The following is a 144,179-nucleotide window of genomic DNA, read 5'->3' on the forward strand; positions in this document are numbered from 1 at the left end:
TGTAATCTAGCAATAGGAAGAAACCTTGAGAGGAACCAGACTCGACAGGGAACCCATCCTTAAATGGGTGATAACGGATAGCAGGGATTGATCTGAAGACAAACTGTGTGTTAGGAGGCTGGAAGTTCATGCTGGAAGTCTTTAAGTTAACCAGTTCATTATTGGAGGCTCAGGTACAATAGACAGAATGTAATTAAAAACATCTGTACAGACGAAACAGTATATATACCCATATGTGTGTGTGTGTTAATGGGGAGGCATCAGACTTTAAACTGTGTACATTTTCATCTTGTTTTGCATCTGAGCAGCCTCGCTCAAGAGCCCAAAAGGGGCAACTTGGTGATCGTGGGGTTCGAACCTGGGATCTTTTGAACCTTAGTTCAATGCCTTAACCACTGAGTGACCCCTGACTCCTAGCAAACAGGTAACAACCAAAAAACAATAAAAAAAACTTGTGGTCAAGTTTTATTTCTTTGCCCATGTGAGCCTTTTTACTTTTATTTTTTGCTCATTCTTGTTTGTATAAAATGAAATAAAACTCAGTTAACCATATTGCCTTTTTTGGAGGCAATATGATTATATAGATATGTCACTATATATTGCATAATCCTCAACTCTATACATGTTTATAAAAAAACAGCAAAATAAAAATACCTAAGCTTTAAGGGCTACTGTGATGTTTTCCATCCATCCATCCATCCATCCATCAAGGAACCTCTGTAGTCTGTGGTCCGTGGAGGTCAGTGGTGATCGTTGTATTTATTCCCATTTGTACAACCGTGGTAGGACCTCCTGTCAACACTTTCACACTATGGCCAATTTAGGAACGCCAATTAGTCTAATCTGCACGTCTGTGGGAGGAAACTGGAGAACCTGGAGGAAACCCACCAAGCACAGAGAGAGACCATGCAAACTCCATGCAGGCAGACCTGACACAGGAATCAAACCCAGGACCTGAAGGTGCGAGGCCACAGTGCTTGTGATATATATGCAGAAGAATTTTTTCCTACAAATGCTGCAGAAAGCTTTATATGTTTTTTGTTTGTTTTAACATATAAATTTTTGTCATGTTAAAGAAAGACACGCGCATGTGATGTCGGTTTCACTTCATTTTATTACAACATCTCATCAAACACTGTTCAGACATCCATACAGGAATAATAATTAAAAAAGTGATTAAATGGATGAAGAAATCAGTGAGTGCCAGAATGTCATGCAAATGTGTGTGTGTGTGTGTGTGTGTGTGTTTGTGTGTGTCAGTGTGTTTAAGTGAAAAATCACAAGTCCTTCTTGCCTTTACGGCATTAACCCTGACTGTTTAAAATAAACAGCATTATATAATTGTCTTCCACAAGAAGCATAAGATTTAGTGTTTTAGCAAAAACAACAACATTATTTTACATTATCACATCGTATCGTATCATATCATATCATATGTACACAGGCACTGGAGTCCACGAATCGATGCTGTATCTCAGAGATAACGAGTGCGAGCCGTTAAAACAAACCGGAGATCCATAAGAAGGCAAGTTTTTTTCAACCGTAAACAGGGCGTAACTTTGGAGTGAGTCTCTAGTCTATCCTCAAGATCTAAACATCTCCGTGATGGACAAGAACTCCCCCGTGGGTTCGAGGTCCATTTGCAACACAATGGCGACGCTGGAGATGCTGCTTGGCTGAACAAACTCAATCCCGCGCTCGTGAAGTCGCCTCTTAATTGTTCAAAGGGAGGCGTCGGGTCATCTCTCGCATATGAAAAGTCTCGTCTGACAACGTGACGCTGAAGACAAAGAGAGTCGGGGTTTAACCCTTTCAGCTCCTCGCGCCGGGCCGCAAGCTCTCAAACCCTCACACAGGATGCGCTCACACACTCGTCATTTACACACTAGAGGTCATCACCATGATGTTTATTAAATCTCAGCGCTTGTCTTGATTTACTTCTGTTTTTTTTTGTCTGCAGTTCAATCCACGTTAAGGCTTTTGCTCTAATCCGCGATTGTAATTGTTATAAGAGACGTCTTTCGTATGAAGGTAAGGAGTCTCCAGTGTCAGTGCTGTATAACGCCTTTTTAACATCTTTAGGTGTTTTGTTTCTTTTCTACAATGACAATTTTTTAGCTTAGAAAAAGACACACACTTGTTTATCAAACAAACCCCGACCCTGCTTTGTTCTTGTGTTTGCTGAGGTACAAGCTGAATAAATCACTAACCACAGCAAGTGCTGTTATAGGAAACTAATCATTTCCCCGCTCGGCTCTGTTTGTTGGTTTTGTTTGCGCGTGCTCGTTATCTCCTGTTTCACATGACGTGACGCCATGACGTAATGATTCCAGAAAAGTTTTGCAATCCAGCGCTCCGAGCTTTGTCCCCCGGAAAAACAGGCAATAAATAATAAATTCCACCACAGTACACGGTTTGACCCACAGGATCAGATGAAGCAAAAGAATTTTTTCCAGCTGCATTTGGAAAAAGCTTTAGCGCGCCTGTCCGACAGTCTCATCTTCTTGGCCTTCCTGGCCTTGTGTTTGATGGCTGCGAAAATGGCGGCGTCGAAGGCCTCCTTCAGGTTCTTCTGCGTCAGAGCCGAGCACTCCACGTACTCCGTGGCCCGGATCTTCTCGGCCAGGCTCCGAGCCCGGGAACTGAGCACGGGCTTCACCTTGTACCGGTCCAAGTCTATCAGGACGTTGACGTCCAGCAGGAGGTCCGACTGAGTCCCGACCAAAATGATGGGGGACGTCGGGTTGCAGGAGCGGATCTCCGGGATCCATTTCTTCGTGATGTTCTGGAAGGACGTCGGGTTGACGACGCTGAAGCAAAGCAGGAAGACGTCCGTGTGGGCGTAGGACAGGGACCGGAAGCCGTCAAACTCCTCCTGAAATGTTGGAGAGAGGCAGAGATAAGAACTCAACGCATTCCTTCACACATTGCTCATGCCGCGGTTTAATGTTCTGACCTGACGTGTCTCTCGTGAGTTTTTGTGGATAATAATCACAAATAGATTCACATAAAGGAAGTTTCAGTGCATTCTGTTTCACTCTGCTCTCATGTTAAATCTCTACCGATCATCTCTCACTAAGCGACACGTCATGTAAGAATGTCAAAAACGTTTCCTGAGTGTATCAATGCCACACACATCCCTGTAATTACGCAACACTTTGCTTTCTATTATGCAGACAAATCAAGAACAGACTCAAAGAAATTGGTTTTATTATCTATGTCTCATGTTTAATCTTACTGGAGCATTTATATTAACTTTATTTTTATTACTGGTTTCCACGTATTACTGTAAAACCACATATGCATACAGCCAAAACTTTTATTTTCACTTTTAAAAATGTACTTTCACTGCCTTACTTTTTACTTAAGCCATTAAAGTTTGTTACATATTAAATAATAACTACTGTGGTATATATAAATATAAATGTAGCCTATAATCATATAATATAGAATTATTACACATGGTAAGTCATAAATAAGAAACTGACATTAATATTGTGTAATTTGGCATGACTTTTTTTAAGATTCTCTATATTAAAATTTTATTTTAAGAATGAATATAAAAAAATACTAATTTATTAAAAATAAACCATGATTAAACAGTACCTATATATAAAATGTAAATATTATAATGATAAAATAATTATAAAATGTTTACATAATGCATACATACTGTATTCAAATTATTATACACAGTTACAGCTAAATACTTAAATAATTATAAAAAAAATAAAACAAATAATTTTAATAAATATAATTAAATAAAAAGATATAAAATTAAATTGGTTAAAATAAATTATGAATTAAATAGTCATTATATTAAAATATAATAATTAAAATTTTATCATAAATAATACTATTATTTGGCCAATAAATAATTACAATTTAATAGAAAGATTATAATGGTAAAATATATAATTTTCCTAATTATTTTTTTTTTTACTTTGATTTTTAAATACAGAGTAAACCTTGGGTAATAAATGATAATACATATAATAATAAATTTTAATTATTATAGATTACTCTATATATAACTGAATAAATGATGTGCTGTAGGTTATCCAGATGTTATCTTTGGGTTTAAACCTCTGTTAATCCTGTGTTAATAATCTCTACTTTAAGAGGAACAGAGTGTAGTGTACTTTAACCCAGTACAGGGTTGGTTCTGTCTCACCTGGCCAGCTGTGTCCACCAACTGGATCCGGACAGGAGCTCCGTCAACCTGGACTTGTCCTGAAGAACATATCAATAATAATAATTATTATTATTATTATAAAGGTTAATAGTTAATACAGGATACGTAGCAGTGGCGTTGATGATGTCCGTATGACGTCATCAGTGAGTTTAAATAAACATAATGTTTTAAAATGTGTGCAGGAGATTGTTATTATTGTTGTTGTTTACCTGCGAAGACGTCGAAGGCGGTCTGTTTGTAGTCAGTGGGGTATCCGTTATTGGTGTAGCTGATGATCATGCTGGTTTTGCCCACAGCTCCGTCTCCCACCAGCATGCAGCTGATCGCCGGCTCCGGGTCCGAGTCGGGCGCGTGCGCGTGCTCGTGCTCGTGCGCCTGCTCCATGCACACCGGAGGAACGCGCGCCTCTGGGTAGGAATAATCCATTTGGGGTGGCATGTCAAACCCCTGGGCTTTGATCAATCCCCTTCTGGAAGACCACTGAAGCTCTGTCAGAGTGAGTAGAGTGGTCACGGCATTAGTCCCAAAGCTCACACACTCCTGTCACTCACACACACACTCACTCTCTACAGACACTGAGCTCACACACAAGTGGAAGTTCCCTTACTACTCCAGGACTCATTTGCATCGCCACGCCCAACGCCCCTATTTGATGACGTCACTGTTTTCTTTTACTTTTTCCTAAGATGTACTGTTCTGATTTTATTACTTCTGTATTTTTTTATGTAAATTAATGATATATTTATACATTTTATAATGTATGTAGTTCACCAGAGAAGCCTGTAAACACTGTTTTTATTATTGTGGCTTTGATATGAAAGAGCTTGATGACTTGGCACATGTAAATCCATATTTAAGTGTGTATATACCAAAAGATAGAAAGATAGAATACTTTATTACTCTTTTATTAATTAATTATAAGAGGCTTTCCTTTTTTTTATCTTTAATTTTTCAAATTAAATCAAATTTAAATTTTGCATTTCCATAATATTCTCTGTTGTAGAATGAATGTTTTAAAAAATGGTTTTAATCAGTATTTTATATAAATATAGTTTATTTGTCAACAACAACTGTGGAAAATAATTGTTTGAGAAAAATGTCTTTAAGCATTTTTACAAAATAAGAAGAGACATTTCAAAATGCACTCATCCTATTTATTAATCTGTTTACTGTATATGTTTATTTATTTGTTCACTCTAGTATACTATACAAGGTACAAGCTTTTCTTCGAATGAGCCGCTGGCGACATCTAGTGGACGGTACCCGAACTGCAGGTTCTACATTCGAATCACATGACTTTGTGGTCACGTGACCAGAGGCCACCTCTGTACTGATACACACAGGGACAGTCTCGTTGAGATTTTGCGCTTATATCAGCTTTAATTCGCGTTTTATTTCCGTCCTCATTATCTTATGGCTTTATATTCTTATTCGAGTGTTGCTCCGAGGGTCTGACCGGCCTGAAGCCGTGGAGCTGCTGTTATTTAGCCGGGTGTTAGCTAAGGCTAGCTGGCTGTACTGTGGGCCTGAAGGCCTGGAAGTCATGCAGATGGATTTAAACTGATTTCTGTGATTAGTTCAGTATTAAAGATAACCATGGCGACTATTCTGGATGACTATGAGGACTCTCAGATGCTCAGACACCCGACTCAGGCCAGGCGCCTTCCTGCGGCCGGTATGATCGGGATAACTCACTCAGGTACACACGGGGTGTTTACATCACATGACCTGTCATAAATACTACACATGGGGGGGGATGATTTCAGTTATTCATCACGATTATTTTCTCTGGTGATTCGTCTATCACCACTAAATATATTTATTAAAATATATAGGTTTCTAGTTGAGGTAGTAATAGTGTTGCAGTTCATCTATAATCCTACAGACGGCGCTGTAAATCATTCACAGATTTTTAGGCACAACAGCGCCCTCGTGTGGTGGGAAGTAAGTTTTTTTTAGAACTGTAATAAAATCTTTAAAAAAAAAAAGTTATTTAAAGAAGTAATTCTTACAGAATCTCAATATAAATAAATTAATTTATCGTGACACTATGGTTTTTGGTGATCCCTGGTGATTCCCGTCCCCGCTAAATACATTATAATATATACAAGTAGATTTATCCCCTATAGGCATGTGAGTAAATAAATAGATAAATATAGAAGATGTATTGTTCTTATCCTTCCTCGTTGCATTAAAAATAAATCGTATACTGGTCAGTACTGATGCCTCGCACCTCCAGGGTCCGGGTTCGATTCCCGCCTGGGTTAGGGCTCCAGGCCTCCTGCAATCCTGTACGGTATAAGGGCTGTACAAAGTGAGGGTTATAATATTTACATCCACACATTTTCACTGCTGGGTTAAATAAATAAAGAGTTTTAATAGTAATAAGTACTAATTATATGTTAGGACATACACATCACTGTAAATACAAAGAGTCAGCCCAAAAAGTGTATACACACTTCTGGAAAAGAAAAATAGTATGATGTGTTATTACATTAATAGAATATTAATAAGGATATAATATTATTATATCCTATATCAACATATAACATATTGCAATTAAATTTTTTATTAACTTATTTATACAAGTTTTTCATTTTCTGAAGTGTTAGAATAATAACTTAGATATGTTACGTGTAAATAACACATTTTATAAATCATAATATAAAGTAGTTTTAAATATATAATCTCTCTGAGCATTTCTGCTGTAATAAATATGTTGTAATTTAATACATATCCAATTTCCTGTGGTGTAACAAATAAATGATAAAATATATAATATATAAAATATATTGTTATAAAAAATAAAATGATGCAGTCAGCAATCAGGTGTTGGAGACACGGTTTTGTTTCAGCATCAGTAAAATTTAAGTTTGCTCGCGTATTATTTAAATAAAGACATTAAATGTTATTAAATGCTACAGGTTGGATCTGTGATTTATTTTATTTTATTTTTTTAAATAAATAAGAGCGTGTGTCATTGTGACCAGGATAACACTCAGAGAGACCTGCAGCACTTCCTGCTTCCTGTACTGGAGGGCTGTTGATCAGCACTGGTGTGAATGGAAGCAGAGTGGTCAGGATCACACGGGTCTGTTGTCTGACCCGGTCTGATTAACGAGCTCTGTAATGGAGTGAATGTGTGTAAATCAGCGTCTCTGTCTGGAGCGAGTGAAATAAAAGGAGCCGTGTGATGTGTTCATTAACAGCTCATTAGTGTGAGTGTATAGTCGGGTCGTTACAGACCAGTTTGTGTAAGTTAATCTGCAGCCTTAATCTTTCATACAGGTTTATTTTTTGCTTAAATGTGATGATTGTGTTAAAGAAACGTCCCTTAGTTTATTTATTTATTTAGTTAATTAATTCAATTTGTTTATTTATTCATTGCTTCCTTCATTCTTTTATTTATTTATTTATGTAGGGAAGCTGGGGTGTTTGATCTCCATTTGTTAAAAAAATGCCAATGGTTAAGTTTATATATATGTATGTATGTACTTTGTATTTATTTATTAGTTCACTCATTCATTCATCAAGTTTATTTATTTACTTATTTATTCACGTTTTTATTCGTTAATACTTTTAGTTATGCACTTTTTGTTTGTCCGTTTGTTTGTCATTCATTCATTTATTTTAAGCTGGGATTTTAGGGATTTCTATCTGTTTAAAAACAATAATAATAATAATAATAATAATTCTTATTAAGTAGCGCTACCTTCACAGCTGTGCGCCTTTTAGAAAAAAAAACCTGATTAAACTCCAAACTGTTTCTAAACTATATATACTACAGATTAGAGATTATTAAGGTACAGCTGCTGTAGAAACAAAACCACACACTTTTTTCTCTCTTGAAACAGTCAGAGGTTTTATCTAAATGTAATATTTACTGAGGAAGCGGCGAGGGCAGGAGGAGTCTCCAGTGTTAATGTTTTTCAGTGACGTTACCTAACGATCCATATTGATTTTTAACTTGTATTGGCTATTAGAGAGCAGAATTTTGATGCTGCTTTGAACTGTGAACGTCTTCGTCATCTGTTCCTGGACGTTTTACAGAGTTAAATCTCATTATAAAGACATGGAGTGTGTGGTGGTGTGTTCTTTAATTGAAAAAAAAAGACATTACTGATGGAAAACTGCTGTGGTGTGAGAGGAGTCAAACACATCGACACACCCTGATTTATTATAATAATGATTTTTTTTTAATCAGATTTATTTATTATATATATTATTTTATATATTTGTATTTAAAATGTTTTTTAACTATAATTTATTTAATTATATTTAGTTTTACATAATTTATATTATTTATACTAATAATATATCAATAATTATATGAATTATAATATATAATTTTATCCAGTTTTTAATTTTATAATTTCTAAAGTGTTAATATTATGATCATCATTTTTTTTGTGACACTTTGATGCAGAATATAGGCCAAATATGTCTCTTAACCCCTCTGTTCTTTCCTCTCGTGTCCTGCAGGTTTCGTGAACCTGAGGCTGGAGGAAGAAAAGCCGATCTTCAACAAGCAGAGGATCGATTTCTCGCCGCCTGAAAGGATCAATCAGTTGGCTGTGTGCAACAATCAGCTGTGCATGAGTCTTGGGAAGGACACTCTGCTCAGGTAACGCCACACCACTTACATTTCAAGTTTTCCAGGAATGTGACGAGCTTTGACGGTGATTGGATTAGCTCTCGGGTCAGACTTGATCGTCATGTGTGATCTCACATCATCGGTGCTAACGATTTCAAACAATTTCATTTGAATGTGTAAAAAAAAAAAAAAAAAAAGCTTAGATGTGCAGTCATGAAAGTGACGGCGGTGTGTTTGATGCAGGATCGATCTGGGGAAACCGGATCAGCTAAACCAGATCGAGCTGGGAAGAAAAGACGATGGTAAAGTGCACAAACTCTTCCTGGACCCGACAGGTAACTGTTCCTCCTCTCCAAGTGGTTTACTTGTGTTAGATTAAAAAAAAATGGAGTGTGGGTCAGGTAGGGGTCATCCCTATGTTCCCAAAGTCCTGAGGTCCCCTGATTTATCCCTCACGTAATGTAAGTGTCACAAAGAGCCCAATGTTCCCCTGGTCTATATAAGACATAAAGGAAAACTGAAAATCATGTTCTCCAGCTCTTTAGTGATGAAATATATGAGGAGATTTTCTTTAGAGACCTTCAAAGCTACAGAAAGGGATACATTTTTTAGAGTTTTTAATTCTGTTTAAAAGTTTTAAAACTCGTTCCAATAAAATAAATTGGATAATATTTAGGAAATGGGTCACACTTGCCTCAAAGTAAGAATATGAGAGAAACCAAATAAAAGGTTGGTGTGGTGTTATGTGAAAAATTAACTAGGGAACATAGTTTAAAATAATAATATTTAACTATTCACTTTTCTTTTAGCTCTGCTTTAATATTTTTTGGAGTATTGATGATAAAACAATGTGTAAAAAGCCTCCTGTTTAAATTTCTGTATATATATTTTTAGAGAAAAAAATATGAATTTTTTACATATTTATTTTATAAGAATAATAATAGAGTAATAATGATAATAATATAGTTATTATATATAAACAGCGGTATAAAATGGAGAACATAAAGTTTACAAAATTATAGACAATATTTTAAGAAACCTATTCTGTCACTAAACTAAGACCAGATATAACAAGGTTTCTCTCATCTATTGAAACCGTCATTTTCATGATGCTGTTAAACAGTTTATTTGTAATTTTTTTGATAAATTTCCCAAAACATTCTCAAGCGTTGTCTAAACCCTGGTTTCTCAAAGTGTGTTCTAATTTAAATTTAAATTAGAAATTAAAAAAGTAACTAAAACTAATAAAACAAAGCAAAGTGAGATCTTCTAATCTCACTGGGTTGTGTTTAAGTATGTAAAAGTTATTGATGCTAAATAAACTAGTTATAATGTATTATTATTATTATTATTCATTTGGAAACACCCAACCAATCCAAAGCATTTCTTGTGCTGCAGGATCTCACTTGGTGATCAGTCTGACCACGAGCGAGTGCGTCTACTTGAACAGAAACACACAGAAGGTCCGCAGCCTCTCTCGGTGGAGGGGACACTTAATAGAGAGCGTGGGCTGGAACAAGATTCTGGGCAACGAAACAAACACCGGCCCAATTCTTGTCGGAACCAGCCAAGGCATCATTTTCGAGGCGGAAATCTCAGCTTCTGAGGGTTCCCTTTTCAACACAAACCCGGACCAGTACTTCAGACAGGTCCATTCCTTGGAAGAGGACGGAAACCCGGCACCGGTCTGCTGCCTTGAGGTGGAGCGCGGGATTGAGTCGAAGTACTTAATTATTGCCACCACTCGCAAACGCCTCTTCCAGTTCGTCGGCAAGTTAGCCGAGGGTTCTGAGCAGCAAGGCTTTAGCTCGATCTTTTCTCAAAATCAGGATCTCTGCCCAAGCTTTCAGGAGTTTCCTGTCAACATGGGCTACAGCGAGATCGGTTTCTACACCTGCAAACTCCGTTCAAGCCCTAACTCCTTCGCCTGGATGATGGGAAACGGGGTTTATTACGGCAACTTGGACTACTCGCGGCTCGACTCGCTCCTCACCGACGTCCGGGTTTGGGAATACACGCCAGACATCGACTTCAGCTACAGCAAGCCCATCTCCATCGTTCTCACCCAGTTCCATTTCCTGCTCCTGCTTCCCGATCGAGTCAAGGCCATCTGCACCCTGAACGGGCAGGTTGTCTACGAGGACGTCTTCCCGGATAAGTTCGGCCCCCTCAAAAAGATGATTAAGGATCCCGTCGGCGGACTGGTCTGGATCTACACAGAGAAAGCCGTCTTCCGGTATCATATCCAGAGGGAGTCCAGGGATGTCTGGCAGATGTACATGAGCATGAAGAAGTTCGACCTGGCCAAAGAGTACTGCAAGGATCGACCCGAGTGCAAGGACGTGGTGCTTGCCAAGGAAGCGGAGCACTGGTTCCAGAGCAAACGCTATCTAGAGAGCGCCAAGTGCTACGCCCTGACTCAGAACTACTTTGAAGAGGTTGCGCTGAAGTTCATCGAAGCCAAGCAGGAGGAGGCTCTGAAGGAATTCCTGTTGCGCAAACTGGACAGTCTCAAATCCGGCGAGAAAACTCAGATCACGCTGCTCGTCACCTGGTTGACCGAGTTGTACCTGAACCGTCTCGGGGGACTGGACGGGAACGACAGCAAGAAAGCGCTGTTTCAAGAAACTCGGGAGGAGTTTCATCGTTTTATGTCAAGCATCAAGCACAAGGACTGCTTCTACAACAACCGGAGCACCATCTACGATCTCCTGGCAAGCCACGGCAACGTTGATGACATGGTCTATTTTTCCGTCATCATGCAGGACTACGAAAGGGTCATCTCTCACCACTGCCAGCATGATGACTACGCCGCCGCGCTCGACGTCCTCTCCAAGCACTGCGACGAGAAGCTCTTCTACAAGTTCTCCCCGGTTCTCATGCAGCACATCCCCAAGAAAGTGGTGGATGCCTGGATCCAAATGGGCAACCGGCTCGACCCTAAGCAGCTGATCCCAGCGCTGGTGAACTACAGCCAGATCGGCAGCACCCAGCAAATCAACGAGACCATCCGTTACATGGAGTTCTGCGTGAACGAGCTTGGCGTGAAGGAAGAGGCCATCCACAATTATCTGCTGTCGCTCTACGCCAAGTATAAACCAGATTCCTTGCTGTGGTACCTCGAGCAGGCGGGAACGCACGCCTCGGAGATACACTACGACCTGAAATACGCCTTGCGCCTCTGTGCTGAACACGGCTATCGCCAGGCGTGCGTGTTGGTCTACAGAATCATGGAGCTGTACGAAGAAGCTGTGGATTTAGCCCTGCAGGTGAGGACGCCGCACTGATCCAGCACAAACGCCAAGAAAATTGGCTGAAATATAGAAAAAAAAAAATCACAAAAACACATTATTATAATAGCAGAATTTTTTGGGGGTAAAATTGTTTTTGAAATTTTGTTTTTAAAACCGCCCAAATGTTAACAGCATGTGCTCACTACATAGGATATATGATTTGGACATACAGTAGGTCCCCGACTTACGAACGGGGTCCATCCCGAGAGACTGTTTGTAAGTTGGAAAACAGTCCAATTTGTAAGCACACCAAAAATAGGTGGGAAGTGAATACAACTTACTATTACAAGTTACTATTGGTAGTAAGTGTAAGTTTTTAAAGTTGCATAGTAGAAGGAGCGAGTTGCTCGGTCTGTCCGCTGTGCTTTGGTAAGCTTTTCTTGCGCCAGGAGAGACTCAGTCAAACACACACTGTCAGAAAGGTCACTGTTTATTAACAGCAAAAGATAAGGTTTTTATATGTTTGACCAAACGCCTGTGCCATCGACATATGTTACTACATAGAACATGAACCATTGTAAATGTCCTGGTGAGATCCCAAAAAAATTAAAAGAGATGAAGATAGTGAGGTGTCCGTCCAGAGACGAATCACAAGATGTTGGCTTGAGTCAGGGGGAGAGGGGGAAGGAGACAGAGGAAGATAGAGAGAGAGACAGAAAGAGAGAATGGAAAGGTGAGCGTGGGAGCGTTCACACCTTTAAGAACAGATGCAAGAGAAGACAGGAAGATAGCAGCAGGAAAGATTTAACACATTAAAATCAGATCTATGAGGAAGAGAGTAAAAATAACTTCTTTATATATAAAATAATTCTAACAGTAAGTTAGCAGGTGAAATATCCCCCAAAAAACATATAAATTTAATTTTACTTTCATTTTATTGACCCTGTTTTTATTTTGAAAAATGTAACCGATCGTCTCCCTTTTACTTCCGTCCCACGCACCACTCTCTGCATCGGTTTGGATGCCTGATAAAAATTAAGCTAATGTTGTTACAAGCTATAAAAACAAACATCTCTGGAGAGCTGCTTTATAAAGAAAAATTACCAAATGATGAGACAGTCGATGGACTCTGAGACAAAAAGAAAGCTGCACTTAAAAGGAAAAGCCCAAGAGTCCTATCTAAATTATGGGTTTATCGCAAACAGGTGATTTACACACTCCAAGCCCGAAAAAAAAAGGCACAAAAGCACTGAAAACCATGCTTCAATTTCCAACAACCTATCGTTGTAAAACCTGGTTCTCTGCAAACAAGAATTAAATTATGGAGCAGATTGGACACGAGGAAGGTCGTGTGCTGTATTTATCTTGCACTTTATGATACTTTGTTACAAGCAGTGAAAAATTGTCTTCGGGAAAAAAAACAAACAAACAGATTATTAGTGTTTTTGGTGGTGAAATTGGGACCTACTCATTATTAGGTGGTTAATCATAATGTTATGGTTTACTATTGTTGATTAATTAACAACTACGAGACTTGCTACGCCCTACTAATCACCTTTCTGTGAGGGCACAAATATTAATGATAGAGCAAGTTGTTGAACATTGTTCTTGTGTTTCAGGTGGACGTCGATTTGGCCAAGTCGTGCGCCGACCTCCCCGAGGACGATGAGGAGCTAAGGAAGAAGCTGTGGCTGAAGATCGCCCGTCACGTGGTTCAGGAGGAGAAGGACGTGAAGAAGGCGATGAACTGCCTCTCCAGCTGCAACCTGCTGAAGATCGAGGACATCCTGCCTTTCTTCCCAGACTTTGTTACTATCGACCACTTCAAGGAGGCCATCTGCCTCTCACTGGAGGAGTACAACCAGCACATCGAGGAGCTCAAGCAGGAGATGGAGGAGGCCACGGAGAGCGCCAAGCGCATCAGAGAGGACATCCAGGAGATGAGGAACAAGTACGGCGTGGTGGAGTCGCAGGAGAAGTGCGCCACCTGCGACTTCCCCTTACTCAACCGGCCCTTCTATCTCTTCCTGTGCGGACACATGTTCCACTGCGACTGCCTCTTCCAGGAGGTCACGCCGCACCTATCAGGGTACAAGCAGAGCAAGCTGGAGGAGCTGCAGAAGAAGCTCGCCGCCGCCACGCAGACCACCAAGTCTCGCCACAGACCCAAGGAGGAGGACACAGAGAGTCTGGGGAAAGGCCAGGGCGGCAGAGAGCAGATCAAATCCGACATCGATGACATGGTGGCGTCCGAGTGCGCCTACTGCGGCGAGCTGATGATCAGATCCATCGATAAGCCTTTCATCGATCCAAACAGGTTCGAGGAGGAAAAGTCCAGCTGGCTCTGAAACTGAGTTTTCTCCTAATTCTTCTGTACAGTGCGCCTGGGCTGTCTCCCCTCCATGTATGCGAGTGTGTCGACATTTCAATGCTTTCTGAATGTCTGTGTTACTAAATACTGAGACGAGAAGCAGCAAGATTTAATGATTTAAAGGTTTTCAGCTGAATCACAAATGCCACTGCCCGTGCCACAGTATGTGTAAAGCTCTAACTGCATTATCATGTATTAGATGACTCGTTATACTAATAAACCATACAGCATCGTGTCTCTGTCTCAGTTATTCATCAGAACCTGCAGCATAAAATATAGCACAGATTATCTTTTACTGCATACGAAAACAATTACTTCTCCCTTTTAATCCTCTTTTTCACTCTTGTTTGGCCCCTTCCTCTTTTTCATCTTATCCTCCTCTTCTCCTGCTTATTAGTCCTCCTTCTTCTTCCCCTGGTCTTTGACCTACTCCTCTTTTGATGTCCTTCTTCTTCCAAATATTTGTTCTCCCCGATTTCCCCCCTTTTTCTCCCTTATCCTCCTTCTTTTTTTTTTTCTATTTTGTCCTCTTCCTCTTCTCCATCTATCCTCATTTTCTTCTGTTTTTAATCCTCCTCTTCCTGATCTCATCTTCTAAATCTTTTTCATCTCGTTCCTTTTCCAATTATTTGTCCTTCTTCTCTTTTTCTTCCCCTGTCCTCTTCTTATTCTTCTTTATTGTAATACAGTGTTAATATTACTGTATTATATTTGCTACCAAATTTATTTTATACATATATAATTAGGTACTCTAGGACAAAAAAATATTTAAATATTTAACTGCATGACAAACTATAACAAATGCACTCTTACTCTTGTATTTATTTATTACTAAGTATCAATAACTATTATTATTTAATATTAGTATTATTATATTATGTTAATATGAATTCCTTTTCCTTATTTTAAAACAATGGTTTGATCTGTTTCCTGGCTGAATTATTTAGTTTATAGGGTATATATTTTTTAAAGTATATAATCATCTATGTAATCAGGTTTTCTACATTATATTTACTACATAGATATATACACACAAAACATACAACCCTATCATCAGGCTTTCAAAATACTGCAGCCTTACTTGCTTTAAAATATATTTTGGTGTTCCCAGCATGTACAGTATGTGCAAAATAACAAGCCAAGAGAAAGTGCCGCACACTATGTTATTGCTCGAATTATGACAGCCCACACACACACACTCACACACACAATGCTTATAGATGGGATGTGTGAGGCGTCCTTGACTCAAGTGTTGTTTAATCTCGATGTGTACAGTTAAACAAATATCGAGACTTGCTTCTTCTTCTTATCAGTAGCTTCTTAAAATTCTGCTGTATTATAAATATCTAATTACAAAATCTAACAGTTATATAATTGTTCTGTACGAATGTTTAAAATACAGTACGACAAATTACAACAAACGTACTCCTACTTGTACTACTATTACTAATTATTATATAATCAATAGTAGTATTATATTATATCATAATATTACTTCCTATATCTTCTAAAATGATGCCTCAGTGAGCTTCGGGCTGAATGATTTAGTCTGCATTATAAACTATAAATTTGAATAAAATTACTTCTATTATTAATTATTATTATTAAAAAATAAATAAATACATGTGTCACAATATGTCACAATATATGTGATTATAATTAGTCTATTTACTTTAATGTTTTTTCAATGGCTCGTTATAATAAATAGTATTTTTATATATGTGTAAGGTTTAATTATATTATGTATGTGTATATATACACTGCATTTACGCAATACTAAGTTTGTAACAAATACAAATATAAAAGTCTCGCGATATTTTGAAGCGGTAACGATGACGTCAGACGCACATCAGCGGAGTTGGAAGTCTGCAAGGCATCACGAGTCGATCACAGAACACGGCATTTCTGTTAAATCATGTAAATGTGCTTAAAAACGGCAATATATCGGTTTACATATGGTCAAATGTGAGTAATAGTGTGTGTAGTGTGTGACAGTAGAATAATCACACCGCGATGTTGTGGGTAAATCAGGATCTCGCTGCGGGAGAGGCTCGGTGGTCGATTATACATGCCTGTTCTGTGCTCTGTCCTCGCCATGGCGCCGTTGTCCCTGCTCGCTCGGTTACTGAAAGTGGCCGCCTCTCTCTCTGCTGCTGCCGAGTCCACCGCCTCAGTCTCTCTCCTTGGTTCACCAGCGCCATTTTGGAGAGCGAGCGGCGCGGCGAGTCGGCAGCAGCGGAGACAGAGCGGAAACACGGGGCGACGAGGTGAGCCTTCGCTTATGAGGAGGGACACGGTGGGGGAGCGTTGGGGGGTAAAGATGGCCGGGAGCGCCAGAGACTGTTACACAAGTCCGGATCGCGCGAGCGCCGTGGCCTCGTGCGTGTCAGAGATCCGCGCGAGCGGGGTGTCCTCGCGCGCGCGGACGGAAACGATCCTTAAAAAAAACAATAAATACAACATGTCGCCCAAGTTTCTTATTTACCCTACAATGCATGTGGCCTTAAAGACACAGGGCCTGACTGTGATATTTATTCACAAAAAATGACCCAATACAAACCGGATTAAACACCTTCGCTAGCTTCCTCGCTAACGCTAACTGCTCAAGGTTACCGAGCAGGGCTGTGCACGCGCCGCACGTTCACCTGCAAACCGTCCCTAAATTCAAGAAGCGACCGTTATTTTCGTTATTTCGGTTGAATTATGCTAACAGGCTAACCTGTATGTCACAGTGTCAGACTTTAACGTTAAGCTAAACCTACGCATAGCCTGGCTAGCTAGCATAGCATGATAGCCAGATTGTAGCTAACTATAACGCCTAGCTTGGGATCTAATCTAGCTAGCTAATCGGCTAGTTGTACAAGAGGTTTTTTTTTTTTTTTACACAGTTTGTTTTCTTTCATACATACAAAACCAACCCATAACGTGTTCCACATGCGTATGTATAAATTGTTTGTTTTTATTGTATTTTTGTTTGTTTGTGTGTTTTAATGTAGTTCAGGTACAACGTAAAAGGTGGGAGTCGATTCTTTATAAAAGAGAGTCGACTCTTATGTATTTAAATAAGAACAGGGAGTCGAGTCTGCTTTGAAAAAAAGAATCGGTTCTTTAGGTTCCACCATGGTAGCAAAGGGGGAATTGGTTCACCTGATTGAGAGTCGATTCTGAACAAACTGGTGTCAGTAACCATGGTTTCTTCACACCAAAGACATTATCTCAAAATAAAATGAATACATGACATTATTATTTTTGACATAATTAACAAACATCCTAGTAAAATAGATTTAAACCGACTTAAGAGATATAGCTACTTCAAAAAAACTTACTAGCCCTAAACCACCATAAACTGTTAATATTTACACGCATACCATTTAAGTGTTAACATCAGTTATTTAATATTATATATATTTTTTACAGTATTTATGTATTTAACAGCAATAATTTCATACTGAAATGTTTAAGATCTCACCCTGTTTTATTAACCATTTAATATAAGTGTGGAAACTCACAAAACGCAGGTGTGACAATAAATTTAAGATTGTCTATTGTGTGTGTGACAACGTCTTGCCATACACATAAAAAAATGATTTATGATATAAATGAGAGATTTAAATGGTAGAAAACTTAATTATGTTTTCAGGGATGTTTGATGCTACTAACAGAAAACATACAAATGAAAGATCAAATTCGAACTGTACACACACTCATACACCGACACCACTTGCACGTTACACAAACTCGGCTGGGAGTTATTGCCACATCCCACGTACAGTCCTGACCTCGCTCCAAGACATTTCCACATGTTTGGGCCTTTAAAGGAGTTCCTGGGAGGCCAGGATTTCAGACATTCAGACGATCATGGCTCCAGCGTACTGAGAGAAATTTCTACCTTGATGGTATCCAAACACTAGTAAAACCATGGAATAAGTGCATTAGTGTAGCAGGGGGTTATACAGAGAAATAAATTTAAATGATTTATGCTGCACAATAAGTCATTTTCACTCGTTAAAACAAAGCACAATCAGATTTCAGTTCATACAGTGTTACATAAGAGCAGCAGTATTTGGGTGAGGGTTTATTTTTAGTAAGTACTGAAGGAACTGAAATCTTCATGTTTTGCAATTGGTATATTGGACCCATTTGCCCTCTATTTGTTCCATGTTTAAACGTCTACTTTAATAGTTGAATAATCTCTAGGTGTTTGGAGCGAATACCCGGTTAGTCACGTTATGGATCACTGGATTATTCAGTGGCACCGCTTTAGATTCAGCTTTTAAATGTAGCTTTAGGTTGTTTTAGGTGTGTCTTAAATAATAGGGAAGAGAATGAAGGCAGGTACCTCGTTCCTAAATATATCTGTTAATAAACTTTTCTGCTGAGAGACAGGTAATAATAAAGAGAAGACAGGGAAAGAAGAAAGAGCACGCATACACAGAGTTCATAAAACAAATTGATCGACTTATTAATTAAAGAACAAAATACTGTCATACTGTTACAGTAAAATAATCTGTGACTGTTTCCTTTAACGCCACATTCCGAAGTGTTTTATTCCTTTTATACCACAACCGTTTCTGAATCCTGACCTACAATATCAATTTATTTATTAATAACATACTTTGTTAACAATCTGCCTAAAGTTACAGTTAAGCTTCTTGGTTACCTCATAGCAGCTATAACCAGTCAGCTCCTCACCTTATTCTGTCCTTAATGAGACCAAAAAAATAATAATAATTAGGTAAAAAGAAACCGAAACAAACACAAGGCACACTTTGTCATGTTCCCAGGAAACAAAAAGTTTCGGCTTTACCCCCGTGACTGTTACAGAGCACTCGCACTAGAGACTCCTTACATCAGTGTTAATCAAACAGGTCTATACAGAAATCATTTAAAGTCATATCAAATTATAAAGTAATTTTGTTTTTTTAAAATAGCAATAATTGTTTTGTTGTGTTAATAATTCTAAAGCTAAATTTTAATTTAAAGCAATATATTTAATTTGTGTAATTTTTGGGTAGCAGGAGAGGGAGATGTTTTAAGAATCAGCTCTTATTCGATTTTAAAATTAAAATCTTTATATTTTTTATTTACATTTTTGTCTTGAATATTATTGATTAAAAAAAATATTTTTTCTTAAAACTATCTTAAATCTTATAGGTTCCATGTACAACTGTCCAGGTTTTTTTCTTTATTATTATTATTATCGTTGTGTGTGTGTGTGTAAAGCAGAGAGTGATAGTGTGATAGATAGTGCTAAATTACGCGGCCGCACACATTCCGACAGGCTGAGGCGGCACAAGTGTGTTATAAGAAACAGTACACGCGCACTGTACACACATGCGTACAAACACAAAATAAAAGATGTTTTACACCCCATGGGGTCACAGTGTTATAGTAAACAGTACACGCGTGCACGGATGTTGATTATACCAGTAAGAGACGAGCACTAAGACCCGGCAGGGGAGACGATTACCCACAATTCCACAGCACAAGAGAGAGAACCGTTGGCTCAGTTGTGATCATGTGACGCATGACGTCAAAACATGAAGCGCATGCGTGATACATGATACTCAGTGCTCGTAAACCAAGACTTATCAGTTATAAGGTAAAATTTATTAAAAAAATATTTTCTCGTCTTGCGGAACACTTACAAACCGCGTTACTCGCAATCCGAGGCTCCACTGTATATTTATTTTTATTATTATTATTTTCCAAGTGATCAAATTTTGCAGTTCCTCTCTAATCCTCTAAACTATTCACACATCTGCAATTTATTTGCTGAGTTTGTATGGAAATGTAACGTAATAAAAAAAAATATCAGATCATAATCAGATTGTGTTACTGTAGAGATCAGACGAGATCTGATTTATCTTATCGTCCACCGTGACGTCAGCTGGTTAGATTCAGTTCGGTTACAGAATCAAATCGAATCGAATCTGCATGTATTGTATGGTCCCTGGTGATTTCCGTCTCTAATTTCTTGTGTGTGTGTGTTTTGTGTGCAGTGAGAGCCCTGCTGGGTCAGGGACCGGTTCTGTCTCATGGCCTCGGAGCAGGATGGCGTTGGAGCCCCTGCCTGCTTCAAGCTGGCCAAACCGCTGCACCTGCAGCACCTGGAGCGCTCGCTCCGCCTCGACGCATTCCTCCGGCACTCCTCCGCCGTCTTCAACCGAGACATATCCAGGTAGAGAGTGTGTGTGTGTTAAAGATACTTTTGAGCCATAATCAGGCGTATGTTAATTACATCATTATTCATGTAATATGTAGGGTTATCTTGGATAGTTAGTTAGTTTTATGTCGTAGGAAGCTGCTCACACACACCTGGAGCAAAACACTCCATTATGCTGTAGATGAGAAATAATGTAAGTTTTGACACTTTTGTGTGTGTGTGTGTGTGTGTGTGTGTGTGTGTGTGTGTGTGTGTTTCAGTGACGACAGTGATGATGGTCTGGGCGAAGGCCCGTCCCTGGCCCCGTCCAACCCTCACGCCCCGGTGCTGGTGGTGAAGGACGAGGCGTCCGACTCTGACGAGGGTGTGAGGAGCTCGGGAGGAGGAGGAGGGGCGGGGTGCGGTACACTGAACGGAGCTCTGCTTCAGGGTGCGCATCATCATCACCCAGACTGTACGTCACGTTTTTATATTCACACTCACGTTTATTCACCTCCCGTATCTCCGATCATCTCGTCCACAGAGCACAAGGCAGACAAGGCCAGCCTGTACAACTTCACCAAGCTGAGGAAGAGCAGGAAATGGCTGAAGGTAACAAACACACACACACACACACACTCACACTCCTCAGATAGAACATTTTAATACCTCAAACTCCCTTTTTTCCGCTCCTCTTCCAAACAGTAGAGCTAAACAACCACAACCCGGGGGAGGGGCTCTTCTTATATGAGATCACAACAGGCGCGAATCTAATCAGGTTGTTTAAACCCTGGGTAACACAAACACGGAGCAAACAGGACAAAACGCCGGAGTTCCATCTGAACATCTTAAAAAAGAAGATTTTTGCGTAACAATGCGGCCTTTAAATCAGCTACACATGGGCTATGACATGTTAGTTACAGAGGAATCGTCTGGGACAGATAACAGGACAGAGTACCGTGTGTCCTGTCTCTGTGTCCTGCTGTAACACATGGACTGCTCTCTCTCTCTCTCTCTCTCTCTCTCTCTCTCTCTCTCTCCGTGCTCAGGGTGTGTTGCTAAGCGACGACACCACAGATTCAGACACGGATTCGGATGATTCGGACTTTTCTCTGACCCGGGACGAGCTCCATGACATGCTCAGGCTGCACAAGTTCACCCGCACACACCAGAGCAAGTGTCGGGCCGACCGCGAGGTACACACACACGCACACACACACACGCACACAGATTGAGTTCTTTCTTTTTAATTTTGCTTTCTTTTTATTTTACTTAGATTTTCTTCTTTTTGCTTTTCTTTTTTTTTTAATAACACTCTTTTATTCTTTTTTGTCACTTTTTTCCCTTTTTTGTCTTTATTCTTTTTTTCTTTTTACTTTTTTCTTTTTACTTTTTGTCTTGTTTTTCCTTCTAAGTTTTTTTTTTTACATTACTTTCTACTTTCATTTATTTTTTTTTTACATTTCCTTGTTTCTTTTTAATTTTTGTTTTGTTTTTAAATTTTTCTTTTTCTTTATTTTTTTATTGCATACTTTTTTCTTTTTACATTTCTTTCTTTCAGATTTTTTTTTGTTTTTACATTTTTTTCTTTTTCTCTTTTTTTAAAATGTTTTTTTTCCTTCAGATTTTACTTTAAGAATGTCTTTCTTTTTCTTTCTTTTTACATTTCTTTTTTCTATATATATTTTTTTCGTTTCTTTCGACATTTCTTTGCTTTTCTTTTATTTCTGTCTTTTGCTTTCTTTTTTCTTCCTTATTTATTTTTTACTTGTTAGTTTTTATTAACTTTTCTTGTTAATAATAAGAATAATACTTTTATATTATTATTTATAAAATGATAATGACTTTTACTGTATCTGTTTAATGTTCTCACACACACACACACACACACACAGCTGCAGCAGTACCAGTACTACAGCGCCGGGCTCCTCTCCACCCAGGACCCGTTCTACGAGCAGCAGCGCCACACACTGGGACCCAAGAAGAAGAAGATAAAAGACGAGAAGAAGTTTAAAGGTAAAGTCCAGACTAAAGCTCTTCCTGAACGTTTCCCCTGATGAAGCCGTTTCTCTTCAGCTCCTTTACTTCCCCACAGCAAAGTTAAAGAAGATGAAAAAGAAGAAGAAAAGAGGCGACGAGTTCTCCGCCGAGGGACGGCCCTACGTCAGCAAGATATTTGCCAAGTTCTCCCATGATGCACCTCTGCCCGTCACAAAGAAGAAGCACTTAACCATCGAGCAGTTAAACGCGCGCAGGAGAAAAGTCTGGCTCACCATCGCCAAGAAGGAAAACCCCAAAGTGCGCCTCTTTCTCTTTATTAAAGTCTTTACATTCGGCTTCTAATAACAATAAAGATACTAATCTGTCTGCCTGCCTGTCTGTCTGTCTGTCTGTCAGGCGTTTAAGCAGAAAGCCTCCGCGAAGAACTTTGTGTTGACCAACGCCAAAAAGGTAACAACATCACTGAGCTACATGCTTTTCTCTTTTTTTATTCAATTGTTGTTGTTTTTTTTATTAATGTATTAAGATTTTGTATAAAGCATTCATTTTACAAATTCTGTTGCCCTCAAACTGAACAAATTAAAAACACCACAATACTATAATTATTTTATAATTTATTTTAGTCTGTTAATTTTAAATAATAATTTATTATGGTTTTTTTTTAATTTATTTAATTTATTTATTTTTTATTTTAAAAAAATAGTTGAAAAGGTTTTTTTTTGTAGTTTGTTGGTTAATGAATAATCAGTAATAATTATGCATCAATTATACAAGTACTCTTTTATTGTGTTGTATTTAATTTAATGTATTCAATTTAATCAATTTTATTAATTTTTTTATTTAATCATGCTTAATTTTGTTTATTTAGATTTTCTTTTATTTAAAATAATTTTATTTGATTAACCTCAATTATTTTTTAATCTTATTTAATTTAATTAGATTTTAGTTAATTTCATTGTACTTTATTTAATTTAATTAAATATTTAGTTCAGTTTAGTTTATTTAATTGTATTAAATTTTATTTAATTTATTATTATTATTTAAATTCTTTTTTTTTTTTTATTCAATTAACCGAACTTTTTTTTTTTAACCTAAATTTACCCTACCCCGAATGGTTTCTTGTATACTTCACTGAAAACTAAAATTATTTCGCTTAGAAAATTATTTTGTTTAATTTTGCAGTAGGGAATGTTTAAAAAAGTAATTTTTTTTAATTATTTATAAAAATCATAAAATAATCCTTCTAAAATTTGTAAGAGTTTCTGAAACCTGTGTCTCTCACAGAAAGTTTCAAGATGTGTAAAGTAAATATTTTTGCTTGAGGTTGTTAAGTGTGTGTGTGTGTGTGTGTGTGTGCTCAGCTGGCCCACCAGTGCATGCGTGAGGTGCGTCGAGCGGCGATCCAGGCTCAGAAGAACTGTAAGGAGACGCTGCCTCGAGCTCGACGCCTCACCAAGGAGATGCTGCTCTACTGGAAGAAGTACGAGAAGGTGGAGAAGGAACATCGCAAGCGTGCTGAGAAGGAGGCGCTCGAACAGCGCAAACTCGACGAGGAGATGAGAGAGGTACACACACACACACACACACACACACACACACACACACACACACACAAAGGTAAGGAGATTCAGGAAGGGTTCCGAGTGTCTTGCTTGGGTTATAACAGAGTAATAATAATTATATTTTTATTTCACGATATTTCTAACAATAAAACAAATTTTATTTCTAAAAAGTTTTTCTTCTTTATAAAGGAGTTCCCTGAGTTAATGTCATAAATGTGTGTGTGTGTTTGTGTGTGTGCGTGCGCACCATCAGGCCAAGCGGCAGCAGAGGAAGCTGAACTTCCTGATCACACAGACAGAGCTGTACGCTCACTTCATGGGCGGGAAGCACAAAGGCGCGGGCGGAGACAACGCTCAGGATGAGATCCTCAGGAAGCTGGACGAGAGCGCCCCCCAGAGGCAGATCAGCATCGGCGGCGGGGTGATGGTCAGCGTGGGCCACGAGGAGTACGGTACGACCCCGCGGCCGAACTCGTCATCCGTCCCGCTTATCCTCTTCTGTAGGAGTGCAAAAATATTGCCCCCCTGGATTAAGAAACTATAAATTATTAGCATTTTACTTCACTGCCTTATCAGATACAGTTTACATGTTAAATAATATTTTAGCTCCCTTTTTTCTTTTATTTGAAGATGAGAATAATTTCTGATCGATTTTTTTTTTTTTTGCTAGGGTGCCTATATTTATAGTCGTAACCATTTCTATATATATTTTTAAAGGATGGGATCTATTTATTTAGTTTAAAGAATTATTGGTTAGATTAAAGATATATTGTCTGTTAGAATAGAGAGTTGGACTCGTGCATGCTGATTTTTCTTTTTTCATTCTGTTTGCATCTCTCTCTCCCTCCCTCTCTTTCCCTCTCTCCAGATAGTGAATACTACAAATCTCAGGCCCTGAGGAACGCCAAAGAAGCATATCAGATCCACCAGGCCAGAGTGAGCACTTATTCTGTGTTAAAGCTTTGGAATAAATTTCAAAATTAAAATAAGCAACAACAAAAACTACAGTAATAAAAAAAATTAGAGAAGAGTCACATGACCAAGCTTTTCAGAGAAGACGTCTCATATTTCATGTCTAATTTACTCCACGTCTTCTAAGAGGTACGTGGAGCCCCTCCAATAGGTATTCTGCCTAATCATCATCATCATCATCATCATGAGCATAACAAATTAAACTGGAGAACATTACAGTTTAAATAGAGGCAAAAAATATTTTAAAAAGTGAATGCAAAATAAATTATAAGGAATTACTTAAAAAGAAGAAAAATATTTGAAATAATAAAAATGTCAAATTATAAAATTAGATTTTAATAACCAAAAATATATATATAATAAAACAAAGTGAGGGAAAAGGCAGGAAATATAGTTACAAGGAGAAAAACAAATAAAATAAGTTAGTAAATTTAAAATGGAAATTTATACCTGAAAAAGGGAAACACAAGTAAACGGGAAAAAAAGGTTGGGTGACCTTAAAAAGAAATAATTTGGGATGAATTTTTTTTTTTTTACAAATTCTGGAGCCAGGAATAAAAGAAAAAAAATTAAAACAGAAATGCATTACATTAATAATAATAATAATAATAAAAGAGTTTTGAAACATTAATGAAAGTTGATTTGAGACTGAAGAGAAGAGACTGCAAAATATAAAAGTAAGAATGTTTAACTGGATTTCTTTTTTTTTTTTTAAGTTTAAACAAAAAACACAGAATAAATGTAAAAATTGAGTTTAAAAGAAGAAAAAAAAATAAAGGGGGCATTTAAAAAGAAAAAACAAGAATGTCATAGAAAAAAAATATCTTGCAATAGTTTTAAAAGAATTTTTTTTTAATATTATGAGAAGAAGTTAAAACTGAGTTAGAGAATATGATAAAGAGTGATGAGTGCATGTTGCCATGGTTACAGCTGAAGCTGTGTGAGTGGAGAGGAATCTGACCTACAGCTCGCGTACCGAGTCATGATTTCAGTCCTCTAGCTTCATGAAAATCTAAACTCACACTTCCACTGTGTGTGTGTGTGTGTGTGTGTGTGTGTGTGTGTGTGTGTGTGTTTGTGTGATGCAGACGAGGCAGTTTGATGAGGAATCTAAGGACAGCCGCAGTGCGTCTCTGCACGTGGCTGGTAGCTCCGGGTTCGGGGAGAGCTACAGCCTGTCTAATCCCTCCATCCAGGCCGGAGAGGACATCCCTCAGCCCTCCATCTTCAACGGGAAACTCAAAGCCTACCAGCTCAAGGGCATGAACTGGCTCGCCAACCTCTATGAACAGGTCGGTGCTGGGAAATACACAAGTGTGTGTGTGATATCTGTCTCAGTCCCTGACAGTCCCTGTGTGTGTGTGTGTGTGTGTGTGTGTGTGTGTGTGTGTGTGTGTGTGTATATATATGTGTGTGTGTGTGTTTGTTTCAGGGCATCAATGGCATCCTGGCAGATGAGATGGGTCTGGGGAAGACGGTCCAGAGCATCGCGTTGCTGGCGCACCTGGCCGAGGTGAGTGCTTTCCACAGGAACCCGAGAGCCGAGAGCCCGTCGCCACGGCAACCGGAGAAGCCACAGACAGTTTAATCCTCTTATCTAGCAACGTTTTAACAGATCTGACCACTGCTTATGTATCGTAAAGCCTTCCAGGGAAACACACACACACATTAGAATTAATGCCATTATGAATTATGTCATTACTGTAGGTCTATTAGTGCAGTAATAATATATATATATATATATATATATATATATATATATATATATATATAAACTAAGCATAAAAATAGCTTAATGGTAAAAAATACTGTAAAAATAAAAAGGCAGTAATTATCAAAAATAGATTTGGAAAAAGATAAAACAAAAAAAAACAGAAGAAATGATAAACCTAAAAATGTAAACAAAAATAATAATTAAAAACGTATCTAAAAGGAAAAGGTTAAAACAGAACAAAGCAATAAAAATAAATTAAGTCAAATGCAAACACGGATCTTTTTAAGAAAAAGGAAAAATAAAGTTTTACGATTCCTAAATTAACCGTGATAGCTTTTATTTATTGTTTGATTAATTAATTTATGTTCATTAAATTTGATTGCTTAATTAAATGAAGTGTTTACAGGAAAAATGTTTTGGAAAAGTAATGTGTAATTATAAATAATAATAAAAAAGGTAAAAGCGTGCGGAAGGTTTAGAGGAGCTGGATTTAGTTATTGGTCTGGAAAGGAAAAGGAGCAGGAAGTCTTAATTGTTGTTAATTATTTTAAGGATTTCCTGCCTAATCCTCGCCCACCTCCAAAATACCCCCACCCCCCTTCACTCGTAACCGTTACCTAAACTAAATAATTAGGCACACAGCGTACAGACAGGGAGTAAAGTTTTCCCTTTTTCATAAAAAAAAGATTTAAACGATTTAAAATAAAGTGCAGAAGTTAAAGTCTGTCTTATTCAGGACCGGATTAGATGATTTTTGGACCATAAGCAGATGTTTTTATTGTTCATAAAGGCTAAGAACTTTAACTGAGATGCTTTAATGAAGCTTAAAATGTTCGTTTCAGACGTCCTAGTAGGGAAAAAAGTAATAATAATAATAATAATAATACATAAAAAATAAAATTAGAGCTAAGAAATAAGGAGTGATGTAAATTAATGAAGAATTAAAATACAAAGTGAAAGAGGAAAAAAAAATAGTTTGAAAGAATCAATTTAAGTAACCAGATAGACTTTTGAGATTTATTTATTTATTTTAATATGCAAGGTGTGTTCAAGTCAAACCGTGAATTGTGATGAAATTTCTGGTGAATAAGGGCGTAGTAGTAGTAATGTGTGTGTGTGTGTGTGTGGCAGGGGATTATATGCAGAAATAAAGGGAGTTTTTTCCCTGCACAATCAGAAGTCCCAGTTTGACTTGAACGCCTGTGTGTCCTGTATACTTTATTTGTAATAGTTCTGTGACTACTGATAATTTTATAAGAGTGATTCTGAGACGCCGGATAAACACACATGAATCACAGCCCAGAAACTGTCCCTTTTTTTTTTTTGTCTTTTCATTTTTTCTTCTTGTGTTTATTCTTAAAGTCTGGGGTCAGTAGGACTCCTCCAGCTGCACGCTTCGTCCTCGCGGCCTTTCATTAGAGACAGGAAGTGGAATTTGATGTGACAGACATGTTCCTTGGGTGCTTAGGAAACATCCCTGTTAGCTCCTTCCTGTTTTCATCTCTCTCTTTCTCTCTCTCTCTCTCTGCACCTGTACTCTGGATTTAATTCCTACATGCGTGTGTGTATTTGTGTGTTGCAGAGAGACAACATCTGGGGTCCGTTTTTGATCATCTCCCCGGCCTCCACGCTCAACAACTGGCACCAGGAGTTCACCCGCTTCGTGCCCAAATTCAAGGTGAGCGTCGCAGCTGCGCAGGAAGTCGCACGCGATCCTTTAAATAGCTCATTCCGCTTTTCATAAACCCCACGAAGCGACGCTATTTACAGACGCCATAACAATTAATCAAGGTTCCCTTCTGCTATTTTTAATCCTCTTTTAAAGCTGCGAGTGAAGACCATGACATGTAAATACTAGTATGTAACTGCAGGGGGCAGTGTTGCTGCACAGAAAGAGGATTTTGTGTTCCGTGGCGTGAATAAACAGGGATGTGTGTGTGTGTGTGTGTGTGTTCGTCTCGCAGGTGTTGCCGTACTGGGGGAACCCGCACGACCGTAAAGTCATCAGGAAGTTTTGGAGCCAGGTCAGTTTCTTAACATGTTCGAATTTCTGACTTTCTTTATGTTTTGTGAAATTGTTAGATCAACAGTGTCGTGTGTGTGTGTGTGTGTGTGTGTGTGTGTGTAGAAAACCCTGTACACGCAGAACGCACCCTTTCACGTGGTGATCACCAGTTACCAGCTGGTGGTGCAGGACGTGAAGTACTTCCAGCGGGTCAAGTGGCAGTACATGGTCCTGGACGAGGCGCAGGCGCTGAAGAGCAGCACCAGGTAAACACGCCTGATGATACGGATCACGCAACACTGTTAGTAATACTGGGACTTCTTTAAATATTGACTAATAATGAACACATTGAATATATATATATATATATATATATATATATATATATATATAAAATATGTAGTTTTCAGATGTGTGTCAAGCAACAATTAAAAATAATTGTTTATTAATTTTAAACAGATAATAGAGGTCATAGTGCTGTGTGAATTAATCGATGATGTCATGAACTCGGTCTCGGTTAGTGAGTGGGTTTTCCATTCAGAGTCGATTCACACAATTTTAAATGATTCGTCCCACGTTTTTATCGGCCTCAGTCGGGTCGATACGTCACGATACGACGTCTCGTCCCCTATTTCAGGATCCCACCACCACCACCACCACCACGCGGCCGTATCATGATCAATCCCCGAAGTCAAACATTCGGAAACTGACAAATCACTTTTTACAGCTTTGACAAATTTTAACACAGATTTTTTCACAGGCATCTTCTGCACATACCCACATTGTTGTTCTTCTTCTGTTGAGTTCATGAGCACTTGGTGTGATATCGCCACCTACTGGACTGGAGTATGGAGCAAAAACGTACACAAGAAGTTACACACACTGTTAGTGTATTTTTAAAGGGACTTAGTTTTCCACGTCCTTTCGCCTACAGTGAACTTGATTTTTGTATAGGTCAAACTTTGCACACGCCGCAGTGACGCACATCTGGATAAAGCGTTTAGGAATCTGTTTTCCAAACAAGTAGCTCCCATGCTGTAATAGATTCTTTTTTCTTTATTGTAAGCTTTTTATGTATATATAATTTATTTTCCCATATTTGCACAAACTAAATTCAAATTATTATTTTTTTTTTAAAGAAAGTAGTCTTTTTAGTTTTTTAAGATTTATTCGCTTTATTTTGAAAGATCTTTCCCTCTGTTCCGTATGTATAAAGCCGTATCGTGTTCAGTTTGCTGTAATGGTTCCCTGCTGGTTCATGGCAGCATTAAAAAAAAAAGATTTTTTTTTTATAAAGCGAGAGTGCGCTTGAGGATAAGATGGATTTGGATGTTGCCTTTCTTCCTCACATGGCGCGTATTAACACCGTCTCGGTGTCCAAAACTCTGCGTGTGAGATTGTGCCCGGCTCGGCCCGACAGCACATGCACCAGCAGCTTCTGTTGTGGTGAAAGATGAGCGGTTACCACGGCGAGCGCCCGCCCGCCCGCCCGCCAGCCAAGCTTCAGCACGTCTCCCAGTCCGTCTGGGTTTCGTCTGATCGCCACGGCGGTCTCTTTCAGAGCCGTGCTGACAGGTCGCGTCAGGGGTTTTCCGTTTGTTGATGATGATGATGGTGGTGGTGGTGGTGGTGGTGGTGATGATGATAATTTCTGCTCTACAGCGTGCGCTGGAAGATCCTGCTCCAGTTCCAGTGCCGAAACCGACTGCTGCTCACAGGAACACCCATCCAGAACACCATGGCTGAGGTGAGACCGAGCGTGTCTGTGTGTGTGTGTGTGTGTCTGTGTGTGTCTGTGTGTGTGAGAGAGAGAAAGAGAGAGAGAGAGAGAGAGAATGACTCAGTGGAAGGATTTTTATAAATCTGACTCTTTTTGTGTGTGTGTGTGTGTGTGTGTGTTTCTCCTCAGTTGTGGGCTCTGCTGCACTTCATCATGCCGACGCTGTTCGACTCCCACGAGGAGTTCAACGAGTGGTTCTCCAAAGACATCGAGAGCCACGCCGAGAACAAATCCGCCATCGACGAGAGTGAGTCCTCGCGCTTCTACACCGAGGTCACCTTCACGTCTCTCACGTGGACCCAAACTCACGACTATTCCTTCAGTGAAAACAAACCACTGACGTTCTCACTCACACACTCAACAGCATTTTGAAAACTGTATATATACTTTATATACTTTGATTCATTTCAGTTTCTTTTATTTATTTTTTTTCTATTTTAATTAAGTTAAGTTTGAGTCCTTTTTTATGTAATTTATTTTAAAGTAAAATTTCTTTGCTCTGCATGATTTGACTCTGATTCACTTGTCTTTGATTCAGTTAAATTTAATTCCTTTTTTTATCTGCATCATTTCACTCTGATTCTTTTTTTTAAGTTGCCTGATTTGACTCTGAATTATTTTACATGATCAGCTCTTAAATGTGTCACTGCATCATAAGATACGTATATCATATTCATACTGAATCATTTCTGATCGAATCACTTAACTTCAATTCATTTGACTCTGAGTCAATTCAGTCTGATTCAATCCAGGTTTTTTCTTTTTTTTCACTTTAAATCATTTTAATCTGATTCATTTCATATGAATGTAGTTTATTCAGTGAACAAACTTTCTACTCATTTAAAAATGTGTGTGTGTGTGTGTGTGTTATTGAACATCAGACCAGCTGTCCAGACTGCACATGATCCTGAAGCCCTTCATGCTGCGTAGGATAAAGAAGGACGTAGAGAACGAGCTCTCTGACAAGGTGCGCTCTCTCTCTCTCTCTCACACACAGACACACACACACACACTGAGGTATGTATCTGACTCCCTCACTGTCCCCCTCACTGTCCCCTCCAGATTGAGATTCTGACGTCGTGCCAGCTGACCAGCAGACAGAGGCTCCTGTACCAGGCTCTGAAGAACAAGATCTCCATCGAGGACCTCCTGCAGTCGTCCATGGGCTCGGCACAGCAGGCGCACAGCACCACCAGCAGCCTCATGAACCTCGTCATGCAGTTCAGAAAGGTCCGGGTCTCCGGCTATAAGTCAGGGTTTAGCACGGGAAATTAACCGCGTGTGTGTGTGTGTGTCTGATACCTGCTCTTCCGTCCAACCAGCTGTGTTGTTGTTGTTGTTGTGTGTAGGTGTGTAATCACCCGGACCTGTTTGAGAGACAGGAGACGCGCTCTCCGTTCCACATGTCCCCCAAACCCTTCGTCATGTCCAAGTTCCTGTTCCGCCGCGGCCTCCTTCACACCTGCAGCCCGGGGCGGAGCAGGTGAGCCTCAGCACCTCACTCGTGTTTCTGATTCAGGACCGTCTGGGGATATTTAACCGTGTCTCGCTGACGTGTCTCTCTGACGTGTCTCTCTGACGTGTCTCTCTGGCGTGTCTCTCTGGCGTCTCTCTGGCGTGTCTCACTGACGTGTCTCTCTGACGTGTCTCTCTGCCTTACAGACTGCTGCAGGTTTTATTCTCCCCGTTCTCGCCTCACCACATCCACCACTCCTTATTCCACACAGCAAGTAAGTCTCACACACACACACACACACACTGTCTCTCTTTCTGTTTCAGTTTCACACTGTCTTCTCTTACACACTGTCTAACACATTGTCTTTCTCTTTATCTTTTCCTCTCTCTCTCTTGCACACTGTCTCTCTTGAACATGTTTTATTTCTGTGTATCTCTTTTTATCTCACACTCACACACTCTGTCTCCACCTCGCTCTCTCTTTAGCTCTCCCTCTTGCACACTGTCTCTCTCTGTCCCTCCTTATCTCTCTCACTCACACGCTGTATCTCTAACATACTGTCTCTCTACTTCTGATGATTATGAAACACTCTGTGTGTGTGTGTGTGTGTGTGTGTGTGTGTGTGTGTGTGTGTGGTGTTCTGTAGACGATGAAGGAAGCTGCTTCTCGTTCCTGCGCTTCATCGATGTCTCTCCGGCCGAGATGTCCAACGCCATGCTGCAGGGGACTCTGTCCAGGTCCGATTCTCACAGGGGAATTATCGCACTCACTTTTAGACTCGTCTAGTCCCGGTCTGACCCGAACGCCCCTTTCTCCTTTCCCGTCTCTCCCCGATTCTATTTTCCGTCTCCTTGTGTTTTTCAGGTGGCTCGCGCTTTACCTGTCCTTCAAAGCCGCTCACCGGCTCCACCACCGGCGGCTGTGGGGGGAGGGGGAGGAGGGAGAGGAAGAGGAGGGGAGGAGGAAGACCGGATCGCCTTATCTCTCTCACAGAGATCTGATCCTGTGGCCCGACAGAACCACGTCGTTCCCCAACACGCACAACAGCGCCGTCCTACAGGTGAGTAAGGCCGCAGGAATAAAACCCTGGCAGGAAGAGGGAAGAAGAAGAACGAGGGAAAGAAAGAGAAGGGATAAAAGTAAGAAAAAAAAGAGAATAGAAACGAAGGGAAGGAAAGAATGAGTGAAGGTAAGTTTTAAAAGAAAGGGAAGGAAAAAAGAAGGCAGGAAGTGAATAAGCGGGGAAAAAAAGACAGGTTTTAAAAGACTGAAATAGAAAAGAAGTGAATAAGTACAGAATAAAGAATTAAAGGAGGAAAGAAGGAAAAAATATAATCAGGGAATAAGGAGGGAAAGAAAGAAAAAATTATTTAAGAAGGGAATGAATAGAGGAAAGAAGGGGGGAAAAACTAGAAAGAAGGAAGAGAGGGAAGGAAAAAGGGAATATGTAGGGGAGGAAGGAAAGAAAGAAAAAGAGTAAAGAAAGAAAACAAAGATGGAAGTGCATACGGAATGTAGGATGGAAGCGGAGTCAAAAAAAAGGAATGGAAAAAAGGAAGGATGGGAAGAAAAAAGGTGAAGGAAAAGAATGAAAGAACATGGAGGAGAGAAAGAAGGAACAAAACAGAATGAAGGAAAAGGAAGAAAATCAAATCTTTTTTGACCTTAAATTCAGTAAGTGAAAAAAGAAATGGAAATAAGAAAAAGAAAAAATAAAGAACAGGACCATGAAAAAGCATCAGAAGGAAGAATAAATACAAATATAAAAGAACTCGTCTGAGAACGAATAAACACTAAGAGAGAAGTGAAGAAGATGATGAAGGAAGAAAGACAAAATAAATGAGTCAATAGGAAAGAAAGAAAAAATAACTTGAGATACAACACTAGGCAAGAAAGGGAGACTGAAAAAGTGAAAAACGCAAAGAAAGAACACAAGTGTCAGAAAGAAAGAAAATAAAAAAGTTGAGAATGAAAGAAAATAAAATAATTCCAATACATAAGAAGTGAAAAAAAAACAGACAAAATAAAATGAATAAACAGAAGAACATGAGGAGGAGAGAGAGGAAGAGTAATGTATGTGAAAAGGAATATAAGTCAGAAAGAAAAGTGTGTGTGTGTGTTTAGGCAGACTGAATGTTTCTCATCAGTCATTAACACACTCCTATTACACACACACACACACGCTTACCCTACACCTGACATCAGAGCTGTGACGGTTTCACTTTCATCACTCTGGTACAAACGGCAGTAAGAGATGGAAAGTGGTGTGTTTGTGTGTGTGTGTAAACGACACCGTCCCCCTGGTCCCCAGTGTGTGTGTGTGTGTGTGTGTGTGGTAACACGGTGAGGATCCGGTGAAGAGCTGACTACAGGAGAGGCCCTGCGTCTCGCCCTCAGGTGCTGACAGAAGCTGTAATCCTACTCTAGACGTCTGGCGTCTCCCAGCTGCACCGGAGCTCGGCGGAGAACACGACACCTCCGCCGCTCTACTGTGGGCACCGGGAACGCCGGGAGACACCCCGGGACCCCGAACCCTAACAGGAAGCAGCCGGGCCGCTCTTAGATTCCCAAACTCGTTTTTAAGGTTGTGTCCCACAGCGCGCGTCCGCTGCGGCTTTAATTGGGTTTTATCCGACGTCCTCTCCTCAACCGTCACGCTTCCAGTTAGACTGTTTCATATTAAAGGTCGGCTCGGTCTTTATTTGTTTATTTACTTATTTTTTTGTGTAATATGTAATATTTGGTGAAGATAAAGTTGCATCGCATGAAGAAGGACATTAAGGTACAGAATTAAGAGTAAAGGTCAGAAACAAGGAGGAGTGAGAAAGAAAGAATGGATGGAGGGGAAGAGAAGGTGGAAGAAATGAAAGAGAGAAAGTGATTGAAGAATGGATGAAAAAAGGAAGGGAGGGTCAGAAAGAACAGAAAGAAAGAAAAAAAGAGGGTAAACAATGAAAAAAAGAAGGGAGTACAGAATGAAGGATGGAGGTGAAGAAAGAAAGAAAGTAAAAACTAAATAAAGGTTCCAATCCAGATTGGATTATTTAAGTCAGACACGTTTTGTAATATTTGGTAAAGATGAAGTTGCAGGAAGAAGGACAATAAGGATAAAGAGAGGAGAAGGAGAGAAGTACAGAATGAAAAACACAGGACCAGAGAGGAGTCGGAACGAAACGTGATTGAAAGAAGAGGAGAATGTAAGAACAAAGGGAATAGGGTGAGGAAAAAAAACAAAGAGAGACAGGTCCGTTTTTTCAGTTGATTATTTATTTAAGTCGGACACTTTTTGTAATATTTGGTGTAGATGAAGTTGCAGACAGAAGGACAATGAGGAAAGAGAGAGGCACAGAATGAAGAACAGAGAGGGGATGAAAGAAAAACAGATGGGAAGGTGGAAGGAAAGAATGAGAGAGGGAATGAGATAAGAAAGAGAAAGAAGGAAGGGAGAGTAAGGAAAAAGATGTAGATATGGGAAAAGGGAAAGAAGATGCGTGGGGGGGGTGTAGAAGTAAAGAAAGAAAAGAAACAAGAAAATGAAGTTAGTACAGTTAGATTGTTTATAATTGAAGGTGATTTTTTTTTTTTTTTTAGGAACATTACGACTAGATGCTTTAAATACATAAAAACAAAAACAAAGCATTTGCATATCCTCTTACTGGTTTGTCGTTATGGCTAATGCAATCCAGCGTTGGTTTGTTTAGGCGCGGCCTCTAAGCGTTCTGATTAAATCTCAGATTCTGAGGACGCTGTATAGCGCTCGGGGGGGAAAAAGTGTGAATCTTCACGATCCGGGCGCCTGGGCCTCGCCGACGCCTTTCCAACCGCTCTGGCACTGCGGTAAGGGTTTCCAGACGTATCCTCCCTCCCTGCTCGTGGCCTGGGAACGCAGCCCGGACTGCGGCTCTCCAAACACCCATCCCTCGTTCCCTCACACCTCTCTCTCTCTCTCTCTCTCTCTCTCCCTGGTTCATGGCTGCCATTTTGTGGGAAACAGAACCTCATCTTGCTTTCCGCGAGTCACTAAAAAAATATAAACGGTAACGTTATTTCCAGCTCTGTTCCGTCTGCGGGGTGTGTCTGCACGTCTGTGTGTCAGACAGACATTAAAACATTATCAGTGCGGTTCTCAGAGTGGAGAGGAACACTAGGGAGCGCTGTACAGCCGTGTGTGTGTGTGTGTAAAGAGTTACTGTAGGAAATGAGATCAGTCGTGAAGTGAGGGGTGTATTTTTTATTTATTTTTTTATTATTCTTGTGTGTTTTTCATCTTGTGTTTCGTTTTTTTTTTTGTTGTTGTTGTTTTTTTTCACCACAGGATCTGGTTTTCACTCGTCTGCGTCCGTGGATCCTCTCACACACAGATGTGACGATACACAGCAGACGCAACAACACCTCCACCCTCAGACGCTGCCAACCCACCCAGACACCCAAGTTCCTCCTCACCGTTACACCCAGGGTAAATCTCACACACACACACACACACACTGACTTCATTACACAGATCAATCACTGACGCGTTTCATTTAGTATAATCAGCACCGTACTGAGTAGCAATAAATTACAGAGAAACAAATCAAATAAGTGACTCGTAATTAAAGGAATTGAATTCAAGGTAAATAAATACAAAGTTTAATGTGTAATTAAGTAATTAGGTAATAAAAAGTATTAACCAGTTGCATGCTAATAAAGAAGGTTTTCGTCCATTTCTGATTTAATATAGATTCCCGTTAAAGCCGTCAGCAGTCATTTTCATCACTTGTAATGTTTCCTTCGCTAGCAAAATTTAATTGTCGTTCTAGCCAAAGTTGGGGCTGAAAAATGTAACCAGAACCCTAAATAAACAAACCAGCAAGATTTGATGATAATTTAAGATTCACTGGAGCAAAAGTCAAGAATCTAGCAAGATCTGTTGATTCTATCTGAGGTGAAGTCTTGTCTCCAGGCTGGAAACTCTAAACCGATGCTTTATGGAAAGAGACGAGCAGGTTTCGTTGGTTGCACCCGGGGGCGGGGTTAGTGTTTACGCTAGAAATTAAAATCCAAAGATCTTATCTGTTCCTGTTAAAAAAAATAATAAAAAATCTAGTTTAAAGTGTAAAACATGATGCACACTGACTTTAAATAAAGAGACTACTGAGATATAATGATTCTAGTTGAGGGCGGGGTCTATTTCTGAACCAGAAATTGTAACTGGATGCGTCTTGATTAGGATTATAGAAAGATTCATTATTTCTTAGAAGTTTGTGGGGCTTATTTATGGGCCAGAATTTGTAAATTTCTTTTAATATAACCTTTGAATATAATTGAATATAACCTTTGAATATAATAACCTTTGAATATGATAATTAGTTCTGTCTGGAGGATGTGGCCTAAAGAGCCGTAAATATAAGGGACAGGGGTAGTTTAGTGGTTACGGTGTTGGATTATTGATCAGAAGGTTCCCGGGTTCAGACTCCAGCACCACTACCAAGGTGACACTGTTGGGCCCCTGAGGGGGGCCCTTAACCCTCGACGGCTCAAATGTATAATGAGATGGAAAAATGTAAGTCACTTTGGACGAGGACGTCTCCCAAATGGCGTAAATGTAGAAACTGGAGGGGGGGTTTGTTGCCAAATAAAAGCATTAAACGAGTAAATTAGCTAAATATACATCGTGTCGCAAAGTTTCTGTAACGAGAACCTTTAAATAAAGAAATTAGCCAGATTCATGGGTTTTGCGTGAAGGCGGGGCTTATTACACCCAGGTCAGAAACACACAGATTAAGTCCTTCAGTGAGAAGCAAGACAGTAAAATCTGTTGGAGCCGTCTAGGGGGCGGAGTCTATTCCCAGGCTAGGGGGAAAAAAATGCAAATAGGCACTTTAATTGGGGGGTAAAACGAGCAAGATCTTTCGAGTGTTGGAGACGGAGCTTATTTATGGGCCAGAAGAAAACAAAAAGTAAAAAAATTGGTCATGTTACATTTTAGATCAATTGTTTTTATAAATAATCTGTTTATTACCAGTCTACGAGCGCTTCAAAATATCACATACTGCAGCTTTAAAGATACGCCACCGTTCCTGTGAATATCAGAACACACACACACACACACACACACACACACACACACACACACACACACACACACACACAGTGCTTTAAAGAAGAGATCGTGTTATATAACCTTGTTGGGTTCAGCCGGTTTAGACAAATCATTCGTTTGCTGAAACTCTTCGTGCGTGTGTGTGTGTGTGTGTTTTCTGCGGCTGTACAAACGGAATCCAGCAGCACTGATTGTGAAGCGCACGTATGGCCGGCCCCCTGACAGTGATCTCCCGCCGCACCACAAACAAACAGCTCATCCAAAATAAAACCTCAAACGCAGCCGCGCGCCCCGGCTCCGGGCCCGCGTTTATTTATCCTCCCCGAGCTACTGACAGATCCGCGGTTCGCTCGGCCGGGCCCGACCTCGCCGTGACACGAACGGAACAGAGGCTCAGAGCTCGCGGCGGGAAAACTGAGAGAGCTACCGATCCAGCACACAACTCAAAACAATATTAACTCCAGATCAAATCGGAATAATTGTCGAAATAGTTCTTTTATCTGTGCTATTAGGAGCCGATTAACAGATGTCAAAGTGCGTCATGCGTTAGCGTTAAAGAAACACGTCATTGTGTTGTTGTTTTTTTTTTTTTAAACCTTATCTCTAACTGTAGTGGGTGGAATGTGTGTTTGAGTGCCAGCTCTGTTTCCCTGTGCTGAAAAAGATGCTTTATTCCAAAATTTAAAAAACGCTGTTAACGCGGTGGTGGATATACCCAAAAGTTATACGTTTCTTACAACCAAAACATGGTATCAGTGATAAAAAGTGTCTCACCGCCTAGGTGAATTATCAGATAGGATCATATAACACTATTTTACATAATATTTATTGCTTCTTATCACTTCATCCATGCTTCATTTTTTTTTTGTAAATATACATACACATTTATATTTCTATCAGATAAAAAGTAACACATTTGCTAAATACAATTTCACGCCCTTTTATGTTTAAGAATCCGGAACTTTTTCGAATTCAAATCATTTAACGGTCTTAACTGTCATTCAGATGAAACTCGGCCGATTTAAATATCATCTGAGAAAACATAAGCCTGAAAAAGTGTATTAAAAAAAAAACAAAATTAATCAAAATTAAGATCGCCACATGAATTTGACATGGTTACCGACACTACAGCTTGTTTTGCTTTTTAAGCAACAATTTCTACAGGTCATACGCTTCTGGATGCTTACACTTATTTTTAAATCAATACTCATAAAGTAAAATGAATAATTAGCATTTTAAATGATTATTGTTTGACAGTATAACACTGAAAAATTTAAATTTTTGGGGCTCATATAAAAACTTTTTTTTTTTGTCTCCATTTGTGTCGTGTTTTATCGAGACAGTTTTACGCAAGTCTCTTATTCTAGCGCTTGTGGGCGTGGCCTGTCTAGTACGGAACCGCACTAGCCTAACCTACCTCATCACACGGTTAGTTTGCTCTAAGTGCTCGACTTTAACATCGTCGTTACTTTTAAATTTTAGCGTCATTAGCAGATGAGTGAATAAAGCTAACTTTACTAGCTGAGCGAAATCACCGGAGACACTGCGGTATCCTTTCAAACTTCCATCGTCTTCCTGTTCTTTATTTAAGGCGAGGCTGTCTGAGTCGATACATTAAGTTGATAATTAATCATTTATGTCACTTTGTCGAGCTCATGTACATCGTAAGTTTTCTTTTCGTTGCTTTTCTGACGCGTCGCGCTGCAGTTGTGGCTGAAGCGAGATTAGACTCTGCTGCAGAGACTTATCCGTTTAACCTCACTAGCACTACACGTGCGTTTTTATTTCCAGGCCCCGAGTGCTGCGGCCCCGCCCGCCCCCTCGTCTCCGCTGTGTGTCCGTGAGACTTGGCACGCTCTTGGCACCGGGGGCATTTGGGCACTGTGGGAAAGTGATAACATAGATTAACTGCACTTGTCTCTCTCTCTCTCTCTCTTTCACTCACTTTATTCACAAGTGGCTCTTGACCTCATCGGCTTTTAAGGCCACGTCTGCGTGCATGGCCTCTCATTGGCTCAGCTGTGCTCGCGGCGGCCTGAGGTCCCGGGCCAAGCCCAAACTGTTTTTCAGCGGTGATAAGAATGAAAGGAAGATAATATCATCTACTTGTCAGCGAACCATAAAACTCGGGGCTGAGCTGAGAGAGAGAGAGAGAGAGAGAGAGAAGGATGTAGAGGAGATAAGGAGGAGAGGAATGAATGGATTTGGGGGGGGGGTGCGTTGTATATGGGGATTCCCTACAGGAAATGGTCATCCGTTTCGCCAAAGACCTGTTAGCCCTGTTAGCCCCTGCAGCCCTGTGCTGTGCTTTTCTGTATGTGTTGTGGTGGGAAACTACTCGCTATGAAACACCATTTATTTATCTTCTACTTACTCACGAATACCAATCGAACTAAAGCAGACTGCAAGCTCCGCAACACCGTCATGGGAACCAGATACAGTTCGGGAGAAATTGTGAAGCAGGGGTACACAGCTGTGTGGCTTCTCCTGAGCAAAAAAATGTAATTAAAAAAAAACGGTAAAAATTGCAACCTTCTAGTCAACATTGTTCCTGAGATATGGGGGTCCCGTTTACCTGTAGGGGGCGTCATAGCAGCGGCCCAGGCTGCACGGCTGCGTCGCATTGAGAGAATGTTACCTGATCTCTTGGATTTACTTAAATAGGAATAAGTGAACTGATTAAACATCTCAACGGCAATAAGCTAGCTCATAGCTAGCATATGTTTCTTAGCAATTAGTTGTTAGCGGTAAAGAAAAATAAAAGGGTGCTTTACCTACCAAACATCGCTTTTTGTTACAAAGCGAATTCACTTTGTTTGAGACATTATAAAGAACGAGACTTTACAACAGAAGTGTTTTTTTTTTAAATGCATCATTTGATGCTGGAATTTAAAGCTTCAAGATAAGATTAATAGTTAAGTTTCTCCCTCTCGAGCCCACGCCTTTATTTTCCCACCCATGGTCATGAAGCTCCGCCCATAGGGTCTTCTCCAGGCAGGTGCTGTGGTAGAGAGTCTAAAATACGAACCTGAACAGTTTTTTATTTTAACCCACTTGTAAGATCTAAGTAAATTAGATTGTTACTTATTTTACTGCCTCACTCATTCTGTTTATTTATTTTTTTATATTTCTTGTGTTGTTAAGGTGACGGCGCTTCCCGTAGAGCGCTACTGCCCGGACCGCAGCGCCGAGTACGAGTGGCGGCAAGCCCGAGACGGCGGGAGCCCGAGCGCCAAGCAGTGCTTCCTGTTCGGCTCACCTGAGCTGGCGCGCACCTGGGCCGGCCGCGCCCACCGCTTCCACCCCGAGAGCCCCGGCGGGCTGATGGCCCTGCAGCCTCGACACGGCTGGTCCTTCATCAGGATACCGGGTGAGAACCGTAGCCGACGCCGCGCGCTAGCCAGCCGGGAGCGCCGTGTCACTCGGCTCACTAGCGCTAGATCATTTCTCTGTATCCGAGTATTGTTCCTGCGCTGAGGGTTTTATTTCAGCCGGGGAACTTTCTCACAGCAGTTTGATTTCCAGCGTCTCCAGAGGAAGCGAATCACAAATCTTAATCTTAAAGCCCAACCTCTGAGAGAGCGCCAGCGCACACCCACATTCACGGCTCGTCTGAGTCGTCTTGAGAGGTTTTTTTTTTTACTTTTTTTTTGGACAGGGCTCCGCTCTCTCTCTCTCTCTCTCTCTCTCTCTCTCTCTCTCTTCCCCATTTCTCTCTCTCTCTCTCTCTCTCTCTCTCTCTGTGCTATTGTGCGTGTGAGTCAGAGCAGGAGGAAACGCTACAGAGGGAGAAGGAGACGCTGCCAGAGGAGAGACCCGTGGGAGAGTGGCGCAGGTCACGGCGGCCACCCGCCCGGGTCGCTCCGGGGTCACGACCCCTGCCTGGACCGCTTTTTCGTCACTGTCAGCGCTTGGCTCAACACGTTTGTTACATGTTAAACGTTCCAGAAAGAGCAAGAGTTTTTTTCTTTTTTAAGAGTTATTTCTTAGACGGTGTACACGGGTGCACTTTCTTTTTGCACACACTCTTGTAAAGTTAGGGGGGGGGAACCACAAAGCGAGGAAGTTCGACTCTCGGACATTGTTTCAGCGCATTGTTAGCCGAACCAGTGTGTGTGTGCGTGCGTGTGTGTGAGAGAGCTCCGGCGCTCATTCACAGACCCGAGGTGCTCAGGCTCTCAGAGTCATGCTGTACCCTGGGAAGGAAATGACATAACACAGGGCCAGGCTCATTTAAAGCCCCGTGGCAGCGCCATCATCATCATCATCATCATCATCAAAATCATCACCACCCCCTCCCTCCTCCTCCGCGGCCCCCCTGTGAAGATGCAGGAACACAGAGCCGCTTCAATAGGCTTTTGTGATGCTGTTAATCAGCAATATCAACATATTAGCTCAGCTGCACAAGTATTCCAGTTAATCACACACACACACACACACACACACACACACCCTCTCTGTGTGTGAGCCCATGCTGCCCAGCCTACTGAATCACAGCGCCTTTGTTCATGCGGCGACAGAAAACAAACCAAGGACAGGATTACAGAGTCCGGCAGCGTCACTCGCCCTCAGTGACTCTCTCTCTCTCTCTCTCTCTCTCTCTCTCGCTTTCTCTGTCTCACTCTCTCTCTCCTCCCAGACCACAGACACGCACTTCACCACTTCATCTATCTGTCTATTTTTGCCTGTTTGTCAATCTGTCTGTCTTTATCTATTTGTCTGTCTGTCTATCAATCAATCTGTGCCCCCATCTGTCTGTCCATCTGACTGTGTTTTTATCCATGTCTGTATGTCTCTCTTTGTCTTTCAATCTGTGTTCCTATCTATCTGTCTGTCTGTCTGTCTGTCTCAGTCTGTCTGTTAATCCGTCTCCCCATCTGTCTTGTCTGTCTATCAATCTGTCCGTCAATCTGTACATCTGTCGGTCTATCTATTTGTTTGTCTATTTGTCTGTCTGTCTATTTGTGTCTATCGTTCTGTCAGTCAGTCTATCTGTCTGCATAGCTATCTGTCTGTCTGTCTACCTGTCTCAGTCTGTCTGTTTGTCTATCTGTCTGTCTATTTGTCAGTGTCCATCTGTCTATCTATCTGTCTCTCTTGTCTGTCTGTCTGCCTGTCTCTATTTCTGTCCATCTGTCTGTGTCTTTATCTGTCTGTCTGTCAGTCTGTCCCCATCTGTCTATCTACAGTGTCATTATATCTGTCTATCTGTCTGTCTTAGTCTGTCTTTTAATCTGTGTACCCATCTGTATGTCTGTCCATCTATCTGTCTGTCTGTTTGTTTGTCTATCTGTCGGTCTGTTTGTTTGTCCATCTATCTGTCTGTCTGTTTGTTTGTCTATCTGTCTGTCTGTTTGTTTGTCCATCTATCTGTCTGTCTGTTTGTTTGTCCATCTGTCTGTCTGTCTGTTTGTCTGTCTGTTTGTCTGTCTGTCTATCTGTCTGTCTCAGTCTGTCTGTTAATCTGTGTACCCATCTGTATGTCCTTCTATCTGTCTGTCTCTCTTGTCTATCTGTCTGCATATGGTGAGAGGGGAAGACCATCACGGAGGATGTTGCAGTGAACTTGTGTCTTTCGCAGAGGCGCTCATGTTTTCTCTGTTTTCTTCTTCCAAAGACAAATATTTAGAAGTCAGTCTGATCTGTGTTGTTAATAAATCTAAACGCATAAACAAGCTAATTAGCCCGCGCCGCTTGTCGGGCAGAGGCGGGAACGGCGTTGTTATGGTTACAGCACGCACATGGCGTGACACGGCCTGGTTTCTCATGTCACTGCGAGAGGTCAGGGCGTTCTCTGTGGAGAAGGTCCGGTGTGGGGTCTGACGCGTCTGATCCGGGGTTTAGAACTGGACTTAGTTAGACTCAGGATTTAGTTTTAAAACGGTAATGTTCTGTAACAAGTAACAGTGGAACAAGGAGCGCTACGCTAGCGCTAATGTTCATCACGTAGAAACCATTTTGTGGAAGGTGATTTTAATACACTTTACTCTAAAGCTAGTACACTGCAGACGGCCGGGTGCCGCGAGAGGGGTGCCGCGAGAGGGGTGTCCAGTCCCTGATTTGGCAAAAAAAAAATTTGCTAAAATAATCACATAACTTGCAACAGGCTAGCTAGCTAGTCAAGAACTTTTCTGTGAAGCGAGTCGTTTTTTTGACCAGGCAAAAAAAGTGTGTTACGAAGGATGTTTTGAACTTGTGCCGCTCTTTTTAGCTAAACATCTTACTCTCAGGACGTGTTATAATATACAATTTTTACATCAAAACTTTTTTGTTTTAACAAACTCGCGGTTCCCGATTCAGGGAAGATCATTTGCTCTTTCTGTCTGTCTATCTATAGCTGTACCTTGTCACATAATCTTTCTTTTTCTTTTTACTTTTTGGCGTCTATCTATCTATCCATCTATCTATCTATCTTTTTTCTTTCTTTTTCGTCTGTATATATGTCTATCTATATTTCTGTCTTTCTTTCTTCTTTATTTTTTTGCTTTTTCTTTGTCCATATATCTGTCTGTCTTTTTTTCTTTTTGCTTTCTTTTTATCTGTCTGTTTGTCTTTTTGTGACTTTAAAACAGCACTGTCGCCTTGCACCTCCAGGGTCCGGGTTCAATTCCCCGGCCATGTTCGATTCCCGCCCCTGTGTGCATGGAGTTTGCATGTTCTCCCCCTGCTTGGTGGGTTTCCTCCGGGTACTACAGTGTGTGTGTGTGTGTGTGTGTGTGTGTGTGTGTGTGTGTGTGTGTGTGAGAGAGAGAGAGAGAGAGAGAGGCAGCACGCTGTGGCATCTGGAGCGAGTAGCTCAGACCACGTGCGCGATCTCGGGCTCTCTCTGTGTGTGTGTGTGTGTGTGTAGAGCATCGTGGGTAGAAACATGCTTGCGATGTGGATTGAGTGATTTCCGTGTAACACTTGTCCAGCGGGTGTGGTGATGTAGTACGAAGGTCTTTTTCTCACACTTGCTCTGGCACAGAGATTTTTTATTTATTTATTTGTTGTAGCAGCATTTCAGACTCGTTAAGGTGGAGGGGTGTGTGTGTGTGTGTGTGTGTGTGTGTGTGTGTGTTAGTGTGAGGAGGGCAGTAATCGGTCTTAGCTTGCAGACAGCCTGTGGGAAACTCAGCTTTCCCTTCCTGTTCCTTCAAAGAATCTCTGAGCTCCAGCAAAATGGACGGAAATATTATCGGCCCTATTATTATTATAATTTTTTTTTTTCACTTTTTGATTTTTGGCTCGGACATTAACGCCGATGTAATTGTTTTTGTCTTTTTTGTGTGTGTGTTCTTGCTAACGTGAGAAGAGTTTCTTCCTGCACTCTCACCTCACTCAGCTGTCACGTTAATGTAAAGGTCTCTCACACACACACACACACACACACACACACACACACACTCCGGACCTGACCTGCAGGTGGTGCTGTTCGCTCTGTTGTGTTGTGTGCGCGGAACCGCGCCGCGAGGACAGACCCTCAGGAAATCTCCTCCGCGCGCCTTGCTGTGTGGAATACGTGACGGTTTAATCGCAGATTGAATACTTTCCATCCCTGACCTTTGACCTCCCTGGCCCTTGGGTCATGTGACCTTAGAGCCCAATGATGGAATGGCAGTAAACTGTATGAGGGGAATCTATAAATAAATCAGTCATCAGCTCACACCCTTGTTACAATGAGGAATATAGAGTGTGTGAGGCTCCGCTCAGAGCGTAGTGAGGGGACGGGTGAAAGAGCGCCCCCTAGGAGCAACACGAGGTAACGCTCCAGTAACGCGGCTCAGCCACTGCAGCGTGTCGACGGATAGACGCACGCGGCACATCTAGCGGCATTTCATAGGGTGCCATTACTTTTGTCTTTATTCAGCAGCAAGTCTTATTCATCTTAACGTACGGAAGCATGTTGTCCATCTCATCCGTCCTTCTTTACTTAAGTCCCGATGCTTATTCACTTCTTTCTTTCTTTTTAAGTATTTCTGTAGCCGTCACGTCACATGACTTTTATTTCTGTATAGTTTATACTGTTTTACTCTTTCTTTCTTTTTTTTTCTATTGCGGTACCTTATTGCATAATTTTTTTCCTCTTGCTTTCTTTAGCTGTACCTTGTCATGAGCTTTCTTTCTTTATACGATTTTGTTATTTCTTTATATATATATTTTGTACCTTATCACAATCATTCTTTTTTTCTTTTTCATATCTGTACCTTGTCAGATAATCAGTCTTTCTTTCTTTTGTATCTGTACCTTATCACATAATGTTTGTTTCTTTTCTTTTCTTTCTATAGCTGTACCTTGTCTCAACATAACTATTTCTTTTACTTATACTGTTTTGCATATTTCCTTTTTCTTTCTTTTTTTATACTGCTTTTCTTTCTTTTTTTTTTCTTTTTATAACTGCTTTGCCTTATACTGTTTACGTAGTTTGTTTTTCTCTGTATACATCATTATTTATACTTTTTTCACTTTTTTTTCTTTATTTCTCTCCCTACCTGTAGGCGTGTTTTTGTGGGGTTTGGTGGATGAACAAAGGATAATCACCCCATTTTTTTTTTTATGAATAAAGCACCTGTGTGTGTGTGTGTAAGACCTGGCGTCAGATGGTACAGAAATCCTGAACAGGAAGTGACCCGATGTGGTGTTCTGGTGTGTGTTTCAGACAAGGAGAGTCTGATCACGGACAGCGGGAAGCTGCACACTCTGGACCTGCTGCTGACTCAGCTGAAGTCTCAGGGTCACCGCGTCCTCATCTACTCCCAGATGACCCGCATGATCGACCTGCTGGAGGTGAGCGCACGCGCTCGCTCACTCTCGCGGGGCCGCGCACAGGGCCTCGCGCCTGCTGTTTACTGCAACGGCCCTGACAGGCCACGTCATCGTCATAACAACAGGAATACTATAAACATCTACACACACACAACAGTCTCTGACATGATGCTCGTTCTGATTGTAAAAGAAAGTTTAACATCTGCCTTGAATATGTACAGCATGGACTATGGGGGAGGGGAACAAACTGATGAGAAAGAAGGGAAAGAATTAGATAATGGATGAAGAAAGATAGATAAAAATGGCAAAGAATAGAACAGAAGGAAAGTAAGAAGGAAAGAGAATAGATAGAAAGAAAGACAGAAAGAAACTATGTGGAGTGAGGAGACCTGAATAGAAATGAGATGTAACAAAGAAATGAGTTAGAAAAGAAAGAAATGAGTGTGATGGAATAGAACGGAAGAAAGTAAAGTAAGAAAGAGAAAATCAGAATGAGAAGAAAGTAATGAGTGAAGAAGGGTGAAAAAGTGAGATAAAATGAAATGATTGCGAAAGAAAAAGTGATATTAAATAAAGCGAGATGACATCAGAAGAGTTAAGTGAGAAAGAAGAAAGAAAAAAAAGGAAAAAATTGAAAGAATTGAGGAAGATAGAAAGATTAAAGGACACACTGCTAATTATTCAAAGCTCCTCACATTTTTTCAAACTTCCAATTTTTTATTTATTAATTTTTTATTTTGTAAACCTGCTTTGTGACAGTGGGCGTAACTGCTCTTCAGCTTCAGGTTTTTTTTGGTAGAGCGTTTGTCAGTGGTGACATGATCCACAGATCTTATCGTGGAATGTTGTGTTAGTTTAACACCAGATGTGAGGTGAGTCTTGATGTTGCTTTTAGCTAGCGGTGGTTTTCACCTCGAGCTGTGGAATCACAAAGCCAGATCTTGCAGTTCCTCAGATGTTCCTTTATCAGCGGTATTGTTTCACATCTTTCCCACCTGTAGTGTTTATTCCAGGACGTATTGTTCCGTCTCCACGTAACGCCACAATGCTTCTGCAGAGCCGTACGGGAATGCGCTCCAGTGCCGTTTTAGCCGTTTTACTTTTCTTTACAAATCTTTAAAACCTGGAAGGAAGTTGCCAGATGGTTGTACACACTCCACTTCCTGTATTTGTCGAGTAGTTGCACCATGGGAAACCTTAACCATGGGAAAAGAAAAAAAGAAAGCATGACGGCGTCAGATGATTCTGCGACCTCATCGGCGGTTCGCTCTGACATTCGTTTTTATTTCTTTAATCACATAGTTGTAGGGATAATACTTCTAATCTTTCTCTCTTACACACACACACACAGTGGTAAGCCTCGTAAAGTTCTCAGAGCTAAGATTAGCACGCTAGCCTGCGCTATGTGTTTGCTGAATGATGTCATGACCGATTACGCAGCACTCCGTCCACTCGGCTGTGGATTTAAACAAACCAGCTGGAGTCGATTTGAATCATTGCCGAGTCAGCTCTGGGGAACAGATTGCAGTCTTTCAGCTTCGACCTTGTTGGTTTAGTCTTTGTTTTGACATCGCCCAATTTGTCATGACATCAGAAGTGGTTATGTTAGGGAGTGAATGTTTATGTCACTATTACACGACTCTCGGTAATGACAAGATCTGTAGGGTGTAGTACGCCGATATCTTACCCAGCATCTTTACACGGATTACGTTACACTCTCCGCCCGGGGGTTACGGAGTTCTCTGACTCTTCTAACTTGTTGGCTAAGAAAGAAAGAAAAGATGGACAGATGAGAGGAGACGGAGAGGGGGACGGAGAGAATGAGAAAGTTATGAAATGAAAAAAAAATAAACAAGAAAGATTGTAAGAATGAGGAAAAAAAAGGAAACATGAGCAGAAATAAGTACTGAAAGAAAGGAAGAAGTCATAAGCACATGAGTGAGTGAGTAATTGAGGAAGAAGGAAATACTGTAGTGTTATTCACTTATCCCACTGATATCATGTCCTGTTTGATCAAGTGCCCGAGAATTAAATGTCATTACGTTATTATGTGTGGTATGTAGTGTGGTCATTGCTTTTGTATGTGCTGTAGTCTGTACATTATTGTCTGTGGTGTGCGGCATAGTCATTACGTCATTGTATATAGTGTGCGGTGTAGTCTTTACATCATTGTATATAGTGTGTGGTGTAGTCTTTACGTCATGGTATATGGTGTGCGGTTTAGTAATTACGTCATTGTATATAGTGTGCGGCATAGTCATTACGTCATTGTAAATAGTGTGCGGTTTAGTCTTTACGTCATGGTATATAGTGTGTGTTGTAGTCATTACGTTATTTTATATAGTGTGTTGTAGTCATAACGTCATTGTATTCAGTGTGTTGTAGTAATTACGTCATTGTATATAGTGTGTGTTGTAGTCATTACGTCATTGTATATCGTGTGTGTTGTAGTCATTACGTTATTCTATATAGTGTGTGTTGTAGTAATTACGTCATTGTATATAGTGTGTGTTGTAGTCATTACGTTATTCTATATAGTGTGTGTTGTGGTCATTATGTTATTCTATATAGTGTGTGTTGTGGTCATTATGTTATTCTATATAGTATGTGTTGTGGTCATTACGTTATTGTGTATAATGTGTGTTGTAGTCATTGCGTTTTTCTATATAGTGTGTTGTAGTCATAACGTCATTGTACTCAGTGTGTTGTAGTCATTACGTCATTGTATATAGTGTGTGTTGTAGTCATTACGTCATTGTATATCGTGTGTGTTGTAGTCATTACGTTATTCTATATAGTGTGTGTTGTAGTCATTACGTTATTCTATATAGTGTGTGTTGTAGTCATTATGTTATTCTATAAAGTGTGTGTTGTAGTCATTACGTTATTCTATATAGTGTGTGTTGTAGTCATTATGTTATTCTATATAGTGTGTGTTGTAGTCATTTTGTTATTCTATATAGTGTGTGTTGTAGTCATTACGTCATTGTATATCGTGTGTGTTGTAGTCATTACGTCATTGTATATCGTGTGTTGTAGTCATTACGTTATTCTATATAGTGTGTGTTATAGTCATTACGTTATTCTATATAGTGTGTGTTGTAGTCATTATGTTATTCTATATAGTGTGTTGTAGTCATTACGTTATTCTATATAGTGTGTGTTGTAGTCATTACGTTATTCTATATAGTGTGTGTTATAGTCATTACGTTATTCTATATAGTGTGTGTTGTAGTCATTATGTTATTCTATATAGTGTGTGTTGTAGTCATTACGTCATTGTATATCGTGTGTGTTGTAGTCATTACGTTATTCTATATAGTGTGTGTTGTGGTCATTACGTTATTCTATATAGTGTGTGTTATAGTCATTACGTTATTCTATATAGTGTGTGTTGTAGTCATTACGTTATTCTATATAGTGTGTGTTATAGTCATTACGTTATTCTATATAGTGTGTGTTGTAGTCATTATGTTATTCTATATAGTGTGTGTTGTAGTCATTACGTCATTGTATATCGTGTGTGTTGTAGTCATTACGTTATTCTATATAGTGTGTGTTGTAGTCATTACGTTATTCTATATAGTGTGTGTTATAGTCATTACGTTATTCTATATAGTGTGTGTTGTAGTCATTATGTTATTCTATATAGTGTGTGTTGTAGTCATTACGTCATTGTATATCGTGTGTGTTGTAGTCATTACGTTATTCTATATAGTGTGTGTTGTGGTCATTACGTCATTGTATATCGTGTGTGTTGTAGTCATTACGTTATTCTATATAGTGTGTGTTATAGTCATTACGTTATTCTATATAGTGTGTGTTGTGGTCATTATGTTATTCTATATAGTGTGTGTTGTAGTCATTACGTCATTGTATATCGTGTGTGTTGTAGTCATTACGTTATTCTATATAGTGTGTGTTGTAGTCATTACGTTATTCTATATAGTGTGTGTTATAGTCATTACGTTATTCTATATAGTGTGTGTTATAGTCATTACGTTATTCTATATAGTGTGTGTTGTGGTCATTATGTTATTCTATATAGTGTGTGTTGTGGTCATTACGTAATTTTATATAGTGTGTGTTGTGGTCATTACGTTATTCTATATGGTGTGTGTTGTAGTCATTACGTTATTCTATATAGTATGTGTTGTAGTCATTACGTAATTTTATATAGTGTGTGTTGTAGTCATTATGTTATTCTATATAGTGTGTGTTGTGTGTTGTGGTCATTATGTTATTCTATATAGTGTGTGTTGTGTGTTGTGGTCATTACGTTATTCTATATAGTGTGTGTTGTGGTCATTACGTTATTCTATATAGTGTGTGTTGTAGTCATTACGTTATTCTATATAGTGTGTGTTGTAGTCATTACGTAATTTTATATAGTGTGTGTTGTAGTCATTACGTTATTCTATATAGTGTGTGTTGTAGTCATTACGTTATTCTATATAGTGTGTGTTGTGGTCATTATGTTATTCTATATAGTGTGTGTTGTGGTCATTATGTTATTCTATATAGTGTGTGTTATAGTCATTACGTTATTCTATATAGTGTGTGTTGTGGTCGTTACGTAATTGTGTATAATGTGTGTTGTAGTCATTGCGTTTTTCTATATAGTGTGTTGTAGTCATTACGTTTTTCTATATAGTGTGTGTTGTGGTCATTATGTTATTCTATATAGTGTGTGTTGTAGTCATTGTTATTGTATTTAGTGTTTGTTGTAGTCATTACGTTATTCTATAGTGTGTGTTGTAGTCATTACGTTATTCTATAGTGTGTGTTGTAGTCATTACGTTATTGTGTATAGTGTGTGTTGTAGTCATTATGTTATTCTATTTGGTGTGTGGTTCAGATAAGAACATAAACATACTGTTTTATGTTACGTATATAAAATGTTTTATTTTTAGCCATTTCTAAAGGAGATTGTTGCCGTCTTTAGTATCGTTACTGATACTCTGCTGTACAGAGTGATCTTACACACACACACACACTGTTATATGTTCATTTGTTTTATTGATAAACTCTAATAACATATCCTCCCTTTTTCCTCAGGAGTACATGGTGTACCGCAAACACACCTACATGCGACTGGACGGTTCGTCCAAGATCTCGGAGCGTCGTGACATGGTGGCGGACTTCCAAAGCCGGTGAGCTGATGGGCACTGCTGTCTTTCTTTTTCTTTTTTTTTTTTAAACTTTCTTTCTTTTTCTTTATTTTGATGGTGAAAGGGGTGAAAAGCTCACCCTGTCTCACAGCGGGTCCCATGTTAGCATCTGTCTCTGGGTGAAGTTTAGAAGACAAGTAATTAGCGCTCAGACTGTGATGTGCCTTCATGTTAGACCTCCCTGTGCGTCTCTGCTTTGCATTATCTCCGTCTGCTTTTCATTTTCTACAGAGTGTGTGTGGGATATTGAAGTGTCGGATTTTCTCTCTCTCTCTCTCTCTCTCTCTCTCTCTCTCTCTCTCTTCTGCTTGCAGGACGGATATTTTCGTCTTTCTCCTCAGCACTAGAGCAGGGGGTCTGGGAATAAATCTGACTGCTGCAGACACGGTGAGACGCTCTAATACACTCGCTCTCATTACGGCTTCACTTGCTGACGGGTTCTCAGCCGGGCGGGTTCACTGTTCTGCTGGAACATCGCAATCTGGCGCATCAAACGTCTGAGAACACCGCGTTCTCCTGATAAAACCCAAAACGTCTCGGTTTAACCACAGTGACACTAATAATGATGGTGAGGAGTGTAAGTCATATAAAGTGAACTGAAGTGAAATATTACAGGATCTTCAGAGGTTGTGTATCCTTTAACAAAGAAAAGCAGCAAGAAAGCATTTGAAAATAACAATGACAAGAACTGCAACAGAAGATAAGAAAGTAAAGTAGAACAAAAAATGGACAAAGAATGACAAATATGTCAGCTACCGAAACAGAAGAAAAGAAAAGTAAATAAATGAATAATAAAGCGTAGATAAGAAAGGGTCAGCACTAACAATGAGAACTAAAACAGGAAAGTAAAGAGGAAAAAAAAAGAAGTGAGAAGAAGTACAGAACAGTCACATCAACAATTAGAATAGAAGGAAAGAAAAAAAAAGGAAAAATAAAATGATTAAGATTAAAGCTGAGAAAAAGGGACAGTGACGATAATAAACAGATGAAAATTATAACATAAAACAAAAGAAATGTAAAATTACAACAATGAGCATGATGACAAAAATAAAAAATGAATAATAAACAATAAGGAAGAAAAAAATAATACATAAGACAGGAATGGCAACTAAAAAAAGAATAATAAAAAGAAAATAGTTGTCAAGGGACAAAAACATGAATCAAATCTCCAGCAGAAGAAAAGGCAAAAAAAAAAAACACAACAACAATAAGAAATAATAATTAAACTGTGGGCGGTGGAGCAATAACGCCAGCATGAGGGGGAAAAGGAAGAGAAAGAATAATTGTTAAAACTTAACTTAAGGAGGAAAAGAAACCGTAAGAGAAATAACTATGGCCACGGAAGAATATAATAAATGTTTAAAGCTTAGAGGGGAAAAAGTACAGTAGTAATAATAATAATAATAATACCTACAGCTAGATACAACCTAGCTAGATAATAAAATACAACAACTAGAAAAAAAAAAAAACACAAAATTGTTTTACACCTTTTAAAGAGAAACAAAAGAACAATAATTGCTGTACAACTACAACAGGAAAAAATAACTGAATATTATATATATAGAATAATATGGAATAATGACAACAAATAGAAGATAAAAAAGAAAGAGGTAGAAAAAACAAAAATAAGACAACAGTGACAACTGTGATGAGAAAAACAAAATAAAGACGATAAAGCGGGTGAAGGGGAGCGGGAACAACAATGACGAACGAATAAACACAAACGAATAAACACAAAGGAAAAAAGGACAACAACAAAAACAGACGGACAGTGTTAATATTGTTTATAAGTTTACAGAATATTTCATATGCTGTGATTGCATAATGTTTACACACACAAATAAATCTTAATGGGAAAAATATTGTATTGTGTAAGTGTTTGTTCTTGTATTGTAATTTTCTAAAAGTTTATATCAAATATAATTAAATATATAATATGGAATCATTTGCTAAACATATCAAAAATAATCGCTCTTTGATCAACTGGTTCAATTTTTCCCCTTTTTTTCTATTTCTTATACTATTTAAATAACAAACTGTTACTGTATAATGAACGTTGCAACGAAGCTGAAATCACAACACACCTTCATTATGATATAAAAAGATTTAAAAGATTTAAAAGATTTACAAAGAGGAAGTCTGAAATTCATCTCCATGATGCTAATTACATTAGTATTCACTCCCTAAACTGAAGTATAGTCTGTATAGTGGATATGTTTACGCAGAGTGTGTATGCATGTGATGAGTGTGTGTGTCGTCTGTTCCTCTGCAGGTGATTTTCTACGACAGTGACTGGAACCCCACGGTGGACCAACAGGCCATGGACCGAGCCCACAGACTGGGCCAGACCAAACAGGTCACCGTGTACCGCCTCATATGCAAAGGCACGATAGAGGAGCGGATCCTGCAGCGCGCCAAGGAGAAGAGCGAGGTACGAGTTACGTAGTTACCGTCGCTATCAGTAATGTTTACAGGTTTTATGAGTGAAATTAAGTTAATAAGTGAATATAAGAGTTATCAGATGTTGATCAGTGATTTCTCTCATGCAGACACTCATAGCTCACACATACCTAATACAGTTTAAAGCCACAGTGCAGCGATCCTGAGTCTAATCACACTCTCGCGTTTCCCGTGCGTTAGATTCAGAGGATGGTGATTTCGGGAGGGAATTTCAAACCCGACACTCTGAAGCCCAAAGAGGTCGTCAGTCTACTGCTGGACGACGAGGAGCTGGAGAAAAAACGTGAGTTAAGGTTTTTCAGAATTACATTTCCGTCTTAATCAACGTCAATCAAATCCGTGTCAGATCCAAGATCTATGAATTTAATCCCAAATCTGTGAATCAAATCCACAAGTCAAATGCTAAATCTGTGAATAAAGTTAAGTAAGCCCTATTTATCTAATTTGTAATCTGAGTCAAATCCCAAATATGTGAAACACAAATACATGACTCAAATCAGATTTTTGAGTTAAATCCATAAATCAAATCACAAAACCCTAAATCAAATCTGTAAATCAATCCAAAATTTACGACTCAAATCCTGAACTGGTGAATCAAATTCACAAAATAAAAATTGAAATTTACTTAATCTAAAATCTGTTAGTCAAATCCAAGAGTCAAATCCTGAAGCTGTAAATTCCATGAGTCAAATGTCAAATCCCGAAGCTGGGTCAAATCCCGAAGCTGAGTCAAATCCCAAATTTAAGACATTAATCTATGTGTCAAATCCCAAAGCTGAGTCAAATCTATGAGTCAATTGCGAAGCTGAGTCAAATCCCGAAGCTGGGTCAAATTTATGAGTCAAATACCGAAGCTGAGTCAAATCCTGAAGCTGTAAATTCCATGAGTCAAATGTCAAATCCCAAATCTGAGTAAAATTTCAAAGCTGGGTCAAATCCCGAAGCTGAGTCAAATCCCAAATTTAAGACATTAATCTATGTGTCAAATCCCAAAGCTGAGTCAAATCTATGAGTCAGTTGCGAAGCTGAGTCAAATCCCGAAGCTGGGTCAAATTCATGAGTCAAATACCGAAGCTAAGTCAAATCCATGAGTTAAATCTCAAATCCATGAGTCAAATTCTGAAGCTGAGTCAAATCTATGAATCAGGGTTTAAACTTTCGTTGATTTAATCAAAAGCTTAGCTACTGGCAAAATGTAATGACGTTATTGTTTGTTAGGAAGGCAAATATCTACTATTGCAACGAACACACACTCAACTCTTTCCCAACAACACTGCATATTTTATGTGTAGATTCATAAACTAACTTGGATAAACTCCTACTTTAACTCTCCTAAATGTTTGCTTGAATAAACAATGCGTGCTTCGTGTGTTTGTGTTTCAGTGCGTTTAAGGCAGGAGGAGAAGAGACAGCAGGAGGAGAGCAGTAAGGTGAAGGACCGCAAGAGGAAGAGAGAAAAATACGCAGAGAAGGTAATACAGCCCAGAGTATCACTAATCATATTATACACTCACACATACAGTGTACCACACACACACACGTACACAAACACACTTTAGAAGAAGTTACAGCCTCATGAAAGCTTCTGTAATGTGTTTGTGTGCAGAGGAAAAAGGAGGAGGATGCAGAGAGCAAGAAGAAGAAAGAAGGCGTGAATCTGGTGATCCCGTACACCCCGTCGGCGGATAACTCCAACCTGTCGGCTGACGGTGAGGACTCGTTCATCAGCGTGGACATGGAGTCGGCCATGCCCAGCCCCTTCAGTGAGGTCAGATCACACACTCACGCTCACTTTTATTCTGCAGTTGAGAAGTTTTTATTTGTCTTAATTAGATCAATTAATTATTTAATTAGATTTACAGGATTACAGATTATACCAAGGTTAGCACATTTAAAACATTTTGTTCTCATTGTGAATAATGACGGTTTTGTGCAATAGATATTTCACATTGTGTGGCTAAAGGAGCAAAACTATAAACACTGAATCTACATCTGTTTATATTATTACAGCGTATTTGCATTTGTTTTAAATATTAACAGTTTGCATCTTATTATTTTATATAATTTTTTTATACAAGTAAGTACTACAACATTCAAGTTACAAACTTTTAAAGACCCGAACATACAGTACGGTTACGCATGTTCAATCGCGGAAGTTAGATCACATGTCCAGCATACATCATCACGTGTGTCCAGCATGCATCCCAGAATTTCCGGAGGCAAATGAAAAAGCAGCAGCGATGAAGCTGGTACTGCTAAGTGCCTAACAATAATGATGGAGACAAAAGTGAAAATAATTAAGAGAACAGAATGAGGTCAAAAGAGTGCATTCTTTTACATGAATCGTCCAACCATCGGCACAATTCTAAAGAACAAGGACAAGATGATGGAACCTGTTAGTTTTATACTGTGTTTAGACAATTGTGATAAGTGTCCTAGTACCTAGACAATGTTTGTTGGACTTACGAACAAACTGGACTTACGAACGGGCTCTCGGAACAGAACTCGTTCGTATGTTGGGGACGTACTATACAGAATTAGATTTTGAAGCTGAAATGCAACACATGATCAGGCATTGTGGCTTTCGGGAAATTTTATTTTTGTTTCAATAAAATTTTATTTATCTGTGGCTTTAAAAGATTTCTTGTTAAGAGTTCTGTAGCTGGAACGTAACCTGAAGCCTGACGTGTTTGCGCAGATCTCTCTGAGCAGCGAGCTGCAGCCGGGGTCTCTGCCGGCCGACGAGAGCAGCAGCGACATGCTAGTGATCGTGGACGAGCCGCTGCCCACCAACTCGCCCGCCTCAGGCACCGGCTCCGTCTCAGACAACATGAACGGTGAGGAGAGAGATTCATAAAATAGATATTCTCAGGTCTATACAGAAATCTACATACAGTTACTATATTAGTGGAGTTTAAAATTGTAAATGTGATCTTAAACATCAGCCCAAGCAGCGAGATCTCAAGAATGCCTTTTTATGTTGTAACATTTTGTGTAACACTTTCCAGCGTTCAGTTTCTTTTCCTTTATTTGGTCGATCCTGATTTCTGCGCCGCATCCCACAAAAACACAAGACGTCCTCGACTCCCCACCTTAAACCCAGTCGTAATTCTTCTTGCCTGTGTTTCATCAGCAAATTCCTCCATCGCAGTGTTTAGCCCCGCCCCCGTCCCTGCCCCTCCCCCTCCCTCTCAGAGACACACGGAGCCGGATAATAAAGTAGCGGCCCGAGTGGAGCCACTGTGTTTATGTAGGGCTTGTAAATGGCTGTGTAGTGCTTCCAGGACACACACACACTCACTGCTGAGTGAAGACTAACACGAGTCGTAGCTCCTGAATTCCATGTGTTCGTGTCCTGACTAATTAAACTGAAACAGGGACAAATCAGCACTTTAAGGTTAACACTTCGTGACTAAGGTTTTTAAAAGCCAATTTTGCAAGAAATTTACCTCTGTATACCGAAAAATTCTTCGCCCTACAATCGGCCGAGCCGAACCGAACAGAATGTTATCGAGAGGAAAAGGAAGCCGCTCTCAGTCTGGGTTTTAAAGCAGGAATTTAGGGTTTAATGTCTATTTATTTCTTATTTTACTTCATTTACGTGTCTTTTCGAAATGTTTTGATTGTGTTTATATGCAAAAATATGATTATAGTGTTGGAAATGGGTAATATCGGTAATATTTTTGGGTGGCTGGAACTGATTTATGTGTATTTACATATTTTCCAACGGGACAATGAGTTTCACAATACAAAATTTCACCTAAAGAACTCTAAGCCTAAAGGGATTTATGAATCGGATTAAATTCTTACCGTCTTATGATAAATTCTTATCATAAGATGTAACAGTCTATCAGGTTGAGTATGCAAATTAGATTAGTTCATTTATTTCTTATCCTCTTATAGAATATGGGTAAAAACACAAGCACGTCCTGTTTTCAGTATTTATTTACTATAATTCTGCTTTTATACTTGCTGTAAAACAAACAGTATAGTTTTGCGATCCGATGTTGAAGCTGACGTCAGTCTGTGCCGCAGGCGTGACGTCTCTAGACGTCTCGAGTCCAGGCAGAGGGAGAGGCGCTCGGAGCCGAGGACGACCCAAAGGCTCTGGCACCGGCACCAAGTGCTCGAGCAGGAAGGGTCGCGGGAGGAAGTCGACGGCCGGGAGCGCGGCGGCGATGGCCGGGGCGATGGCAGGAGCAGCAGCCGCGTCAGCTGCGGCGTACGCGGCGTACGGCTACAGCGTGTCGAAAGGTGGGTTTATCGTATTGTTACCCATTAATCAACAACTTCTGAATTTAAAACATTACATCATCCGTCTCGGACCGCAGCAGTTGTAGCACAGCCGTGGTAGATTAACGCTTACGTGACAGGGCCAGGGGTAGCTCAGTGGTTAAGGCATTGGACTATGGTTCGAAAGATCCCAGGTTCAAACCCCACAACCACCAAGTCGCCACTGTTGGGCCCTTGAGCAAGGCCCTTAACCCTCAACTGCTCAGATGTGTAATGAGATAAAAATGTAAGTTGCTCTGGATAAGAGCGTCTGTCAAATGCCTAAATGTGACGTCTGATGTGATCTCGTCTCAGGTATCGCTGCCGCTTCCGGATCCTTACAGCCAGCAATCGCCAGATCCTCAGCCTCGGCGGCGTTCATCCCCGTGGGCACGTCCTCTCCCCAGGCTAAAGGCGCTCAGCTCCTCCCACACGGCAGCTCGCACGTCCTTCACGCGTCCTCTAAGAGAGGCAAAGCTCCAAGCGGCCATGCCGGAGGACGGTAGCAGGAGCACCGTGTGTCTGCGCGCACGCAGGGTATCAGTCTAGTTCAGGTTTTAGTTTTAGTCTCTGGGGTTTGAGATGAGGGTTTCCATGGTCGATGATGACGATGATGTCTACTACCTACGCCAGAGGGGGGAATGAGAATAATCCCCCCCCCCCGAGCCTGTAGTCACTGTGAAGTTTTGGCTGAAATCTGATCTTTTTTCTGATCAACGACAGAACGACGGCTCGGCTCTAGTTCCACGCATCATCTTGAGATTTCACACGTATCCGTTACCGGTTACGTGTTTTCAGGGGGCCACCGGAACGGACTTTGTTCCTCATGTTTTGTAAGAACGTTTCGCACAAATATTCAACGTAGGAACAAAAAAAATTGACTCGAGCGCACCAGGCTGTGAAAACGCCAACCTCTGTTCTTTTTACAGCTGTTCGCTTTCGAAGAAAAATCCGCCTCAGATGCTTAATATATAAATACTCAGACATGCAAAGAGAAAAAGTTTTTTTGTTTGTTTTGTTAGGTTTTTTTTTTTTTTTTTTTTTGAATGAAGGTGTAAACGTGATGCTGCTTTAAAAAAACAACAAAAATAAATCACTATTCCACTTAAATGTGGAGCATTTCTGGCCTGGAAAAGTCTTCAATAGGATGTAAAATGTATCATAACTTAAGTTAAGGGGAAAAAAAAAATCCAAAACTGTTAATTTATGAAGATTTGTGCCAACTGTAAATTTGTAACGAAGCTGTTTATTTTTAAACGTATTGAAAATCACGTTTTGTTTGTTTGTTTTTTTCCTTCGCGTGGCACCACTGGCGCTATTTTGGGAAGTTCGTTTTGCGTAATTATTATTATTGGTCCAGTGATTGTAAATACCGCAGCGGATCTCGCTGTCTTCCGACCTTCTTCACGTTCTTCATGATGCTTGTCTATTTTTATAGGTCACCATGTACATACAAGAGAAAGAAAAGTGTTGTTTTACTAACGTGGACTAAATCCGAAATAATATTAATATTAATAATGATAATAATAAAAAAATTCAAAAATCATTTCGAACGCATCTGTCTGTGATTTATCTGCCGGTCTTTATTTTAATCGAATCTGTGTTTTGTTTAATACGAAGATAAAAGAGTATTATTTTTTAGATTGAACGTGCTAACACATTACTCAAGTACAGTGTTCATAAGACTACATACCACCTACATACACAGGCAGGTTTTGACAACTAACATGAACATTCATAAGCCATCTTTAATAGACATGGCCATTGTAACTCTGGTTCATTCTGGTTATTTAAGTGAGTCATATGTCATAAGGTTGTCATAGGATTGTGTTGGCACTTCCTGTCAACAACAGCAACGAAACAGACGACATTGTGACTTATGGTTGTCCGTCAGCAGTTAAGACATGAAGCTGACGTGCAAGCTCACGTCATTTAGCTCACGTCAAGTGATGATGTTACGACACCTCATTACTTAGTAACTCTGATGTACTGTACATAACTCAACTGTTTAATGAGTCTGCCTGAAAGTATCATAACTATATTACTGTATGCTGGGCATACTATTGACCTAGACAGTATGACAGTTAATTACCAGTTTGTGACGCTTACAAATTCACTATCAAGTCAGGTGTTATTTTTTTTTTACATTTTACATGAAGCTGTAATGTTCTTGTACACTGTTATGTCAGTGTATGCTATTGGACCCAGGTGTTGCTGAGCATAACACCGGATATATGTAGGTTATAGATTGGAATACATTTTTTTAATGTCAAAGCAACCCGATATCACTGACCCGTGGGCTCTAAAGGTTCTGCATTGCCGTGACCTGGTTTATTAGGGTAATGGTTTATATCAGAGAAGGTAATGAACATTTAGGTAAAAATAAAAAAAAAAATTTTCTACAAGTTAAAATAAATTCTACAGGATAGTTTTTAAATCCCATTTTTATATAAATAATACTACACATCAATCTCCTTGCTTTTTAATAGACTTAAATATAGGTCTTTTGTTTTACACTAAAATGTCTGACGAGTATTTATTTATATTTACATTAATATCCCCAAAAACAAGTCCTGTTCTCTGAGCAATCACAACAGCACACACTTGCACAGTTAAGCGCCTTTATTTAAAACACAACTTAACGATTGACTTCCTTTTACAACAAAGGATGGATTTTCTGAACCGTGTTACATCGTGAACCGACTGGCGGTCAGGTATGGAGTGTAAAGTAAACAGAATGTTTTGAAGTAGATTCATCATACAGCTTGGTTCGTTAGAGAAATTAAACACGAAGCAGACATGCTACACATTTAACAGTACAGTAATGCTATGAAGATGTAGGTTTGGATTTACAGGTAGTGTTTTAGTTTAAAGCAGGTGCACGCTGTTGAGCCGCTAGCAGTAGAGGCCTGAAGACGGCGAGGCAGGCCCTCTCGATGGAGAACAGGTGAGGATCGTCGACCTCCGGGCAGCTCTGCCTCATGAACTCGGCCAGGCGGAGCAGGTACTCGACGTTGTAGCCCGTCTTCCCCTTGCACACGGCGATCTGAGCACCGATCGCATCCGTACTCGCCGGACCCAGGTAGGTCGGGTTGTCTTCGGTCGCGATGTAAACCAGGGCTTGGACAGCGGGCTGGGTCTCGTCACGCGGGATGAACTCGACCATGTGGGTGCCGTAGCCGCCTCGTACTCCTTCGCGGATGTTCAGGTACGCCAGGGAGTCTTCGATCTGGGAGCCGGTCACCTCAAAGGCCACGCCCCAAGTGCATGCCTGCGGAGGAAGGAGAATTAATACGTTAATTATACACACAACCAAAACATTTAAAAACAAGCGTGTGTGTGAATACACAATATACTGTACATAGTGTTCCCAGCTCAGTGAAATGTTGGAGATCATAAAAAATAGGAAATTTAATGGCCTCCAGAGGTTCCTAGATGAATGCCAGCTTAGTGACTTTGGACTGACATCGTGCGTGTAAAATTTATATTATTTCTTAATGTAGTGTAATTTAATTAATATACACTAAATATTTTGCCATGACCAGACCCACACCCATCTATACATTTTTTTTTTTTTATTTTGTTGAAATTTCAAAAATGCCCCCCCCCAATCTATTTTCTCTTTGATGTGCGTAACTGTCCATTACGTCATGCTTCAACGGCCTTCCCCTGAAGACAGCTGGCAACACCGTTACATTTCGGAAGAACCGGAAGTGCTACTTACGTCATCCTCCTCCAGAAGTGTCACGACTCTTCCAGGCTGTCATTTAAAAAAAAAAAAGTTAGATAAGGCATAAGTGTCTTAGCACAAATATATATAAAATAATATAAAAATTTAAAGTAAATAATTTAGCCGATTCTCACCATTGCGTCACTTCCGCGGTGGAAGGTGTCCCCGTGCCAGAAGCGGCGCTTGTAGCCGCGGATGAAGCCGACGTGGCTGCGCTTGTACTTGAAGTCGGGCTTCCACACCAGGGAGCCGTAGCCGAAGATCCACAGGCTGGTCTTACCGGCCACGATGTCCTGAGGCTTCATTGTGGATGTGATGACGCGCAGAAATTAGATAAACAAACAGCGGGGGGTTTAGCCGGCGGGCTAGCTCGCTAGCGTTAGCTTCCTCCGGTCGAGCAGCAGAGGGATGGGCTGGCTCACTGCGATACCGCGGCCGGTACCGGAGCGCAACTGCTTAGCAGTTGTGAAGATGGAAATGCGCAGATCTGTTTGAGTTGCCTGGTGCATGCCGCCGCATTAGTGTCGCCGCATCATTGCATTAAAACGCCATGTTAGCCTCTTCGGCTAAAATATAGATCTGAAGTAAACACTGTTAAAACACCACCCCAGCGGGTACTCAGCTAGCCTCCTCTAACCTCCACCTATTACTAACTACTTACATTTAAAATCAATTAAAAACAACCCAAAATAAATAAGTAAGTAGTTGGCTAGCTAGCTTGTTAGCTCTGCCGCGCCGCTGCTCGTCCTGCGGATGATGAAACTCGGCTCGCCTGCATCCCCTCATATATCCTGTAAACGCGTTACCATGGCGCTCTCCCCACCAATCACTGTCGTGTGTGTGGGCGGGACTTCACCTCTTTCACCCAATCACCTCCTCAACCATTCTCACCCACCTCGTTTTTTCCTCATTCCGCATCGTTCTATTGGTTAAACGGCCGTCACTCATGCATTCCGGTCACTCCTATTGTCCAATCAGAGCGTGTCGGGGTTTTTTTTATTTTAAAGACGCCAAGCTGATGCAACATGAAATGGTCGTTTCACGTGCAGCCCAAGGCAGAGTGTTTTTCTGAGAAAGTGTTGCATCACATTCACTCTGAGAACCTGGTGTTCAAGAGGAATTGGGAAGGACATGGTGTTATACATGGAAAATAATAAGAATGATAAAAACATGTCAGGCAGCTGGGCTAAAAATGAGTATTAAAAACAAAACACACACACACACACACACACACACATATATATATATATATATATATATATATATATATAACAATAAGAAAATGAGTATAGTCAGATTTCCACATAAACATTAGTCTAAATATTATTTTTAGGACTTTTATGAATGTTTTGTACGGCGGCATGGTGATGTAGTGGTTAGCACTGTCGCCTCGCACCTCTAGGGTTGGGTTCGATTCTCGCCTTGGCTCTATGTGCATGGTGTTTGGATGTTCTCCCCGTGCTTGGTGGGTTTCCTCCAGGTACTCCGGGTTCCTCCCACAATCCAAAGAGAGTGTGAGTGTGTGTATGTAATCTTTATACAGTGATGGATTGGTCCCCTGTCCAGGGTCGATCCCGCTGCGTGCCCTAGTAACCCAGTGTAGGCATCTATCCAATGATGAAAACTTCAAAGCACTTTTGTAAGTTGCTCTAGATAAAAGCGTATGCTTAAATGTAAAATGTAAATGTGACTTAAGTGTCCTGGGAGACAGATTACTCAACCCCCCCCCCCCCCCCAAAAAAAAAAAAAGATTTTGTTATGATGAGTAAGAGTGTGTAAACATTGACCGGCAGTCCCACCACGATTGTAAAAAAATGGGAATAAATACATCGGTAATCACCATTGGCTTTCATGGTCTCTTGTTGGACTCCTGAGGTTTCTGGATGGATGGAAAGTTTTGTAGTATGAAACAAACAAGAAAAAAAAGAGATAACCTGATAAGCATCAAAATCAGGAATTCCTGATAAGAACTATTTATTGCTAATTGTTGCATGAAATTATAATAATTATAATCTCAGGTCATGCATTTAATCCAAATAGATGAGTACAAATCGAAAAACTAACTAACGGCACAGAGGCTTAGCGAATAGCACTGTCGCCTTGCACCTCCAGGATCCAGGTTCTATTCCCACCTTACCGTCTGTGCATGGATTCATGTGGAAGCAGGTTCTGTCTGATGGAACACGATGTTCAAACAGCATAAAAACTGTGATTCATTCTATTAAATCTTAGTAATTAGCGCCTCCAGTCATGTACTTACCCCTAAGTGCAAAGTCTTAAAGTGTATTTTACAATTCTTATGAAATATGTTTGTGTGTTATGAGAGTCAGTGGATAGAGGATAGACCGATCAAAATTTCAGTGAGTTATTATTTATAGTATGGCGGGGATAGCGGTATGGACGATGAATGTTTTAAAAGTTATGTAGCACATTTAAAAAAGAGATAAACTGATAAGCATCAAAAGCAGAAATTCCTGATAAGAACTACTTATTGTTTCAGTTTTAACCGTTGCATGAAATTATAATAATCATCATCTTAGGTCGCATACTTAACCCAAATAGACAAATACATAACAAACAAACAAAAATTAATATTTGCGTGCAGCGTTGTATCACAGTTCAGACGTTCACATAATTGATTAAAACAGCAAAGCAATTACTAAAAAAAAAAAAAAATTATAATTAGAGATGTTAAAAAACCAACATCTGGCGTTGATTTAAATGTTGTTGATGTTCGATGTTCTTTCTGGGAAAAAAAAGGTTCGATTCATGTGGAAGCAGTTTCTGTCTGATGGAACACGATGTCCAAACAACATAGAAACTGTCATTTATTCTATTAAATCTTAGTCATTATTGCCTCCGGTCACATACTCAACCCTAAGCGCAGATTCTTGAAGTGTACGTCTTCAAAATTCTGTTTGTGTGTGTTGTGAGTCAGTGGATAGATTTTCACATAACTGATCATAATCTCAGCAAGTTCTAATTTATGGTACTAAGCTTATTTGTGGGCGGCACGGTGGCGTAGTGGTTATCACTGTCGCTTTGCACCTCCAGGGCTGAGGTTCGATTCCCGTCTGTGTGCATGGAGTTTGCATGTTCTCACCATGCTTATTGAGTTTCCTCCCATAGTCAAAGGCTAATTGAGGTTTATAATGTGTGAATGACAACCCGACCCTTTAAGGATAAACCTCCAGGTTGGGGAGGATCCGTCGCCCGATGTGCCGGATTTCATGTGGATGGACCAACCTACCAAAAAATGCCAGCTTATTCGTACTTCTGTGGTCTGTTATTAATGGAAGGCTGAACTACTGCTACACGTTCTGGTTTCGAAACGAATTGCGATTCAGTATTGAGATGTTTGTTGCTGAAATGCTGTTCAGATTTTAAATGTACAAACATCTATATTAAAAATAAACTGTTGTCATTGGTCATATTTATTAAATTGAGTTGGATTAGTTCTTTGTGTGCATTGTTTGTACAGGCACAAACTGGAGGCCGAGTTTTAGCCACCGGTGTTGTGTTTAACTTTGGCGCCGCTGTTTAGACGATGAACTGAACCCAAGATTCCACCTGGGGCTTGAACGGTGCCTCGTTTTTCAGTGGAATGTATAGTGTGGTTTTTATAGTTTCCAGTGCTGGCCTAGTTTCTAGGTGAGGCTATTTTGGTGTTTTCCCAACTCAAATTCTCTAATAATGGCTGCAGGATTGGGAAACACTGTGGTCTGAGTTCTCAACTTCTCTTGGAATAGATCAGATAAGATCAACAGACACATAACGAACTGACTATTGGCCTTATTTTTTGCTTCTGCGGTCTGAGCCAAATGTAATCAATCTAGTCCCTGAGGACCGCTGGCCAGGTTTCTTTCTAGGCTTCGGTTACTAACCCACTTGCACCAGGTAATCCCCACTGTACACTGTTCTTACTGCCGAACGTAGGCGACGGCGACGAGAAGCTCTGGCTTAAGCCTCAGAGACGGAGAAAAGTACGAGTGCGAAACCGAGCGCTAGCTGCCAATATTCCGCACTGCTCTAAGTCATTGTATTAAGTTTAATTTGTCACGGTATTTCCATGAAGCCCAAAGGCTGGAGTAAATTTTAAAGTAGGACCATCCATCATTCTAGACTTGGCTCTCAGGCTTTGGAAAAATCTCTGTGAAAACATGACCTAACACACTACGTTCACAATCAGCTACAGAAACTCATTTCCTGAGTCAGGATAAAATAAAAAAAAATAAAAAATCCAAGGTGGAATTATTGTCACCACTACCATTTTTCTAAAACACCAAGAATGTAGTATTTCTTGGGTTTACACCACAGCAATGTGGCAACAAATACTGTATATTGCTTTGTTTATATAAAAAAAGGACATGGACACAATATCTATTAGTTACATGCAATCTTTTTTTTAATTCTCTCTTGAATTTAATTAAAAGAAAAGCATCTTGCTGAAAATAAAATAAATGGCTGTTCTGAAGATGTTGGAAAACCTACAGCTTCACCTCTGACTGTTACTAAGGCTCGTTCACATAAACAGTAAATACAACATCTCCTAAGAGACTCATTAGATAAATAATCCTGGATTTATTTCATATTAATGCGTACATTTTATTACATCATCGCTCGTTTGCAGGGACGTATACAGTGGATGCTGGACATAAAACATGTTTTCTTCTTTTTTTTATCATATGATAAATTTTTGCTTAAAAAGACATTGATCTAACATTTTTGGAAGGAGTCTCCACTGTCAGCGCTTTTTAGGAGACTTTAAAACTTAAAGTTTTTTTTCCATCATAGTAACTTCACAACATTTAACATTGTGATAACATTAATACAGTATGTATGTGTACACACACACACACACCATTTAACATTTTAAAAGTAGTTGGTGCAAATCTGGTAATCTTTTTCTCATGAGATCAGACCGATACTAAGGTGTGTGCAATATCAGTGTGTACCCAACACTGCATTACTGACAGATTATTAGCGATAACATCGCAACACGCCTAGACAGGCTCTTTAAGTCTCTATATATGTATACACTGATTTTATTTTTAAACGTTGGCACCTTTCCAGAGAACAAGCTAAAACGATTGTATCACTAGCACTCGAGGCTCACCCATGCCCGCGGGGTCTAAAGACCAACCTGTCTGGTCCGATCCCACAGAAAATCCAATGCACTCAATTCTGGCCACGATAGAAAGGCACAAGGACACCCAGTGCACCACAACGTCCTGGTCTCTAGACATGCCCCGAGAGGCCAGAGCCACCCAGTTGGCACAAGAGGGACCTAAAATCTAGGTGCTTTCAATGTTGATGGTTTTAATATTATGGCTGATCAGTGCTCACATATAAATTAATTTGTTCTTTATTGTTTATCCATAAAATGAACACCGTAAATGAACATCATGTCTGTTCTGTAAGCCAGTAAGATCAGGATATGACCCTCACCACCCAGCGAGAACCTTTCTCCCAGTTCTGCCACGCTATAGGTTCTGGTAAACAACCCTCCCTCCCTCCCCCACCCCACCCCACCCCACTCCTCTCCCCTATTTAACACTTCCTTATTTTTACCCCAGACTCGTCTTTGCTCTTTAGCTAAAATAGGATTATCTATAAATAGAGGCATTAGCTGGCATCATACGATCCAGTCTCGTGTAAGCTCCTTAAAAGTCTGCGTGATGCACAGGGCTTTCTCTGGAGCTCCAAGAGCAGAGCCTTTCAAAGAACAGCGTGTTTACTCTCTCCGCCTGTAACCTAAAGCTCCCGCGCCCGGGACCGGGCGTGACCTTGTGTACAGTGTAAACACACAGCGTTGAAAACAAGACAGCCATGGGACTCTTCCCTTACTGTCTGTTCTGACCTTTTGTTTTGTTCTGTTTGTGCATAGAAATATCAATACGCTTATACTCAGCTGCTTCTTAGGGTTTCAATTTCATGCTTATTTATATTAAAGTGTTGGAACGTGTAGTTGTTAAAGTAAGAAATGTTAATCAGGACTAGCTTCCTAAAATCGATCAAGAAATCGATTTTGTTGCACTTATTTACTCGTCCATGAAACACATACTTAGAACAAGGCAGAAAACATTCCAGGGAATTCTTGGAAGGCACAAAAACTCCCTGATTCAAAGAACCTGAGGTTACAATATGCACGGATTGATAACAAACTACTGTAAAAACAGTTTAAAATAATGTTAATGATAATTCTGTGGCTACAAAAATAAATATACACTTAATAAAAGAGATCAAAGAGATCAGGTAAAATGGTAATATTTTACCATTTTAATGCTTTAAATAATAAATGTATTATTATTTAGTGACTGATATTATATTTATACACAGTATATAAAGATGTCAAAATGTATATGATAATAATGCAAAAAAGCATGGTAATTAATTAATTGGGCATGATGGCACAGTATCATATAATACAGAAAATGTGTGTGGCCAAAGAAGCTACTTTAACTTTTTTTTTTTACTTTTTATGCAACATGGAAGTGACCAATCTTGCTTTTCTAAAAATTTCAAGTTGCTGACTTCAGCTATTTTGCAGAGATGACTTTATATGAGCCCCAAAATGGCCATTTTGCCATTTATACATTGTTATACTGTCTTGTTTCAAGCTATAAGAGTGTAAAAAGCAAATTATTCATATTTCTTTTGATATTTCTTTTCTTTGTATATTTTTGTATTGATACCAAAATTGATGTAACCTTCTAGAAGCATATGACCTGTAAAAATTGTTGCTTAAATTAAAGCATTCTGTACAAAACTGAGGTTTTATGTTTCCCCAAAAAGCTGTAGTGTCTGTAACTATGTCAAATCCATGTTACAATATCTACAATTACAAGTTTGCATTTTAGAAAAATACACATTTTTTAGCACCGATACCATAATTTGTCCGAGAGCTTTAATCTAGCATTACAAAAAGCTGTTTTTTAAAAAGACGAATGGAAAACTTCTAATCTTTTCCACGTGAGACCGATACTGAGGGCGAGTATAATAACAGAGTGTGCAAGATACCTTCTGCATTACTGACAGATTATTTACGATAACTGCAGAGCAAACTACTACACGCCTAGACAGGCTCTCTAAGGGCGTTTCTACACATCTGTTTTTGCTTTTGATTACTGGCACCCACTTAGAAAACAAACAATAACTATTAAATAAAATAATCATTACATGCAATTAACATGCTTTTCCAGGCACGAATACAAAAACACTCCCAAATAAAACGTACATTTTAATGTGTGATAAAGTAGATTTTTCTGCCTACATCTAAACCCAAGCATTTATCCTTAGATGTGTTAATGTGCGCTCAGTGGAGGCAGACGGTGTGTTTTATTCGGTTCAGTCTGTGAAACCTGTTGTCAGAAACCCAACAGGAGGTCAGAGCGAACTAGAAAGATTTATATTCACAGTCAAAGGTCAAACCAGGAAATGCCACACATTCACAGCATGGACTAGAAAACAAGGCAGTACAGAAACACACAATGGTTCAGCGAAAATTCAATGAAACAAAAGAACAGTCGGGTATACACATGTAAAAAGTAAGAAAACAATGACAGCAGAGGGAGAAAAACCAAAGCACAAGCACATTTATTTATTTATTTTTTTTCCCAGATCTGTGATGTGAATATTTAACACAAAGCGGATCAGTGTCATTGAGTACACCTGCTTCTTCACAAGTATCTCATCAGTCGATCACATGGCAACAACTCAATGCATTTAGGCATGTAGACACGGTCAAGATGATCTAATGAGCTGATATGCTTGGGCATCAGAATTGGGAAGAAAAGTGATCTTAGTCACTTTAAACGTGGCATGCTTGTTGGTGACAGCGGGGCTGGTCTGAGTATTTCCGAAAGTGCTGATCTTCTGGAATTTTGACGCACAACTAGATCCAGTAAGGGCAGAAAATGCCTTGTTGATGCCAGAGGTCAGAGGAGAAGGGCCTCTACTGGTTTGAGCTGATAGGAAGGTGACAGTGACTCAAATAGCATCTCATTATGACCTGAGGTATGCAGAAGAGCAACGTTAAATGTGCAACACGTGGAACCTTGAAGCAGATGCAGCAGCAGAAGACCACACCAGGAGCCTCACTAATATTGGACAATATTGGAAAAACATTGCCTGGTCCTGCTGCGACATTCAGATAGTTGGGTCAGAATTTGGTCTAACACCAATAACATCAAAGCATCGATCCATCCTGCCTTGTATCAGTGGTTAAGGCCGCTGATAGTGATGTAATGGTATAGGGGAGATTTCATTAACACACTTCGTGCTCCTTGGTACTAAAAAATGCCTGTATTTAAAAGTTGACTGTATTTAAAAGACCTTCAAAGTCACCAGGTCTCAATCCAGTAGAGCAATTTTGGGATGTGGTGGATTGGGAGATTCGCTATCATGTCAATATAGACCAAAATTTTAAGGAACATTTCCAGCTCCCTGTTGAAGCCACGATGAATTAAGGCAGTTCTGAAGGCTCCAAATTAGTTCTGGAAAGGGTGACGTGTATATCCTCCTTATGCCTTAAGAACTGCCTTAATTCATTATGGTCAACAAGGAGCTATATACTGTATATATGGTATATACACACATATATATAGTGTTTGTGATGTAAGTCTGTTATGGAAATGTTGTGAGAGTAGATTATCTGGTTTAAGATTGACGCAGAAAACATCTGAACAACAACAATGTGAGGAACATCACTGAATGACTTTTGCACTCAACGCCTGAAAATAACTGAAATATTCCCTCCCAGGCTGGTTTTAAAAAAAAACACAAAACTTAATAACAGCTTACACACTACATATTTTGAGTTTTTGTAGAGAGGGAAATCAATTCAACAAGACCTCCAATAATTACTAGGTAACAAAACACTGTATTATGTCCATAATCTGTAAGTATTTAGTTTCAGTACTTCATGCAAAGTAGTAAGTTCTACCAACTCGGTAAAAATACATACGCTCTCTGAACGGTGAAAAACATCTAAGTAATCCTGACCATCACACCCACATGTGGAATGTCCAGAATGTCCAGAACGTCAGCACTTTAAGCATTGTGCTGGTGAAATTCAAAGCAAGGACCATATGTCCTGATATTCACCTCCATGGTTGGGGGTTCGAATCTCACCTCCAGTCTGTGCGCGTGGAGTTTGCATGTTCTCCCTGTGCTGGGTGGGTTTCTTATGAGTATACCGGTTTCCTCCAACAGTGCAAACACATGTAGTGTAGGCTCAGTGGAGTTTTCAAATTGCACGTAGTTTGATGAGAGTAGATGAGAGTGTGAGAAATGGCTTGGCATCCCATCCTCGCTTTAGGTATCAGACAGTTGCTTTGTTTTGTCAAAGTTCTAGTGCAATATTTTCAATTGTTTTGTATTTCTTTCCTATTTTTACAGTCATATAAGATTTTCGCTGCATATCTGACTGTGCATGGTTGTTTATATTATGTTAAAATTAGAATTTGAAATTAATTTAATCTTAAATAGATAATCAGGTTTTGCAAACTAGAGAAGTCTGTACCAGCGTAAATGCTATGCTGTAGCAATAAATAAATAAATGAATCTGATCTCAGATCTGTGCTAGCTCTCCCTATGTTTGGTGGGATTCCTCAAATGGTCCGAAGAGTGTGCGTGAGCATGCGAGTGTGTGCGTGTGTCATGTCCAGGGGGAACCTCACCACATTCCCAAAGTCTCATGGAATTGGCTCCAAAACTCCCGCGACCCTGTACAGGATGAGCGTTAGCTAACAATACAGAATGAATATAAATTTGAATGAGTTACAATCTCAGAAATCTATGTTAATAAGTTTACAGTAACTTACAGCTGATGATTTTTTAAACACAATTAGTATGTTAAGTATTTCCACTAATGTTCTCAGAGTTATGGACTTCACTGCAATGTTCATTTGAATTAGCATTGCTCCTTTAATTACTGATAGCAAGCTAGGTAGAGTTAAACTGCTACTTTTTTCGTTTCATCTTCGGTTTCTACTTAAAAAGAAATCTCCTGATTTCAGTTACAGCTTTAGTTACCCACATTTTTCCATTTTCCTCAGTCCCACCCAAGCAGGCAGCTTCATGTTATGATATGTGAGTAATAGCCGTTTTGATTTATTGAGATGTTTCCCTGTTGAACCTTTAACATTCAAGAAAAATGTTGGCACAAGTGTTTATGTTTAAAGTCAAAGAACAAGTGATGGTTTTCTGGTTTTATTAAGACCATTAGGACAGGCAGACTACAGGCCGAGATGGTACAAAGAAACGCGAGTGAGACGAAAACAGCCGTCGACAAGCAACGTCAAACATACCACGATCGAAACTCTAATCAAAACAGACGCAGTCCTGGAGGGAGAGTGGGTAAAATAACACAGGCTGTTTAAAAGCGGTGTGTGATTGTGGACGAGTGCCATTAGTAATTAATTGAGCGGGAAAGAGGAAACAAACACCAGCTAGGTCATGTGATGACATCATGACTTGAGAAATTACTCGTTTGCAATGTTTGTAGAATATTTATTGTCACAGTTCATCTGTTAAAATGCACTTTTTTATGTATTGTACAATCTTTACAACATACATCCTGTCCCGTACAATAGTGTTTGTTTTTACTTTGAGCCATTTTTTAGGAAATATTACACCAGGGATTCAGCAACTTTTTGGACATTATGAACTTTTTTCGCAACCTCAAACGTCCTTGGTATTCAACAATTCACTGATAAATTATATTTAAAAGGTGTAAGCTTCTCTTGCAATGTGTACGAGGGGAGTTTAAAGTCAAACTGGGACTTGTGATGAAAGCGATTGATATTTAGGGAAGACATTCAGTACAGAACGGTGATGAGACTCTTAGCTGCAGTAAAACATTTGAATGGTGCAAACGTTTTAAGGAACGATGAATGATGATGTCGCCCGAGATGGCTCGCTGCCCACAGCAGTCATTCCTGTGAACATTCAGCGATTTCAGAGGAACGCCTGATCCCTGAAAATCGACAGATAAGTTGTTGCTTGCTTGTGTAAGAGACGCATGTGTCTGTGGGAACTGTACACACAATCATTAACCAACATTACTTTACACATTACGGGAACTCGGCTGGGAGTTATTGCCACATCCCCTGTACAGTCCTGACTTCGCTCCAAGCCATTTCCACATGTTTTGGTGAAGGAGGAAAAAACACGTATCATTTGGGAAGTGAAACAGAAGTTTTCCACTACAAACTAACTCCACTACACTGCTTACATGACGGTGTCCTACATAGGTTTATTAAGTATATAACATCATGTTTCCCAGAATGTATTGCGGACGAGACTGTAGGGCCAGTAACAGAGTGCAAACGTCCTATTTCTTGACTTCAACAAGCGATGTGATTGGCTCATCATGACACGCTAGCTTTTGCTCAGAAATGGGGAGGCTGCGTGTCTTGCTTTGCTTAAAACATGGAAATTTAATGCTTGGAAAACAGCAGTTTTCATATGAAATGTTTTGTTATCGACAACCTTGTGTATCAGAGAATAATAATTTACCAATTATGAAAATGGTATTTATCTCATTTTGCTGTCTAACTGTTTGTGTCTATACAGATCTTACTGTGTTCTGCTGCAATCTCTGAAAAAAAGGTTTTCTTAATGCCCTGTTTTCTAGTGTTTCAAGTATTTCCAGAGGGAGAGGGAAAGTACAGATAACTTAGACTTACATGAAAATCTTGATAATGTGTGCAAATCCTAATAAAAAGTACTCTAAGGAACTGAAAGTCAGTAACACTAAATTCTTTTTTAAACATAGGCAAGTATTTCAGAGTAAAAGGGCATTGTTTTTAATTGATGGTGAGAAATATTTTATTACTTTGCTAAAACTGTTAGATTGTTTTTATCAAACAATCTTTATTTTCAACAGAAAAATATTATTCCGTGTAATGCTATTTAGTTTACTGATGATTTAGTCAGCTAATTTTAAGATTGTGTAAAGCTGCTTTGCAACAATGACAATTGTTAAAAGCTCTATACAAATAAAATTAAATTAAATAAGCGCCAAAAACTTGGATCGAGCTCAATAAAATTATTTCAAATCAAAACTTGAATGATAGAATGCTAAATTTACCAGTTTGTTGCTTAACCCAACAATTTGATGCTAAAGGAAACCATTTTATATGAAAATTAACAATTTGATTTTAAACCTTAATAATTGGATTTTAAACAAAACTATTTGTTTATCTTTAAACTGAAACAATTTGATGCTTAATGATTGGATTAAAATCATTGGATGCTAAATTTACCAATTTCTTGCTAAATTAAACAGTGTGATACAAAATCTGAATGTAATGCTGAAGTGAAAAGATCGGATGCTAAATTAAATGTTTTGATGCTAACCTAAACCGTTAAATGCCAAGCAAAACAACTTATTGCTAAACTGAAGTGATTTGATGCTAAACTTTAGAGATCGGATGCTAAATAAACAATCTGATGCCAAACAATACAATTTTATGCTAAACTGAAATAATTGGATGCTAAATTAAACGGTTTGATGCTAAACTTAAATGGCTGGGTAACAAAAAATAATTTTTTGTGCTAAACTGAAAAAAGTTGATGATAACATAAAAATGTAATGCTTAAGTGTAATTATTGGATGCTAAATTAAAGAGTTTGACTAAACTTTTTGGCTCAACTGAAGTGATTTGATTGATTTTTGATGAAATTATTTTGTACTAACACTAAAGTGATCTGATGCAGAACCAAAGTAATTTGATGCCAAGCTGAAATGAATTGATGCGACACTGAAGTGATTTGATGCTAAGCTGGAATTAATTGATGCGACACTAAAGTGATTAGATAATAAGCTGAAGTGATTTTATACTAAACAATTTTACTTTTAAAGTGAAATCACTCAAGGCTAAACAAAATGTTTGGATGCTAAACTAAAATGATTTTATGCTAAATGCAAAAATTTTGTTGCTAAACTAAACCACTTAATCCTATACTGAGGTGATTTGATGCTAAGTTGAAACTAATTGATGATAGACTAAAATGAATTAATGCTAAAATGAAGTAAATTGATGCTTAATTAAAGTGATTTGGTTCAATACTGAAATGATTTGATGCTAAACTGAAATTAATTGATCCTGAACTGAAGTGAATTGATGCATGTTAAAGTGATTTGATGCTAAGCTAAAGGGATTGATATTAAATTGAAATGAATTTATGTTAAACTGAAATTAATTGATGCTAAACTGAAGTAAATTGATGCTAAGCCGAAGTGATTTGATGCTAAACTGAAGTAAATTGATGCTAAACCGAAGTGATTTGATGCTAAACTGAAGTAAATTGATGCTAAACTGAAGTGATTTGATGCTAAACTGAAGGGATTAAAGTTAAATAGAAATGAATTGATGTCAAATTGTAATGAATTGATGCTAAACTGAAGTAAACTGATGCTAAACTGAAGTGATTTGATGCTAAACTGAAGTGATTTGATGCTAAGCTGAAGGGACTGATTTTACAGAAAATTTAAATGAATTGATGTTAAATTGAAATGAATTTATGTTAAACTAAAATGAATTGATGCTAAACTGAAGTAAATTGATGCTAAACCAAAGTGATTTGATGCTAAACTGAAGTAAATTGATGCTAAACTGAAGTGATTTGATGCTAAACTGAAGTAAATTGATGCTAAACTGAAGTGATTTGATGCTAAACTGAAGGGATTAAAGTTAAATAGAAATGAATTGATGTTAAATTGTATGAAATTGATGCTAAACTGAAGTAAACTGATGCTAAACTGAAGTGATTTGATGCTAAAGTGAAGTAAATTGATGCTAAACTGAAGTGATTTGATGCTAAACTGAAGTGATTTTATGCTAAGCTGAAGGGACTGATGTTACAGAAAATTTAAATGAATTGATGTTAAACTGAAGTAAATTGATGCTAAACTGAAGTGATTTGATGCTAAACTGAAGTAAATTGATGCTAAACTGAAGTGATTTGATGCTAAACTGAAGGGATTAAAGTTAAATAGAAATGAATTGATGTTAAATTGTAATAAATTGATGCTAAACTGAAGTAAACTGATGCTAAACTGAAGTGATTTGATGCTAAGCTGAAGTGATTTTATGCTAAGCTGAAGGGACTGATGTTACAGAAAATTTAAATGAATTGATGTTAAACTGAAGTAAATTGATGCTAAACCGAAGTGATTTGATGCTAAACTGAAGGGATTAAAGTTAAATAGAAATGAATTGATGTTAAATTGTAATAAATTGATGCTAAACTGAAGTAAACTGATGCTAAACTGAAGTGATTTGATGCTAAACTGAAGTAAATTGATGCTAAACTGAAGTGATTTGATGCTAAACTGAAGGGATTAAAGTTAAATAGAAATGAATTGATGTTAAATTGTAATAAATTGATGCTAAACTGAAGTAAACTGATGCTAAACTGAAGTGATTTGATGCTAAGCTGAAGTGATTTTATGCTAAGCTGAAGGGACTGATGTTACAGAAAATTTAAATGAATTGATGTTAAACTGAAATGAATTGATGCTAAACTGAATTCAATTGGTGCTAAATTAAAGTGATTTGATGCTAAACTGAAGAGATTGATGTTAAATTAAAATGAATTGATGCTAAACTGAAATGAATTGATGCTAAACTGAAGTAATTTGATGCTAAACTGAAATTGATTGATGCTAAACTGAAGTAAATTGATGCTAAATGTAAGTGATTTGATGATAAACTGAAAAATTCTAAAAAGAAAAGAAAGAATTCATGATAAAGTAAAATAATAACCTGATGCTACACAAAATGACTGGATGCTAAACTGAAATAATAGGATGCTAAATGTAACAGTTTTGTTGTTTAACAATTTAATGCTAAGCTGAGGTGATTTGATGCTAAAGTGAAAGAACCAGAACTAGCTGTGTTATTGGATGGAGGAGATAGATGTTTTGAGAGCTAAACAAATGATTATTATATATTATATAACTGTAATGTATTTCATGTAGCTGAATTTAAAGTCTACAGTAAGGTATAAATCCAGTGAACGACTGCTTAAGTGCTGAATTGAAAGACTGGAGTGTTTTTTTTTTCTTCAGCCTGAGGATGAACGGTGTGTGTGTGTGTGTGTGAGGTCGAGTGTCTCTCAGTGAGCATGTCACTGACCTCTAGTGTTAATTACTGAAACACGCACGCTGCAGGAACCGCAGGCCTTCGACTGTTCGCTCGAGCATAAACATTGTCAGGGCTGTTTAAACACTCAGAGCAGCATCTCATCATCATCATCATCATCATCATCCAGTGCAGCTGATTCAGGCTTTGTGCTTGTTTGGTTTAAATGCAAAGTGTGCACGGGAACTGGAAGCGAAATCCCAACAAATAGAATAATAATAATTATTATTATTATTTGTATTATTATTATTATTATTTACACACTGCCTCCTTCTTCATTTGTTAGGAACCTGCTTCCTGAAGCTGAAGGTACCCGTGTGAACTGAGATCGAGGGAAACAACAAGAAGAACAACAACAAGAGAAAAAAAAAAAGATGCGTGAGAAAATCGCTTGGCCTGTGCCGGCATGTTCTGCATTTTTTAATCAGAAAGGAAGCAGGAAATGATGTCACTAGGTCACAAACAGGATGCTGTGATTATAACACAATGAGAATGGCTGGCCATGTGATGGAGACCCTGAGGCCAAAGAGCGGGGCACACACATGCACACGCACACACACGTATACCGTATACGTACATACACGCAGTCTCCATGTAACAGGTTTCCAGCTGGAAGGCTTCGACTAGACCACATGACTAATTGCTGCGATAACGAGTGTTATGTGACGGAAGCGTTTTGCTAACCTTGTTGCTTTCTGAGCATCCTTTTCACCCGGATGACTCTGAGTATGTGCTTGTGTGTGTATGTGTGTGTGTGTGCTTACTGCTGATTTTGGCGTAAATAATAACTAATAAATAACTAATCCCTGGGTCATGTACTTTACATCCTCGGCCTTCTGCTCACTGAAGCTCGACGCCAGACTGGATGGTGAATGAATTCCCAGCCAAAGGAATGAAAGAAGAAAAAAAAGGCCAGACCTGTGTTCAGGTGTTCGTCGCAGCTTTCACACAGGGTCTAAATAAGAAACACGTGCACACATCTTTTTTTTTTTTTTTTTTTTTACAGAATCTGTCCATTTTATCAAGTCTCACCTCCCACCGCTAATGGAGGAGGTAAATTTCCTCCCAGCTCCAGCCGGTCTAACAGACGTCCTTTTTGCCCTTTCCTGCGCTAAGTGGAGCCCCAGGTGACCCTGCGCCACCCATATGGAGAAAAGCGACAATAAATAATCACGGGTTCGAGCTCCAGATTGCTCAATTAAACTTTTTTTTTTTTTTTTTCAAAAGCCTGTAGCTATTTTTTTTTCATGGTGCCAGCTTTGCCCTGAAGCCCATCTGTGCGGGACACGACCACATGCACGGCTCAGCCTCCGTCTTTTGTTACGGGTTACGGGAAACAGGAGGGGGAACGGCGGCAGCACCGTTTCTACTTTATACACTCCCCACACACTCAAACACCCCTCCCAAACACCTCACCCACCCCACTCCATGAGGCTGAGGGCGATGCTGAGGCCAGGGCTGTTGGCGCCGAAACCCACGAGCATGCGAGCAGCTCTATAGCCGCAGTGCTCGGCATGTGGAGCTGGGTGAGAGGGCTGGCATATGCCGCTGTTTAAAAAAAAAATAAAAATTATGGAGGAGCAGGGTTGCACCCCGGGGGCATCTGTTTCACTCCCCGCACTTCGCCATGTGTAGCCGAGGGCCGGTAGCCGAGGCAACGGATTTGAATTTCAAGCCAATTTACAAGTAAAGGGGGGCGACTACAGGGTGAGAGGGATTTTGTTTTCTTTTTAAGAGATATGAAGAGAAATTAAATGAAAAAAAAAAAACAAACATAAATTCAACAAAGCCAAAGTCATGAGGAATTATTATTGTCGTTTTTTTATTCTTCAGTTTGTTTGTTTTTTTGTTTGTTTTTTTATAAATATTCATTATATACAAAAAATAATAGTATAAAACATATAAAGAGCAGTGTGTCGTAATTAAATTAACTCTGCAAATAATCATTTTTCTTTTAAAAATTACATTATTGGTCTAAAATTTATAGGCAGTCAGTGGTTGGTGTGCAGTCACTTCCGTTCTTCCTTTTTTATTTTTGTCGCTCATTTCTCCGATCCCTGCTGCTACACTCCATTTGTTGATTGCGTCGCATCCTGTTTTTTTTTTCCACGAATCCGAGAAAAGCTGAGCGTCCCGTTCATCCTTTTCATGCCGTTCCTTTTAAGGCTTTTTTGTGAAATTTGGGCTGCATACGATCTTGGAGAAAACGAACCAGTCTTGATATGATTTGTCCATTGTGACATTCGTTTCCTCGTGATTGGGATTGGGATTAGGATGGGGAGAGGCTTTGATTGTACAGTCACCTCTTCCTGATCCTTTTCTATTTTTTTTTCTTTTTTTTTTTTGCATAGCGGGCAACGATGCTGGCGTGAAGGTTTGGAAGTCCCTGGCACCTTCGTAGTGATTAGTTGGCAGATGACGTGTCTGATTACCACACGATCGTGAGAGAGAGAGAGAGAGAGAGAGAGAAAAAGAGAGAGAGCGCTTACGCTCGCTCACTCGCTCGCTCGCTCGCTCGATGTTGGGAGGGGGCCACGTCTCTGTGCCAAAGACATTTTTCTCCCCCTCTGGTCCTCCTGCAGTGCAGTCAGTGTAAGTCCTGCTTTTTTCCCTCCTTCTTCTTCATTACAAGCTCGAGAGGGAAAAAAAAGCCTTAGAAACCATGAAACCATACCGTAGGAGTCCAGGACTGTACACGTCTGTACACGAAAAAAGCAAACTTCATACACTATTGCGTCCTCAAGTTTCTCAGAGCAGCAGTGGACATCACAAAAAAAAAAAAAAATTCATCTCCAGTCTTTCAGTTCTTTTTATTTTGTTGTAAACAATCCAGAAAAATTCTGCTTTGATTGTGTTTTTTCTCCTTCTTGCATCTTCCATCTTTATCCTCCTGTTGTGTCGTTTTTTATACCTATGGGGGAAAAAAAAATCAAAATTACGATTTCCAATTACAATCATGTGAAAAAAAAATGAAGGGATTGTTATTGTTTCCTCTGTCATTCCTTCTCACCTCAGTTGCTATGACGCATTCACTTCTCTCCTCCGCTATTACAAACACAGACTGGTACATGGAGTCTCTTGGGGAGCATATCGTTGATATCCTACACTCCGGCTTTTCACTGCACACACAAATCACACACTCTGTGTAAGCGTGGTGAGGACAAGCAGCTAGGATTATAGTCGTATTACAGATTAATCGGGAGCTCTTTTAAGAGGCTGGTTTAATTAATTGACAGAGCGTTTCTAGACGGCTCCTTGACTCACCTGTACATTCTACTCAACGGTATTTTGTCTTCTAAACACTTTTCATACTTGTGACTTTTATCCTCTTGCGTCTGTCCGTCCTTAAACTCTTTAGACGAGTTGTAGTCCAAATGGTAGTTCTTGAGGATATAATTCGATTTCTCCTGCCCGCAGTCCACCTCCAAGTCCACCTTCTTGTTGGTGTTCTTGAGCTGCGACGTCGGGATCAGGTTGTCCCTCTGCGTATCCGACTGATTGTTCATGGCGTCCTGAGTCCTTTCTGCAGCAGACTGCCTGTGGATGTGGCGCAAAGCGATTGCCACCATGCACACCAACACAAGAAGAGCCACCAATCCGATGCCCAGGGACACGGCGGCCCACTGGAAGTCGTCCCGTGTGTCCTTGGTGTTCGGGAGCATGGGAAGCGTGACGGCGAAATAGTCGCAGCGCGGCCCTGTGAAGCCTCTGGGACACAGACAGACAGGGGGGCCGTCTGGGACGCTGGTGCACGTTCCTCCGTTCTGGCAGAGGTTCTGAGAGGAGCAGGTGGCGCTGTGGAGATCGCAGTTCCGCCCGGAGTACCCCGGAGCACACGAGCAGGTGTAGCCGTTGACGGCGTCGTGACAGGTGCCGCCATTAGCGCAGGGGTTCGAGGAGCACTCGTTAACGTTGATCTCGCAGCGCTGCCCTGTAAATCCTGCAGTACAGCTGCACTTACGGCCGCCAGCCTGGATCACACACGCGCCACCTGTGGAGCACAGGGGTATTCGGTTACACACAGGTAAACAAACACGCACAAACACACACAGCAAGTGGGGACATGGCGTACCATTAGCGCAAGGCAGAGTCGTACACTTGTCCACCCTCTTCTCACAGTTGAATCCTGTAAATCCTTTAGGACAGTCGCACGAATAGCTTCGTCCGTTGTCCCGCTCATGGCACTTGCCTCCATGAAAGCAGGGCATGTCCGCGCAGGTCAGGAGGCTCTGCTCACAATATGTGCCCTCGAACCCCGGCATACACGTGCACGTGTAACCATTATCCAGCTCCTGAAAGATACAAGACTTTTAACAGACTGTACTACTTAACTTCACGCTGAAGCATCATCATCATCATCATCATCTTGTCATAAGCTGAACTCACCACGCAGTGTCCTCGGTTTCTGCACGGGTTGCTGTCGCAGTGACGCACCTCCAGCTCGCAGTTGACCCCGGTGTAGCCCGGCCTGCACGTGCACGTGTAGCTGCCCTGTCCGGTGTTGGTGCACGTGGCTCCGTTCATGCACGGCTTGTGGTGGGTGCAGAAGTTCAGATCTAGTGTCAAATGTGAATGATAGCACTTAAATCACAACCTAGAGTCAATTCGCTAGTTACGAAGCCCTGCTCTACGCACAGCTGACATTCTGACTGAACAAAATGCCAGAAACATCCCAGTGTTACACATCATTACTTAATAGATATATAATATTTAAACTATATAGAAAACAACAACAAAATCTAGGTCCTGTATCTATTTTTTTTCCTCCTAAATAATAAATATAATATCAGAAAAGAAGCATCACATAAGTACATGCCCTAATAAAGATATATACTTTTAGAAAAGCGTTCAGGCTTCTCTTAGGTAAAAGGTAAAACTCACTATATACCTAAAAATCTTCTGCTTAGAAATGTCTTCTTACTTTTAGAAAAAGCTTCAAATTCTTTAGGATTAATATGGTACTTGTTCTTTCAGTTTTTTAGAAGACGGTTCCTGCTTTAAGGAGAAGGAGCCTGCTTATAAAAAAAAAAAGTTTCCTATTCTAAGGGTCACTAAGAGTTTATCATTTTACGTAAGGGATATAAATGTTGCACCAGATGAACATGAGCTTATAAAAGAATCTCATTTAAATCCTTTGATCTAAGAGTCTTTGATCAGCTTCTAAATCTAAAATTCTGATTCTGACTATTTGATCTTGAAATACTGGAATATTAAAATTCCTGTTATATCTGTGCGTTTTATCGTCCTACATAGCGACAGAGCCAATGAAGGAATTTCTTCGCTATAAACGACGAGTAAATGTTCTATCCAGCTTCCTCAAAGGTTCTTTATTTTATCGATATGAGGAAATGCCTCAGTGGTGCGTACATATAAAACTCTCGAACACACTCACATATACATCTGTACTGAATGAAATGTTTCTTTTTAACTCTCTAGAACAAAAGAGGAACCCCTAAGGATCTGCATTTCGTTATAGCAGACCATGCACTCTACGCATCAGCAGTAAAGCTGGATCTGATCTATTACACGCCGGGATCAGTACCAGTGTGTTACCCCGGGGAGACGGGTGTTTCCTCTTAGAGAGGTATCCAAAAAAAACCCAGCTGTAAGACTATGAGGTGGTGGTCAGCCTCACCTTGGTCACAGAAGAGTCCTCCCCATCCTTCTTTACAGTGACACTCTCCCGGCTTGTTGCATGTACCGTGCTTACACACGGGATGTTTCTTACACTCGGTGCAGAACATTCCCTGCCAGCCCTCCCGGCACCTGCAACGCCCAACCACAGAGTTAGGAGAAAATAAGCACACATCTGCGTTTTAAGTAATCACACATTATGAATATTTACTAAATTGCTTCTTGTACGATGATATCATCAGACACATATTTTCCAGCTTGCGTACTTACACACACTCTCCGGGGCTGGAGCAGTTGCCGTTAGCTTCGCTGCAGCCTTTAAGGCAGATCGCTGTGGAAGGAAACGGAAACGCCAGTTAGTGACACGTTACTTCATTTGATAAACAAATAACTTCAACAACAATCACATGATATTCATTATTTAGCATCACAACCGTTAGCCACCGATATCCACTTACTAGCACTAGCGTCCTTCATAAGCATTTTCTTAGCTATGGATTTTTATTTTTTTTTGCAGACAAATGTCGCATTAGCTGAGTGATCTGAGGTGTGAACGGGCGCTGCTACAGTAACGTCACATAGCGACGTTTTCTTTCTTGTGGATGTGTTTGGAGGTTAGCATTGTGACCCACCCTAATATGTTGCTATCACGACTAAATAACTCACAATTTGAAATAACTCGTGTTCTTATTAATACCTTGTTATTTCGACTTAATAAACTATTATTGTAACTTAATACCTTGTTGTTTCGACTTGTCCCGACATCTTTACGCATTATTGTGTTACTGGTGATTAGACGTCATATTACACATGACTTAATTACGTCTGGCTTTCGAAGCAACGTGATAATTTGTGGAAATACAGAGAGTCAGAGTAACGAGATTATGTCGACATAATAAATGATGTGATATCTTGGAGTGATCGAGGTTTTTAACCCAAAATAATGACATTACGCATTTGTTTTGTAGCTCAGAGAGACAAAACAGAGCAGAAATTAGACAGGATGAAGAACCCGTGTGTCTGTTTGTGAACTCTGAGTGAACATTGTGAAATATGTATGTTTTCCATCTGGACGCAATACTAGTCATTAATGACTTCATGACTTCATGGAAAGGAATTCAATATCATGAAATGTCCTGGCTAGCTGATTTACTGTACATAAAAAAATGGCGCCTTAGCTCATTGTAACAAAATAGCTAAGCCTGCTGTGTAGATTAGATAAAATATTATTATTAGTAGTAATAGGAGTAATAATAATAATAAAGAAATTAGGATTGTTTTAACTCTTTAATGTAACTTTAGAAGGTTTTTAAGGTAAGTCCTAAGCTTTCCAGTTAGCGTTGTATTACAACGTTGGAATATTAGCAATCGTTATTGTTGGCGCTAACCAGGCCACGCCCATTCCAAGCACCTGATTGGAAAGGACCTTTGAGGTGTGGGTGCTCTCACTGTTTCTAATTGGCTACTGAGTGACACACCAAGTTTTTTTTTTTTTTTTTGGTTGAACTCATGCCTTTTAGACTGGAACAGATGCTCCATCTCAATTAGGGGGGAAAAAACGGACAGCTGCCACTATTGTTGTTCTCAGGCCGCGCGAGCCGTAATTTTGCAGCTGCCACGCCGTGGAGCCACAATGAGCGCGCGCAACGGCGGTGGCGCGTGGCAGATAATAACGCCGCGATTAGGGTGGCGCGTGCTCGCCCGGGATTAAATTACCAAGCACGCGCGCTTTTCAGCCCTCCTAGCCCCCACTCACCCATCTCGCGCATGCGCACTACTCTTTTCCTCCCCATAAACTCAGGCTTTGCTGTATATTTTAACCCCCTTCACTCATACTGTAATGTAGGTCACAGCATTACCTTCAGAAACAGCAACAAGAAAGCATTTATAAACCAAATTAAAAAAAAAAGTTTCGAGTTTTGTTTGAGTCCATACAAATGAATATATAAATACAAACAAAAAATAATTCTAGCCATGATTCTTACTCTCACATTTCATAGAGAATGATAAAGAATTTCAGATCTAAAGTGATTTATCCTGAGCATCTTCTGATCCATAGTGACCTACAGTTGTATCCTGGTCATTTCCAAGTAATAAAGTAGACTGTACTTTATTGCTGTAATGTTTCATGAGGTTATATAATTTCATGCTGCACTAGGACAAAATGCAGGAGAGGCACAAAAACCAGAACCGAAACCAGATCCAAAGTCTGAGCATTTGGCAAAGTAAACCGCATGGGGCTCTCAGTAATGGCATTAGCCATAATGACCGCTACTCAGACTGCTAGAGAAAGCAGCTGGCTTGACATATTGGATGTGTTTCCAGCAGGGTTGCCAGATTCTGGTTAAAAATCCACCCAGGCTTCTCAAAGTTTATTCTTGAGGACTAAACCATTTGAAATATTCCTTGTGGCGTACATAATGTCGCCTTTACTCTAGCGCTTAACTCGAAAAGGTTATATCTATGGTAAATATATTTTATTATATAAGGTACACTATAACAACAGTCACCAAAGGTGAGACGCTCTTTTTGTTTTGAAAGTCTACACTCGTTACGGTCCCAAGCCACCACTACCAACGCTATTATTTTTAATGACTACGCTGAGTTACGGTTATAGGTTTAACCCTAATGCATCAACACAAAAACAAGCAACCTATAAATAATGCCAACCTAAATCCAATGATAAATTTATGAAAGGTCAGCAGTAAAAAGTTTTAAAGCTTGCTGGATACGTCACACCCAGCCCATTAACAAATATCTCGCAGCATTACGATGGCTTTTATGTCCCTAAATGATGGGGGAGAAAAGCAAATGCCTGCAAAGCCTCGTGGATTTATCGCCATGCAGAGTTTCATCTAAAGCCATCTGGATCGAATAAGGTCCGGCTACTACAGAACACCTCAATCAGAATAAGGTTCAGGGGCAGGACGACGGTTTGAAATGAACTCTACAGAACGACAGATCCGAGTGCCTGGATCACATCTGAATTTCTTCTTTAAACGTTCAGAGCTTACGAGTTGGTTGGCCAATTAAACCTGAGGCCCCACGTGCACCTGAGAAAGCACACGGCTGATTTTTTTATTAGATTTCTTTTTTTTCTGTCAAGGTGAAGCACTAAAGCAGACCTTCAGTCTCCTAAAGGCCAGTGCATGGTGATCTCTGGTTGCTTACGTTCTTCGCAGTATCTCCCCTTCCAGCCAGGGAGACAGGACAACTGCCCGTCTGGGTTGCAGGTGTAGTGGCCAAAACGGTCGTCCCTGGGCGTGCATATTTTGGAACAAGTGTCTCCGTAGTAATTTTCATTGCAGATGAACCGGTAAGAATACCTTAGCTCCGTCTGCTGACTGCTTTGGACATCCTGAGACCACTCAGCCCCTACTTCCAGCTGTCTTTGGATGGCAAAAGAACTAATCTGTAAGTCGGGGTTGTTTAAGTCTGTGCAGGAACAAAGAACAAAAAAAGAAAAAAGAAAAAACATTTAGGTCAATCTGTGAATATAAGTAATACACGTTGACAAACTCTTTAGGTTAAGGGCCTCGCTCAAGGGCCCAACAGTGGCACTTTGCAGTGTTTTGCAGTGCCACTAACCTTCTGATCAAAGCCTTAACTGTTGAGCCACCAGTCAAATGCAAAGGAATTGAAAAAAGCACGAGAGAAAAAAGAAAAAAAAAAACGAATTTCCTTTTTCCTTTAAGTCGACCGAAAAACATTCCCATGCTATTATCCCGTTCCAAAGGGCGGGACACAGAAAGGTGTAAAATACAGGAAAGTGCAGTCGGATGGTTTTGGCAAGCGTCGAGTATTCTCACCAAAGCCCACTGCGCTTTCCCACGCCAAAAATAAACCAAAGGAAGTCCAATTGTGTTCGAGTATGAGAATGAGAAGGTGTTTTTGAAGCGAGAGGAAAACGCAGTTCCACGGTTGTACGTGTGCTTAAAAAAAAAACACAGTTTTTGCCCTCTTTATTTTAACAGCAGAAATGCATTTTAGATTACAAATATGCATAAGGCATATATGTAGTTCACATGATTTAAATTAACAAAAGAAATGACAATGCTTTGCTTAGTTCATTACAAGCACTGGTGTGTACAATAGTGTCGCCCTCTAGTGGATAAAAGTGGAGGTACTTACCTACAGGTGGATCCTCCAAGGGTGAATACCAGGCCTCAATAATCAAAGAAAATGATCCCTGAGGAGAAGAAAAAAATTAATTTAATTTAACTCTATCTACAACCATGAAGTAAAGAGTATATAAACTCATCCTTCATGTGTATGGACATGATGTAGGCATGAGGGCTAGAAGTTCATGCAGGTGTAAAGTTCTGGACAGTACTTTTACATGTTGCAATGATCTGTGCAATGATCTCACACACACACGCTAACTTTCTGCTTTAGGTAAGACACCTGGTTCATGCATTATTATTATTATTATTATTTTATAATCATATCTTTTCTTACCGGCCATCCAATGATAGGCAGGCGTATGGGTGTGCTCAAGTGTCCTCCTTCCGTCCTGAACGAATTGGATCCCAGCACTGGGGTGACAGCACTGCCGAAGACGCAGTTCCCTGGAGTTACGGACACCTGGTAGTTCTTGAGGCAAACGCGGAAAAAAGTCCTGCAATCCGGCCTGCATGAGGTTCCGCTCGCCAGCAGACCTTTAAAATTCTTGAACTCGTAAAGCTCGAGCTCGAAAACACCAGATCCGGATATCTGCGTGTATACACATTCAGAGAGCAAAGATGCATTAGGGTGCAGGTCCAGTTTCAGAAGGTTGAAGGTGTGACATGCGGATGTAAGTTTGAAAGCTTAAGGTTCGAATTGTCTGTCCTTTAAACTGCGCCACTGTGCAACAAGGCAAAGGAGAGGGAAACTTTGTGTAGTAGTGTAGTACAGTTCTGTCTAACACTGGTTAATTGATGAGACCACACACACACACACACACACACCTCCTGATCAGATCAGCAAAAAAAAAAAAAAAACTTACTTTCTATCATTTATGAAATACTAGATAAACTTTTAAAAAGATGATCAGATCACATGTTAATATAACATTTATTTGAAAGGTCATTCCTTTTTTATTATAGCACACACACACACACACACACACACACTAGTCCTGTTTTGAAACTTGATACACTTAGCTAATTTATTGCTTTTTTTTGTTTAAACTGAGCAGTTATGTTCTGTCTTCATGTTTATGCAAGAAATAAATAAGCTCACAATGAAGAATGAAGGAATTTGGAAAAGATGCAGCTTTGTGTGTTTTCATGCAGTAAGTCTGTTTATCAAGAAGGCATGATCTTTAGATGCTAAAATTATTATTATTATTATTATTATTATTATTATTATTGTTATTATTGAGGTTCTGGTTCTTCATCACTCATAACTGGAACTAATGATGATGAAGATAATAGCAATAATAATAATAATAATAATAATAATGATGATGATGATGATGATGGTGGTTTATTTACCTGCGTTAGGAGCGCACTGAAGCATGGGATCAGAAAAGTGAACCAAGCTGCCATCCTTTATATTTTGCCCCAAAAAAAATGCTGTGGCGGGGCAGCTGGGACACCCGCAGGGATATATAAATAAATAAATATATCTCTCTCTCCTACCCCCCCCAAAAAAAAACACACCAAAAATACCAAAAGCTCCTATTCCAAAGTGGAAGGAAGAAGGCTTCAAAAATTGTAAAAATATCAGTTTTTTTTTTTTTTTTTAAATAAAGCAGATAAAAGTACAAGGTGAAGAAGGGAGTATATTCCTGTGCGCGTCGCCGCTCTCCTTCCGTGCGCTAAAGGCGCGTTCAGGTCTCCAGGTTATCCACAAGGTGAAGGTGAAGCGCGGGGTCCAGTCTGATTATCCGTCCCGTCCGTGCATGTTCACTATTCCACAGTGTGTGTGTGTGTGTGGCAGAGAGATAGTGTTGCCTCGGGGTATATATATATATATATATAGAGAGAGAGAGAGAGACAGCGTGTGTGTGTGTGTGTGTGTGTGTGTTGGTGAATGCGACTGTGCGCGTCAGGGTGCTGTAACAGCGCGTGTCTCCTAACGCGTCTCTCCTTAAGTCTCCTGAATGAAGTGTGAGTTGAGGCGCGCGGCGGTATTTATACGGGCTTTCGTGTGCGCGCCGCTCATTACATAAACCGTCCATCTTTAGACCCGCCCACTTACTCAGCCCCCCTCCTCCCCATTCCTTAGGCCACGCCCACTCGCTCCAACAACAATGATGTGCACATGTGGGCTACTGGAGCAGACAGCACACTGCCCTGCTAATGGGGCGTTAAATAATAATAATAATCACAATAATAATCATCATCACAATAATAATAATAATAATAATAATAATAATAATAATCACAATAATAATTAGTCTTATTCATGTTCTTTATCTTTTATTGCTTGAGTGTACAACCTGATTAAATGCTCCAGGATTAATGCTTACTTTCATTATTATTATTGAAAAGAATAATAATAATAATAGTAATAATAATTATAATGATAAAGAACATGAAGAACATAAACAAATTTATTATCTTTTATTGCTTGAGTTTACAACCTGACTAAATGCTTTAATAATAATAATAATAATGTTGGCTGCAGTGGTTCAGCAGTTAGCACTGTCGCCTCGAATCTCCAGGGTCCGGATTCGATTCCAGCCTCATCGTCTGTGTGTCTGCATGGAGTTTGCATGTTCTCTCCATGGGTTTCCTCCAGGTTCTCCGGTTTCCTCCCACAGTCCAAAGACATGGAGGTTAGGCTAATTGGTCTCACTCACTCATGCTTTATACTGTATACTTTATACAGGGTCGCAGCCCAGGAGACGTAGGGCATGAGTCAGGGCACACACACACACACACTCTTTCTCAAACACACTACAGGCAATTTGGGAACATCAGTTTAATCTGCATGTTTTTGGACTGTGGGAGGAAACTGGAGTACCTGGAGGAAACCCACCAGCAAACACCAGGGAGAACATACGAACTCCATGCACACAGACCCCAAACCACACCTTGTGCCCTAAGGTAGGCTCCAGGCCTGTTTGCAACCCTACACAGGATAATAAGTAATAAACATCCTGCTCTTAGGGAAGGGTTAAGCTCTATAACACTGTAACAGCTTCATTGTAGAACCCTACATCATTAAAAGTACAGTTTATAAACTAATGTACAGTGTGTGAAATGCTTCTGGGGTAAAAATTTTTTTTTTTTAGAAAGGATACATAGAAAGCTTAAGTGTTCTTTAATAGTTCCAGGTGGTTTTCCATGTCGAGAGCGTTCCCAGTACTTTTCAAAACACTCTTGATGAACCCTTTGTTCCTTGAACTTATAAAGCACATCAAAGAGGCATTAATCAACAGCAATAAATGAAACAATTAAGACAAATCTAGATCCTTTAGGGTTCTTTAGCTGCATATTTTGGGATTTTTTTTTTTATCTACAGTATATCACTGCAGCAGTGTTTCCTCTTCAGAAGTGCTACTGAGTACTCTAACCAATTTTCCTCCTAAAATTACACAAAAACATAAACAAAGCATGTATGATGAGACTCTTAGAAAAATATCAACCCCAGCGCCCTTAAGGCCTCTTTGAGGAACAATTAAAGGTTCAGGGTTGCCATTTCAGGAAGCTATAGGAATGCTTATAAGGAAGCTCTTTTCTAAAACTTTAGATCAGATTAAAGGAGAAAGTTTTGTACCTACAAAAAGATCTACAGAAAATAAATAAATAAATAATAATAAAAACAACACAGACATCTTTTAAATGGTCTTCTACCAAGACTAAATTCTGAATTCTGATTGGTCAGAAGATGTTGATTAGTTTTATTTAACTGTAGTCCTGACAGCAGTGCAACTTCACACAGCAGGTTTAAAATACAGTAATGCATGCTTCGTGATATTTCTACTGTATATACCTAGAGTGACAGCTCCTTTACAGGGATGTCTACAGTGGACAATTCACTTAAACAGATGGAAAAAAAAATCATGGATATAGTGACGTTAGTGTAAGGAGATGTTTATTTAATAATTATGAGGTTTATAACAGTCAAAGATAAAGCTGTAATTTCAACAGTTTCTCGATGCCATAACATTTTTTGGCTTGACGAGTTACTCTTACGTTTATCACTGGTTGAATTTTTGGATAACAGGCTAACAAGATTATTGTATTATTATGATGTCATATTGAAGTATTGAATTTGGGCTCGATACAGTACATCATGTTCACCACAATCTGCTGATATTTCTGTGGTGAGAGGAAATAAATAAACACTAACCTGAGTCACTACATTTTCCAGTCATGTGCACGGGTGACTGCTTCATTTGCAGATGATAAATACAGGGTCACAACGCAACTTTCCTTTTTCACTGAATGCACACTTCATTTAAAAGCAATATCACACTCGTAATCATGCGGTTGTACTGAACGTTAGCACAGCTGTGATTTCTCATAGTCCCTACAGCCAAATCTCAGGTGTATGATATTGCTTTAATACAACAGTTGTATAAACAAGAAGCTATTATCGAGTAAATTACATTTCAGACACAATATTGCGCAAAAATATATTGTTATTTTTGCTCCATAAATTTAAATATGCCTCAGGAGAAGGCATCGCTGTATAGAGTGGTGTGTGCAGGCAGTGCTAAGTGTAGTATAATAACAGTGTGGTGTAGTTACTATTGCTGAAATTGGAAATGTATGTGGTGAACACAGACAAGCGGACTGACATACACAGTAACATGTCCCAGTATAGTATAGTATAGTAGGGGTGTTTTTGTTGTTGTTAGTCTTTTGGCATCTCCTGTTGAAGGGTCGCAACAGTGAAACAACTGATCCAGACAGCAACTTGGCACAGGTTTTATGCCAGATGCCCTTCCTGTATAGTATAACATAGTATAGTTTAATATAGTATAGTATATTATAGTGTAGTATAGTATAGTGTAGTATAGCACAGTACAGTACACAGTATAATGTAATATAGTATGGTATGGTATTGTATGGTACACAGTATAGTATATTATAGTGTAGTATAGTATAGTGTAGTATAGCACAGTACAGTACACAGTATAATGTAATATAGTATGGTATGGTATTGTATGGTACACAGTATAGTATATTATAGTGTAGTATAGTATAGTGTAGTATAGCACAGTACAGTACACAGTATAATGTAATATAGTATGGTATGGTATTGTATGGTACACAGTATAGTATATTATAGTGTAGTATAGTATAGTGTAGTATAGCACAGTACAGTACACAGTATAATGTAATATAGTATGGTATGGTATTGTATGGTACACAGTATAGTATATTATAGTGTAGTATAGTATAGTGTAGTATAGCACAGTACAGTACACAGTATAATGTAATATAGTATGGTATGGTATTGTATGGTACACAGTATAGTATATTATAGTGTAGTATAGTATAGTGTAGTATAGCACAGTACAGTACACAGTATAATGTAATATAGTATGGTATGGTATTGTATGGTACACAGTATAGTATATTATAGTGTAGTATAGTATAGTGTAGTATAGCACAGTACAGTGACACAGTATAATGTAATATAGTATGGTATGGTATTGTAAGGTACACAGTATAGTATATTATAGTGTAGTATAGTATAGTGTAGTATAGCACAGTACAGTACACAGTATAATGTAATATGGTATGGTATGGTATTGTAAGGTACACAGTATAGGATAGTATAGTCTAGTATAGTATAGTATAGCACAGTACAGTACACAGTATAATGTAATATAGTCTGGTATGGTATTGTATGGTACACACTAGAGTATAGTATAGTATAGTATAGTGTGGTAAAGCTTAGTAATGTACAGTGTAGTATAGTATAATACAGTACAGTATAACACGGTATAGTGTGGTGAAGCAGAGTACAGTACAGTATAAAACAATATAGCATAGATGAACACACTAGAGGATAGAATAGCATATTACAGGAAAGACTATAAAACAGCATACCACAGAATAAAATAGAGTAGTATAGTACTAAATAAAACAAAATGCCACCATATAGTATCAAATAATACATAATAAAATAGCTCAATGTGGTATAGTATAGCACACAATAATATAGAAGTACAGAGTATAGAATATCACAGTAATAGTGCAGTGTCGTATAGTATAGTGTAGCACAGTAAAGTACACAGCATAGTATTGTTTAGTATAGTATAGTACAGTACAGTATAACACAGTGTAGCATAGTGTAGTATAGAATAGTGCCATATTGTATAGTACAGTACAATATAACACGGTATAGTATTGTGTGGTAAAGCACAGTATAGTACAGTGTAGTAATGTACAGTGTGATATCATATAGTACAGTACTATACAGTATAGCATATTATAATACTGTATAGTACAATAGTGTAGTATAATATGGTGGAGTTTGACATATAGTAGAATTGTACAGTACAGTATAGTACAGTATAATGTAGTGAAGTATAGAACATTAGAATACAGTGTGGTATAGGGCAGTATAGTATCATACAGTATAGAACAATATCAAATAATATAGTAAAGTATAAAAGTATAGTTTTAAACAGTACATTATAGTACAGTGTAGCACAGTATATAGTATAATAAAGTACAGTAGAGTGCAATGTAGCACAGTATATCCCAGCATAGCATAATAGTGCATAGTGTAGTATAGGACAATTGATTAATATTAAGCTGCTAAAAATAGCCAGCGAGTGTTTATCGAGACCCTGTATTTATTATCTGTAAATGAGGAAGTCAGCGGTGCACATGACTTAAAAGTGTACTGTGTACATTAAAATATGTTTATTTGTTTTCTCTCGCCTCGGAAAATATTAACTGATTGTGGTAAATACGGTGCATCTAGCCCAAAATCAATACTTAAACATGATATTATAATACTACACAATGAGACTTGTCCTGCTAGCCTGATGTTGATTATTTTCCTAAACTAGCACATGCATGAAGTGTTTAGTTTCACTGCAATTTACAAACAAGTTTTTACAAATAGTAAAATTTTTCTTTCCTTAAAGAAATCTGACATACATTTAACAATTATAATAAATATGTTCATTATAAATAATAACTAATTTATATTAATTATTGCCCTCAAAACATCCAAACTGTTGCTATTATAACAGGACTGCAGTTTGCATGCAATTTAATAATTTTTAAAAATAACTATTTTATTATTCTTATCTGCTTGCCTATTCATTAATTTATTTATAGTTCTACATTTATATTACTATTGTGGGATGCGTGTGAAACGAGTTAGTACCCGTTCTCACTGATGCTACAGCAGCTATAAAGCGTTGTTTCCTCACCAGCCTCTCTTTTATCCCTTGAAGACAATAAGACAAAGGAAGAAAAAGATGCATGTTGTCATGTTACCGAGAAAGCTCAAAGCATAAAGTCATCTGTCGTAAAGATGACAGACGTTACATTGACACCGGTGGCCTGGTAAATCAACAATAAACTTATCAGCAACTACACCCTTTAAAAAAAGACAAGCTGTTTACATGGAGCATCTGCTGTACAAGTCCCTGTGAATGAGCTGTTACTATAGAAACGATAAGCACGTTAATAAAAACCTGTGATTTGTATTTGCACTACTGTCAGCACTGCTGTTATAGAAAACTGATCAACATCTTCAGAGCATCACTGTGTACGTAGTCCACAATAACACTATTATACACTATTATACAATCATTTGGCTATAATCATGTTCTAAATTGTGCATGAACTGTTATTGGTAAAGTAATGAAATGAAAATAGTCGGGGTTAAAAAAAAAAAAAAAAACGTGCTGTGATTCTCAGTCCACTGATGGAGATGATAGCGGCACGTGTCGTTTAGCGCTAAGTGGCTCGCGTGCCGCTTTCATGCAGGTCTCGAGCGAGCGCCAGTGATGGGGCTCAGATAACACTTCAGCTGTATGGTAATGAGCACTCATTTAAATGCACAACTGCCGTCATTCCAGTAAGAGTCATGATGATTAACTGGATATAACCCAGTTATACCACAGCAAGATATTCATGCAAGATTTATTGCTTTTTCTTTATTTCTTTATTTTTATTGTTATACTTTTTGCACTGGTAATGGATTAGGCTCTACTCATACAGTAGCTGGAAGGCAATATTGTTTCAGGACCCCCTGCTCAGGCCGTGACGTCAGACACACCTTCTCCAGCACTGGATTATACTTTCACCTTGCTGTAAGGTCAAACCTGTTTACACTGCATAGGTTCCCGCTTTCTCAAAGTCAAACAGTTTGTTGTTGTTCTTGGTGTTTTTGTTACAGTTTGATGTATTCATTCCCCAAAGGTGCACTGGTCAGTCATGTAAAAAATGCCTGCAATTCCACACTACGTATAGCTTAATAACTTCAAAAACAAGCAGCAAACATGTTCAGGTGATTATTAATTATAATCAGTGAATTTGTTTCTAAATTAAAGATTCAAAAAAAAAAAATCCGCAATAACTCAATATTTATGCAAATACTAAGAATCATATATATATATATATTTGCCTAAAGTGTTTAATATTCATATAATTGGATTATATTCATGGCAGTAACCAGTGCTGTGATGATGATAAACAGTAGAATGACCAGAGATTAGGATCGTAAAGTAACACAGTGAGGGTCAGCCCAGTTTAATTACAATAAAATGAACACCACAAAATGAATGCAACAAATGTTTGAATGAAATTAGAACAAATCAAAAACTACTGTAAAAATAGCTATAATTAAATAACTACAATAAAACAAATTAAAAAAAAATACCGAACAGTGAATACAACTAAATCACTTCAACAAAATAACTACAACTGCATTTTAATGTGTACAGTCAAATAATAACAACTAAATTGCTACAATAAAATAACTATTACTAAATACTTATAATAAAATATTGTAGCCAAATAACTACAAAACTATAACTAAGTAAGAACAATAAAGTAACTTCAGGAAAATCACAACAACTAATATAAGAAATAAATATGCACTGCAAAACATCTCGATAGATGGATGAATGGAGTAGATCCTTTATTCCAGAAACTACAACTAAATATGTACAATTAATGTAAATACAATAAAATAACTTCAGCAAAACAAGTACAACAAAATAAATACAATAAAGTAACTACAGTAAAACAATATTTACTGCAAAACAGCTACAATTAAATATGTATATTAATATAACTATAACTAAATATGTACATTAATATAACTATAACTAAATATGTATATTAAAGTAACTACAGTAAAATAACTAAAATAACAAACTCAAACTGCACTCTTCCCGCTCACCGTGGCGAGCTGCTCATCAGAGGGACCTGTTTTATACCTTTGGTGTGTATCTTTATAAGGTGCATTCAAAAAGCACAGAAAGACAGTCGGGGTGAGAAAGAAAAAAATAAGATATTTAAAGAAATTTATAGATAATTCAAGTAGGTGGGGAGAAGGCAGGGCGGGGGGGGACTTGGGGGGTTACGAGGGCAGGTGAACGGAGGGAGGGCAGGGTGGTGGGTTACAAGGGTAGGTGAGCAGAGGGAGGGCGGGGGGGTTTACGAGGGCAGGTGAACGGAGGGAGGGCGGGGGGTTTGGGGGGTTACGAGGGTAGGTGAGCAGAGGCAGGGCGTGGGGGGGGGGGTTACAAGGGTAGGTGAGCAGAAGGGAGGGCAGGTGAGCAGGCGAGGGAGCAGGTGAGCAGGCACAGGTGGCACGAGTGCTTATGAAAGATGCTCTAATTGCTTTGTGGTCAGCGCTGACATTCGAGCTCACTTTCACTGTCCCTCTGTCTTCATCTGCTGACACAGGGTATAGATTTCAACCAGGTTAAAACTATAAAATAAACAAAATGCATGTTGGGTTTTAGATACAATACAAAATGTAAATGATCTTTAGGTCACTGTAATTTCTATATAAACCAGGTTTCTGTTGCTCTGTAGAAAGAAGTGTGTCTCTGGTTTATCTTTACAAATGCTCTACAATAAACCCTAAACAACACAAAGCCCAAAACAAACAACAACAACAAAAAACAAAAACTCCAAGCTAATCTAAAACTAATTTAAAACAAAAACAAACATTAAAAAACAAAAAGCAAAACAAAACAACAAAAACTGAAATAAAATCAAACTAATCCCCCAAAAACCCAAAATGACTAACAAAACTAAACAAAAGAACAGACAAAGCTGAAAACACAGAAACCAAAAAAAGAGAAAGAAACAAACATAAAAACAAATGAAACAAAAAAAAAACACATTAGATTTAACTGACAAAACATTGAAATATAGTGTAATATAAAGTCATAAAAGGTTAAATATTTTAGGCCTAATTGCTAACAAATACATTTTCCCATGTTTTTGAATGCATCGGAACTTTTACAAATGTATTTGTTACACAATGACAGTCCGGCACAACATGTGTAATTATAAATAATCAGTAAAACATCTGGATATGTTTTTGTTTTTTAATAATACATGCGTCAGTAGGTTAGCTTATACACCATGCCGAATATGCTTCTTGTTTCTTGAATGCCACAGAAGGAAATGTTTCCTCGTGCTCTGTGCAGCTGTACCGCTTAGTCCTACTAAATAAATAAATAAAGTATTTATTAATACATACAGCCTACGTGATTTTCTCGATCGCTGCCACGTAACGGACGATAACCTCAGACCATTGTAACCTTTACCACCCACACACAGCTATAGTGTGATCTAAAGCCTGTGTGTAAATCACTGTGCCCAAACACACACTCACACGCACGCATACACACACACACACACACACACACGCACAAAACCTAAACAAGTAGGAAGCAGAAAGAGATGGAGGGGGTCAGAAAGCTCAGCTAGACAAAAACAACACTCTCTCTCTCACACACACACACACACACACACACACACACACACACACACACACAATATGAAGTCTTGAATAATTCTGCTGTTAAAGATGTTTGTGAAACTGTAAATGCTGCATCAGTAAGCAGCAGATGTTCCAGTCTGATCCACCGATGTGATTCAGTGCCTATGATGTCAACTGGTGTAACAGAAATTATACACAAAGGACGCAACTTATTATGGGATACACACAACTCCAGCTACTAAAACTGCATAAAAAATAAAACTTCCTGGATTTGTGATTAAAAACACACTAAGCTTTCCATAATTGATACTGTGTCTTTATTTTGATGAGGCCACATTCATTCGTGGTCAGGCTGTCTGGGTGGGAGGGGCATACCATGACATCCTGCGACAATCAGAGTGACACTAGCTAATCGTAGGCATCTGTGAGTTCATGTAGGTATATTGAAGAGAGCAGGTAACACTTTTGTTCTAGTGAAAGGAACCATGTGGTAACCCTGCACTCCCTGATTGATCGTTATAGTGTGAAGAAAATTTTGGGCAGAAATCCCCAACATGTGAACATTTGAGTTACGAACTTTCGAAGATATGAACATGTATTACATGAAGTTATATCAGACCCCAAGATGTACATTCTCACGTGTGTGCAGCGTGCATCTTAGGATGTCTGGAAGCGAGCATAAAAGTGGCGGTGAGTAGCTGGTACTAAGAAGCGTCAAGCAATAATGAAGGAGACAAAAGTGAAAATAATTGAAAGAATGGAGCGAGGTAAAAAAAAGATGGCAGGTTATTTAACCACCTGCATGATTCTAAAGAACACTGTATTGTAGTATAGACAATTGCGTTAGTATCCTGGTATTTAGACAATGTTTGTTGGACTTATGAACAAACCGGACTTACAAACGTGCCCTCGGAATTGAACTCGTTCATATGTAGAGGACTTACTGTACTTTTGTTTCAAAGTTTTTTTTTCCATTCCTGTCTTCCTTCCTAAAGGATTCTGTTATAGGCATTAAAGCGGCAAACCAAAGACTCCTGAGCCTTTAGGATTTTGTGTTTTTGCGTGTTCACCGAAGTTGGATGTTGAATGGTCAATTCGAAGCTTGTCTCTTTTATGTTATTTTTAGACATTCAGATGGATCTCCAATGTGTTCAATCAAAAAAAATTTTGTAGCAACATTTTTTTGTAATATTGTAATTCTTGTAAACATTCCTATTTTTGGATAGGCCGAGGTTTAAACAAGCTGATGAGATTTTCCTTCTAATGTGACCTCATATAAGAAGATACCCTCCCCCTTATTATCTGAAGGCTCCCAGCAGCAGCTCATTTGCATAGACACTAAAATGGCACATATGGTGGAGGAGTGAAACACAGACAGAGAGATTGAGGTGTGAAAAATAAATGAGTTCAGCTGGAGCATTAACACACACACTTATTCGAGGAGCTCTGCGAGGAGCTCTGTGTGTACTTGTTAAAGACAGTCAAATTTAATATATATTTTTTTGAAGCTATTAGAAAACCGGAGAATCCTTCTGTACGTGTTAAATGAACAAGCAACCTTGACACATGTTTTTAAGTCGTTGTTTTGTTGGACGCCTCTAAAAAAAAATGAATCATTCAGACCAATAGGACTCCAGAATACAAATCTCGACTCGGTAACATTTCCCGAAGCGCCAATCATGTTACGAATTGCTGCTCGTGCAAAGAGACTGAAAGTGAAATTCCCCGAACAAAAGGACGCATTAGCAGAACTGAAACGATTGTCCATGTCGCGTGTTTGGACAGCATTGTACCATATGTCTATTATTTTAATGGTTGTCCCTAAATGAATATATTTGTTTTTTGTGTGTGCAGCACAACAATCGCCCGAGTTAGGCCTCTGCTTAGATGGGTATCATATTCTGATATTTGCACTTCGGAGCTTGCGGCAGCGCCGAGCGTCTCCTATCTTATCTGCCGTCGCTCCATATGTCTCTGTTATAGCAGAAATGTCATAAAGAGAGCGACAATTGCACTTAAACTCGAGTTTTATGGTCGCGTGGGCGCTGCTGATAAAAGCACAATGCTGCTAAATGAGGCAGCCGTTTATTAGGAGCTTTAATGAAGACAGATTTACAAGGACGAGATGTGGTCTCTTTCTTTCTCTCTTTCTTTCTTCGCACTACACCTGCACACAGATGAATTGTGAACATTTATCCGACCCTGGAACCCAATCAGTCAAATGAAACCGTCCGTGAAGCTCACGGCATGAAGAATATTTATCCGAATCATAGAACGTTAGTCTTACAACTCTAACTGAGGTAGCCGTGAATTCAAACAATGTCTCATGACCCTGCAGTGAGAGTGGGAAGACGGGGTCTCCTCCTGCGTCTCTGTGAAAGCCTGTTTCTGCTCCGCGTCTATGACACGCACCCGAAAAGAAAAGACGAATTCCTCTTCGCCTCATTTACCCCCTTCCATCCACCGGGTTCCTGGGGTTTGTGTTTTTTTTTTATTTTTTATTTCTTTCTGTAAACATGTGAATGTCACACACGTGGGTGAGAATTACGCAAAGTGTCAGGGTGTGTGCCTCATATGTTTCGTGCATGTCCTCTGTGTTATTCTTGGACGTCCTCTTGTTGGTTGAACCTAAAAAGATGAGACACGCTCCCTAACAGATTTGATTCCTTATCAAAGCCCTCTGACAACAAACAGCATTCACAAGCGACAAAAGAAAACAAAAACAAACAAACAAAAAAAAAAGAAAAAAAAGAACTTGATGTGATAGAAAATTGGCAGGACAGCTGCGTGTGAGGTTGAAAAGCAAACATTTCATCGCCAGCCCTATCTGTGAATAATAGGTATTTACCAATCAAACAATACAGTCTTGGGACCTGGTGAGCGCTAGCCATTATGTGCATTTTGGTGCAAAAGTTTGCCCCCCCCCCCCCTCTCCGCTGCTGTTGGGTTCTGGATGGCAGAAATGACAAGCATACACCAGCTTGACACATTATCTTAATTAGGGTGTGGGGTGTGATAAGTGCTTTGTAGGTAAGCTTCATCGTTTTGAATTCAATAAACATGCTGTTGGCTTTGAATTGAAACCAAAGAAGCTTTTGACAGAAAATTCCCTTTACAAGTTCTGGTTGACTCCACATTCACAACAGTCCTATTGGCTTTTTCATTAAAAGGCATGTTGATCAACAACATAGTTCACACCAGCCAGGACACGTACTTAGTTCATGTGAACAGGACTTGTGGATGATACCAACCAACTGTTTCCTGCAGGGCTTGGTTGGAGAGCAACTAATCCTAGCTATAATGTGACCCAGATGGGACCCACAATCCTGATGCCTTATCCATTAAGCCAATGGACTAAACTTGAAAATAACTGAACTGATCTAGGCAGTTTGAGAGGTTTTAATAACTTTCCCCAGGAAACATGTTCACGTTTGAGTTTACTGCTAAATTGTTTATTGTTTTGTTTTTTTACTGTATTGTTTACTGCTAAAGAAAAATAAGAAAAACTTCAGACACAAACTCTTTAGATTTGCTGTGATTTAAATATAAGAATAAATGGAAATCAAGGGGAAAAGTTTTCACACTTACACTAAACCAGATTCTAGCTCACTTCCTCTTAATTAATGTATTTCTTTAGATTTTATATGAGGAATAAAAACTCTTAAGATTTACTCTTTTCAAGTTTAAGACTTGATGATGAAAGGAACCTTTCAAGCACAAAATGTGATCTTTCACTGAACCAGAAAAAGCAATCACAGGCGACTTTTACGGCATTTAGCAAGTTCAAAAATCATGCCATGTTAGGCTTGTTTAACTATTAACTATTACTACTTTCTATTATTTGCGATCATAATGAGTGAACATGCATTCAATGTCAAACAAAAAGTTTTACATCTCAACAGTAAGTTAAAGTAAGGACACATGTTTGGGGTATGAGTAAAGGAAAGGAACCTCTTTGACTGTTTGGTATACACACCCCGTAAATACGGGTTTATCACCGGCTCCTCGGGTGCACATGGTTAAGCGCTGACCTCGGATCAGCCGATCTGACATCCATCACCACGTTCTCTTTTATGGTCGAGCCTGGGCAGCCGAGGCAGATGGCCCCGCTCCACTAGAATTACACCTGTATTAAAAACACGGCCGCTCCGCATGGCTTAATGCTACATTTGATCTCTGAGCCACAACGTGTCCTGGCTGATCTGTGAGCGGCTCTGCTATCATCCTGTACATCAGAGCAATACAAGCCAGCTGTTACACTCCTTACACATACACACTGTATTTGCTCATGCTGGCTTTGCTGTGTTTGACGTAAAACTGATCCAGACTGTAAAACACTTCAAATCTTGATTTGGGCAATATGGCAACAAAGAGAGCTGGCTTGGAAAAATTAAGTTTGCCTCACTTTATACAATTATAGGAACATAAGAGATGTAAAACAGTGCAAAAAGATATTAACATTTCAGCAAGTGTATAATATAATATAATATAATATAATATAATATAATATAATATAATATAATATAATATAATATTTATCTTTTTCAAGTTAGCTTTATTTATTTATTTATTTATTTGTGTGTGTGTCTGTGTATGTGAAAGTGTTGACAAAAAAGCTGACATACTGTATGTAAAAGTTGAAATAAAACAAAAGGGAAACGGAATAGTATTTGATAATATAGAGTATAAGTATCTGAATGTTTCGTTCAAGGTTTTCCATCCTGCTTCCAAGCCTGTAGATTTGTAACAGTTCATGTGAATGACTCATGTGGATGAGTTACAGTTAGGGTCAAGGTGAAGGTTAAGGTGAGGGTTGTGGGCGGGTCCAGGGTTGAGGTTAGAATGAACATTTGTCCTGTAAATTTATTTTAAAAACCTATATATACCACATAAAAATCACATGCATACAAAATGTAACCTCTCACTTCTAACAGAAATTTTTATTTATTTATAAAAGTAAAAATGAAAACTAGTAGATAGGTGAACGTTTGTATTTCATTTAGAAGTAACTAAATGCCATACAGAATAGATAGATTGTAAAAAAAAACTCATTGATTCTCATTGAAAAAAATAATTAGGCAAAACTACAATAATTTTCAATTAATCAGTAATGTTTACTGAAGCTCTTTAAAATGACATAAGTGCAGTTCACTTTTTTCCCCACTTTTTTTAGCGTACAGTACTCTATGAGCGCACATCTCCCATTTGGGAAAGGAATTACTCATGATCAGCGCCACCCCTCCACCACCACCACCACCAAAAACAAAAAATAAAACCGCTTTAGAACTTTCCAGGGATGTTCTCTGCTTTGTGTTGACTAAATACTGTAGTACTCTGCTGCTGATAATTTCAACTCTGATGTCACTCCATAAAACACTGACTCATCAAAATGTGTCAGTGGTTACAATTAATATCAACACAGCTTTCTTTTTAATTTTAAGTGTTTAAATTCATTTTTTTTAAGCTACAGAAAGTAAAATAAAAAAAACTATTATTGAGTTTTAACACAAAGGTTTAACATTGATTTTTTTTAATGTTTATCAATTAACTTGAAACTCAATAAAAAATAAATAAAATAAAACAAACAAACTCCTAGTTAAAAATCCTATGTACTGTGTAGTTCTTAGTTTTTCTCCTTACTGTGTTCCATATTGTTTAATTTAATCAATATAAACAAATTAAAGTAATTGTTTTAAATTCATAGCACATGTCATTTGTAATATAAACAATTCATATTCATATTTCAATTTTGTACAACATTTAAATTTAACTGTTGTAAGAACAATTTTAACATTAATTAAAATAAATAAATAATTAAATTGCTATGAACTGTATAAATCTATTTAGGCAAGGTCAATATTAATAACAACAAAGCTTTATTTAAAAAAATGTTTTGAACAATTGTAAAGTTCACATCATGTGAGAAATTAAACCATTGTTTTTCATTTTAAGTGTTTAAGTTTCAAGCTACAAAAAAAAGTTACTGATCAGAAGGTCAGCTGTTCGAGCCCCAGCACCACCAGGTTGCCTTTATGGGGCCCTTGAGCGAGGCCCTTAACCCTGTCTGCTCCAGGGGTGCGGTATAATGGCTCACCCTGCATTCTGACCCCAGCGCACTAACAAAGTTGAGATATGTGAAAAATAAACAATTTCACTGTGCAGTTATGAAAATGACACATGACAAATGTACAGAAAATGACAGTCCTACAGAAAAGTCCTTCAAGGAAACCTAGGAAACTATTTCTTAAGACTACATTAAACAAACAATGCAAAATATAAATAAATACAATAAGGAAAAATTATAAAAGATTTTGTGAGTGTGTGATTTGCAGCTGGATTAGAAATGTAGACCCGCAGACCAATCTGAATGCAAAGTGTAAGGAAGTGAACTTGATCAAAGCAGGGTGCATGGTGGTAGCTTCCAGTGGTAGCCCAGTTTGGCTTCCAGGCTTGCTGGTTGATTAGGAAAGCCATGTGTCTGACTGAGAGAACGTAGATTAGAGGAACCACCTGCAGCCATATAAGGGGTTTAAAGCATGATGCAAGACTGCATTATAGCTTTCCCTAATCTGCCCTGAAAACAAACTCCTTTCATCTGGGATAGGTTATACTATATAAGCAACTTGACTACAATTCTACTCCACATTTACTTCCTGTTCTTTAACTAGTCAGAAAAAAAAAACAGTTTAGCATTTGTCCATGTTAACAAATTAGTCCAAAGTGTCCAGCAAAAGTGTCCAGCAATTATTTTATATAAAACTTTATATCAGTTTTACACAAGTCTAAGCTTCTTGCCTAAAACGTGAGTTAGAGTAAGGTACGTAGCAAGTTGGGAGTGCAGCCAAAAGTAACACATAGCAGCTACGTTCTTCTGTAAAGCCGTTGCTATAATGGGATTAAGATCTCCAGTCTGCGTTAATCCCCACTTGTGTCTAGCGCACCATGCTGACAGATGAGATACAGAATAGAGTCAGTGGGCCAGTAATGGACGCTGTACCTGATTACAGTTGGACCGTTTTATTTTTCCAAATACAAAAACAGTGCATTCCAGGATTACAGTGCAAATTCTGAATTGGTTTTAGGCTGGTTTGACTCATCAGAATTAATTTATATTACAATAAAATACAAACACTACAAAAACATTTCTTGATAATACAACCAACACATGACTGAAAGCGAGGACACAAACTGTTCTTAAATACTGCACCTAACATAAACACCCATACAATGGGCTCTACCCCACATTTTCAAATGGCCTCAAGCATGACTCTTTCAGTTTCCTTCTGTAAGTACAGACTTTGACAATAAGCTAGCTAACCTAAATGAGAAGAACTGTGAAATATAAATATTAGAACACTTTATAAAATGAAATTTTGATTAGTATTTTTATATTCGGTTCTACAGCTGCAAATTACAAGATTATGTTTACATGCTTCTTTTATAATTTCAAATGTATACTGTTAACAAGTATAAATTTACACTAGAGTATATAGTTGAATTTTCTACTGTTAACAAGTATAAAATTTCATTAGGATATATAATTAAAGACTCTTACTAAGTATAAACTTCTAATTGGCTATATAATTACATCACAGTATATACTGTTAAACTTTACTGTTACACATAATAACTTATACTAGACTATGTAATTATATTATATACTGTTAGCAGGTATATGCTTATACTATATGATTATATCATATACTCTTAGCAAGAATAATGCAGTTCATATTTATAAGTGTCTAAGCACAATGTTTTTTAAGTTAGCTATTGTGCTAGCAAGTTGGCTTATTTTTGCTACCGTTGCTTGAATGTATGCTACTAGTCGATATACATGCAACAGTAAATAGACACCAAATTATTTACTGTAAACTATGGGTGTCTATTTACTTCTTGCATGTCTGTGTACACCAGTGCTAAATTGTTAGCTAGTCACTCAACGGACAACAAACATGACAGTGTCAGAACTTAGCTCACTGCACTGTGTTATGTATTCAGGATCTCTGTGTGGGAAATAAAAGCCTCGAATATCAAATTACAAATGTCAAACCTTCGGACGTGACGTGGTGGGACTGTTTCTCTCGACACCATGTACTTCCAGATTTAGCTACACACGGATTTAGCTTATGTTGAACTCGCAGGATTCTGCCTCCTGCTTATCCGGTGTTGGTATGATTCATCATGATCATGATGAAGGAGGTTTGTTGGGACAAGCCAACGTCCTGAGAGGTCACTTCAAACAGGATGTGATACTTGGTCCTCGCATATCTCCTGCCTCCTCCGTGTGTTTGATAGAGGAGTACATGTGGAATAAATAAGACTAAATCCTCAGCAAACACACTTTGATTTAACAAAACAGATAGTCTTGTTGAAATCAAGTGTCTAAAAGAAAATATGTCAAACGGTCTTAATTAATGACAAACTTTCTGGATTTGATGGACTCTGCAGATGGAGTACAATAACATAGCATTTATTGAAGCAGCCGGATCAGCTGGTGCAGGGTTACACTGCTTAATTTGGAATTCTTGAATTCCTGAGTCACCTTTAAATGTTTTTTTTTCAGCATTAAGTCATATAGGTCTTAACTAGATGGTTCTGCAAAAAAAAAGCCATTTTAAAGAAAACCAGTTTTTGCTTAACTCGCATTTGCATATTACAAGCAGATTGCTTCTTGTAATTTAGAACAGCAATAACTAAAAAAAGACAAAATATTCAAAATATTGGTTCTTAAAATGGGCAAACATAATGAATACTTATCAAACATCACCGCACTTAGTGATGCCATTTCTTAACTGTTTTATACATAATGCTTTACACATTTAATAAGATCTCTAATAAAGTATCTTCAATGTCTAGCATTTCTTGTAAATTAGTTCTTAAATGAATGATGCTAATTACTTGTATTTACATTTTAGAACCTGACTGGCAATTATATTTTATGACACTGAAAACTTCACAACACACCTTCAACACTAGCGAACAATAAAATGTGTCTACTATATCAAAAGACCGGTAATTTGTGCTTTAATTATTGCTTTGCTGATATCTTTAGCGTTTTGATTTCCCCTTCATTATTACACACACATGTGACGTGAGGAAGTGGTCTGTCTGTTGTCAGGAGCTATTATTACCAGACGAATAATTAGCCTGAGCATATGCTAGACAATATTTCCAGAATCAGGATGTGGAAACTGGAACAATTGAGCTAAATACTGTACACTCACTCACTCACTCACTCACTCATACTGTATCTGCTCTATCCTGGTCCTATCCATGTTGGATCTACTGTAGGGCCTATCCCAGGAACACTAGGAGCAAGGCCGGAAACACGCCATGCATGTAAAACCAGTCTATCGCAAGGACCCTAGGGACAAATTAGTGTCACAAATCCTCATTCTAATGTTTTTAGAAGATCAGTACACTGGAGAAGCTGGAGGAAAACCCATACAGACATGGGGAACATATGAGACACCACACTGACAGTAACAGGACAGAACCCAGGACCCTGGAGCAGTGAGGCAGCATTACTACCCGCTGTGCCATCGCACCACCAGCTTGGATGAATAAGGTATTTTCCAACTCAGAACAAAAGCCAGAGCTGTGTTCCTGTTTTACAATCTTGGCATCACTCTCATAGTCCTGGTTTTGTCCTGGCTTTGACTGCAGCACTGGTCACACATGATAAAGCACCACATGCTGCCTTTAAACCAAAACGGATTCTCGTTTCGGGATGGAAATCACAATTAAGGGCGGATTTGAATGTTACAATTCTGACCAGTCAAGTTAGAGATGAGCAAAAAACTCAATTAGGAAGTTGAGGTCAGAGGAAATGACCCTAAATGGCTATGACCTCTAATTACTCAAAGCAAGTACTTGGGCTAAGTGCGGCCTAATATTACCCAGAGTATTTCTGTGTATAGTTTCACAGGCTCCTAAACTAATGGTTTAGATACTGTTATCTAGTTTGCTAGCAATGTGAGATAACAACTTTAACACCATGGGCTAGTTGAATAACATAGTTTACCTGTCTAATTAGAAAACCTGGGTATCGTAGTTTTCTAGAAAACCTTAATTAACTTTCTAACTGTAAGTTAGCACAATGGTAGGCATGTCGTTAGTGAACTTGGCTGCTTATTGTAATGTTGTTAGCATCCTTTCAAGTTAAGTTCAGGACTTTTGATTGTGCCAAAAATACAGAATAAATAATAAGGAAAAGCTCCCCTTATTTCTCTTTATAATCCCCTGCTACACTACACGTCTGAAACGCTGGCCTCCCAGGAACTCCTTTAATGGCCTAAACATGTGGAAATGGCTTGGAGTGAGGTCAGGACTGTATGCGGATGTGACAATAACTCCCAGCTAAGCTCCTGCAATGTGCAAGTGGTGTTGGTCAATGAGACTGATGCATGTCGTTCTTCCGCAAGCCGTCAACAAGTTATCTGGGTCAGGCATTCCACTCGCTGAACATTCACGGGATTGAGCGCAGTGTGCTCTCAGCCACCTCGGCCAGTATCGCCTTTCACGGACATACGGGCTGCTTTAAAACCTTTTAACTGTTCAAATGTTTTACTGAGGCTACTGTAAGAGTCTCATCACCATACTGTGCTTGAAGTTTCTGTAAATGTCAATTCCTTTTATGCCTTCTCACAAGAGATTTTTTTTTTTTTTATCGCAAGTCCTGGTTTTACCTGAACACCCCTAATCTTTGCTAGTTAAAATAAACACCTGTTCATCCCCCTCTCTCCTTTAGGTTAAGTGCGTGTTGAGGCTTACGGTCCAGCATTAAACGACAATGATGGAAATTTGTAATCCCCAAAATGGAGCTAATTTCATTGGAAACTGCACTCTGTGTAGCTCCACAGGGAAATGATGGGATTTAATGCAGAATGGGAAAACTGTCCTCCAAAGCTGTGCGCGCTCCTGCTGATTGAGTTTCGTGCTGTCATTACATGGGAAGCTAACAAGGTTCCTAATCAGCGGTCACCTCTCTGTTTCCTGGTTTAGTCATGAGGATGAGAAAGAGGAGGAGGAAGAGGGGGGAAGCAGGAGCGGAAGAAGATGTGCCTGAGCAACAGAGGAATAATATTTCTGTTTATCTGCCGTGGGGATGGGTCCGAGGTATTTTTGGAAGCCTGTTGTTTTTTCCTTTGCAAATTCCAGGTTCCGCTTATCCCCCACCTCCTCTGGTTCCCAGCCTGTGAATGCACGGCCGCTTCCTCTCCCTTCTTCCTATTCTCAGCCTCTGATTGGTAGGAAGTGTGTGTGTGTGGTGTGTGTGTGTGTAGAGTTCGAAGGGTGTGGAGGATGTGGCCATTAGAAGATTTGGGGAGAGTGTGTCAACAGTTCCACGAGTGCTGCTTTCTCAGACACAGCTGCTGATGGGAAGTGTGTGTGACTCTGTGTGTGTGGGTTGGAATGAACTCACACACTTGAGTTTCACCTCTGTCTAAGTTGACAGGTTCTTCCGCATGGTATTGCCTGACGATGATCAATTAAACGTCTCATCGATGAACGAGCAGCCTTTTTTTTTTTTTTTTTTTTTTTGCAGGCTTCCGTGCAGATTTAAAACACAAATGTATAAACATGTAAAACAAACAAGCAAACAAACAAAAAACAAGCAACCCCCCCCCCCCAAAACAACAACAACAAAAACATCCAGATTAGACAACAGAATCATGACTCTCTTGTGGTCTCAGCTGTTAATATTAGACAGCTTGCTAACTTTTAAAAGCTCAAATGATAAAACAATATGGCAACTGGGCTAATGATACAGTACCATTTCAGGCTCCTGTTTTGAACCCTATAATATTTAGCCTGATTAGCTAGCTCACAGAGTCCCACCTGCTAGTTACAGTAGATATCCTTCTATCACATGCTAGCAACTGTTCTGTGAAGATGACAGTGAGAATTGCTAGCAAACATAGATGCTAATATTAATTGAAATGTGGCTTGCTTACATCATCCTTCCAAAGCAGTTGCTTTCCAGATTTCTGGGCAGTTGGAGGAAAAATGCTAGCAGAATGCCTTTTTTTTTCTGTTTTATTTATTTATTTATTTATCCATTTAAATGATTCGCTAACATTTTGTCCTGATCTAAAATGTCTATACATGTTGTTAATCCACTATTTTACCCCATATTTATCCTCCAGTACCATAATTAGCTTAAAGTTAGGTAGCTGATTAGCAATAAACATAATGGTCTTAAGGGAACAGCCGAAAGACAAAGAAAAAGAACAAAATATAAAAATTGATCTAATTTGACTTACTGTAGTTTACTAGAAACTTTTAGTCAGATGTGTCATTTTACTGTGCAAGCTTTAATACCGGCTAGCTTGCTAGCAAACCTGCTAATTAGTTTAAACATGACAAAGTGTAAGAGCTTAATGTTAATGTTTGCTACTGGTTTATCTGTGACTAGTTAGCCAGTGTAGCCTTTTGCTAGCATGTTTGGCTAGTGGTTGTGATTAAAAAATACTTTAGAACAATCAGTTATGTTTCCACCTTTCTATCATTGCTAACATTGGCTAATGATGCAGCTAACAAAGTCTTAACTGGTTAGCTCAGCTAGCGTTCTTATGCATGCCATAAGAAATTAGAAATAATAGCTTTTAACTATTTGTGAAGTGCATTTTAGGGCACTTGGGGGAATTTTTGTCCAAATTACATGTTTGCCATTAACTCCTTCTGACCTAAAACAAGTCAGTGAGTAAGGAACGAAGTAAATAAGTATAGCAAGTAAAATTAGTTATAACCTCCATATATTTAATATATTATTCAAACTCACTATGTCAGTGGATTTTTAGTTCTGGTAATTTAATCACCTTACAAATAACACATCGCATCAAACCGCTAATCTTAAGAAAACTCAAACATTTCCAGATAAATAAAGAAAACGGAAATCAAAATAGCGACGAGATTTTTATCCAATAAACAAAGTTTTGAGGTAATACATTTTGACGACGAGTGATGTAAACGTTATAGACGTTTCTGGCGACTTTTTTGCTCTTAAGCAAAACACTCGGACTCAACGTCAAGCCGTTTTTTCCTTAGAAAGCTAAGTGTGTTTGACAGAACGTTGAAGGGAAAAATCCCTGTGAGAATGTTTGAAAGCTGTGTGGGGATGCGACGGCTTGCAGTATTTCACTTTCCCTCAGACCGAGGTCATGGGCTAACATGCTAACACTTGTGGAAATGGAAAGACACGCTTGTGTGTATAATAAATACATCCATCAATGAGCGGCGTGTGCCAAAGTCTGTGATGTTTAGCGGTGTTGTCGTTTGCCTAAAGCACTTTGTTGACATGAAAACAGAGCAGTGCTGCTACACCAACAGTCCAAACCACAAGGCCAGCTTCGCCTGTTTACAGAGAAACCACTCGCAGAGGCTCCGGCGTCCTGCTCTGTCCCCTAGCACATCCGCTTTTATTCTGTCAGCGAGTACATTGAGAGAGTTTCAGTCTGAGAAAAAAAGGAGAGAAAAAAACAGGAATGCGAGTTGAAAATGAAAAGAGTCGGTCATGATAAGCGAGAGAGGCATTGCTTTCGTCTCAGTGTGGAATGCCATTAATCATGTAGAGTGTATTTGTAATCCAGCCAACTCTCAAGGGATTTGGTTAAACACAGAATAAGATATTTGGTCCAATTTCAACAATAAAATATCACAAATGTCCTAATTTCACCTAGTTTTCTTCAAAAATCAATTAATGTAATCATTTACCTTATTCTACCTAACGTGCTAGAGATTGTGATTGCTTTTTCTAAAAATTAGACTGCCATACACAGTGGCTTGGTGGTTAGCACTGTCGTCTCGCATCTCCAGGGTTGGGGTTTAATTCCCACCTTCGGTATGTGTCACTGGACTTTGCATGTTCTCCCCGTGCTTGGCGAGCTTCCTCCAGGTACCCTGGTTTCCTCCCACAGTCTAAAACCATACAGGTTAGGCTAATTGGCATCCTCAAAATGAGTGTAAAGCTGGCAACCTGACCACTAAAGTAACTGCCATAGAAATGGGGATACATCTTCAGTGTGGGGAGTGTCTATCGCTCGATATGCCGGATAGCGCATGGGCAGACCAAAATACCAAATACTGTCAAGTAGTAGGATGGGGCAGTTAAGGCTCTGGGTTGCTGATCAGACAGTTGAGGATTCGAGCCTAGCTGCTATTGGGTTTTCACGATTGGGCCCTTGGGCAAGTCCCTTAAGCCTATTCCCATACATGCCTCACAAGGGGAAATGGGACGCACTGAAGAAAAAAAGATGCTCATATGTTGGAATGTCCCAAAGTGGCATATTTAGATCGGGATGCCCGGAAAGCTGACCATTCGAAACATTGCCTACGCTCACTTACAAAGGACCTAATGAGGCAACAAAACAATACTAACAACTGAGCACAAACTAGTTTTATAACATAGTTGCCCCAATTTTAACTAACTTGCTGCAAACCATAAACTAGTATGATGTTGTTGGTCTTTTGGCTGCTCTCGGCAAGGGGTCGCCACAGTGGAATACCCAGTCCGCACTACAACTTGGCACAGGTTTTACACTGGATGCCCTTCCTCACGCAACCCTCCCATTTTATCCGGGCTTGGGACCGGCACTGCATCCAGTGACTGGGGTTTGGGCACTAGCTGGGAATCGAACCCGGGCCTTCCGCATGGCAGGCAAAACACCTCCCACTGAGCCACCAGTGCCCCAAACCGTAAACTAGTATATAGTCTAGCTATACTAGCTTGATTAAATTGGTTAAAAAATTAAAATAATATTACCTTGCTCAGTCTCTGCAGGTTGTTTGCTAGCTGATAGTTTTAATAGGGCATAATAATAAAGTTTACTTTCTTTTAAAAAGATTCTATTTTTATTATTTTAGTCTGAGCAAACGTGGAAGTAGTGCTAGCAAAATGTTATAGTATAACTATAGTTAAGCCTGTTTGTTTTTTTTTTTTTTTAAATCTGATGGTTCGCTGACATCACATCTTTTTTATTATTTTTATTTTTTAGGATTAAGTAGCTTTTAAATCAGCAACTAGACATTGCGAGGTAAAAGTTTATAAGTATATTTTCACAAGAAGTAAACAAGAGGAAAAAATATAAACTACAAACATCACTATTGTAATGTTTTTTTTTTTTTGTCTTTTCACTTTTTTGTACTGTGTTTCTTTTCAAATGTGCGGATAAGGGCACATTGATGAATGTTTGAAGTGTAAATATTTATGTGCGCTACATTTTAGAGTGAAGTACAAACAGCCAACGTGTTTATGTCCGAGTACCCGTGCAGGAGGTGGAGGCAAGGTAGGAGGTGGAGGAGGAGGAGGAGACAAGTTATCCGATTCACTCATTTTATGGTTTATTTACTAGTACATAAATTCCCATCGTTGCAGAGACATTCGGTTAACCCTGAAGAGCAGATGTTTCTTTAAGTGGCGTTTATGTAGGCCTGTTAGCTGCCATCCACCCACCCATCTACCCACCCACACTCCCTGCTCCATGACTGTTTATTTTCTCTCCTAAAAGCCTCCGGCATCTGTGTGACTTTCTCAAAATTGACAAGGACTTTTTTGCTTCTTGACCTTTTTTTTTTTTTTTTTTTGGAGCACAGATTGAGCATGGCTTCTAAAAAATGATTCAAATCTATTAAGAATTTAGAAGAGTTATGGTTCTGCAGGTTTCATGTTAATGTTTCAGACAAAATTGTGGAGGTGTGGTGTAGGCTGATTTGTGTTTTCCCAAATAGCCCGTAGTGTGTGATTGGGTGTGCGAGTGTGTGTGCTTGTGCCATCTTATGGGTTGGCACTGTATCAAGGGTGTACCCTTGTGAAAATAAGTGACTGAATGATTTATGCCACACCCAGATACAGATTTATATTGGAATACTTGTATGACTGCCCTCATTCGCCTGCTTGCTGAAATTTTCATTCATCTAACTAACGTAACCAGGTAGCTAATCTGAAAATAAAATATAATGTTCGGTTTAGTTTTTCCTAGTGTGCTAGTATATGGTACAAGTTTTAATTATCTATCTGCTTCTCAGTTTAAATAGCAATAATAATAATAATAATAATAATAATAATACTTTGGCACAGCCTAAATATATGGTTCACATAGCCTGCTAAATGTATGCTAGCTTGCAAGTAGACCTAAATAAACTTCTTTAAATAGCATTTGTCCAAATTTTACCTAATTTCCTAGCTATTGCTTCTAATTACTTAACTTACTGTTAGTTACTTAAAAAAAACATAAAAGGTTTTGTTTGATGAAAGACACTAATATATATCATAGTTAACTTAATAATAGCTTGCTATTACAGTTAGCAAACCAAGATTATAATTTTAATAACAAAATATAAGTTTTATGTAAGTCCTGGCCTAATTTTGCATATATTGCAAGAAACAAACGAACAAACAAAAAATACTGTTACTCCATTGTTAGCTACTTTGCTAGCTTGCTAACAAACTTGGATTATGGATTTATTTACAAAAACACAGTCTGTATTATCCAGCTAATATTGTTTGTTCGTCGTTCTATTGATGGCAAATTTAGAACATTTTATCAGTACGTTTATTAGCTTCGCTTTATCTACTTGGCTCGCAAACTTTACAGGTTTTAATTAGTAAGCATACTGATTGTTTGCGTTTAATACTTTTAATATCCTATAATATTGCACGTTACACAGTTACAGTAGTGTTTGCTGTTCTTTATTACATTGTGCTTTCTTAGCCTAGACATGCAAGCTAAACACATGCTGTCGAAGGAGAGCGATCGATCACTTGCCCATTGGGCTCGCTAATGGATTTTTCATTTGTCCTCCCCTGGACTGTCACTGTCCTCTCATATCTGTCTCAAAATGGAACATGTGCACTTGTAATAAGAGCCAGAGAGGCCCTCGTCTGGGGTGATTAATCTCCGTCACCGGCCACTTATCACAAGAGGTTATGTTTATTTAACTCCTCAGTGTCACGCTGGATTCTTTTCTCTTCTGAATCTTTTTTTTTTTTTTTTTTTAGGTGTAGCTATCAGACGGAGCGTACTTTAAGATGAATTTAAAGTGTGAGGATTTTGGGTTAATGATTGATTGATGCTAGGCGTTTTCTCACTTCTTCACCTGTAAAAAGATTAAAGTATAATCCTCATTGATCAGATACATTTTGTGTTCAGGCTCTACTCCAGTCACTTGAAACTTGGAAGGTAGTAAGCCTTGAGCTGGATCTCAACCAGTTTTTTCTTTTTTTCAGAGACCAACTCTGAGCAAAAATGACTGCATTAAGGAACAAAAAAAAAGGCACATCGATGAATCAGAGAGAGGAAGAATCTGGCCTTATTTTAGATTTCTCACCACTGTGATTCATGCTATAAGAGACAGATGAAGGTGGGGAAACCTGAGGCGGAGCGTATGATGATATCGGCTGGCCGTGGGAAATCGCAGCACATATTACCAATCAATGTAAACCTAATGCTTTTGAAACTGAATATCTCGTGGTTGTGTTTGTACACCTGCTTGTTCATTTTCCGGCACCGTTTTGGTGTTAATCGCTTCATCTTTCTGTACGACACCAAAATGACACAGTGTTGCATGTTCTGTTGGTCCATCCGCCCGTGTCTGCTGCGTACTCATCACGAAGGCATGGACGCCTCAATTGAGCGAACACAATGCTGAGAAGGCCTTGCTTCTCTTCCTATTGTGGCCTTGTTAGGGAAACGAACGGGGTGTTCCGTCCGTGCTCTCCAAATCCTTTTTCTTTTTTTTTTTTTCCTTTGCAAGCATTGCCTGGGAACTGTTTAGTTTATCAGCACTATTGTTCAAGGTATAATTCACTTCAATGTGCCATGACACACTATTGCACACAGCAGGATATCAGGCTCATACACACCAAGACAATGGGCAAAATATCACCGCAGTCATCACAGTGCCTTAACACGGACCGTTTGAACCACTTCACACAAGGGGCAAAGTGGATCTGCGCTCTGATTGGTTGATTCCATGATCCGTCCCCTGGAGGCTCCACCTTCTCCAATAAGTTCCTTATTCCCACCTCTTATTCGAGGTTCCCACGCTACTCACTGGCTCTCATTAAACCATTAAGCCATAACACTAGGCCTAACTGACAGGAAGTGACATCAGGAAGCGTATTTTACAGTCTTAAGCTTACAGAATGTAACGTTCCCAGTCCGTCTGTCATCCAAGTACTAACCCCACCCGATCCTGATCCGATGGCTGGAGTGGTGTAGCTTGTGTAGTATGTGTGTGTGTGTATGGTCATGTTTCTATGTCCCCGCAAGGATAGGAATAGCTGATCGTTTCGGCTTTGTTAGCAGAAAAACAAGTGTGTGTGTGTGTGTTAGGTGTTTTTACATGCCTATGGGAATACAGTCGAACATTCCTTTCGTTAAAAGCTCTTATGGTGTACATGTGTATTATACAAGAGCAGTTCAAGCAACGCCAAATAAGATTACTCGCGACCTCACACTGTACTTAGGGCAATTACTCAAACCCTGAATGACTGGAAATATGTGCAGTGGAGTAAAATATTACTCTTGGAACCTGAGCGGTGCAAACGTCCAAGAGTGTGGTTTAACACGGGAGATCGCAGGCTCTAATCCTGATAGTCAGTGGAGAACGGTAATGTGTTTTACAGGTTCTAAAGCATGCAGTCATTTATCTCATGTTCATGGTGACGGTGGATCTCGGGAACAACAGCCTCAGGGCGGGAAAACACCCTGGATTACTACTAATGATAATATACTGTACATATACAGAAACACACATATATGCTTTACATTTTATACATTAAAAACGGAACGTGAAGAATTTGTCACAAAATGAATAAGTATGTAAAAATAGAAATTAAACTAAAATAAGTAAATCATAACAATGATAAGAAAATTAATAAATGAATAAAATACAAGCATTAAATAAACTAAAAAAACTATCAAGTGGCATGGTGGCGTAGTGGTTAGCACTGTCTTGAACCTTTATTGTCCTGGGTTCGGTTCCCACCTCGGGTCTGTGTGCATGGTGTTTGCATGTTTCTCACAGTGCAAAGACATGCAGATGGACTGGCACCCCATCCAAGGTGTACCTGGCCTGGTGCTGAAGTTTCCTGGTATGGGTTCCTGGCTTCCTGCGACCCTGTATAGAAGATAAATGAATGAATGTAAAAAAAAAAGAATAATCCTAAAGATAACAAACTAACAAACTAATAAATTAATAAAAAATATATTTTTAAGTATATATAAAGTTTATGTTTAATACGCTAATTATATAAGTATTTTAATAAAGAAATAATAGAAGTTATTAAATACAGTTAAAAAAGTAATGAGCGGCATGGTATCATAATGCTTAGCATTGTCTCCTCACATCTTCAGGGTTGAGGGTTCGATTCCCACCTCTGGTCTGTGCATGTGGAGTTTGCACACCAGTGCTTGGTGAGTTTCTTCCAGTGAGTGTGTGTGTGTGTGTGTGAGTGTGTGTGTGCTTGTGTCCTGTGATGGACTGGCGCCCTGTCCAGGGTGTACCCCACCTTGTGCCCCTCCTGTGACTCAGTTCAGGAAAAGCGCTATAAAGAATGGAGTGAGTGAGAGAAAAAAGTAACTTAAGAATAAAAACAAAAATTGGATTGGATGCCAGTTCCAGACCTTTACATCAAGAGTTCTTCTGGAGGAAACCGGAAAACCTGAGCTTGCAGCACCGCCGTTTCTTTTTTTTTTTTTTAGCACATTTTGTGATATCTGGTGAGGCTTTATGTGTTTTTTTTAGATTTTGTTGGGACACAAAACAGGCAGCGTGTTACAGTTTCCTGTTGTTCTGCTCAGCTAGGCTGTGTTGCGCTGTGACGTGTTTATTGTCTTGCAGGACTACTTGTCCACTGGCTCAGTGCGTCTTTATAGTCCTATCCCTCATTTGTTTGTGTTGTACCTTTTCGAATTTACACGACATGCTGTCCAGTGATGGACTTACCGCATGTTGTCAGGTTTCTATAATAAACTGCATCAAGGTCTTGGAGAACGCTGTCTTGTTTGAGCTAGAACGTCCATAAAGCTTTCTAACATTATTCTGTGAACCTTCTGGGAGTGCTTTTGCAACTTCAGGTCTAAATCTTTTTTGTTTTGGTTAATAATTAATAGTAGTCATCATCACCATCATCATCATCATCATCATCATTCCGTTACACGTTGTCCATACCACTCCAGGAATTCATTCCTCTTGAATCTGATCTTCTCATAAACGGTATTATGATCTGTTTAAGGAGACACCGGAGAGACATAAAAGTCGTACGTTAAATATAGCGAGGCGTTCGGTAGTCAGTAGTAGCCGGTAGTTCAGGTTTAGGATGCTTGTTCGAGTTTAGATATGGGATGCAGCTTGCTGGTGAGCAATATCCTGTTTACTCTGACCTTCCTGGCTCGGGGATCATCTTTGACATCACTTTATTGTTTATGGCTGGATTCAAGGTGAACGCTTTACAGGGGCACCGTCTGATGTTCTTCCTGATTATAAGACGTGACACGACGTGCGATGCAGAATGATACGGCATGCCGGTTTGTTAGGAACCCTTGTACATCTCATTTGTCCAGTACATCTGATTTGTCGAGGCAGCGGGTCTGATAATAAATACAGTACATGTAGGCACGGGGTCTGGAGCGACAGGTCCGGTAGAATTAAGATCAAACATCTGGCGTGGCTGTTGGTCCCAGGTTGAAAGTTTTAGATGCTAATATATTATATTATTGTATTCATGGACTTTTTAGTAGAGACTGCTAAACACTGAGTGGGTCAGAGTTGTGTGAGTGGACACACCTTATCAATAAGAAAGTACAGATTAGTTGCAGGTAACGGGAACTCTTTTTTTGACGATGGTAAACAGAAAAGCATCTGCACCAGAATGCACCAGTTCCTTGGTTATGCATCGGTCTGGTGTAAATGATTCGAGCTGTTTTGCTTTTGAATTTGTGTAGAAATTAATGAGTTAACAGCAACAATACGAGCAGGAGATAGTCATGCCATAAATATGCCCGCCCCCTCCAGCTGCAGCTTTTAATCGTTATTTAGTCATTTCTAGCATGAAGCGTTTCTGCAGATAATTGTATTAAAAAAAATAATTATTGCGTTTTTCTTTATCATATCCAGATGTTGCAAGGAAAGATGAGCGCCTCTTAAAGCTGTCCTGCCTCGCTTCCTCGCCGCTCTGACTCAGCTTCCTTTCCAGCCTCACATTTCCAACCGCTCCAGCCCTCCGTATTCGCCTCCGAGTGCTGCTTCCTGATGTCTCTATGTGCGGTGTTTATTGAGGAACTTCAAACCGCTGCGCGCTTGGCCTCCGTCGCTCGGCTCCCTCACCAGCGCAGGAGGGAGTGGACGAGAACAGCTGCTTGCTGTTTATTTGAAGTCCCAGCGTCAGACTGATTTTTTTCCCCTCTACTTAAACATACAGGCCCTGTGAGCATCGTAAGCATCCTGCACGACCACACCGCGTTGTTTGTTATCTGTTCGTTTAAGACCTTGGCGTGCGACTTTGATTGGTCAGAAGCACTGACAGTATTGCAGCTGCAAATCACAGGATTATATCAACGCGTTTGTTCTGACACGTTATCGTTTCTATAGAAACAGTTCGTTCACAGGGAGGACGCTCCGTACAATAATTGACACGATGAAGATATCTTGGGAGTTTTATGGATGGAGTCTCTAGCGTAAAAAAACATGGGGATTTCATTTGAATCACAAATAGACAAACAAATTATACCTGGACGGACAAATTCCTTTACTCTCAAGCAAGAATAAATTTAGTAAAAAAGAAACGTAAAGGTTTTAAACAGAACTGTATGATTTCATCAACGAACAAACAAACAAATACAGTAAATACGTTTTAGAAGAAAGCTCCAGAAGATTACTATGTTACATTTCTAACCTATGCAGCAATGTCAGTGGAGAGAATCAGCTTCTACTGTTACAACATCACTATCATTACTCTCACACAATCTCACACACACACACAAGCTCTTCCAACCACAGCAAACATATGGTGCTTTCTGGCTGGCCGTGTAAACGTCCATGCATGGGGTGTAATGAATTTTGGGATTATATCCATTATTTGCCGGCCAGAACCCTGGAGAACAATCTGGCGCTTGGCCCATCGCCTGATTCACACATTTCAACATACAGTACATTCGCTTTATAGCCCCACCCCTTCACAGACGGTTCTCGGTTCTGTCACCGGGGCGGGTTCTAATGAGTTATTTCTGTGTTACGGGTTCCCAGGTTTGTGGTATGTACTCTTACGGAGACATTTATTACGTTGTTTTTTTTCCCTGCTTTGCTAAGATTTAGCTCTTCAGTTCTACATAGTGAAGAAGCACATTACCTGGGTGTTGATTTTATATCTTAATGACTCTCATGGCTCTCACTGGCTGTCTTGGCGAACGGGGTTGAGTTGTGGAATTGTGGTTGGCCAGTGATGGATAGAAATATTTGCAAAAGTAAACTAAACCTAGATGGAGTTAAAAAAAAAAAACTAAAAAGAATATAAATTCTTAAAATCTGGAACCCTTGAAGGTTCTTCAGTTCTCAGTCTTGGAGAAACCATAAAAGTTCTTTGTAAAACCCTATTTCTTAATCATGGAAAGTTTCAAGTAGATCTTTAAAATGAAACCTTTCACCATGCAAAGAATCCTGGAGGAGCCTTCTCTGATGGAGAAACACTAGATCCTTAGAATGACAAAAAAACACAAAAAAAAACAACAGAAAACCAAATCCTGAGAAGTTCTATTTAGAACCCAATACAAGACTGTTTCCATAACATTCCATAATGTTACAGGTAGATCTATCGGATGTTTAGGAACAACAACCATCCAAAGAATCATGGAGGTACCTTCTCTGGTGGAGGAACACTCTGTTGGTGAGATTTTGAAGGTTTTCTGAGCAAGACAACTAAAGATCCCATAAGTGTTCTTTGTACTATTCTACAACAGAGGTTTCCCCAGCATGTATGGTCACAAGTAAATCTTTGGGAATCTTTGGACAATAAACATCCAAACGACTGTTTCTCCATCTCAACAATATGTTCTGAAATTTTAAGGGTGGGAATCGAACCCTTGACACTGGAGGTGTCAAACCACAGTGCTAGCCACTAGGCCTCCCATACTGTACCTCCCTTGGGAATATGATAGAAATTAATTTGATTCCATTTTAACTCACTATATAAACGTATCTGAGCTTAAAAAAAACTGGTTGTTTCCAGTTGTTTCCAAAAAATTACTAAAAAATAATAATACATCATGTGAGCATTTTGTAAGTTCGCATTTTTACGTCATTCCCATATTCCAGTAGCGGTTTCATGTTTAAAGCTTCTCCTGTCACACTACCAGGACATCCCTAAAGGTTTTTTTTTATTCTTTTATTTAATCATTAACCAATGTTGTGTTTCTTGTTCGGATCCGTGCCTCCCAAGATCTAAGGGTTAATAAACAGTTAAAGGCTTTTTCCAATAAAAGAGAACCCATGCAGATATAATAGACGCACCACTACACAGGCTGGAATTTGATGTGTCTGTTTTGGCATCTTAATGCGTCCAGTGACGGCACATTACCGCGTATTTACAGTAAGCTGGTGAAATCAGTGCCACAGCACTGCGAGAACCTCCGGTTCCAAATGACGCATTTGTCCTCATTCGCCAAAGGACGAGCAAAGACCAAAGGGTACTGTTTTTCATTTTGGTATTTAAAACAATTGATGCCGTCTCCCATCCTAAACCTAGTGACATTTATAAAAGACATTAACATTTAGGACATTGTTAAAACAATGATGTGAAATAAAAATGTCAGAGGTTTGAAGAATTTAACCGGCTTTTGGAATAAAAGTAATACATCATCATGGAACGTGGTAGAAATGGTTCACGGAGAATGAATCATGACTAAGACTGGGTGAGAGTTCACTCATGTAGGCGGGGCTTTCTGTTTTTGTACGACACAACGACCTTGAGCATTTTTCTGGGAAAGCAAATAGACTGCTAATTTACAATGATTTAAATCGTTTTTACTTATTATGCTGTATAATGACACCACCTAGGTTTACATCTCCTTACAAAGTAACTGCCCTATTCTATGATGAACTCGTTAAGCGATGTACAGTATGGAGACCATGGAGCAGATTTTGGTGCCAGGTCCCGGACGTGTTAACAGCTACATGATTGATGTGACAGTTAGCTAATGGCCTCGTCCCATCATGCTCATCCACTCGTGTCTACTAGTTGATCAATATTCATTAGGCCTCCACCAGGAGCTCGACTGGCTTGGTCAGCTTAGCATGACTTCATCCATCAGCCCCTCGTTACGATAGCTGCAGGACCGAGGCGGATGCTGGACAGATGGCCAGATGATTTCATTATTTTCCAGCTCCTTTTCTCATTGGCACTAATCTAAAGGGTGTTGACTAGCTTCTCTGGTGTATACAATTGTACGCTGGGCAGCTTTGCTCATGATCCTCATTTACCATATTACAAACGCTCTAGACTTAAACAGCCAGACTAATTGTCCTTTTATTTTTTACATTTGCATTCATTGCCAGCACTAAGCGTATTGTATTCGTGTCCCAAATGTAACCTTACACAAGAGGCACTGAGCCAATGATTGATATGATGTATGATGAATTAGTATTGATTTTCTCATCGGTGTCTCGCCTGAATAAATCTGGCCAGATTGCTGATTAACCAGCACACTGGAAGAAAATTTGCCAGAACTTATTAAGAGCAGGAAAGCTTAGACACCAGCAGTCAGCAATATAACTCGAAAACCATTATCCGCTTGATAAATGGAAGTAAACACTTTAAGAGCTTTATTGCAATAAATAATATTACTACATAGACTCCATATTAAATCCCATAAATCATACTGTATGTGATTCAACCTTATGAACATCTGCCTGCCCACCCTGCCCCACAACAGCAGATGATCACTATCACGCCTCCTGGTCATGTCCATACACCAGCATGTTTTGGTCAGAGATCTGGTTATGGACTGGGTATTTGTGATCCGGTCCTAGACATCCCACCCTGCCCCACTGGACCACTACATGTAGCAGAAATTTCTTGATTATCTATACCCACATCTTAGATCCTTTATGCTATTATCACTCATCGCTCATTGCTAAACGTTTATAGTATTATAGTATTATGGGCACCGGAAATTGTTAAAGTGTTAACAACAGTGATCACTGTTCCTCCAACCACCGAACAAAATTGTTCTCAAACAATCACCAATGACCAATTACCGATCACCATTATAACCCACAACCAACAACTAATACTCCCAGAAACCAGTCAATGATTACCATTATTGCTGTGACCAAATGCGGATCACCATTGTTTCCAGCAACCCTACCTTTATTTCCAACCAACTACCATTAATTACACCCAGAGACCAGTAACTGATCCCTGTTACTCCCATTGACCAATCACCATGATTCCATTATTCCTAGTAGCCGAATGCTGATCAACACTGTGATCACCACACACAATCACCCACAGAGAACAACAAGTACCATGACTTCCAGTATCAACAATCACTAACAACCATTGTTCTCATTGACCAGTAACTGATTCTATTACTCCCAGTGCCCAGTTGCTGATCATCACTGTTATAGTCAAACAATCACCATTATTCCCAATGACTAATTACTGATCACCATTTTACCCAGGGCCTGATTACTGATCACCATTGTTCCCACTAGTGATTACCATTAATCCCACTGACCAATAAGTGATAACCATTGTTCCCAGGAAGCAATTGCTGATCAACATTATTTCCTGTGACTTATCACTGATCAACCTGGGTTCCAACGACTAACCACTCCAATGAAGTCTGTTATGAACTTAAACAGTGATGAGTACAGTTGATGAATAATGATTTTATACATCACTGTGTGGATACAAATCAACCTGTTTCATTACCGGTCCCCTGGTGTTTGCTATCCCCATCTTTTTTTATTATATATATATATATATATATATATATATATATATATACTGTACACGATTCCTAACAATGAACTGACGTGCCTGGTAGCGTACAGTTTCCAGGCCCAGTCGAGCACCTTTTCCTGGTCGTAGTCTGGAAAACTGAGGTGTGTTTCCATAGCTACTTGGACTCCTTAAATCATGTGATCATTGCTCAGTTCCCTTACTCTTCAAACCCTCAGCCCTCTCTTTTGCTCGCTCTCTCTCTCTCCCTCCCTCCCTCTCTCCCTCCATTCCCAGTCTTACCTTTGAGCCTGGGAGCGGAATTCTGGGAACATTTTTCCATGTGAAAAGCCGAGCTCCAGTGGAGGGGTGTGACGCCACTGCATTGTTTCGGCTGGCGAAAAGAGGAACCGCGCGCGATGAGGCCAATTCCTGTCCGCTCCAAAAAAACAGGCACTTTCTCACACTGGCTTCCTTCCTCGCTGGACAGCTCAAAACAATCCCAGAGATGCAGGACCCGACCGGTGCGAACGAGGAATCAGCCGATCGGACAGGGGGAAGGTTTGTTCGCTCTGTTTACGAGGCACTGGAAATGAACCAAAGCGCGGCGCTAAGCCTTCTCCGTCCATAACAGACACCAAATAAGAGCCTGAACTGGTACTGTATCATTACAATAAACCATTTTGTGTTGTTATAGGAAATTAATCAACAATGGATGTTTGTGCGGCACGGTGGTGTAGTGGTTAGCACCGTCGCCTTGCACCTCCAGGGTATGGGTTCGATTCCCGTCCCTGTGTGCATGGAGTTTCCACTTTTCCCCAGTGCTTGCTGGGTTTCCTCCCACAGTCCAAAGACATGTTGGCTAGGTTAAATGGCGTTCCCAAATTGCCCGTAGTGTGTGTGTATGTGCCCTGAGATGGATTGGCACCCTGTCCAGGGTAAATCCCGCCTTGTGCCCTAAGCCTCTTTTTTATTAACAGCGCCTTTCATTATTTTTTAAAACCTGGCCTTAATTTTTAACTACACACACAAAAGCGTCATACTCATGGTATTCTAACAGGAATCACTGGCATTGTTGGTTGATTAAGGGATGTGTATACACACACACATTCAGCTTAGCAGAGCCTCTGAACCAGGACACTTCAGCGCGCTCAGCTCTCAGGTCAGGAGTTTAATGAGTTCCAAATGTACGTGTAGAGTTGAGCAGGTCTGCATACGTGCCTCCCCCTGCGGTGACTCCGAGAAATACCTTTCCTCTCACCACACACACACACACACACACACACACATCTTCCGCTCTCATCATCCTATTGTTTTATCCTGCGATGCATTTGGCACGTATTGACACTTTGCAGTGTTTCACACCGTAACCTCTATCTGTTGTAACGTGATTCTCGCGGCGTGTCCATCGGAATGGCCAAAAGCTACGAGTTTTTTTTTTTTGTTATCGTAGGATCACGATCGGGGCTCTGAACCTGTTACGGCATCCCTTTAATGTCAGAGTGTGTCGTTGCGGTGGTCACATATGTGTTGTATATGGAAACAGAAAGCTGTAGAACGAAAACAAAAACAGCCGAGGTAACAGTTTCCTGGCCTGCGTGCGTGCCCTGTCCTTCGTCTCGCCCTGCCTGAGGATGCTACTCCGTCAATGCACACACAAACACACAAATACAGAAGGCGAGTGAGTGTGTGTGTGTGTGTGTGTGTGTGTATTTGGAGATGGGGGTGGGGGGCTGCTGGGAAAAACTGGGTCTGTCATGGCCGAAACAGGCAGCGAGGCTCTGAGGAAGCACCTGTTCTTCCGCGGCTGCCGCTGCTGCATTTATCTGACCCCAGTCACATCAGGTGGCTTCCTGGTTTGCGTCAGTCAGTGCTCCCCGAGGCCTCGCTGTCATTGGGCGGCTTTTGGCTCCTCCTCTTCCTGCTCGCGGCTACACTCATTGATCTTAAGAGGCTTGTTGCTTCCTGATTTCGCAACCAGACAGGAGATTTGCTTCTGGGCATCTCTCTCTCTCTCTCTCACACACACACACATACAAACACATTCATTAAAGTTCCACACCCTGTTATGGCTCAGTCCTCGTCAACTTGGGATGCACTGATTAAAATTGATAAATGCCTTTTGGTACTCCTCGGAACCAATCACAATTTCTGCTTATTATTAATCAATCCTGAAAATAAAAACTATTATTTTGCATGTTCGATAGCAACAAACTCTTCACTCCTTAGCATTTTTTGCAAAGAGCTGCTGACCGAACCCTTGGCGAGCATGATGATCAAAACCGAGACCTTGTGTCTCAGTGCTCGCTGAGGGGAACTGCTGAAGCGACAGTTTCTCAGCACGCTCGTTTCTCTGCTCCACCTTGCTCTTGTGCGTGCACACGGTTCATTTTTATAAAATGCCTTCCTTGCTCATATTGCCCTGTGGGATCAGGTTCTTCATCCCTCGCACTCTCCAGCAATCGTGACTCAGATTTATCAGGTTACTCGAATTGCAGTTTCTGCTCTTCATATGTCCGAGGAACCTAATTTGCACTCAATTTGCTTTTCTCCAGTCGGCTGTTGTGAAATGCGCCGGGATCACTGCCGCCTTCCTGTGGTTTGTTCATTACGACGATTCTACGATCTGCAATAGCGCCACATCACAAGTATGACTGAGCTTCAGAGAATTAATGAGCGCAGTACTGGACCAATAAAAGATACCAGTAAGAGTATTGACGCCAAAAAAACAAAAAAGGAAGCGAACCATGTGAGGCAGACACATGTCTCTTTTACGTGTTTGTTTACCAGCCAGGAGGCCCAGTGCCTGATTTCTTCAAAGAAAGTATTTATCTCTTCTTAATGCGACACAGAACATTTCAGGAATTAAATGACGGTTGCAGAGAAACGGTAAACACAACCCCCAAAAGGAACCGCATCCAAACGTTCATGTCCAAGCCGGCTGCTTTTTATTATACCCTCTCTGAAGTCCAAGCTGATAAACATCACAAGGTAGAAAAACCCACAGGCAGGACCTTCAACCCTCGTCTCCTTAACCCGAAAAAAAAAAAAAATCCTTTATGATTGTCAGAAGAAGTGGCTTCTTCATCTTCAAGAGCACTTCACTTAAGACAGCAGCGTCATTCTGAGTGACGGTAATCAAATATGGCGTCCGCGAGCTAATTTCGTTACTTCGTGTCCCCTCGGCCCGAGCGTTGTGTCTCCGAAGTGACCCTTCTACTAAGTGCGATGGTTTTTTCCTTTAATTACTTAACAGCCAAACGGCGCTCAGGGATTGCCTTTATTGTCACTCAAACTGAGCAACCCAAAAAAAAGGACAGGTTTTTTTTTATATTTTTATTTATTTTTCCCCTGTGGTCACGATCTGCAGTTTTACAGCCTGACGTTTACTCCGAGTGTGTTCTGTACACGTCTGCTTACGCTGCACTTCTTTTGCTGGTAGCAATTTGCTCTAAATACACTAATAAACTGTAAAACTGTACATAAATCCTCTCAGCTGGCACATGCTCAAGAAAGTATTACATAAACCACAAAAGCTGGATGAAAGATCAAGCCAACATTTAGGCCAGCACAACAGGAAACACATTGGAAACACATTTTACTGTATTATTTACTACATATTCATATCTTTTTGCGAGAATACAGCTGCAGGATTAGGAACCGAGGACAAAAGATTTACACTGGCTTTGACTTTTATACGTTTTCTAGTGCTATTTTTATTGGTTTGTTGATTTTGGCCTGTTACCAAATTGGGTAAACTTTGACCTTAACAGTTGATTAATATACTCCACGTTTTTCTGCAAATCAGTAAAACCAACTCAAAGTGCACATGCATGGTTTGTAGAAAGCAGACGTTTATAATTTACCTGCTTATATAATTAAAATGTGAATACAATAAGGTGATTTGATCTCAAAATGCATTTTATTAGAACAACTACACATTTTATTCTGTACCTGTCATTTCTACAATTTACAAATATTATTAATTTTGCATGATATTGGTGAAAGTCTGCTGCATCATTGACGTTATGTGTAACCTTTTCATGTTTTTGACATGAAACCCACACCACCCCACTCCTCCGCTCCCTGCACTGGCTTCCTGTAGCTGCCCGCATCAAATTCAAAACACTGATGCTTGCCTACAAAGCTAAAAATGGCCCAGCACCCACTTACCTCTCTGCGCTAATTACACCAAGAACTGCACCACGTTCCCTCCGATCCTCCACCACCTAGGTGGTGGAATGAACTTCCTCTAGATGTCCGTACATCAGAGACTTTGACTATCTTTAAATGACGACTTAAGACTCATCTGTTTTTCCAGTACTTGGACAACCCCCCCCCCCCCCCCCCCAAAAAAAACAAAAAAAAAAAAACAAAAAAAAACCTCTTCTTAGTTGTGTTGGACTAATGGCACCTAGTTATTAACCTAGTTAACCCAGTGTAAGTATGTATCCAATTATGTAACTTTTGGATAAGAGCGTCTGCCAAATGCCTAAATGTAAATGTAAATGTTTTGATTTGTTGCTAAAATCAGAAAAAAAAGACACACACACACACACACACACACTGCTAAAACCTAATATTTTATTGGATCACCTTTGTCTTTCCTTGGCATCATTTCGATAAGCTTGTGCAAAGTCACAACATTTGTTTCCTTCCTTAAGTCGCTCTAATTTCCCTCCAAGATCTTGTACTGATGTGAGAGTTGGACCAACGTGTAATGTCTTCTCCAGCACATCCCAAAGATTTACATTTAGGCATTTGGCAGATGCTCTTATCCAGAGCGACTTAGATTTTTTATCTCATTATACATCTGAGCAGTTGAGGGTTAAGGGCCTTGCTCAAGGGCCCAACAGTGGCAACTTGGTGGTTGCCGGGTTTGAACCTGGGATCTTCCGAACCGTAGAATCCAATACCTTAACCACTGAGCTACCCCTGGCCCCAAGATTCTCAGTGAAGTTAAGGTCTGGGCCAATTCATGTATGAAAAAAGCTCTTTTTTGAGCCCGTTGAATCCAGACATCGCTATCTTGAAATATGGCCGTACCATCAGGGAAGAAAAAAAAAGATGGACAAACCTGGCCATTCAGTATATTCAGGTCATCAGCTGACCTCATTTTTTTGGGGGCAAAACATATGCTGTTTATTATAGTTCTCCCTGTGCACAAAACAAGTGATGGCACTAATTAGTTCTAGCCTACCTGGTTGAAGAGTTGTGCTAACTACCTGAAACACTAGTAAAAAAAAAAAACTGGTCATGTGACAATGATCCTGAGCTTTTGGAGCAATGACCTGGGTCATCTCCTGACCTAAACCCATCAGAAAACGCTTGGGCAAAGAAGGAAGTAGCAGTCAAGAAAAGTCTTTTGTCCCTGATCTTTAGGAAGCAATCAAGCAGGCATAGATTAAGCGAGGGACACCAGATGACTGCAGACAGCTTTTTGATCCAGCAAGTTTTGAAAAAAATAAAGGGCTTCATATTACACAGTGGGTATAGAAAAGAATGCCCAGGGTTAGAGTTATTTATGTTTAAATAATTACAAGACTGAAATGAGGACAGACACAGCTTTTGTTTTATCCAGCTGTATTTACAAGTTTTAACATCCAAGTGAAATAACACCAACATGTGAGAAAAAAAAATCCCGCTAGCTAATCACCTTCTCAATTGCACACAAAGCCATTTAACTTTCAACTGTAATCAGCTGTGGACATTTTGATTAGTTCAGCATGAAAAGCTGAAGCACTTTGGTATTGCAACAGAAGTAAACACTCAACTGTGGGTGGCAAAGGACAAAGGATAAAGATGTAGACATGATGTAGACATACACAATTCAGGATATTAATTGAAAAAAAAATCCATAATATGGTTTTATTACTACCTGGAGGCACTGCCTGGAGGTCTATCATTAAGAAGTGAAAGGTATTTCGTACAACTCAGAGCCTGTCTGGATCAGGACATTGCTCCAAACTGGATGAAAGGACCAGGAGGAAACTGGTCAGAGAGGCCAATCAAAAGGCCAACAGCAACTCTGAAGCAGTTGCAGGAATTTATGACAAACAGTGGTCATTGTGTGCATGTGACACAAATTCTTCACGACTGTGGCTTGTTGGGGAGGGTCGCAAGAAAAAAGCCACTCCTTGTGTGGGCCACAACACCAAGCAATGTGTCTGGTGGAAATCCAATTCAGCTCACCATCCAAATAACACCATTCCCACATGGAGGGGGTACTATCCTGCTTGTTTATGGGAATGTTTCTCTGCCACTGGGACTAGACACTTGTCAGGATAGAAGGAAAAATGGATTGAGCAAAATACCATCAAATTCTTGAAAATCTGCTGCCCTTTGCCAGAAAGTTATCAATGGGAAGAAGGTTTTTTACCTTCCAACATGAAAGTGACCCAAAGCACACAGCAAGACTCACCACACAGTGGGTGCAGGAGAAAAAGATGAATGTCCTTGCATGACCTTGTCAGAGATCAGACTTACACCCCATCGAAAATCTGTGAAATGACTTGAAGTCTACAGTCCACAAACAGTCACCATCAAATTTAAATCAACTTGAGCAGTTCTGCAAAGAAGTCTAGATGTGAAAAGCCTTGTGTGGAATTGACAAGGTGATTATCTTCACCTGATCGATTTTATGTCATTTATAGGACATGTTGGTGTTCTCTCTTTTACTTGGATGTTTAAAGTATTTAAAGTTAAATTCAGCTGGATAAATTAAAACTGTGTCTCTCTTAACTTAAGATTTATTTTCAGATTATTTTAAAGGGGGGTCATTTAATGAAGTCCTTTATTCTTTAAAATGATTATGCCCTCGGCTGTAATTAATAAAAATCTTTACAATTTGTGCATGGTTAAGACATTCTAAAGACATTTTTAAATTATATTATTTTTAAAATAATATATATTTACAATATTACTTTAGATTGCCTTCCAGTGTCAGTAATACACTTATCTCAAAGTACAGTACATGTTTGTTTGCGGTTTATTTAATATTACTCAGTTTTTCATATTTTGGTTCAACAAAATCTAAACCGTGTCGTGTTGAGAGGTTTTGCTCTCACTCGCTCGCATGTTTATCGGTCAATCCTATCCGACACGGCTCATTTCTTCCCAATCAGCCATCACTGCGTCAGCTTCCATGCGTTGGAAGTTATTTCATGCGTCACTCTCGGATGTCTTCTTCTATCTTGTTGTCCAGCAGGTGTTTTCTCCGAGCCGCCCTTTCCGTCACGGCTTCCTCACATTCCCGCTTTGTTTTGTCTGCTCACACACATGTTTGTGTTGCCTTCTCTGGATCTAGGAGAAGAAAATAGAAAATACCAAGCATAATGACACTGGGCTAAATTGCGAGGTCGTTTCCTGTTTAATAGTTTACGCATATTTGGTGGTTTTTTTTTTGTTTTTTTTTGTGGCAAATTACTCGAGCTTTAATTTTCCTGGTTAGGAGAAAAAAAAAAAATCCCTGCAGGGCATTTGCTTTTAAAGTGCGCTAAACACAGCTCTGGGTTTAGATTGCTTCTTAATGCTAACATTTTCCCACAATGCTGCCCTGCTCTGAGGGGTTTGACCTGGGAGAGATGGGCATCAGCTGTTTCAGTGCATGGACCCTCGGTGTGATGCAGTGCGTTGGCCTCGGAGCTGGTTCAATAAGCGCTTTCCTGTCATTACCCCCCCTCCCCCCACCCCCCTCGTACCCTCATCTGAACCTATCCTCTATGCCTTTTCCCCTTAGTCTCATTTCCTTTCTGTGTGCCACAGAGAGTTTTGTGGGGGTCTGATAACAGGGGCACAGTTCCCATGGATATCACGCTCCAGGGAGAGGGAGTGACATTGACCAGGGCACGAGGAGAAATACAGCCCTCTTCATCATATAGCGGGACAGGACGGCTACAAGTTCTCATGCATGTGTTTCCTAATGAATAGAACACTCGTAGCGGTGTGTAGTTGCGTTATAGGAAAATAATCAACAATAGTATTCGGTGTGATGAACTGGAGGCACTGTTCCCACGCCGAAGTAGTGTATAAAGGCATGTTTTATCCCCCTTTATTCTATAAGTTAGTTCCTGTTCTCATTTAGATTACAGGAAGCATCACAGTATCGATGATTATGCAGCAGTTGGTACAGTATGCAGCTTCCCCGGTATACGTCCATGTGAAAGAGCTGTTGCTATAAAAACTTTATCGCATAAAAGAAGCTTGTTAATGACAACCTGCATTACAGTCAGGGCTGCTCTTATAACGATTAAATCAACAATACTTTTGAGTAAGTACATGAAAGTTTCGAAATGAGAATCTAAGGGGCGTTACTTCTTGAGGCTTTAAGTTCTTTGTAATGAAAGAGAAATATATACAGTAACTAACATTGTTGTACTTGCTTCTTTCTATTTTCATGCAAAACCCAGGAAATGCTTTTTGTTTGTTTTGTTTCTAACTTAAAACTGGCTTGTCATGTAATATGTTGCTTTCTTTAAAGTCATGCAAATATTCTTCTATATAAATTCTATAATATTTTAAATTATGCTTGCAAGTAGTGAATGGTTTTGTACATAATAATACACACATGATAAACATAAAAAACTAAATCTGTACTACAGATTAATATGATTTTTTACAAATTACTGTTTGTCCATGAAAAAATCGATCACATTTTCAAGAAGAACATAAATGAAATGTTGGCACCCGTATAAACGTTAACGCTCTCCCGAAACCCGAAACTGCCCATTTCACTTCACATATAACTGAAAGGTCTTGGTAAAGAAAAGACACGCTGATACAGTTCCGGGTTTATTTATTCTGTCATTTCTGATATATTACATGACTGTTGTGTTTAATTCATCACAGGTTGTCGTCACTTGCAGCGCGAGCTGCCGGTTGGGTTTTGAGCAGTAAATGCTGGGAACGCTGATGATTAGACTCATATTGGGCAGGCCACCAAAACCCCATCAAAGTGCTCAGGGACACAGGCGGAGCGTATGCCCTCTAGGACACAATCCAGAGCCCGAGTCCAAGTAATTCAGGAAAAAGCCTGTTCGGGGATTGGCTCAGCTTCACGGCACAGCTGCTCCTTGTTCCTCTGACATGGGTTTGCCTGTAGGCTGTTTATTCTCCGAGCAGAAACAACAGAGACTTAGTGTTTGATTTGGTCCAAACACCAGTTTGTTATCACACAATACATCTGTTACTTTTGCTGAATTAAATATTGGGTAGTGTTATATTTTGAAAGGATAAACTCCGGCTGGGGGCGAGGGGTGGGTTCGGAGGGGAATTGGAGGCTGATTGGTGTTTCCGAATTGCCTGAAGTGTATGACAGGGCGTATGAGTGTATGTGCATGTGTGTATGTCTGTGCCCTGTGAAGGGTTGGAACCTTGTCCAGGGTGTCCCCTTGCCTTGTGCCAGGCACTGCAGGACTCTAAACAGGATAAGCTGTAGGAAAAAATGAATGAATGAATAAACGAATGAATCCAGTTACACGTGATACACTTCCATGGAAGAAAAAAAAAACACAGGAAGGGGTATTTTGCTTGTGTTAGTGGCAAGTAGGAGTGCTAATGTATGGTTGGTATTCATGCACCAATTTGCCAGTGAGTACTGTTTCTTTAAAAATATTTCCATTGTTGTTCCAACGTTGTGGAAGGTTAGTTCCTGTTATTACTTATGTTATAGCAGCTATAAACATTTCTTTTTTCTCCATTCTCATTCTTTCCTCTCTTTTAGGGCCGAAATAGAACAAAAGAGCTTTTCTTGCTGCTGAGGAATCATGACATGTACAGTTCCAGCTCGGTTACTATAGCAACCGTAACATTCGACTACAAGTTCATTGATATAAACCTGCGATTTGCAGCCGTACCGCTGTCAGACATTCTGCTCTGGAAGATTAATCGATCCCCCCTGACCAATCAGATTAGAGAATTCACCAGTCAGCTCAGTGGAACAAGTCTGTTTAACTACTTCTACTGCTTCCCTGTAATCCTCAGACTGACTCTAACAGAGATAATAAACCTGTTCGGGTCAAATTCCAGCTGTGATGGAGTGGAGTTGGCCGTGCTACAGATGACCGAACGTCAGCACGTTTTTTCACGAGCTCTTTTGTAAGTTGCACGCTCCTGCTGTGTGCGCGGTGGGTTTATCCAGTCGTGACCCCGCCGTCTTTCCCTCGGTCTCGTCCACGCCGAAGCACACATTCGAAACCTCATAAATCTGTTAGTGTGTACACTTTCTGTTTCATGTCTACACTGGACCTCGGCCTTTACCTCTCAGTCTCGGCTAACAAACGTACACACACACACACACACACACATTAGATCACTCTTATTTGTTATTAACTAACATCTCAGCAATGTGCTGGGAAACAACTTCTGGACCTCAGCAGTGCACAGACTTAAACTCAGCCACTACTGTTTCTACTGAGGAAATATAACAAATTTAGACAAAGAAATATCCTTGTGTGTGTGTGTGTGTGTGTGTGTTTAAATGCTTTATTTTTATACTTTCAGCTCCACACATTCTATACAGGATACATGCACGACATGCTTCTCTTTTGTTTTATAGATCAAAGTTTAACACATGATTAACACATCTCTCCGTAGTTACATTCAATAAATATGAAATATGAAATAAATATGAAAAAAATAACTTGCTCACTTGCTATTTATTAATTATGTAGTTTTAAATAACCCAAATAATAGGGTTCAATATTTTGATAAACTTCTGCGTGCAGGTACAAGAAAACACTAAAGAATCAAATATTATTATTATTATTATTATTATTATTATTATTATTGGAGACACAGTGACTTACTGGTTAGCATTGTGGCCTTGCACCTCCAGGGTCTGGATTTGAATCCTGCCTTGGGGTCTGAGTTTGCATGTTCTCTCCATGCTTGGTGGGTTTCCTCCGGGTTCTCCAGTTTCCTCCCACAGTCCAAAGACATGCAGATTAGACTAATTGTCATTCTCAAATTGCCAGTAGTGTGTGTATGAGTGTGAATGTTGACCAGAGGTCCTACCATGGTCTTAAATATGGGAATAAATATGAAGGTCAACATTGGCCTTCACTAACAGTCCCTAGTTGGACTAAAGAGGTTCCTACAATAGATGGATAGATTATTATTATTATTATTATTATTATAGGTACTGTAAGTGTGGGGAAACGAGTACTCCCCACATCTGGAGATATATGTGCTGTTTCTGTAGCAGTTTTTTACAGGCCCGGGTTGCCAGCTCCACACCTGGGTGTACCCAAGCATTTGAGGGTGCCAGCCCTTGTTTAAGGGCATTTTTATGCATTATTGACCCCATCATTTCATCATATTTTGCACCTGAAAAGCCAGACTTTTTTTTGAACATCTAATGTAGTCTTGAAGAAAATTTCTCCAGGCTTCCTGTAGGACTGTTTTCTTTCTCATTTTGAGTCCAGTACCTGAGCGGGTTCAGAGGAGTGTTTTTTTTTTGTTTGTTCGCTAAGACTAAAGAATAATCGAAGCCCGAGCATGTCCAGTCTGTCACTGTGGTATGTGTGAACACTACTCGTCTCCCTCCGTGATCTCGGTTGCCACAGCAGCCGGAGTGTTTTTGGGAAGTTTTTGGATGGTCAGCTGCCCGGTGTTTCTGTCCATCGCCCATCTGTGCAGATGCATTCTAGAAAAAGAGAGAGAGAGAACGAGAACGAATGGAATGGAAATGAATAGAGCACAATAGCAGGCTGGCATTAGCCCTGAGGAGGAGGAGGACCAGGTGCAGCCACAGTGCTCGCCTCACAAAGAGAGGGCAAGTAACCTCGCTCGGACACTCACAATAACACCACTGCCTAATAATCACATAGCTGTTTACACAGATACGTTCAGTAGGATTTCGAATTTAACAAAATAAACGCCAGTTTTTTGGGTGCTGCTGAGATTTCTGTACACATAAACACTATAAAGTTTTGCATTATCTTTAAAATTTTTGAAAAAAATCTCTGTAGACCATTGAAAACATATCATTTACAGTCAGTTCCTTTTCGTGTTATAAACTCAATGTAAAATGGATTCCATTTATGCTTTCTCTCCTTCTCCTATTCTTCCTGGTATATCCTTTCAAACTCACTTATAATGAGGAGAACTGGAGAACCTCCATGTTCAACTCTATCCACAGATGTTCTCTGGGGTTCACGTCTGGGCTTTGACAGGGTCACCTCAGAGACTCGACTCCATCGGTATCTTGGCTGTAATGCTTTGTGTTGTTGTCATGCTTGAAATCTGAACTGTTATCCCAGTCTGCAACAACCTCTCGGTATTTCTCTGCATTTATTCTTCCATCAATTCTGACCAGTCCTCCTGTTTTCACATGCTGCCGAGAAGCACATTTTATAGCACGGTGCTGCCACCACCATTTTTTTTTTTTATGGTAGGGACGATATAACTCAGTACAGTACATGGGTTAGCCTGGGTATTAAAAGTGTTACATTTATGTCTCATTACACCAGACAATATTTTATAAATTGCTTTCAGACTCCTTTATGCAGTTATTTGCAATTTGTGCACAATGGCCTTTCATATTCAACGATATGCTTGTAATTCTGACACGTTCTTCAATCTCTCCAGGATCTAATGTTCCAGGATCTCTGTTAGATGGTCCTTGGGTATTTGGTCACTCCTTTGACTATGGCTTTCTAGTTCAGTAACAAGCTTTCCAAAAATATATGATGATACTTCATCATGTAACAATGTTACACTCGAGGTCATGCTGTTGTACTGAATATCAGCTTGGCTGTGATGCGATCAAGCTGTGTTGATATTCAGTATAACAGCATGACCTTGAGTGTGATAGTGCATTTATACAACAGTTACACAAACACAAAATTATTTATTATTAACATATTATGACTTGTTTCTTTATTTAACCAATTAATTTACTCCACCAACACATCTTCTTTCACATCTGGATGAACTAACTAACCAGTGGAGTGGAGAGCGTCAGTTTAGGGTAAGTAACAGGGATGAAAGTAGTTCCCAGTACTGTGTAGCCAAAAGGTGAGAAGAATAAACCATGGTGGTGGTGATGGTGGTAAACAGTCCTGAGAAACTTACTTAACTTTAGAATTCAGCTTCCTTAACTTATGGGTTCCTGGGTTGAATCCCAAATAGCGTTAAATAGAAAGCTAGTGCGTTATGTACAGGGTGTACAATCCCTTGTTCCACACACCAAGTAGTGCCCGTGACCAGGGGCTTGAGATTTGAGATTCAGCCTTGTGTTAGAGACGGCGTGTTAACGTTATCAGATGTGTGTTCTAACTGAAAGTGCTTCTGTGACTGGGTGTGAATGTGGGTTTTGTCAGGCAGCTGCTCTCTCCTCAGTACTGCGGACTGTACAGACCTACTCTCACCTACGCTGCGACCGACAGTTAGCGTAGTTAACTATTGTTAGAACGCCTGGGACAACCAGTGATACATATAGTTAAAAGTCCCAATGCTGTTACTGTCTAACTGTCTATTATAACCAATCAGATTATTTGGTCAGATAACGGACAGTTGGAGAGAAGTCCATAGTTTTGTACTTTGAATTCAGCCCAAAGTCTTACATTATTGTCTCATCATACAAGAACATATTTGTCTTTATTCCCTTAATAGTTTAGCTTCTGAGCCATTAAACAGAAGCCCAAGCTGCCACTGTCGAGCTGCATGCTCTTTGCCCCAGTGGTGCTGTATCATGGTTGAACTTGTGTTCTACACCCTCACAACATAGGATATGCAAGGAAAGGTCTTTTTACCATAGCAAAAACTGGTTTGTTTATCTGGCCCTAAAGTCCCAATTGATGAAGTCTTTCTTTTGGTAGGTTTTCCCATCTCTCCCCTACCACAGGCCTTTAACCTTAGTTAGTTTTGTCTGGACCATTTCAGGGCTTGGTACTGACTGGATCCAATCATCAGGATACTGAGAATATGACAAGCTTCAGAAATACCTCCATAGTTTTGCCCGGATCTGTCATGGCAACATTTGATCATGGGGGTCTATGAGAGAGACCGCATGGCTTGGATTTTGGTTTTACATGAAAAATGAATTTTGGGATCTTATACACACACAGGTGCTCTTATCAACCATGTCTAGCCAGTTAGAAATGCCACTGGTGGACTCCTTAAAGTGGTAACCTTTTAAAGCTGTCTCGAGATAATCCAAGCAGGATTTACTGGCCCTTGAATTGCCTTTAGCCAAGGATCTGAATATTTATCCAGATAAACAATATTAAGAAATCTTATTAACATCATTGTTATATTTTCATAACAATATATATAAAAGTAATATATTATTTATGTATACACTGTGAATTTGTGAAAGACATAATTGTGCATCAAGATGAAGACGCAAACACAGAAGGAAACACACAAACCCTACTTGCTCATCCCTTCAGGTGCCCTTGATGCTCAACTTGGTCAGCTTTCAAACCTGTTGACGGTAACAACAGCGAAGAGGCGACCGTTTATCTTTCTTAATATTATCACAACTTTGAGCTAGTGGCTGCAGTGTAGGGTAAGTTGGTTCATTTGTGTTGTGGAAACAAAGGCATGCATCCAGAACATTCAGGGATTAAACAAGCAGTGTGTAAAAGATGCCGTTATGAGATGCGGCCGAGCTGCAGGCGTTATTGGAAACAGGTGAGGATGAGACTGCAGAACGCATTAAACTGGCTCAGTCATTATGCTGAGTGAGGTAAGTTCATGCTCATGGCATTAACGTAGCGGGTGGGGGGGGGGATTGTTGCTTGGAGATAAACAACACACTATTATTTTGCTTATTCTCAGCCAATGTAAAACACCAAACCTCATACCTGGAGTTTAAGGTTACTTTGATGTACTACAGTATATTAACCTTTCATCTCTGTGTGTCTGAGAGAATCAGATCCAAATTCACATAGTCCATAGCTCACTGTGTGCTCATTATCCATGTCAGTTTCTTGGACTAAATCTGGACGGCTTGTTCTTTTTATTTATAAGGTTATAAAAAATCAAAACACAAAAATATGTTGTGTATGGTATGGAAATGATTTGTGCCATACCCCTGAATAATTTACAATCATTTTTACATCTTTCTTATTATTAATTTTGGATTTTTATGCGTCCATTCCGCAACCTGTTTCCATTCCTTTCCCATTCATACGACTCAGCACAATGCAAATAGCAGGACATTGAGAATGTTGTTTTCACAGCACTACGGATGGAAACCAGGTGCTTGGTCAACAATAGAAAAGTTTTTCTTTTCTTTCTTTTTTAAAAAAAAAAAAAACCCACAGTTTTGAATGTAATGTAGAGCGACAGGGTGAGAAAGCAAAGGCCATGCCTGGCACGCAGCTGTATCCGTCTCAGCAGAGAGTGGATTACGGTACATGTGTTCACACCTGCATGCAATAAGAGCCAGTGTTAAAAACGATGTCCGACTGCACTTTCGTTTACATTAGGAATGTACGAAAACACTAAACGACAAACTCACGATGGTCTTCACTGTGATTTGCTTGTATTGCAATGCTTCACTGCTTAATAAAATTCTTAAATAAATAAATAAATTACCAAATAAATAATAATAATAATAATAATAATAATAATAATGTTTCTATATAATAAAATTTATCATAGCATTAACAACAAGAGCTGTCTTTATAAATAGTTTTATTGCTAAATTTATTTGCTGATATTATGATATAAAATTACAGTAATTTAATAACATGCATTTCCCCCACCTTATTTATTTATTTATTTATTTTTTTTTTAGTTGGTTAGTTTGTTTCAGCACAACAGCTTGCATACATGGCCATTTTCCTTTTTTTTTGAATAAAATAAATAATCGTTTTAACATTATTAACATTATTATGAACATTAACATTTGCATATTTCAGATTACTAATAATTAAATTTTTATACACATTTATAAGTATTTTATTAATACATTTCATTGCCTTTTAATAATTAAATACATACACATTATTATATAAATTTTAACTTTGATGTCTATATTTTCATATATATTTTTTTCAATATGCATATATGTTTTTAATGTTGCCTTTTAAATTGAAATTGTAATAATAAAATAAATCCAGTATTTAATATTTAATGCATACATGAAACCAGTGCTCATAAATAATAAATATTAAGAATTTCTTTTTAATTCTCCATGTTAGGACTGCTTGTAGGAAACCGCGCCCACTACGGCATGACGGTGCACGTTAAAAATGTTCTAATCTCCTCTGTCTTAAAGACGTTTGAAACACTATTGACTCTTATGACGTCACTTAATGACTTGTCATGTCCTCCATAAATGTAAAAGAAAAGCGGTACAACACTGTACAAAAGTCTTAACCCCGCCTGCAGACTTTCTGGTCTGTTTAATGTAGTTTTTAAGGGATAGTCCTCCAGGATTCATGAAGGACTTTTTTAGATGATCAGGTCAGTGATTCGTACTTCGCTGATGGAAAGGACGAGAGGGGAAACGAGGCTGGGGCTGAGGCTGTTTCTGTACATGAACACCCAGTTTTTGAACTGTACAGTATCTTTAGGCTTTTTTAGCCTCGAACAATAAACTATTTGTCCCCCTTCCTTTAACTGACATTTAATTTAATTTAATATAAAAAAAACAAGATTTCTGCACAGTACTGTATGTTAATGGTCCCCATGTAGGAGAGTGTGAGCGTCCGAACAGCGGTATGCTAGAGGGAAACCTCTTGATTCATGGTCTCAGGACCGCGCGTTACGGGCTGAACGTTTTCACAGAGTTCCACCCTTTTGTAAAAATGCCATGCTGTTTCTGATTTATGTCTGCAAGCAAACACAGGCTTGGCAGAGCCACTCTCAGTCTGTGGTCTGAAACACATTACACATATTGTGAGTGAAATATTAAGTGGAACCAGTTACGCAACAGGAAGAGAGGGACATGTTTGCAAGAGTCGTGAATTTACAGACATTTTGACACCTAATTAGGAATTCCACAGCTCTCCAAGTGTTTAACACTCTAACTTTAGCTTTTGCAATGTTGTGCACAATTTTAACGAGCAATGAAATTTCCTGGATTTGAAATAAAATATGCAGCTCTGTGTTGGTTTTCCCAAATTTACGCACAAATTTAACGAGCAATGAAAATTCCTGGATTTGATGTAAATATGCAGCTCTGTGTTGATTTTCCCAACGATGTAGGGACTGAATAAAGAAATTAAACAAAAGGTTTTCATTGAAATCTGTGGACCTGCTGTTTGTAGTCAAGCTAACCTCCACTTTTAAAATCATGCAGTGGATCAAAACATTTATATAACATTTATCAAAACAACAACAACAACAACAACAACCCTGCAATATTGTGATTTAAAGAGCCTTGAACAAGACACAAATTAAAGCTAATCCAAACATGGATTACTTCTTAAATTACTATTATTATTTTGAATAATAATAATAATAATAATAATAATAATAATAATAATACAGTAGGTGTTAACCTGGTGATTCAGTACATTCAGGTGGTCAGGTGACGTCATTTTATTGTCCCATAACATTACTGAGTCTAGACCTGAGTAACTGATCAACCCCAGATCATAACACTGTCTCCAGAGGCTTGTACAGTGGACACTATGCATGATGGGAGCATCGCTTCATGTCCTTCCCTTCTCACCCTGACACGCCCATCACTCTGGAATAGGGACAGTCTGGACTCTGTAAAACTGAAACTGAACCCTTTTTCTGATGAGTCTCACTAACAAGTGGTTTTCTTATGGAGACATGGCTGTTTAGTCCCAATCCTGTCAGTTCTCCTGACATTGTGTGTGTGTGTGTGTGTGTGTGTGTGTGTGTGTGTATGGTAATGCTCTTACTTTCACTATTAAACATAGTTCTGGTTTTTACAGTTGATTTTATTTTATTTTTTTTTACCATGCAACTTTAAGTGTTTAAGTGATCTCCATTTATAATATTTTTTCCAAACATATTTCTTCCACAGGTTTGGATAATGTCCTGGTAGTACTAACAAACAGGTATTGAGCTTCATATCTGACCATGTCCTACTTTCATGCATACAGTATGTCCCATTTGCATTTATTTTTTTTCTTTGCAAGATCACAGACCTGAAACACTGTTTTAAAATCTCTAGTTCATAGTCAAACTTTTTAAATAGTTTTAGAGAAGTGTTTTTCTCTTTTTATGTCTGTGCTGTATCCATTTACAAAAAAATAATCAGTTTAATCTGGATAATGTATTCATACTGGCAGATCCCTCGTTCCAATAACTCTGGAGATGAATATATACAGTACAGAAGGCTCAGCCGCAGTTTGCATAATTATTTCATTATTTAAATAATAATAATATTAAAACAAGGGAGTTTACGTGAATTGCACAGTTTTAATGCTTTAAAATCCCAACATTCAGCAAACAGCCTGGTTTATATCATCACTACAATCTAATACCGACCGGCATGATGATGGATGAGGTTTAGTCCCAGCCTCTAGTTGAAACTTTGCTCATCAGAAACATAAAACATCATCCGGGTACAAGGCGCACATTTAAGCCATCTAGACCAAACAATTAAAATGTTCCTAATATTTTTTGATCAGTTCTCCAAAGAAGTTATATAATGAATTATTTAAAAACAGCTCCGCAATTCTTCATTTAGTGGTGTAGAAATCTGTACCAAAACGTCCTCGCTACAGTGGAAAAAGTAAAAGCCTGGAACAACAACAGAAAAAGAAACCCACAAGAACTGGATGTGAAGCCATGCGGATAAAAAAAACATATTTTGATGGATATAATAAATATTAAAAATGTCAGTGTGCAGGACCAAGAAAACCCAAAGAGAACCTGGACACACTGTAGCTCTGATTTCTAAAGATAATCGTCCACTAGATTCAATCGAACATTTTTCAAAGTATAATGTAACCAAAGAGTGTACAGTATGTACAAATGTCTAACTTTTACATGAACTTTAAAATTTAAAAGACATCTGACAAAACACTCATTTGTAATGAAACTGATCAATTCTAAAGCTAATGTCTCAAACATTAGCTAGCAAATCAACGCACATGCTAATGGCTATTCATCATGATTCAGCTTTCTAGATAAACACAAACTATTGTTAGCATAATTAGATGAAGCTTTTGGTAAGATGCTAACCTTAAATTTGCACACAACACTGAAACTATTGTTTAATTTTGATTTACAACCAAATATGAAAAAACTAGCAGAGTGTGAGCGCTGCTAGCGCTGCAAAGACGGCAAACCACTGAGCCAGCTACAAATACTGGACAGTAGCTGTGATGATAAAAAGTAAATAAAGCATGCTAATGTACAGGAAACATATCTCCTTATTACACCGAGCTCACATTTCACAATGTTAACGTTTACACGAGCTGATCTCTTGTTCACGCTGATGATGTGAGCAAACGTGGTCATTTTCATTAATCTCTGATAAGTTAATAGTCTGACCAATTTTTTTTTCCTCAACAGAAAGAATGTGCATTGCTTAAGAAAGCATTGTATTAAAATAAAACTAGAAAACTAGTTCTTTATCTTTTAGAGCCTTTTACAACCTTTTATTTTCACTTTTAAAATTGATTGATTCACTTTTGCACATTTTCAGAAAGGTTTCCAAAAACTCTAGAGTTAGGTGTAATTTTATAGTCACTATATGAAGTATTCTTTGAAGGCCATAGATTTTAAACACATGCAGGCCATATTTAAAAGGTCCAAAATGATTCTTGACCCATTTTGGTGTCCACCTTCCATATAAAGTCATTGTTTCTGGTTCTTATCACAACTTAATCTTTTAATTGGATCCAACTGTTCTTCATTTTAGTATTTATTATTTAAACGCTTTGTTTCCTTGTTCAATCTTTGCAACATTTTGCACATCATTATATTATTATTATTACTTTTATGGTCTCCTAATGTCCAGTGTGTTCTGGGTTTGACCCTGTATACCTTCTAACTTTTCAGTCTCTGTGGGTTTCTGTGTTTTTGGACTCTACATCATTTCCTAATTAAACCAGGATTGGATCTAAAGTCCAGACTTGTTACTTGGGTCATGGTGACCTGAGATCTAACGACTATCTTAAAGACTTCAGTGATGGTTTAA

General features: G+C 39.3%; 5 protein-coding genes across 6 annotated transcripts; 2 read left to right on the forward strand and 3 right to left on the reverse strand.

Annotated features, from left to right (window-relative positions):
• Nucleotides 1-1,102: 1,102 nt before the first annotated feature.
• Nucleotides 1,103-4,795, reverse strand: rhov (ras homolog family member V). Its single transcript, XM_053488945.1, has 3 exons — nucleotides 4,405-4,795; nucleotides 4,175-4,233; nucleotides 1,103-2,875 (listed from the first exon to the last, which is right to left on the reverse strand). The coding sequence occupies exons 1-3, from the start codon at nucleotides 4,631-4,633 to the stop codon at nucleotides 2,429-2,431; spliced, it is 735 nt and encodes a 244-aa protein (XP_053344920.1). The 5' UTR covers nucleotides 4,634-4,795; the 3' UTR covers nucleotides 1,103-2,428.
• A 703-nt stretch (nucleotides 4,796-5,498) lies between these two features.
• vps18 (VPS18 core subunit of CORVET and HOPS complexes) lies at nucleotides 5,499-14,628 on the forward strand. Its single transcript, XM_053488919.1, has 5 exons — nucleotides 5,499-5,894; nucleotides 8,678-8,819; nucleotides 9,033-9,124; nucleotides 10,188-12,058; nucleotides 13,642-14,628. Exons 1-5 carry the CDS (start codon nucleotides 5,792-5,794, stop codon nucleotides 14,368-14,370), a joined length of 2,937 nt encoding a protein of 978 aa, XP_053344894.1. The 5' UTR covers nucleotides 5,499-5,791; the 3' UTR covers nucleotides 14,371-14,628.
• Nucleotides 14,629-16,465: 1,837 nt separating this feature from the next.
• On the forward strand, nucleotides 16,466-60,296 carry ino80 (INO80 complex ATPase subunit). 2 transcript variants are annotated; one of them, XM_053488917.1, is made up of 36 exons: nucleotides 16,466-16,660; nucleotides 20,396-20,574; nucleotides 20,820-20,989; nucleotides 21,083-21,150; nucleotides 21,588-21,734; nucleotides 22,434-22,554; nucleotides 22,634-22,836; nucleotides 22,936-22,989; nucleotides 23,901-24,104; nucleotides 24,355-24,553; nucleotides 24,970-25,037; nucleotides 26,162-26,365; nucleotides 26,506-26,586; nucleotides 28,370-28,465; nucleotides 28,752-28,811; nucleotides 28,916-29,058; nucleotides 30,455-30,539; nucleotides 30,702-30,819; nucleotides 31,454-31,539; nucleotides 31,635-31,802; nucleotides 31,922-32,055; nucleotides 32,235-32,302; nucleotides 32,675-32,765; nucleotides 32,893-33,088; nucleotides 36,344-36,484; nucleotides 41,255-41,480; nucleotides 46,749-46,876; nucleotides 51,914-52,008; nucleotides 52,341-52,413; nucleotides 54,299-54,457; nucleotides 54,667-54,769; nucleotides 55,870-55,958; nucleotides 56,093-56,254; nucleotides 57,185-57,323; nucleotides 58,522-58,740; nucleotides 59,074-60,296. In XM_053488917.1, the coding sequence occupies exons 2-36, from the start codon at nucleotides 20,432-20,434 to the stop codon at nucleotides 59,262-59,264; spliced, it is 4,632 nt and encodes a 1,543-aa protein (XP_053344892.1). In that variant the 5' UTR covers nucleotides 16,466-16,660; nucleotides 20,396-20,431; the 3' UTR covers nucleotides 59,265-60,296. The 2 variants fall into 2 exon arrangements, with proteins under 2 accessions (XP_053344892.1, XP_053344893.1); XM_053488918.1 differs by lacking the exon at nucleotides 16,466-16,660 and adding an exon at nucleotides 17,313-17,331.
• Nucleotides 60,297-61,362: 1,066 nt separating this feature from the next.
• On the reverse strand, nucleotides 61,363-63,253 carry chac1 (ChaC, cation transport regulator homolog 1 (E. coli)). The gene is made up of 3 exons (XM_053488948.1): nucleotides 62,623-63,253; nucleotides 62,483-62,518; nucleotides 61,363-62,029 (listed from the first exon to the last, which is right to left on the reverse strand). Exons 1-3 carry the CDS (start codon nucleotides 62,791-62,793, stop codon nucleotides 61,622-61,624), a joined length of 615 nt encoding a protein of 204 aa, XP_053344923.1. The 5' UTR covers nucleotides 62,794-63,253; the 3' UTR covers nucleotides 61,363-61,621.
• Nucleotides 63,254-79,956: 16,703 nt separating this feature from the next.
• Nucleotides 79,957-89,348, reverse strand: dll4 (delta-like 4 (Drosophila)). The gene is made up of 11 exons (XM_053488925.1): nucleotides 88,752-89,348; nucleotides 87,733-87,987; nucleotides 87,406-87,463; nucleotides 86,446-86,709; nucleotides 83,545-83,605; nucleotides 83,276-83,406; nucleotides 82,027-82,196; nucleotides 81,713-81,932; nucleotides 80,905-81,631; nucleotides 80,651-80,759; nucleotides 79,957-80,551 (listed from the first exon to the last, which is right to left on the reverse strand). Exons 1-11 carry the CDS (start codon nucleotides 88,803-88,805, stop codon nucleotides 80,546-80,548), a joined length of 2,055 nt encoding a protein of 684 aa, XP_053344900.1. The 5' UTR covers nucleotides 88,806-89,348; the 3' UTR covers nucleotides 79,957-80,545.
• Nucleotides 89,349-144,179: the final 54,831 nt, after the last annotated feature.

This window comes from Clarias gariepinus, chromosome 27, assembly GCF_024256425.1.
Source record: "Clarias gariepinus isolate MV-2021 ecotype Netherlands chromosome 27, CGAR_prim_01v2, whole genome shotgun sequence".
Taxonomy (NCBI): Eukaryota; Metazoa; Chordata; class Actinopteri; order Siluriformes; family Clariidae; genus Clarias; species Clarias gariepinus.

Bases quoted from the DNA above. Each gene is read 5' to 3' on its own strand.
- rhov (XM_053488945.1), bottom strand. From the start codon at position 4,633: ATGCCACCCCAAATGGATTATTCCTACCCAGAGGCGCGCGTTCCTCCG. The intron at 4,234-4,404 runs GTAAACAACAAC...TATGTTCTTCAG, and splicing joins CGCCTTCGACGTCTTCGCAG to GACAAGTCCAGGTTGACGGA. The intron at 2,876-4,174 runs GTGAGACAGAAC...CCAACATTTCAG, and splicing joins TGGTGGACACAGCTGGCCAG to GAGGAGTTTGACGGCTTCCG.
- vps18 (XM_053488919.1), top strand. From the start codon at position 5,792: ATGGCGACTATTCTGGATGACTATGAGGACTCTCAGATGCTCAGACAC. The intron at 8,820-9,032 runs GTAACGCCACAC...TGTTTGATGCAG, and splicing joins GGGAAGGACACTCTGCTCAG to GATCGATCTGGGGAAACCGG. The intron at 12,059-13,641 runs GTGAGGACGCCG...CTTGTGTTTCAG, and splicing joins CTGTGGATTTAGCCCTGCAG to GTGGACGTCGATTTGGCCAA.
- ino80 (XM_053488917.1), top strand. From the start codon at position 20,432: ATGGCCTCGGAGCAGGATGGCGTTGGAGCCCCTGCCTGCTTCAAGCTG. The intron at 32,056-32,234 runs GTGAGCCTCAGC...TCTGCCTTACAG, and splicing joins TGCAGCCCGGGGCGGAGCAG to ACTGCTGCAGGTTTTATTCT. The intron at 52,414-54,298 runs GTGAGACGCTCT...GTTCCTCTGCAG, and splicing joins ATCTGACTGCTGCAGACACG to GTGATTTTCTACGACAGTGA.
- chac1 (XM_053488948.1), bottom strand. From the start codon at position 62,793: ATGAAGCCTCAGGACATCGTGGCCGGTAAGACCAGCCTGTGGATCTTC. The intron at 62,519-62,622 runs GTGAGAATCGGC...TTTAAATGACAG, and splicing joins ACCGCGGAAGTGACGCAATG to CCTGGAAGAGTCGTGACACT. The intron at 62,030-62,482 runs GTAAGTAGCACT...CTTCCTCCGCAG, and splicing joins CACTTCTGGAGGAGGATGAC to GCATGCACTTGGGGCGTGGC.
- dll4 (XM_053488925.1), bottom strand. From the start codon at position 88,805: ATGGCAGCTTGGTTCACTTTTCTGATCCCATGCTTCAGTGCGCTCCTA. The intron at 87,988-88,751 runs GTAAATAAACCA...GTATACACGCAG, and splicing joins TCAGTGCGCTCCTAACGCAG to ATATCCGGATCTGGTGTTTT. The intron at 80,760-80,904 runs GTGAGTCAAGGA...TTGTGTGTGCAG, and splicing joins CCGTTGAGTAGAATGTACAG to TGAAAAGCCGGAGTGTAGGA.